General features: G+C 43.7%; 4 protein-coding genes across 9 annotated transcripts; 2 read left to right on the forward strand and 2 right to left on the reverse strand.

Moving 5' to 3' along the window:
- The first annotated feature begins 4487 nt into the window (after positions 1-4487).
- On the forward strand, positions 4488-76917 carry PLEKHH1 (pleckstrin homology, MyTH4 and FERM domain containing H1). Its single transcript, XM_084848450.1, has 30 exons — positions 4488-4797; positions 7288-7387; positions 13690-13858; positions 20934-20996; positions 25919-26062; positions 27021-27104; positions 31179-31260; positions 34632-35620; positions 37886-37964; positions 40348-40439; positions 41348-41498; positions 44705-44847; positions 46345-46455; positions 46830-46916; positions 48047-48208; positions 49094-49174; positions 51235-51414; positions 52693-52801; positions 57867-57979; positions 58377-58550; positions 60253-60350; positions 62133-62310; positions 63003-63158; positions 64454-64554; positions 65079-65220; positions 66848-66990; positions 67951-68080; positions 69207-69293; positions 70442-70588; positions 71700-76917. The coding sequence occupies exons 3-30, from the start codon at positions 13733-13735 to the stop codon at positions 71892-71894; spliced, it is 4347 nt and encodes a 1448-aa protein (XP_084704576.1). The 5' UTR covers positions 4488-4797; positions 7288-7387; positions 13690-13732; the 3' UTR covers positions 71895-76917.
- Positions 69217-85012, reverse strand: PIGH (phosphatidylinositol glycan anchor biosynthesis class H). 3 transcript variants are annotated; one of them, XM_084848471.1, is made up of 5 exons: positions 84819-85012; positions 81535-81744; positions 80725-80808; positions 78093-78204; positions 69217-69249 (listed from the first exon to the last, which is right to left on the reverse strand). In XM_084848471.1, exons 1-4 carry the CDS (start codon positions 84996-84998, stop codon positions 78124-78126), a joined length of 555 nt encoding a protein of 184 aa, XP_084704597.1. In that variant the 5' UTR covers positions 84999-85012; the 3' UTR covers positions 69217-69249; positions 78093-78123. The 3 variants fall into 3 exon arrangements, with proteins under 3 accessions (XP_084704597.1, XP_084704586.1, XP_084704607.1); XM_084848460.1 differs by lacking the exon at positions 69217-69249 and having other exon boundaries at positions 76224-78204; XM_084848481.1 differs by lacking the exon at positions 69217-69249 and having other exon boundaries at positions 76424-78204; positions 81535-81663.
- Positions 85013-87186: 2174 nt separating this feature from the next.
- On the forward strand, positions 87187-115908 carry ARG2 (arginase 2). Of its 2 annotated transcripts, XM_084848504.1 has the most exons (8): positions 89513-89790; positions 90414-90486; positions 101775-101952; positions 105393-105552; positions 111101-111195; positions 111345-111449; positions 111632-111768; positions 113116-115908. In XM_084848504.1, exons 1-8 carry the CDS (start codon positions 89671-89673, stop codon positions 113319-113321), a joined length of 1074 nt encoding a protein of 357 aa, XP_084704630.1. In that variant the 5' UTR covers positions 89513-89670; the 3' UTR covers positions 113322-115908. The 2 variants fall into 2 exon arrangements, with proteins under 2 accessions (XP_084704620.1, XP_084704630.1); XM_084848494.1 differs by lacking the exon at positions 90414-90486 and having other exon boundaries at positions 87187-89790.
- Positions 113578-126269, reverse strand: VTI1B (vesicle transport through interaction with t-SNAREs 1B). 3 transcript variants are annotated; one of them, XM_084848538.1, is made up of 6 exons: positions 126055-126269; positions 123157-123215; positions 121944-122135; positions 118665-118838; positions 116330-116391; positions 113578-113867 (listed from the first exon to the last, which is right to left on the reverse strand). In XM_084848538.1, exons 1-6 carry the CDS (start codon positions 126170-126172, stop codon positions 113777-113779), a joined length of 696 nt encoding a protein of 231 aa, XP_084704664.1. In that variant the 5' UTR covers positions 126173-126269; the 3' UTR covers positions 113578-113776. The 3 variants fall into 3 exon arrangements, with proteins under 3 accessions (XP_084704664.1, XP_084704653.1, XP_084704643.1); XM_084848527.1 differs by lacking the exon at positions 113578-113867 and adding an exon at positions 114577-114830; XM_084848517.1 differs by lacking the exon at positions 113578-113867 and having other exon boundaries at positions 116024-116391.
- Between the last annotated feature and the right edge of the window lie 17910 nt (positions 126270-144179).

The following is a 144179-nucleotide window of genomic DNA, read 5'->3' on the forward strand; positions in this document are numbered from 1 at the left end:
GAAATGACCCAGGTGATTGACACAATTGCTCCTGAGTGCTGCCTCCAGATAAGAGCTCTTGGCTTATAAAACCTGGCAGGGAGGGAACAGCCAGTTGGGTCAGGGAAGTGATAAATGCCTCCTTGTGAGAGGCAGTGGTCCCAGGCTACTTGAAGAGGCAGTGCTGAAACCACTCCTGAAGAAACCCTCCCCGGGCACAGAAAATCTTAATAATTTTAAACTGTTCCTTTCCTAGGCAAGGTCCTTGAGTGGGCAGTTATCAACCAGCTCCAGATGCTCTTGGATGAAACTGATGATCTAGATCCATTTCAGTCAGGATTCCGGCTGGGTTTTGACATGGAAACAGCCTTGGTGTATGATGTTGGGAAAGAGACAGGGGGAGTGTGACCTTGTTGATCATCCTTGATCTCTCCGTGGCTTTTGATACTATTGAACACGGTATCCATCTGGGACAATTGTCTGAGTTGGGAGTGGGAGATACTGCATTGCAGTGGTTTCACTCCTACTTGGTTCCAGAAGGGAGTTATTAATGTCAATTGTTCTATCATGTCCCGGTATCTTATTGTTACTGTTTTTAAAGCTGTTTTTAAGCTATTTTTAAATGCTGTATGTTAAGGATGTTTTAAATTATGTTTTTGTTTTTTAATTTTTGAGAACCATCCAGAGAGCTTTGGCTATTGGGCACTATAGAAATGAAATGGATGAATGCATGCTCAAGCTTACTTAATACAAAGTAGGATTTTTTTTTTACTCTTTAACCCCTCTATTTACAAATATACAGCCAGCCTATTGAAAGCAAGGAGACTCCTAAAAACAGGGAGCAGATCCCCAGAAAGCAACTTGATTCAAAACTCTCATCTCTTTCTCTTTCTGTCTCTCTCTTTGCACATCTCTCTAGCCCTGGTCACTTGTACAATAAAAGCATTCAATAAAAGTACTCAGACTCCGCTCCCAACCTCCAGAGGGTCACACAGAGAGCTCAGTTCAGGCATTCAGTGAACATGGGAAGGGGGAGAGTTGGAGTCTGCTGCAGCCATGCCCTTTCCATGTAGATTCCCTGAACATGCATATTGAATAAGTGAACAGGGCTTCTGTCTCTGTCAATTTAAACTGCAAAACTGCTTTTTGGAGTCTCTCTGACTCCTCCCCTCAGCAGGAGGGGTCAAGCTCCAATGGATATCTCTCCAAATATTTGGAGAGATTCCTAGCTATCAGGAGACCACCTCCTGTCATTTGAGCTCATTGATCAAACATAACCCAATTATCTTGTGCTAATAGCCAGCAATCAAACTAACAAAGAGATGGTCATCCAGCATCCATCACAATACTTTACTCTCTTGGTTCCAAAGCTAGGCATACATAGTAACACACATGAAGATACCATATTGCCAGCTGAACAAACAGAATATTTTGATGTCATTAACTGTTCTATGTAATATAAATGGACTGAATTGATGGATGGGTGGAAGTGCTGATGCCAGTTGTATTAGTTCAAGAGGTCAGTTCCTAGGCTGAATCTACACCCAGCAGTTATACTGTTATCATAACTATTGGTACACATGACACCAATGGGCACCAATAGTTATTAGGTATAACTACTATGTGTAGATTCAGCCATAAATATAGTATCTGAACAAGAAACCATATACTGCTCGCTGCCTATTTATTTATATATACATCTTTATCAGTGGTGCAAACTCTCAGGCCCCAGAGGCAAATCCGGCCCATCTGGGTCCTAGTTCGGCCTTCCAGTGTTCCCCAAAGGTCCATGCTCCCTTCCCCTGGACCCCAACCCCTTTGCCCTGAACAGCAATCGTTTAGTGGTTTCCCAGCTTTTGTGCAGTTTTTTTCCCCCATTCTAAAAGATTGATATCCCTCTCATAAGGCTTAGTTACTGGAGATAAGAGCTATAAGAGAAAACATGCTGGTATTTTTGGTATTTTGGTCCCACTCCATTTGCCTTTGCCCCATGAATGCTGCTCTTGATATTAGAGAGCATATTAGAAGACAGGTGCAACCCTTTGAGACAAATATTGGTCCTCTGGGAAGCAGATATGAACGAGTTTGCATTTCCACCCAACAGCCATTAGTCAGCCCCATTTTGGAATCTTTAGGACAATGTTCCTCAACCCAGTGTTCTCCAGATGTGTTGGACTTCAACTCCCAGAATTCACAGCCAGCATGGACAATGTTGTCTAGGAATTATGGGAGTTGCAGTCCAACACGTCTGGAGAACACCGGGTTGAGGAAGGCTGCTTTAGGAGATGGAAGAAAATTCTTGTAGTTCCTGTTGTCTGCTGAATCATGACAGGAAGGAGTGCCCTTATCTATCTTGCAACATATTGAATGACTTAACAAATGAAGGAAAAGGAAGACACCATATTTATATTTGAACCTACTGGAGAGTTATGTTCATGGGCTATGGTGGCTTAAAGTGGTGCCTCTATGTTTAACACACCTTGGAAATAGCAGATTTCAATGAATAGGATCAGAGGATTGCAGTCTTATAAGATATATGTGCGATCCTATTCAGGAAATCAGTTATTTCCAAGAAGATACATTTAGCACAAAACATATCATATGATTCAGGAAAATCGTATCTGTTTAATACTGTCTGACTCTGCGTGTTGAATGCTAGTATGAATCAGAGTACAACTGAAACAAGCACTTATTTTTGTATTTTCTCCTGTAGGGGGCAGTAGAACATAATATTTATATGTTCCATGTCTGCAATAATCAGTATTTAAACATCTGCCTTCTCTTCCCAAACTACTTCACAGTCCTGGAAGGAAATTCATTGCAAGAGGAAGGTAATATGCTGCATTTGGTTACTCTAAGACCTACCGCTTCAGATAAATACCCTCCAAATGCCTGTGCCCCTAAGGAAATACAGGGGAGCCACAGCTTTTAGTGCCTTTGTGACATCACGCTGTCAAAATACCAGTATACAGGAAGCTGCCTTATACCACGTCAGACCATTGGTCCATCTGGATCAGTACTGTCTCCACTGACTGATAGTGACTCCCCAGGATTTCAGGCAGGACACCTTTCCCAGCCCCACCTAGAGGGGCGAGGGATTCAATCTGAGACCTTTTGCATGGAAAGCCTGTGCTCTACCACTGAACCAGGGTCCCTTCCCCCATGCTATCCTCTTTTTACAGTTTAACTGTATTATCCCACCCCCACTGCACCCCACCCAAAACGGTGACAAGTATTCTGGTGCTGCTGAATCAAAAGGTTGCCTAGCATCAACAAGGCCTACATATACTCTGAAGCAGGAGTGGGCAGAAAGTAGGTGTGCAAATGCTTTGGACTTCAACTCCCAGCATTCCTGAACATTGGCCATGCTGGCAGGGGCTTCTGGGAGTTGAAGTTCAAAAATCTGAAGCTCTACCTTCTGTCCACCTCTGTGCTAAAGTGGCATCTACGAGAGTTCTCTGAGGTACACGTTGATAGGGGGAATAAAGCCAAGCTGTTAGTCTCCCCGCCCTGCCCCTCCACCACTACCCCCCCCCCCAAGCTTCCCAGTGTTCAGTGTTTTGGCTCTTTTGCAGCAGTTATGGAACTATGGACCACCACAGAATTAGAAATGAGTGCTAATAAATATGCTTTTAGTTGAGGGTGAACGAATCAAGGAATCAAAACATGTGATTGAGAGCTGTGGAGAGGAAATGAAGATTGCCATGCTTACCAGAACTGAGCTATAGCCTATCTGATAATGAATTATGCAGTGTAGCTGCCATCCCAAATATCTCCTATGTGGTCAAGATCCACTCTCCTCCTATATTATGTATAGATCATAATGGATCATGAAGACGCATGTGTACCTTTTTGCCAACAACATTGCATTAGGAAAGTGCATCATCCAGACTGCATTATAGGATTGAGTGTTGTTTGTAATCTACTTTCTGGGCTTTTTTCATGCAACACCTTGTTTCTTCTGACATATCAGAATCTATACCTTGCTACTTCATGATCCTGGAATCCAGCTGCTTTACAATCCTGGGTCAGGCCTTCCCTCACCCCATAACTTTGGCAATCTGGATCAAAATTAGGATGGTATGGGTTTGGGAGTGCAGTTATGCAGCTCAGCATTTAAGAAAACATTACAAATCCAATGTACAGAGAACAAGTAGCTGTATCCAATGTTAGTCCTACTTAGAGCAGACCCATGGAAACGAATGAGACTTTAGACTAACGTTAGATATAGCTCAGAAGATCTATGAAGATTTCTTCTGGGAACAGTTACTGACAAGGTTGAAATGGAAGGAAGTGTGTCAAAATGAGTGCTTGTGCTGATGCACCCTCAGTATATAAAGGCCACTTTCCACAAACTGATCACAGATAAATCCTGTGGGAAGTTAGTTTCACACTGCTTTCTTTTGGAGAGGAGACAGCCTCACATACCTACTATTAATATTAGCAGATAAAAGTTGACACCTAACGGGTTAAAAGTGTGGTGCCGATGATGTCAGTTCCTGTGCTTCCTTGGAGGGCTGGCTATGATATTTGAGACCGGCTCTCCCGCTTTAAGGAAAAGAGACACAGAGAAAGATAGAGATAGATAATGGGAAAGTGCGGAATGGGATTCAAGCAAAGCTCTCTCTGTGAGTGTCTTTTGTGGGTTTTTTCCCCAGGGCAGCCCTCTTTTGCTTCACAGACTGGAGGACAGTAGCAGGCGGATGGCAACGTTCCGTTACTGAGCACAATGTAACCTTGTTCTCAGCAAGAACAATACAAGGTCAGACTCAGAAAAAACGTCTGCACTCTTTGCTGCCTCAGCTGTCGCTGCTGAAGGTGAGATTGGGCTGGCGGTGGGTAGGTGGGTGCGCCTGCTTTCTCCTCCTCCTCCGCAGAACTAATCTAAGCAGAATGATTAAAGCAGTGGGCAGAAAGTGATGGTGCTTGCTGGTTGCTTGCTCTTTTCTACAGAAAATGATTGATATGACATGTATGTAGTGTGGACTATCGCAGCTGAAAGCTCTGTCTGTAATGTCGTAGGTTTTGATTTTTGTTGTTCAGTCGTTAAGTCGTGTCCGACTCTTCGTGACCCCATGGACCATAGCACGCCAGGCCTTCCTGTCCTCCGCTCTCTCCCGGAGTGTGCTCAAGTCCATATTCATTGCATCGGTGATGCTATCTAGCCATCTCCTCCTCTGCCATCCCCTTCTCCTTTTGCCTTCAATCTTTCCCAGCATCGGGGTCTTTTCCAGGGAGTTTTCTCTTCGCGTTAGGTGGCCAAAATATTTGAGCTTCAGCTTCACTATCTGTCCTTCCAACGAGCAGTCAGGGTTAAGTACCAGGAGGGAATCAGGTGAGGCACCAGTTCAGTGTCGTGTTTTATGGGCTACTAGTACTGCACACTTCTCTTATTGCTACAGATTATTGGCATGAACTGATGGTGGCCAATATAAAGGATGATCAGGGTAAGTAGCAGCAGCCTTAATCATTGCCATCTCTGGCAAACAGTTAATAGTTTGGGGTTGCAGTTCTAAACACACTGGCTAGAGAGATGTCCCATTGAACTCAGAGGGACTTACTTTTGAGTAAATGATTAGGATTGTGCTGTTAATCTGGTATAAGAAGGTGCGACAATAAATGAAATACAGTGAACTAGCTAAATAAATGAAAGCTTTCATCTATTACTTACCATAGGTGTTGCTGGTGGAAGGACGTAGTTTACAAGGTAAATATAGCTCTGTTATAGCTTTATCCACCAGATCAAGTAGTTAAAACAAAATTCCTTAAAGGTTATTTGTTTAAATTATGATAATTTCAACCCTGCCCTCACTAGATTATATGTTTGTGATGGTCTTTGTTTATGTATTCATTTATCATTTATCATTTCTTCCAAAGGTCTAGATGGCTTACAAAAATGATAAAATCAATATAAACATATACAATCAATTAAAACAAAGTAGAATAAAACATAAACTGCAATATTAAAACAGCACAAACTACAGTAAAAGCTGTACTATTCCCTAAAAGTAGGTTTCATGCTTTTCTCTAAAAACTAGAAAGGAAGTGCATTGATATTCACCTTCATTGAGAATTCATTCTACAACTTTGGGGCTACAACTAAAAAGGCTCTGCTCTTCCTCCACGATATGAATATCCAGGTAACTTTATAGATGGGACTTGGAGCAGGGCTCTTCTTATCAAACCCCTATTTTGCCTAGTTAGACACATTTGTATAATTGTTAAAGTGTCCTCAGATTGTTTTCCCCATAAAATCTATAGAGCAGTGTTGTTTTATCATATTCAGGGCATTGTCCATAGCAATTCCAGAGAGTGTATAGTAAGTACTGGATTAGCCAAGCCACTGGGGAGATGTGAAGCTGACAAGCCACATAGTTTCCAAGCACCCATTTAGCAGAACAGTCTTAACAGGAGGTTGAAAGTTATCCACTTGTGAATTTCCCATCTTCCCATACTTTCACAGCCACAAATATATAATGGTATTCGCATCAGAAGAACCTACACTACAATAAACAAGCAGCATGGTGGTGCCTTCTAGTAGTTGCACAGTTTGTAGCGTACAATGTGTTATTTAAAGCTTTGTTAGTAGTGAAATCCAATATAATAATGAAATGTCTGAAGTGGTAAATAGAGGGCTTCTTCAGTTAATATGAGAGGTCAGATTTATTTATATATTAACAACATTTTTATATTGCCCACTAATACATTCTGTTGGTGGTGTACAAAAATAAAAATGTCTGATTGTCACTGAATGCACAGGTGACAGGGAACAGTCTCCACTACTGCTCCCCAGTGCAAATACCCATATAAAACCAGGGCTGCAGTGTTTAGGTGATTAACTGATTAGATTAATCCAGCCTTGAAAATAATGTCCCCAAAGTTACTAGCCTGCAAAAAAAATTGCTAGTCTGCTGGGGGCTAGCAGAGGAGAGATGAAGAACTGGATTTCTAAGCTGGGGACAGAGGAGGGGGCTTCCCTCCTGTAGCAGCCTACTTGATTTATATGCTGTGTGCAGAGGAGGGACAGTGTACTCATCTCTCCCCCACCAGCCTGGTGAGTCACCTGCATGAAATTCCATGAACATGCCTGCCTATATGCAGTTCCTAGTTTCCTATAACTGCAACAACAAATGTTTTGATAAATGAACTGTATTTTTTAAAAGTCGTGTGGAATAATATGAACTCCATGTTACTTCCAGTTCCAGGATAAAAAGAAATAGTTCAGAATGAGCCCTTATGTACTACCATAATGTCCTATAACTTAAAACTGGCTCCTTAATTTCATTTTTTGCATTCCTCTTTGGACAGATAGATACATCCACAATGGATATCATAAGATCGCCTGCAAATGGCACAATACACCCACTAACTTAGAACTGCAAGGTGATTTCTTATTGCAAATTTGGAGGTAGGCTTTTGATTATGATGAATGTAATTTGTTCTGAATTCTTAACTGCTTTTTAAAATGAATAGATGCAAGAAATTGGCCAGATCTAATATTTTTCTAATCTTTAAAGTAATTCCTGTACAATTTTATCTCTTGCTGCAAGCAAGGACTCAGTTAGCTTTATGTGTCTTTCACTTCTAGCCTGTTCTCCCATGTGGGAAGAAAACACTCTCATAAATAACAGATCTGGCATTGCCCTCCTGCAATAGAGCACCATGCTCTCCTTGACAAAAGGGTTTGGCAGCTCATACCTGGGGGGCAGATCTTCAGCTTTTTGATGGAATGGAACTGTGCCACACAGGCTGTCCATTATTTATATTTATAGCAGAATCTTGCTATATTGCAGTAACAGGATCAATATGATTGCTATATTGTTATTGTGGTAACAAACTAGGCTGTGAGATGAGGCCTATTATTGTGTTTGCAAAGCCCTACCAGGTAATATACTGAAGTTGCAAGTATGTGAAATCTCAGGGGGGAAAGGTATTCCCATCAGAGCTCCAGGCTACCACACATGGGCTGGTCTCACAATTCTGACACATATACCGATGAAAAAAAGTTCTCTAATCCTGCAATTGAGATTGAAGAGGTATCTGATGAGAGTGACTTTCAATAGGATGTTGTGATTTTGGAGCACCCATGCAGCATATGGTACTGTGAATGTTGCTGGTGGTAGAACAAAGGATGGGCGGGTGGCGTTTTGCCCTAGCAATTATATCCCAATAGTCCAATGTCTAATTGGTGCTTAATTTCTGATAGCAAGCTAAATGCAGAAAATGTTGGTATATAATATGCAGTTGAAAGATGAGGCTTCAGGACTCTAGGATTTTTCTCTGACGTGAAAACCAAAACATAAGATGTATTCTAAACATGCTATACTTTTCTATGATGCTTAATGTAATGTATCAATGTATTGTATTGTATCAATGTATTGCTCATCTCTGCCTGACATTTTGAACCCTCTAGGACCCAAATTGGGCAAAAAGTGTAAAAAATATTATAGTCCCAAACTCTCATTTTTATTTACTATATTCATTATATTTCTTACCACCCAATAGCTGAAGGTCTCTGGGTGGCTCACAAAACTTAAAACCATAAAAATACAACAGTATAATAAAACATAATATAAAAACCTTTAAAAGCTTAAAACAGAATAAAATCAAACTAAAAATCAGAGTAAGAGTGGAATAGTGTAAAGATCTAAAAACAAGACATTTTTTAAAACTGAAGCAGAAAAGGCCTGGAAGAATAAAAAGATCTTCACCTGGCGCTAAAAAGACCATAACGTAAATGCTAGGTGAGCCCTTCTGGGGAGCAAATTCCACAGCTGGGATGCTACCACAGCTGTGGTGTCTTACCTCAACTGGGTACAGAATTCAATGTTAGGATTGTTCCTTTAAATGCGTCCTACAAAAAACTGCAGGAAATTTTGCAGAGCCATTTTAACCCAAGCTCTGGGTGTTATTGTTTACAAAAAAAATTGCAGAGATTATGTAGTCCCAGGGGCTTGCCACGAAACTCATTTTCTAAGCACTGTCTTCCACTTCACCTCTCGGCCTAAACTTTTGAGAAACAATCCTGAATGTGTGGACAGTTAAATTTTCATTATCAATGTTTGATGTGGGTGTTTCATTTTAATGGAAAGATGCTAGAGTGGCAGATCTGGATGCTGAAACCATTATTTTTAGACTACAGAGTATACATAGTGAACTGGCAAATTTCTTTGTCACTTAGCTTTGGCATGCAAGGTTTGACAAGTTGTTAGCACTGAGCAGCATATTGGAAATGCATCATCTAGCTAAGCTACAAAATAGGTAACCTTATGCTAAAGGCCAAGTTGCCCATAGGATGCTGTATACAGAGCCTGCAACTCAGTCCTAAGGCTCTCTTCACACCTGGCATTTATCCCACTACAAACCAGTCCTTTTGATTCCAGATCCTTTCCAGGATTTAGACTGGCCCTGTATACAGGCATCTCTCATAGCAAGTCCCTCCACTCAATACCTTTTCATGGCTGAGCAGAGCTGCACAGAACAATCAGAACAGAAGGGCGCTGCTGGCCCCATGCCCTCTCCCCTGATTATTGGTTTCTGTAACATGATTGATGGCTCTGCCCGTCCCTCCACTCCTCCACAGCAGGAGGGAAGTTGGAAGCAGTTCTAGTGATAGGGGCCTATGGGAGCTGGTCCCCTCCTTCCTCCTCCTTCCTCCGAGGGAGAGTCTTCTCGGTGGCTTACCCCAAGGTTGCTGGTGCTGCTAGTCCTTCTCTGCTAAATATGTCAGTGTGTGATGGAATTAAATGCAGCATATTGCTTGGACTACTGAGTTTGAAGGGTATACTGATTTCTAGGTTCCCAACTATAGAAGTAAGAAATCCACAAATGGACTTATATACAGTCAGTGCACCAAGCCATCCCTACCAGCCCCAACCCCAGCGACCGCTTCACGGGGGACTCCTTGTTCATTAGACCTGGCTTGCTTCCCCCCTGCCCCGCGCTGTTGTTGCTCTTCCCCCTTTTTCTGGCTTCCCAGCCACCCTGCAAATTGGGCTAGGAGAAGGGATAGTGGCTGGCTAGGTGGGACAAAGTATTCCAATGTATTCCAAGTCCAAGTATTCCATACTTCCATCGATCACGGGAAGTGTGGTCAGTGACCTGCCCCTACCCTCCCACCAATTTGTTGTCATGACAATGTTATTCAACACCCCCTAGCACATGCCCACACAAAGCGGGACAAAACGCTAAAGGGGAAATACACAGGGTGGGAATGGTGATTTCAGTCGCAAGCACAGAAAATGCTGGGTTTTCTCCGTTCTCAGATAACATGGGAAGAGGGAGGGGAAGTTGTGAGATAGCAGCAGTAGAGCAGCAGCGGCATTTAATGCTCCTGCGAAAACTAGTGATTAAAGATGAATGATTCTGCTAAAAAATGAAGGGAACCGTGGTATGTTCACTTGGAAATAAGTCCCATTGTGATCAGTGAGACTTCCTGGTACAAATATTCTTAAGATTGCAACCCTGGTGACTTATATGATAGGGGCTTCTATCTATTGAAATTTGTACAGAAGTATTTCCTCTCCCTTCAGACTAATTTCATATGGATGATTTGATGTGGTTTTCCCTCACAGTGGTTAAACGCTCTCCAGAAATCCAGAACAAATGCTTACTTAGTACATGGAGCAGCATGAAGCTATCGTGAAACAGCTACACCTAGTAGCAAAAGTGATCAGAAATGGGTCAATACGGAGCAGCAGAAAAATATGATGGTGATCTGCCCAAACATTTTAACTATATCCATATGTGAGCTTAGAATTCCAACAAAGCATTTTTCCACAGCTGGCTATACCATGTACTCAAGTGCAGCCTCTGTTTCCTCAATGTTTTAGCCAGTTTTCAGAGTTGCACGGACCAGCCCTCAAAGTCAGATTTCCAATTAAAATTTTAAACGTAATATTTGCTCATTTCCCACTGTACTTGCCATCATTTCTGCTAGTCCATTAATGGACTGTTTCAATTTTGTGCCCACTCCCTCAGGTTTTCAGCAACTCTCTACATTTCCATTCATTAAATTTGGGGACAAGTGAAAAGGGCTTCCAAGGATAATTAAAGTGGACAAAGGGCCTTAGCTAAATACATTTCAGATGGAGGTAATGAATCAAGGTCCTGCTGAGGCCTAATGAATTAGGCTTTAACTTTGGCCTCTCATTATCTGCTTCACTTGGATACTTCATAACCAAAGCTTTGCCATAGAAGGGCTTCTGTCATCCATGAGGACACTTGGTGCATTGGGTCTACTGCCCAATTCAATTATCTCATGGTTTTCTAATGAAGGGACACTTTGGCCATGTGCATTTTAAGTGTAAGCTAAGCAACAGGCCTGTTGTTCCTGCTTTCTTAGCAGAACCCACATACCAGGAGATTAAATCCACACTGACAGGCTGCTGGAAGAACCCTGCTGGGAAATATTAAAGTCAATGTAGCTTGGTGGTCTCAATAGCTAAACTGGGGAGAAAGAGACCATATGGAAAGCAGAGAAGCTCCGATGATCTTTAGGAGGTGATAAGAAGAGTTGGTTGGTTCTAACACTGCTCAGTCTGGGACAACTGTGAGTTTATAACATCTAAGGGCTTAGACTGTTTATTTTTGTCTAATCTAAGCAGATTTGATTAGAGCTCCCAGCCTGGCCGTCCTAGTTGTTAATATTTGTTTACCATTAGGACAGGACCAGAATCTTCTTTTCAGACTCTCTTAAACTTCATAATGTTTAAAATTACATGCAGAGGAAAAGTATTCTTTTAAGGTGGGATAGCACACAGACCGCAGCCAAGAAAGCCATGTTTTCAAAATCCACACAGTGAGAAGAATGAAGTATACATATGTTGTGTCTTTAATCAAATGATGCTGATTATGACAAAGTTCCATTCAGACTGAGCTGACAGTTTTTACCTCACACAAAGCCAGACACAGTAGGTGAGGTGCTCTCTCCTAACCCTCAAGGAGTGCAATGGTGGTAGAGAAGAAGAAGGAATGAAATGATGGCATGTCAACAGAGAATAGGTAAAGGGTAGGGGAGCAGGCACTTGGACTGGTGCAGGAAAACTCTATGAGATGTGAAAATTAGGACTGTGGATTAATTAAACAAATTTTAATCACCTTACTTTTAAAATTTAAATAAAATGCACAGTATCCAAGCCTTATACTAATGAAGTATATGATAACATTTAATTAATTTTTGAAAACTGTACTTCTTATCAATAGAAAGACCATTTTTTTCTTTTTCATTCCTTATTACAGAAAAACATCAGAATCAACAATAAACACATGCCCTTAATTTGCAGCTCTACTATTTAAACTTTGTTCCCATAAAGCTTGCAGGTCTCATAAAGACAGAAAAGTCTCTCTCGCTTTTGTCCCTCAAACTACTAGTGCTTGCCCCTGCCCATGCATAAACACACAAAGTACAGAAGGGTAAGGAAGGGAGGATGTGAAGCCAGAGACAGTTACTGCCCAGCAAACAGATTTTTGGCAGAGCTGAATTTGTGCCAGGGCTCAGCTCCAGACACTATTTTCTCTACCAGATTTCGATAACTGCCATATCCCAAAGTGCATTAGCATTATGTGGGACTCCCACTAGTACCTGCAAACTCTCTAGCATGATGTGCCCTGTGCATTTTTCTCCCTATGGAGTAACTTCAGCCAGTCTCTGTACATCAGCCTTCCACAACCTGGTGTCTTCCAGATGTGTTGGGCTACAACTCCCAGAATCCCCCAGCCAGCCATGCTGACTGAGGAATTCTGGGAATTGTAGCCCAACACATCTCTAGGGCACCAGGTTGGGAAAGGCTGCTCTAAAATTAGCGAGCATGTCATCCAGATAGCTTTGAGCACCAGAATAGCTTATTTCAGCCTTCCCTAACCTGGTGCTCTCCAGATGTGTTGAACTACAACTCTTATAATTCCCAGCAAGCATGGCCAACTGCTAGGTTCGGGAAGGCTGTCCTTTTTTGTAAACATGCTATAGGCCGTTTGTCTGTGTTCTTGAATAGTGTGTTGTTATTTTGGCAAGAAGGTAGACAAGAGCCTGGATGCCAACTACTGTTGGCACTGTGGCAACCAAAGCTGCTATATAGAATCAGATTGCCAGTCTTCTTTCAGACATAATATTTATAGTGCTGGAAACCATGTCACTCATTGGGAACATTAATACTATTTCACCATTGCTCTGTTTCATGCGAAACACCTTGTAGGAAATCAGCAGGGCTCTTCTTACTGTGTTTGTTTCTCCCAGATGGTAGCTGCTACTGGTTTATACCACACTTCTCAAGTCTTGCACTGGGAGGGTCGGTTCACACATGCAAGTATATAATTTGGTTTCTCTCAATTTGATTACTGTGCACTTGATGACTGGCAGATGAATCTGTGGATTGGTTCCACAGAAAAAGCATTGGTGGTGAGGTGTTACAGTCATCCAGTGATGATCATACATGTAAGAACTAGCTTTTGGTAAAATGTGTCCTTGATTCATGCCACAGAATATCATGTGAGAATATCCTGCTGTTTTATTGAGCAGGGGGTTGGACTCGATGGTCTTGTAGGGTCTTCCAACCCTATGAGTCTATGTCTATTTACTGTGAAGTAAATGAAATATTGGCAAACAGTTTTATGTTGAGAATGTTTGGCCCTGTGCAAGGAGGAAACTATAAAGATGACAAATGATATTTAAAACATTTTCATGTTATTTTCCTCTTTGTCTTACTCATTTAGGACACCTTGAAGAGGTCAGCTTGGGGTGAAGAAAGGGTTCAAAATGGCAGAGCTCACAGTCGAAAATGGTAGCAGCATGGACTGGCAGAAACGATGTCTTGCATTGGAGACACAGCTCTTCAAATTCCGCCTGCAAGCTAGTAAGATCCGGGAGCTTCTGGCTGAGAAGGTGAAGCAGAAGCTACATATTGTAGCGAGTCTTTGTTGCTTATTGTAAGTCATAGGATGAGATCAGCCAGCAAGGAAGATTGTGGTCCCCCAGTCATTTATGCTGAGGCCACAGGACACATATTTCAAAATCAATGCTTATAATGGATAATTAAATAGTTTCAACTTAAAATTGCTATGCTTCACTACAAGAAAGTCTAGGGAAACTATCGTATTTTATTTATCACTAGACTGATTTTTTTTTAAATCCACCTTACTCTCTGAGAAGAGACTGAAGAGGGTTAACAAAATATAAAGAACATTAAAGTAGAAATATACACTCAAATATATTAAAAGCAACTTCAGCAGAAAGCCACAACAACAAAAATTATCATAAAAACACACATAAGATTAATGATAAATGCTAGCTTTAACATGTTTTTGTTTAATGTTTCAGTTTGTGCAGCCTGAGGATGTGGACAGAATCCTTGGGGGGGGGGGGTGAGGTTGACATCCTGCATGTGTGAGCTTTGTCCTGAGACTTGACTGAGTGGACTTAAGAAAAGGTGTGATACCAAGGAGACAATTTTTATGTTATTTGCAAGCCACCTTGGTAGGATTTGTATCCTGAAAGGTGACATATAAATAATGGTATTAAATAAATACATTTTGGGACTGGATATAATAAGATGTGATGTACATGCAAAAGCTCAAATTCTGAATACTGTATCAGGTCCATGTTCTGCCTGAATAACATGCAGGACACCAAAAGCCTTCTATCTTAATCCTGAGACTTTGAATATCTTTAAATCAGCGGTGCTATATGTGTGTGTGTGTGTGTGTGTGTGTGTGTGTGTGTGTGATGGTGATAGAAGGAGGTTCAGTAAATCTTACAGATCCATCACTTGGTGTTGATAAATGCAATTAATTGTTGGCACATCAGCTTCTGAGAAGCTGTGCATTGCTAAGCTAAACAGACTTTAGTACCAGCTAAACAGACTCTCTGGAAAAACTCTCTGGAAAAGACCCTGATGCTGGAAAAGACTGAAGGCAAAAGGAGAAGGGGACGACAGAGGATGAGATGGCTAGATAGCATCACCGATGCAATGAATATGAACTTGAGCACACTCCGGGAGAGAGCGCAGGACAGGAAGGCCTGGCGTGCTATGGTCCATGGGGTCATGAAGAGTCGGACACGACTGAACGACTGAACAACAACAGACTTTAAAAGGTGTCCCCAACCAGTCGTGTCTGACTCTAGGGTGCGGTGCTCATCCCCGTTTCTAAGCCAAAGAGCCAGCGCTGTCCGAAGACCCTTCCGTGGTCATGTGGCTGGCATGACTGAACACCAAGGTGCACGGAACGCTGTTACCTTTCCCGCCGAGGCGGTACCTATTTATCTACTTGCAATTTCTTGCTTTCGAACTGCTAGGTTGGCAGGAGCTGGGACTGAAGACGGGAGCTCACTCCGTCACGTAGCACTCGGGTCTCGAACTGCTGTCCTGCCGACCTTCCGGTCTGCAGTTCAGCATCTTAACCACTAAGCCACCGTGGCCCCCATAAACAGACTTTAGTACCAGCTCAATCCATATCTTAAATATTTTGAAGGGAACTTGGATGGCTTTGAAATCATGATGCCATATTTGAAATCCAATGCCTAATTTCTCACCCTCTATGTGTGTCTGCTTATATAATCTCCAAACCCTATTTCTTTCCTTGGAAACCCTTGGTTTAAATCTTCACTTCATCAGTGCTTTTGAAAAGAATTCCATTGGAATGGTGACTAAACTATAAACTTGTCTGATCAGTCCCCACTCTACAGAGCACTTGACTCATTGGAGGCCCCTCTGAAAAGGGAAATGAAGACTCTGTGGAATTAGCCCAGTCCTGGTGTGGGTGTCAAACTACTGGCCCCTTTTTTGAGATTAGGGAGCAGCTTGGTTCAGTGGTCAGGTTACTCTGTAACTAGCTGAACAGCTTAGTGATGTGTTTTTCTCCTCAAAGGCCAAAGAGCAAGCAGGCTGTTTGCGACAAAAGCTTGTCAGAAGTGTGCGTGGAGGTGGAGCTGTTTCAAACTAATGGAATGATTGAAAGCATACTTTGGCTTAATGCTGAAAATATATTGATTTATTCATTTGTGATTGTAATTCAGTAAATTCAGTAATTCAGTAAATGTTGTTGTTGTTGTTGTTGTTAATAACAACAACAGAGACACATATGCTTAAATTCTTAAAACATGAGGTCCCAGAACTACAGGTCTACGGGCTGGTTCACACATGAAAATATTTTCTCAGGGCAGCTTACAATGTACAATGGATCATTTGATGACCGTAGTGTCTAGTGGTGACTTTCATGCATGAATGACCATGCCACAGGTAGAATGTACTGTACATATTATCTCATATCACTTCAGACATTATGCTTTCTTAAGGATCCTGTTCACACACACATTCAGCTTTGAGGCGTCATGTTTTCAGTAATGAAGTGATGAGAAATCAAGTGGCTGCATATGGGGGTATAAACTAACCCCAGGTCCTTAACACATTTATGAAGAGTGCTAGAATGCTCTCTTAATAATAATAATAAAAAACCCTCTGCACTGCATTCTGTTATGTCCCTTTTGAGATACCCAAGACAGGTGTAATGCTATTTTTAAAACAAGAATAAGTTCAAAGGTTTCTGGAAGCTTTTATGGAAATTAAAATGTGCTGGAGTTCAGAACTGTACGTGTTGCATGTCTTTGGTAACTAGCATTTACTTCTACTCTCCAGTTTTCTCAGAGTTACACACACCAAGGAAAAGAGGGATAATATTCTGTTGATGAGCGACATGGCAGACTGTTGCCATGGCAGCATGATGACCCTGTTACAAATGAGCTGTGGGGCCTCTCAGGAAAAAAAGAACTGGGGCAAAATGGGGCTGAATCTAATTAATTTAAAAGAGGAAGAAAAAAGAAAGTAAATACTTTGATTTTAACACAAATGCCTGACTGAGCTTAGAAGTGGATGTGTGTGTACGCAGGATTTCCTGTGCACCTTTTTCAGGAGCCCTTGGGAAGGACCTTCATACTGAATATTATTACATCTTCACACAGTAAATCTGGAAATGCATTCAAGAATCTCATGTCTTTGGTAGCTGGCATTTACTTACACAGTTTTGCACACAAGGGGAAAAAGCTGTAATATTCTGTTGATGAGTGATATGGCAAACAGTTCCCACGGCAGCATGATGACCCTGTTAGCCCTGTTAGTGGTGGGGCATGAATCTTTGGCCATCCTCTACACCTTTGAGACATTTGTTGGGTGGATAATAGGGCTTTAGTTCTCTGCAGTCTGTGGAGGGGGACGGTGTCGCAGGCTAATGATCAGAAACATAGGAACTGAAGTTTGAAAACTGCTTTGCAGCCAATTAGCTGTGCGGTTCAGTTTTCTCATCAGTAAAATGGCAAAACATGATACATGGAAAGAGCCCTTTGAATGCTCTGAATATTGTTAGTTCATTCCTAGGGAACTTAGAAGTATGCCTGAAACTAAAAAAACACCGTGAAATTACACTCTGGTCTGATGTAAAACAACAGAGCAGCTTTTTTTAACATTACCCAGCAAGACAATGAAGTGGGAAAAGGAAGAAGAATACTAGTTATTTTTAGACTGAGTCAGGCTAGATGGATTTTTATTAAAATAGCTGAAGGTTTGGCAGGTTGGCAAGAGATGCTATGAATTTTTTAATGAATGCAGATCGTGTGGATATTGATTCAGTTTGGAGGTAAGAAACATTCGACTGTTCTAAAGGTTCACATGTTTTCTAGAGAGCTCTCCCTCTAAAACACCAATCTGGTCCTGCTTGCATATGAGAGGCAGTGAAATATACCAATAAGTGGGGAAGTGTTTGAGAGATAGGTGGTACTGAGAAACTAAGCCATGATGGCTCTTACATGTTAGTATGCTTTGTCTAATGTGTTTACTTTAAAAGGCTGTTCATGGCAGCTAAGAACAAAACGACCCTGATGGTAAAGTGTGAGCTACTGACTCCTGGCATACTTAAGTTCATGACCTATGTGTCCTCTATTGTAACTGACTGAAAAAGGAATTGCCCTCATGTGGGTATGCAAAGAATGAGAATTCCAGATATACTCAGATTCCTACTTAAGTGCCAAGTCACCACCATGGTGAAGCCACCTGAAGGGTCATGAATTGGCCAGTCTAAAGCCCTGGTGGAAGATATCCTCCAAACATGAAACATTCTCGCCTACACATAGACCAGGGGAAGGCAACCCAAATTGGGTAGTAGGCCAGATGACTTCCCCCATCCAGTGCTCTGCGAATCAAATAATGTGTCAGGGGGCATAGCCACACCCTCTGACACGTTGTTTGGTCCCTGGTGGGTGCATCAGAAAGATAATCCTTTCAGTGCATCCACCAGGAACTGCCTTCGCTGCATGAGGGTTTTCTCCCATTGGCAAAGGCCTGTGCGCAGCAAAGCCACTTTCCCTGCTCCACACCATGTCCCATGTGGGAAAGGATGCAGTGCAGGCAAAGTTTTAGGTCCCTGGCAGGAATGTCAGGAGGATGGTCCTTCTGGCTTGTCCACCAGGGCAACCTTTGTGGGCTAAATGAGGCCCGCAGCCTGGAGGTTGACTTCCCCCGAGATACACCATTAAGACACCACCTCATGGTCTCTTCTTCTAGAGACCTCCACCTGTTTGTCCCTCAGAAGCAAGGCTTTTGTAATGCCTAATTGACCAGCCCAAACTCAGTCATGGGACCAGGAGTCTTAGAAAGACTCCTATTAACTCCAGGAGCACAGTTACTGAATCTTTTGTTTAACCCCAACCTGAGCATGCCCAAAGTTGTTTCCTTTGTGTTCCTATCATGCACTCTGTAACTTTTCTTGAGTCTAGCCTCTCGATGTGATCGCAGGACCTAAAGTACGCAGATCCTCTGTTGTGTAAACCTTTGATTCTCCCAGGATTTGCCTGGCACACTTCCCATTCCCTCTGATCTACTCCTAGCACTGTCCCTCTGGGCCCAAACCCACATTTCTAGGCCCAATGCTTTCCTCTTTGCTTGTGCTACCTTTCTGCCTTGTTTTGCCAGATAGAGCTTCATATCCTGTGAAGCACCCATTGCCACATTTAGGCAACTTACATTCCAGTGGTGCTGCTTAACTGGGAACTCGGCTACCTGCCTTTTTATGTGTGCAGCTGCATATTGGGGCTATGGACTTTTGTGTGTCAATCCCCTCAGAGATCCAGGGAGGCCCAGGACTCACAGTGGAAGTAAGCTGGTGGACTGTAATGAACTGTTGTCTTCACTGCCCTCCATTCTGAGTTCTTTATTTGCAGCCATCTTCACTGCCCTCCATTTTGAGTTCTTTATTTGCAGCCACATTCTGCACCATGTAGAACTCCGTGGTTGCTAAAAATGGCTTAAGATGCAATCCTATGCATGTTAGACAGAAAAAAAGGTCCTACAGCTCCCAGCATTCCCCAGCCAGCCATGCTTTCTAGGGAATGCTGGGAGTTGCAGGGCATTTTTTCAGTCTAAGCATGTATAGCGTTGCACCCCTAAAGGATTTTCTCTTCCCATATTTGCCTGCAGGGGAGACTCTTGTCCCCATTCCAACAGTGACAAAGGTATGATTGGCTGAGATGTGGGAAAGGGCCCTCTCTGTGGGTGTGCCTAGCTTATGGAACTTGCTACCTCAGGGGGCCTTTCTGGCCCCCTCTCTCCTACCCTTCCACTACCTAGTTAATATGTTTTTATTCCAGCAGGCAAAGTACAGCTTTGGTTCCTAATGATATTTCTGTAGGAAGGTCAGAGACAGAAAGAGTTCTGAAGTTATCTCAATGTGATCTCTAGTTTCTTCCCTGTTCCTGTGCCCTGATTTTCCTGGTGCTCCTGCAGCTCTCCAGGGAAAAGTGACAAGGAAGAACAATAATTGCGTGGGGTGGGGTTCATTCAAACTTGAGAGACACCGAAACCAAGTGAGGGCTGGACAACACTTATTAGAGAAAGTAGTGGAGAAAGCCAGAGTCTTTGGGGAATCAGCTTTTGAAAAGAAGTGCAGGGCAAACGTGGTAAAGTTACTTGCAAGGAGATCAGGCCTTTTTCACATAATGCTGGCTGATTTAGTGCCCACATATTGTAATGATAGTCTGTTCAGTCAAGATCAGCAAATTGAGGATCAAAGTAAAGCTTGGATATCAAATCTGAAAGGAAAGGGTAGCTTTCTAAACATCCCTTCATTTCCTCTGTCAGAATTAATTTTTAGTCAGTGCTACAGCGTGGTGTTACCACAGCATGGTGCTGAGTATCTCTGCCAGCCTGGAAAACTATAATTAAGGGTGGATGTCTGAAAAAATGGGGACATTCCCGTCAGGGCTGTTGAACCATAATTCAAGGACATGCTTTACAAAACTGAATGTGGACCATAAGAGTAGGAGGGCAATCACTGAAAAGCCTGAGTTGATCCCATGGGAGGTTGTAAACTGACCCCGAAAGTCCATAGAATTTAGCATGATATCATTCTTATGAAAGATGGCACAGAAATGTATCAGCATCATTGTTAACACTTTCCAAAAGACTTGGTAAGGATAAATAGCACTTTTTGAAACAGTTTCCAGACATTATTAGATTTATGGTTCCATCGTCTTGTTTAATTGTTTTAACTTCTATTGTAAGCCACCCAGAGAACTTGTGTTACTGGGCAGCATATACAAACTACAAATACAATTAATTAATTAAGAGGTCCTGCATATTATATTGTGTTATGGAATCTATCAGAAACCCATCAGATATATGCATATATTAGCTTGAATGCTAATGGTGAGATGGTGCTTGTAAGAGTGACAAGCAGCATGTTAGAAACAGGAGTACTGGAAGGTATCCTTTTCAACCATGTAATGAAATATGAAGTTCACTAATGAGAAATGATTGGTGAGGTTGCTCTTAAAGGCCTCTCATCCTGATTTGACCTGATCACATAACTCTAGCAATCCCAGAGACCATCATGATGAGAGTTGAGGTTGACTCTGAAGATATAAACTTTTTTCTAATTCTTGAACATTTTTCTCCCTTTCTTATTTTGCTTTGAAGATGCAAGAACTGGAGCAAAGAGTGATTGAGGCAGAACAGAGAGCCCAAAGTGCAGAGAAACAGGTAAGAACTTCTCTGATACCATCACTTTCATAACATTTGAAAACATTCACAGTTATACCGGCATCTCCAGAGGTCATGCTCTTGACATGTGTAATGTGACAAATGGTTTTTATCGGGGATTTTATGGGGGATTCTCTGATACTCAAAGGAAACAGACAATAGTTTTTAAGAGAGATGAGAGGCATTGCTTCTCATGGTGCAAGTCGCACAGGCAGCCTTCAAGGGGCACATTTGGCTCAGGCAGTGTGTGCTGCTCTGCCGTTTAGGGATTTTATTATATTTAGCGGTATATACATATAACAAACAAACAAATAAAATGCCTGAGTTTTAAAAAGTTTTAAAAGTTTTTTTTTTAAAGTGTACACACACTTATTTTTGCCCCATTTTTCTTCTGGGCAAATGATATTAAAAACCTGCAAAACCTATTTACCAAAGGTACACGTGCACTACAATGAACGGTGTTGTGGTCCTTCTAATCATGTTGTAAGTGTGCACCAGTTCTAGGCATGAGGGAACCTTCTTCTGGGGATGCATCTTGAAAGACTCCAACTATTGGGCTCCACTCCAGTTGTGTATGATAGGATTTAGTGTCTGGCTGTTCCTACCCTTTTTAGTTCCTCGGCAATTTGGGGATTCAAATAGAAGCTAGTTGAGTGACTGGGGATACTATTTTCCAACACACCTTTTCAAAGGGGGAAGGAAAAGAGTGAGTGGGCATAATATATCTCGAATTCAGCAAAGTGTCCCATGATATCCTGATGAGCAAACTAGCTCAAAGTGGGCTAGATGAAACAACTATCAGGTGGATCCACAGTTGGCCACAGAATCAGACTCAAAGAGTGCTTATCAATGATATCATCTCAAACTGGGGAGAGGTAACAAGCGGGGTACCGCAGGGCTCAGTCCTGGGCCCAGTGCTCTTCAACATTTTTATTAATGACTTGGAGGAGGAGGTGCAGGGAATGCTGATCATATTTGCAGATGACACAAAATTGGGCGGGATAGCTAATACTTTGGAAGATAGAAACAAAATTCAAAGTGATCTGGATAGACTGGAGTGCTGGGCAGAAAACAACAGAATTACATTTAACAGGGATAAATGCCAAGTTCTGCACCTAGGAAAAAGAAACCAAATGCACAGTTCTAAGACGGATGATTCTTGGCTCAATAATACTACAAGCGAGAAGGATCTTGAAATTGTTGTAGATCGCATGCTGAATATGAGCCAACAAGGTGATGTGACTGCAAAAAAGGCAAATGCTATTTTGGACTGCATTAATAGAAGTATAGCTTCCAAATCACATGAAGTACTAGTTCCCCTCTACTCAGCACTGGTTAGGCCTCATCTGGAGTACTGTGTCCAGTTCTGGGCACCGCACATTAAGAAGGATGCAGACAAACTGGAGAGGGTTCAGAGGAGGGCAACGAAGATGATCAGGGGACTGGAAACAAAGCCCTATGAAGAGAGACTGAAAGAACTGGGCATGTTTAATCTTGAGAAGAGAAGACTGAGGGGAGATATGATAGTGCTCTTCAAGTCCTTGAAAGGTTGTCACAGAGAGGAAGGCCAGGATCTCTTCTTGATCATCCCAGAGTGCAGAACATGGAATCATGGGCTCAAGTGACAGGAAGCCAGATTCCGGCTGAACATCAGGAAAAACTTCCTGACTGTTAGAGCAACACAACAATGGAACCAATTACCGAGGGAGGTGGTGGGCTCCCCCACACTGGAGGCATTCAAGACGAGGCTGGACAGCCATCTGTCAGGGATGCTTTGACTTGGATTCCTGCATTGAGCACAGGGTTGGACTCGATGGTCTTATAGGCCCCTTCCAACCCTACAATTCTATGAGTCTATGATTTTATGACTATAGCACAGGCTGAACAGCCTTGTCCTGGCCAAACCTGGAGGACTGAAACAAGCATAGAGCCTTAGAGGTTGCTGCTGCCCTGTTCCCAGTGGCACAACTCAGCTTGGTATCTAGGGAGAAAGCGATGAGTCTTTAGAAATGCTTTAATTAAATCTGACAGGTTTTGGAATGATTTAATATATAACATGGAGTTGTCACCGCACAAACAGTAAGCCATAGACATGGGAAATGAAAAGGCTACATGCTGAGTTTTACAGCTGCTGTTTTCTTTCACCACATGAGTTCAGAGTTTTGGATGGCTCATTCAATGTGCTCCCTACAGCTGTTATCCTCAAAAGGGAGACTACATGCTGATGATCCTTCCCCGCTCACTCAGAGCCTCCAGCGTAGAGTCACCACTCAAGCATCAGATGGGTGGGAGGGGCTCTTCCTTTAGTCTGTAATTATCCCGAGCTCTAATAAAAACACGTCCAGCTTGGCAGGCTAAGCTTTTTGGCTGGGATGCCAGGCGCTTGCCTTTCAGATTCAGTGCAGGGGAGAGGCTGTTTGCCTTTCTCTGTCTAATGCAGACAGACAGGAGGACAAAACACAGCTTTCTGCAATTTTGGGGTAAGGAATGTCCACTGGAGCATAACCAGCTCTCATACAGAAATTGGCATGTAGATGAAGAAATATCCCAGCATGGTATTGCCAACCTGGGGGCTTTGGGAAGGAAGCCAAAAGGCATTGGCCCTGGGGCCATCAGTCCTATTGAAGAGAAAAGTGGAATGATTGGCCTGACTGAGAAGGAACATTCACTTCCATGCACAGCCAACTGATTTATGACATCCCCATAAAGCTGGTGTCCAAAACACTGGAAGACTGGAACAGCCATACAGCTGTTGGGATGGAGAAAGGGAGGAGAAGGGTTGAGGCTGGGGTACAAGTGAAGATTCAGGCAACAAGGCTGGGAAAAACTATTACCTGAGACCTTGGAGAGCCATGGCCAGTTGAAGTGGACAGTACTGGGTTAGGGGGGCAAAGGTCTGACCCAGTATAAAGTGGCTTCACAGGATTATATGAGATCTTAAAACTAGGGTGGCTATCTCTACACACCAAGACATTAATGTGCAGTGGCTCAGGACTTTTTCCACATCACCATAATCTGTGTGTGTGTGTGTGTGTGTGTGTGTGAGAGAGAGAGAGAGAGAGAGACTATGATGATCCCCCAGCCCTTGGGTCTTCCAGTGTGCAGCAGAGGATTCTGATGAGGATGAGGAACAGGCTAATTCCTTGGGGACAGGACAGTCAGGGCCCTCTCAGCTGGAGGACACAGCCCTGCCATCATCCTCTCCCCAGAGAAAGAGTTACTGGCAGAACCGCCATTTCCCCAGCCTTGCAGAAGTCTCAGGCTGTGGAATCAGGTGAGGGCCCTTTAACAATCCAGTCAGCTCTTCCAGGTGGGGCAGTGCTGACCACATTACAGGTCTTGTCTACCTAGATAAGGCTTCAGTTAGCTTTAGCTCCCTGCTGAGACAATATTATCCTCTAGAAGGAGAGAGTTTCAGCCAGCAGGACCCACCTGGAACTATCCAGGGTCTTACTTTCTTCCTGCCTTGAACTTACTGCTGGCTTCCCGTGCAAGCTTCTAGGAACCCTGGAATGGGACAGTGTGCGTGCATGTGTGTGAAGAACAAAGTAAATATGAGAAACACATGACCACATTTCAGGTGTCTTGTGTGTGTGTTTTTTTTAAGGAAGTAGCAGGTGTAGGGGAGATGGACCACAGCATGCAGAAAGGGGACAAGGAAGCTGGAATGGTGTGGAGGAGAAGCTGCAGCTGGCATCCACCAGAAGTGTGTGTGTGTGTGTGTGTGTTCCAGTTTGTGGTGGTCTTCCAGTTTGTTCCAGTCTGTGGTGGTCTTCGGCCAGCATTTGGGCTCCAGCAGATGCCTGAGAAGTTTGATCCCTGATGGTGGACCTAGAAGGGGAGATCTCCATATTGTACCCTGTTGTACCCTGATAACCCCTCTCTGCAGAACTTTTGGAGCCAATGCATACCCAAAGCAGCCACCATGCAAAGGCTGGATTAAATAGTTCCTTCCGGCAACAGTCTCTACACTACAAAAGCAGATCAGGAGATCCCCCTCCCCGTGTATTGAAGGGATGAGAAATGTCTGATCACATTTCATATTTTGTGTTGTTTTTGTTTTTAAAAAAGCAGGCATGGGGTGGGGTGGGGGGCAGCGGCAGGGGAGATGAGGATATGGACCATGGTGCATAGGAAGGGATGTTTAACCCTTCCCCCCAGTTGTCAAAAATTGTCACCCCCAAAGCTCACTCCAAGAAGGAAGCTGGTGTCGCTATTCGTGGCAGTTTTCCTCCTGGAGCAAATATCAGCTGGTGGGGGGATTTTTGTCAGGACCATGGTGCAGGCACACCCCTTTCCCCTGTGCCGTTAAATGCATTCCACTCTCGCAGGTTTTACTAAAGGGAAGGAACCATAGCTTAGTGGTAGAGTGCACATTTTGCATGCAGGAGGTCCTGTTCAATTCCTGACAGTTAAAAGGACCAGGTAACAAGTGGTGAGGAAGAACACTGCCTGAAACCTTGGAGAGCAGCTGCCAGTCAAAGCAGACCTTTCTGGACTAGACGGACAAGTAGTTTAACCTGGCAAAAGGCAGCTTCCTATATGTACCTATAAGATACGTTTGATGCCTTCTTTCGTGTTGTCTTGCATGCTTGGGACAATCTCCTTGTCTGAAGATTCTAGACTTCCAAGCACCTCTTGTCTATATTTCCTGAAAATCATCTCTTCCTTGAGCCCTTTGAACCTTTAATGTGATATATTCCACCTGTGTCCCAAAGCTCTAGTTCATGGGACCATATAAAATGAAACATTCTACAGAATGTTTTAAGAAGAACCCCCTCCCCAACCCCTGCCGCCGGCCTGCCTGCCTGTGAATAAAGGCCCATCAGTAAATAAGTAGCTCATTCCATCAAGATCCAATGTGTTTCCTTCCCTTTCCCCACCCATTGTCATTACAATGAAAGTGTGAGGGGATCTTTCAGGTTGAAATCATGGAAGAGAAGTTGAAACTTGCCAACATGAAATCAAGCGACCCTAGTGAACACAAGAAATATGAGAAGCTGGTGAGCAACATGCAAGAAAAGGATGAACTGATCAAGAAACTGGAGACACAGCTGGAAAACCAGGTAAAAATACTGTTTGCTGAAATACTTATAGCATCTATGGACAGTAGATAAGGTATTGTCTGAGGCTATGGCTTATCTTCCTACTGTCTAGATACATTTAGGTCTGTTTCCCTTCTCAGGTCAATATGCACTTATTTAATGAATTATGTTTCTGTACCATCATTCAGCAGGGCTTCCAGGGCCATTTACCAGACAAGATAAAATACATAAATAACATGTAATATATAACAACATGTTAGAAGAAAAAAATACATGAAAATGCCTGGGAGACTAAATAAGTTTTTGCCTGGCATCAAAAGGATAATAGAGTTGGTGACGGGTGGGGCTCCCTGGGGATGGAATTCCACAAATGGGGTGCCTCCTTCCTTACCTTGGATGGAGAGAGCACCTGGTGGAGAGCCTCTGAAGATGACTTCTGTACACAGGCACATTCTTATGGGAGAGGTATTCCTTCAGGTATTACTGAGTTCCAGGCGGGCATAGTTACTGGGCCCAATCCTAGGGCCTTTCAGAGAAGCAAGAGGGCTTTTGATTCTGAGGATCCAAGGCTGCCCCAACCCGCCCCCAGAAAGCCCCATTATCAGGGCCTACCACCAGCAGAAACACCACCAGTGGATAGATTTATGTCAGCAGAGCTTCCCACTGGTGTATCAGGGCTGCCAGAGGAGGATTTGCGGCCCTGATTGAGGAGATGCACTTTTGCCCCATTCTAACCTCCTCCAACCAGCAGAACTTCAGGTTAGGATTGCCCTGTAAGTGTTAAAGGCCAGTAGTCTGCTTCTGGCCTGACGGGGGTGGATGCACAAAATCTTCAGAACATTCCTTACAGTTTTGCAATGATTGCTCAAAAAAGATATCTTATGCAAAGGCCCACGTCATACATCTGCAAATTATTGAAGCCAAATACACTCTGCTGCTATCCTATGACATGTGTCTGTTTTTTAAAAATTCTTCACAGAAACAACTGAGAGCAGAAGAAGCTAAAATTGTTCAAGAAAAAGCTGCCAGAATTAAGGACTGGGTGACAGCAAAACTAAGAGAGGTGATAGCCAGTTTGTTTCTTCTTTTCTGAGCCACATGGGTATGATCAGCAGATGATTTGATGGAGTTGTCGATCGAGGTGACTCATGTGAACAAAGAGGACTTCTTTATTGTGAATATTTCAGATTAAAATTATTGTTTATAGGACATGGTTCGCCATGTAGTGGTTGTATTTTGCTCACATCCCCTTTCTATAGATTTGCATGACTGCAGTGGCACAAAAGGTGTTTTGTACTGCCAATTCTACAAGGCATTCTGTGCCTGCCAGGTAGCCCTGTCCAAAGCAGCTTTCTTTTTTCTTAGGGATGTCAGAGAATTCCGCCACGGATCTCGGTGAGGCCGAATGCCAGTGCATTTGGCCCCCCAAAATCCGTGGCGGAATGAAGCCCCGCCCCCTCAACCCACGAAAGGCGTGCGATACGGAGCACTTACCTGCTGCCGTCCGTGCTGACTTGCGAATGGCGGCCACCCTGCTGCTGTCATTCACTTCTTCATCATAGCTGTGTAGGCTACGTAGGTATTTACGTAGCCTATCACGGCAAGCCCCCCCCCCCCCCCAAATACAGCGTACTCAAATGGCAGTGACTACGGTGGCCGCCATTTGCATTCCCTATTTTTAGCCGTTTTAGCCTACGTAAATATTTACGTAAGTTATTATGGTGGGGAAAAAAAGGAATGCAAATAGCGCCCACTACACTATTTGCGTTCCCCTTTTTTCCACCGTAATAGCCTACGTAAATATTTACGTAGGCTAAAACGACTAAAAATAGGGAATGCAAATGGTGGCTGCCATAGCCGCTGCCATTTGTGTACGCTGTTTTTTTTGTGGCTTGCCGTGATAGGCTACGTAAGTATTTACATAGCCTATCACGGCAGCTTTGGTGGACGCAAATGGCGGCTGCTACGGCAGCCGCCATTTGCGTCCGCAGCAGCCCGTCTGCGGCCAGAACTCCAGCTGCGAACAGCCCTGGCCGGCGGCTCTGCGGAGCTGCCGCGGAGCGGAGCCAGCCCAGGGAGGATTCCGGGGGGAGGGACAGAACACCTCCCCCCCCACCGCGATTCCAAGCTGCAAAAAGGAAGTGCATCCCTTTCGTACATCCCTATTTTTTCCATTATGTTACTATTAATAAAATATGTGCTCATGCTGGTGTATCCTTGCTAACTGGCTAACACAGGTCGCAGATCAGTTCAAATATTTTACCCTGTGTGGCTCTAAAATCATAAAGTTGCTTCAAGGAACACAAACATCAGACAAGTCAAATATTCAAACAGATATTTTATCACAGATTTATAAAACAAAATAACTTGCAACATATATTAAACAACAGTACAATTCCAGTTTCTTCGGTACCACTCCAAGAGGGTACACTGCACACAAACAAACAGGGTGATGTGTCTGCAATCCACCAGAGCAACAAAACAAGGGGAAAGCCCCCCACAAGATGTTTTAGGAGTTCTCAGTCCAATATAAGTCCTCTTCTCCCACAAAGATGCTGAAGAGAGATCCTCTTGATGATACTGCAGCTTGGGCCTGTAATCTGTAAAATTAGGGACAATTCTCAGTAAATAAATCCCAGGCCGCAGGCCTCCTCCTCTGTGTGGAGGTTCTCTTGCTGCTGGCTGGGCTGACTGAGGTATTTTGCCCCCCAGGTGATGACATTGAAGCAGCGTCAGCAGGGTTACACTGGCACCAGCTTACTCCCTTTCTAATGGGCTAAGCCTCCTACAGGATGCTGTGAAAGTACACTGAATTGGGCCTATCGTCACAGTCGGATGGATCCAGTAAACGCCTCCTATAGACAGAAGAGCTCCTTCCGTCTTTGGGAGGCTTTTGATCCAGTGGAGCCTGGCTGAACAGGTGCGAGGCAATCCTTGCCAATTCCCCCCTGCAGTCCTTCTATCCCCTGATAATATGTTCCAGAGGAGTGGGGGATCCTCTAGAAGAGTGGGGGAGGTGGTGCTCAGGGCCACAGTGGAAGGTGGGAATTGGCACCCCCCCCCCCCCACACACACACACTTTCTGCTAGTGGGAGCATTCTGAGCAGAACTCCACAGGGATGCTCACACTGGAGGAATAAAAACTCATTGTCTTTTTCTTCTTCCCTGCTTCCACTCTACCCCCTCTCTGTTTGTTAGAATTCACTCTAAAGACTCTGGGGACCACTATTGCACTGAAACTGGCACCAGCAGGCCTTCCAGTGGTGTAATGCTGATAGCTGCCACTGCTGCAACGATATATGCCAGGGGTCCCCAATGCAGTGCCTGTGAAACTCTCCACTCCCTGCTCCTTTCACAAATGTATTTTTAATTTTAAAAAACTTGAAAAGCATTAGTGCAGCGTGTTCTGTTTCCTATCTTCCACTGATCAGCTGTTAGGCAGGCAGGCAGGCAAACAGTTGCTTCCTGGCCCCACACAATTTTCTTCCATCTACACAGATCTTTCCCTCTTTGCGCACACTCTCTATCTCCCCCTCCCCCCACCCACAGCCTCTACCCTTGATATTTGTGTCCACCCAACCCCTTTCCTCTCCCTTCCCCATCCCTAGCCTTCTTCTTTCTCTCCTTTCCTAGCCCCTAGACTTGCTCTCCCACTCACCCCTTTATGTTGCTGTTTCTCTCCACTCCCAGCTCTAGCCTCACTATTTCTCTCCCCCACCTCCTTTGACTAGCCAGGCCCCACAGCAGCCATTATGTGTCTAGCCACATCCTGCATGGGAGCTATTTTGTGGTGGCAGGTTTTCAAATTCCCAAACGTGCCCATGGTTCCAAAAAGGTTGGGGACCCCTGACATATGTGATTGCACTGCAGCGTTGGAGAAGACACCACGTCCAGTGATATGTCCTCTTTTGCTGATTCTATGGGCTGTGGAATTGGTCCAATAATGCCTACAGCATATTCTATGAACTTATTTTGTGACTTAGTTAAATGAGTCCAGGGCCGTGTTTCCACGACAATGGAAGGAGAAGCTAATGGAGGGGTACTGGATTTTTTAAAAAGGAATTGGTGTTGCTGTGATTTGGTCCATGCAGGGCTCAACGAGGGAGTGCTCTGGACCAGTAAAAATTGCTTCACAGAACATACTTCCGGGTGGAGGTGGGGGTTGGAGTGAACGTCATCTGACTAGCAGGGGCTGCTCAACCAATAAGAGAGGCTTCCCCCCCACTTTCTCCTTTTCCCTGAAAGTCCAGATGCACCTGCATTTCAGGAGCAAGCCTCATTGAGCACAGTGGAAGTTACTTCTGAGTAGACACACATATACTTGTGCTGGGAAAGAGTGGGGGGGAACTTAAAGATGGAAACCAGCCCCCATTATAACCTGCAGGATCTCCATAACGAAGGGTCGAAGTAGTTTCTTCCTAAGGCAATAAACCAAACAAAGGAGAATCGGAGCCTCAAGATCGCACTTTATGTCACTTAGGGAATTGGGCTTTAAACTGTGCCATGTCAATTGAGGGGGATCTCTGTAAGTTCTGATGTGGGCATTCAGAGGGCAAGCCTCATTCAGCACAATGGGAGTTACTTCTGAGGAGACACTAGTTTGTGCAGGGACAGGAAACACACAGGAAATACTCCTTGACCGGGGTCACGGTGAAAGGCACACCCCTGGGCAGAGCTAGCATACCCGAGGTCAATGTGGGGGTTGGGGCACACAGCAACTATACTGGGGAGAACCTGATGTAAGGAAAAGAATCAGACTTTAAGCAGTCTCAGAAAATCCAGTTTTTTCTGCAATAAGCTCCAGGGTGGCTGCTGGATGGCCATGACATTACGTATCCCTAACGACCTCCACACACAGCCAGTTCAGAGTAAATCACTGGTGGAAACAGGCCCCAGGTTTATTGGTTTTTAAGCTGTTTTACAATTTCACTGCAGAGAAACAGGACAAAGACTATTCCTGGAAGCAGGTCTTTTAAAGAAAAAGGATTTAAATCCATCTTTTAATTTTCTTGAGGTTTTATTATTTATTTTTTATTTCATTTCATTTCTATACCGCCAGAGGCCTGGACAGGATTGTTTGTAAAGGAAAGATATTTGAAATTATTATTTTCAGCATTTTCTCCCATTTTTTTCACAGCTGGAGCTGGAAAACCATCACCTCAAGGGTTATAACCTGAGGCTGACAGAGCAGATCAAAGCCCTTCAAGAAACACTGCAGGGTAAATGTGTCTGTTTTTATTACCACCAAGGAAACTGGGAAAAAGAACAGGAGCCCTGATTTCACTGTAGTTTTGTGCAACGCTTTAGAACAATTTCTCTGTACAAGTTTCACTATAGCCATTTGTACTTTCCTTCTAGTGAACGGATGTAGAGTGAGATGATTGCAATATTTCCATTTCCCTCTTGTATGCATCTTTTTAATATACTTTCAGACAGGCTGTGTATAAGATCTCTGCTGGATCCATATAGGTTGGTCCTTTAGTTCAGCTGTAAAGGCCATGGTAGAAAACCCATTAAATTTACTGGGGTGATACTAAACTTTGGATGAAATGTGTTGTTTGTTTCCTAAGAGTGATGCATCCCCAAACCCATAAGCAGCACTATTGGACTGCACAGTTGGTCATTTTAGCAGAATGTATATAAAGCATGAGAGGATTTTCACACAACTGTTGTTCAGGGTGTTGCCACATGAATTTCAGCTTCGTGCTAGGTCCGTGCTAGCTGTACAGATGTCTGAAACTGCTGACTCCCTTCCTGACATGTTCTGATGCTTACTAGCAAAATTCATGTGGATTCTAGATTTCCAATAGACATTGCTTTGACACCAAGATGTAACAACTGTAAACATAAGAACTGGAAAATCTCACTGACCACTCAGCCCTTAAGTATGTAGGGTAGGGCCCTCCAGATGTTTTGGCCTATAGTCCCCATCAGCCAGCATAACCACTGGTGAGGGATGATGGGAATTGTAGGCCAAAACATCTGGGGGGCACAGGTTGCCCACCCCTGATGTAAGGGCACCTTCACACTTTATGTGGCTGACATGATTGCTGAGGATATACCACTGCATTGGTACTTGTTGCAGCTAACACACAAAGCGGAGGTGGGCAACTTTGGATGGCCCAGGGGCTAATTTCCAGCTCACAGACTCCCCTGGGGACTGCACCCCTGCTGCTGAACCATCCATAGTAGCAAAACCGCCACTGGTGTGCCATTGAAATTTGGTGGTAAATTGCTAGAGACGCAAATGGGCCACATTTAGCTTGAAAACTACCTAGTTTTGGCATTTTTGAGTCTCCACAGTGGTTTGCCACCAAATTTTGGAAGCAAACCTTTTTTTGCCACTGCACTGCCAAATTTCAGCAGTGTTGGGGGGCAACAGGGGTGGCAAGGGTTGCATTCAAGGCCATAGGGGGCTGTATCTGGCCCCTGGCTGCATGTTGCTGACCTCCACACAAAGTATGAGCAATGCGTTTCTGTTTTTTAAATGCCTGTAACACATATAATGGACCCAGCCGAGTCATACACTACATTTTCCAGGGGCCTCTTCATACAGCAGTATAGACTCCATTCATATTGTTGCATGGTGATGAGTCTTTGGTCTTGGTCTCATATGCATCCCTACCACATGCATGTAAGTAAGGAAAGTTTACTGGGGGGAAGCCTGTTTTGCATCTTTCGCTTTCACTCACCCTGTCTGTAGTTAAAGGTAGGGATGGAAGAACCAGCAACGTTCAAGCTTGCCTAAATTCTATGAAAATCACTTTGAAGCTTGTTTCAGCTGGCTCCTGTTTTCATTTTTTACTTTTTTCCCAGCTTGTTTGAACAGGAAAAGTGTGCTTTTTGAATTGGAAAAGTGTGCTTTTCAATTTGGAAACGTGTACATTTCTATGCATATTTTTCAAAGGTATGCATGTTCCCTCATTGACAAAGTGTGGAAATCCACTTTTAAAAAAAAGCACATTTCACCATGCACATAAAAAAATCACTATTTTTGAATGTGACTGCAAATTCAGGAATTTGCTATAATTTCTCGCTGATGCTCCACTTCGATGGTCAGGAAGGAATATTTCCCCTTTATCATACATGGAAAGGGTTAGTGTGTGCATACTGTCCACGAACTGGGAGTGGGGAAGTCTCCTGTTCAGATCTCACGCCAGTGATGAACTCATTAGGTGGTGTAAGGCAATCCAGTATTCTCTCAGCCACTGCTCCCAAAATATGGGGATGATAATACAGCATCCCTATACTGAAGGCCAGTAAGTGTTACTAAGATAACATAAATGAAACACTTTAAACAAGGAAAGGACTATATAAATATTAAGATGATGATAGTGAATATTTGATGCAAATATCATGGTCAGGAAGCCATGATGAGGCAGTTTTTGGTCCATGAATCATGGTACAGAGCAAGGAAGGATAGGAGCCAAAGGCAGAGACATCCAATTCTGCACAAAGAAATCCAGGCTTACTGACAACAGGTCACAAGTAGAATGTCCAAAACTAAGTTGACCCAGAGGGTTTGTATAAACGTCTCATGCAGTCAAATGGCTTGGCTGTGAGCCAGTCGGGGGTGAAACGTCTCTGAAGGAAGAGCTAAAGAATGGAATGATTATACCTGGGGTCTCCACCATGGTGCCCGTGGGTACCAATGTGCCTGTGGATACCTCTCTTGGCTCCCACCAGGCTCCCTGTCTCTCCTGATTTTTATTTCTCAACACTTTTTGATTAAAAAAAATTTCTTTAACTGGAAAGCTGGCGTGTGAAGTGCTTTCCTCCAGCACCATCTTTATTTGGGTCCAGTATGGTAGTTTTGGGTTCTGGAGCTCAGACCCCACTTCTGCCTTGTACTTAAGATTCTTAGGCAAGTTACTTTTTCTTTTAGTCTCACCAGTTTGCTTTCTGGAAAATGAGTGTTTTGTGACTAGCTCTCCTCATTCTGGTAGCTATTTTGTGAATGAGCAAGCCATTCACAATGACTTGACAGCCCAAATGACAGCCATTTTGTGAAAGTGGTGTTGGTACTCTCTGAACATTCCAAATGTGTCTACTGGCCCCAGAAGTTCGGGGACTGCTGGATTATACTATTTGCCAGCTGATCTTTACTGGCTGAATGGCTGAAGCCTCTGCCCCTGAATCCAAAGAGCCTGTGTCTGGGTCTTCACAGGCTGGCACCTGACCTCATAGAGTCTTTAGTGTGTATAGATATAGGGCTGTATCCAATGGTGGCATTGTGCTAGTGGAAAACAGTTCTGCTTGCACAAGAAGGGGCACCCAGTTTTTGCCGATGTTCCCCTAATCACTGCAGCCGCCAGCACCCCTAGAAAGTTGCTCCTGACGGTTGGGGGACCCTCCAGGACAATATGGGATATGGTGCAGAAGACTGCAGTAAATGTTGGCGGGGTGGGGAGGTATTGGCAAAAATTGGGTGCTCTGCCTGGCACAAGCAGAAGCACTTTCTGGTAGAGCAAAACCACCATTTGATGCAACCTGAGTGAAAAAGATTTGTAAAAATAAAAAAATAAAAAAATAAGACATGCCAAATTGCATCCAACTAAAAGCTCTGTCTACTTTTTATTCCCAATTTTAGATCTGATGACTGTCCCTCCTGAAGAATCTGTTTCCAGCTGTAACATCCAGCTGCTTAGGAACCCTTTGTCATGCCTCCTTGAGAATTCAGGACATCATTCCAGGCTTCTTGCTGTGGACATCAAACAGGCCTGTCAAGGTGTGTCTATGAAAGCCATTCCTTATATAGCAAGTGTGGTCTTTATGGATGATGCCTGTGTAGCAGATGAGGTTGACAAATCAGTGCCTTCTCAAAGCTCTCTGAAGCTTATCTCTGACTCCTCAAACTACAGTAACTCTTCAGTGAATGGCTTGGTCTCCACGGCACACCCCCAAATTTGCCCAACATTATCAAAACAACAAGCTGAGACTGTGAAATTTCATGGAGCTTTAGCTTTTCAGTCTCCTCTGGAGGAACTGCGGAGCTCCATCAGTGCCTCAGACAAGACAGTATCTGACCTGTACAAGCCATCAGATGAACCGAGTACTGAGTTCAGCACTCATAGGTTGAACTCCTCCTCCTCTGGGGAAATGAAAAATGCTTTTAATCATTCTATCCCAGCAGCAATTCCAGCCCTGAAGTTGCCAAAATCCATCACTTCAATGCCCTTCAATTTCTCAGGGAGGGAAGGTGGACTCGGTAACAGCATGACTCTCCCCAAAGTTCGGACTCCTAGCAATCCAAGGGACAGCATCCTGCTAGCCAAGAGGCATTATAGCCAACCACAGTCAGGAGCTGATTGCTTCCATCATGTGGTGAACATTGAGATCAGCACGTTTCAGCCTATACGAACTGCTGCTCACTGTCAGGGTCAGGTGGAGGAGACAGATATTGATGAAGAGGTAGCAGAGAAGATGGAGATGGAAGCCAGTCTTGTGGAAGAAGCAGGGAGGGAGGAGGAGACTCATCAGCACGCTTGTTCAAGGAAGGAGACGGAAACTTCTGAAGCTGGAGTAATGGACCCAGGAGGCAAACCACCCACACCTCCATTGCACAGATTTCCATCTTGGGTAAGATACTCCAGGTTCTATATATGTGGGGGCAACTGGAATTCACAGCAATTTTTTTTAAACCAACAACAAAGTTTTGCAACTTGAAAAGCCAAATCCACTGGTTTCACCATGACTGGAATCCGCTAAATATACAAATTGCACAAATGTGGTTTGACTATTTTAATCTAATGATTGGATGTTATGTATTAGGCACAAATTCTGTTTGCCATCAGCAGACATGAAAACAGTATTTTGAGACAATGTCAGCCTGGCTGGATTTGAGTCTCTGTTCAAATGGCAATAGTAGGGAGGAAGGCTGGGATTCATAAAATAATGGGGAAAGGGGGAATGGGGCAGGGAGTTGTGAAGAGTGGAAATGTTTTCATAGAATCATAGAATCATACAATAGTAGGGTTGGAAGGGGCCTACAAGGCCATCAAATCCAACCCCTTGCTCAATGCAGGAATCCAAGTCAGAGCATCCCTGACAGATGGCTATCCAGCCTCGTCTTGAACGCCTCCAGTATGGGAGAGCCCACCACCTCCCTAGGTAATTGGTTCCATTGTTGTGTTGCTCTAACAGTCAGGAAGTTTTTCCTGATGTTCATCTGGAATCTGGCTTCCTGTCACTTGAGCCCATTATTCCATGTCCTGCACTCTGGGATGATCGAGAAGAGATCCTGGCCTTCCTCTCTGTGACAACCTTTCAAGGACTTGAAGAGCACTATCATATCTCCCCTCAGTCTTCTCTTCTCAAGACTAAACATGCCCAGTTCTTTCAGTCTCTCTTCATAGGGCTTTGTTTCCAATCCCCTGATCATCTTTGTTGCCCTCCTCTGAACCCTCTCCAGTTTGTCTGCATCCTTCTTATTGTGCGGTGCCCAGAACTGGACACAGTACTCCAGATGAGGCCTAACCAGTGCTAAGTAGAGGGGAACTAGTACTTCCCGGGATTTAGAAGCTACGCTTCTATTAATGCATCCCAAAAGAGCATTTGCCTTTTTTGCAGCCTCATCACATTGTTGGCTCATATTCAGCTTGTGATCAACAACAATTCCAAGATCTTTCTCGCTTGTAGTGTTGTTGAGCCACGTATCCCCCATCTTGTAACTGTGCATTTGGTTTCTTTTTCTGAGGTGCAGAACTTGGCATTTATCTCTATTAAATGTCATTGTGTTGTTTTCTGCCCAGCGCTCCAGTCTATCCAGATCACTTTGAATTTTGTTTCTGTCTTCCAAAGTATTAGCTATCTCGCCCAATTTTGTGTCATCTGCAAATTTGATCAGCATTCCCTGCACCTCCTCCTCCAAGTCATTAATAAAAATGTTGAAGAGCACTGGGCCCAGGACTGAGCCCTGCGGTACCCCACTCGTTACCTCTCCCTAGTTTGAGAAGGTCCCATTGATAAGTTTGAGAAGGTCCCATTTGAGTCCGATTCTGTAGCCAATTTTTCATACCTTAACCACCAAAAGATCTTCCTAGGCCGCCTGTAATCTCAGAGATGCAGCAGATACTTATCTCTGCAGACATGAAGGCCAGAACCTTTTGGAGAACTGATGGATATAGTAGATAACATCTCACATTCCCATGCTTCATGGTCTAAAAATAAAGGCAAAGGCAAAATCTAAAGGCTAGTAATGTCGTTTATTAGGAATAGAGTCATATGTTCCCAGTTCTTGCCTCCATTCTTTTGAAAGAGAACAAGCTGTCCTTCACAGAGTACGTTCATAACAGCGATGCCTGCTTTTAGTTAGATTCATAGTTAGGTGAATGAAGGCTCTTCGAGCCTCATGAATTTCAAGAATTGCTTCAGGGGATACGTCAGAGGTTGGACCTACATGGTACATGACCATATTTTCAAACCATGGCCTCTGTTTCTCTGCTGCAAATAAGAACTAGAAAGATGCAGTTTACAGGGCAGAAGCAGCTGGTGGGAGGAGGTTGCTTAACTCTTCCTCCAGCTGACACTTTTCTCTTGCAACTCTTCCCCGCCCCCAAACATTTTCTCCTGCCAGGGTTCCCAGTGTATATTTCTACCATCTCCAGGAGGAATGTCTTTACAGGTAAAATGTGGGTAGAACTTAGTATCTTCCTTTCTATACACAAGACAGTTTTAAATTTTACGCCACTCAGGTTATCTGCTTGTAGCTCAGCTGTTGGTAGTTTTCAGGGTTAAGGTGACTAGCCCTGAAGAAGAAGCAAAGCCAGCCCAGGTTGCTTAAAGATAGCAGAAAATCATATTTTTAGTTTGCCTTTTTCCCTTCATCATTTTGCCTTGCTTTAGGAGAGTCGGATCTATGCGGTGGCCAAGTCTGGCATGAGGCTTTCAGAAGTGGCTCCTGAAAGTGACTGTTCCAGCTGGGGTAAGTGCTAGCCCAAATTGGCCCACAAATTCTATACATGATCAGATATCACTAATGTTAACTGGATATCACCAGTGGTATATTTTCAAACATTTGGTCATGTAAACACCCTATTGTTGGTAAACGTACTACTGCGCCCTTCCTCAACCTGGTGCCCTCCAGATGTGTTTGACTGCAACTCCCAGCATCCCTCAGCCAGCACCAGACTGGGGAAGGCTGCACTACTGACTGAATTTATTCCATATTTGGTGGTATATATTTGGTGATAAAGGAACTTTAGTCACAGAAACAAGGAAATACACCGAGTTTCATTGTTGAGTGCTCCGCTAGAGGGCAGCTGTATTAAAGGTGAGGTACTGTCTTTCCCCCAAAATTAGACTTTTAGAGGGAGATATGGGCTTTCCTTGGCTACTTGTGTATTCTGCAGAGGGTGTGGGAGGCACAAGGAAATCCCTTCCCTGCGATGAAAATGTGGGGGTTGCTTCTTCTGCAAAGTGAACAGCAGAGTAGAGAGGAGCTTCATCTTCCTCCAATAATCAGCCTGAGAAATATTTACCAATAGGTAAAGTACTGATAAGTGCAAGTAAAACCAGTGGAATACTGACAGTGGCCTCATTACCACAGAGGTAGTAAATCCATGTCTGAGGTATACCACTTCACACTGGAAGTGGGGATTCACAGTACTGAATATTCTTCAACACACGCCCCCAAAAACCTGCACATAGAAACTTAGTGTGTCAGAGATAAGGCTTGCTTAGAAATTTTCTCCCTGACATCTAGTTTTCTATGAGGATGGAATGTTTTTGTGTACAGGGGTGTATAGACATGTGGGGTGATGTGGTAGAGCTCAGACACGGATTTGTCACTTCATTGAGGCCAGTTTTACACTCTTACAGTGCAATCCTAAGTATGTTTACTCAGAAGTCCCTACTGCCTAGTGTATTTAGGACTGCACCCGTTAATCATTCTAAAATGGAATATTTGAGGAGGAGATGTTGTTGGACTCCAACTCCCATGAGCCCCAGCCAGCATGGCCAGTGGTCACAGGTGATGGGAGTTGTAGTCCAACAACATCAGGCTCCCCATCCCTTCAATAGATGTTTCTTAATTGGAATCCCCAGGGTAGTTCTCTGGCTCACAGCAGGGGCCAGTTAGCAAATGGGCCAACATCTACTGCAGGGATAGGCAGTGTGGTGCCAGTGGGTGCCAGTGTGCCCCCAGACACCTTTCTTGGTGCCCACCAAGTTGTCTTACCACTTAAACAAATAACAGTGTATTTTCTTACCAGCAGCTGGGATGGTTGTAAAATAGGTTTCTCTTGGTACTGAAAACTGTGGGGTCAGAGGAGTTGCTTAGTGTTTTGGAGCTCAGATCCCCCTCTGTCTTGTACTCAGTCTTTTTGGCAGGTTACTTTTCCTTTGTCACACTTCCCATAGCAGCCATTTTCTTTGGTGGTGCCCAGGAAAATTTCTCAAGTTGCCAAATGTGCCCACAGCCCCAAAAGGTTGCCTGCTCCTGATCTACTGCAATCAAAAAATTTAAAGTGAGTGAATTTTAGAAATCAGAAACTGTGTAAAATTAAGAGCTCTTACAATGTGAACATTGTTGCATATTTGGGACAGGTAGGGACTGCTAGCAGAATCCTGATCAGGCAGAGGAGGCGGGGTGGGGGGGTTTCTTTTTTCCCTCCCTTCCTCACAGTTTCCTCACCCAGCAGCTGAGAACAATGAGGTCCATGTCTCAGCGTCTGAATTCTCAGGAAGTGGGATAGCCTCCCCATAGTGTCTCCTTGGGTTGGCTTAGGGTTGCGAGCTGCACTTGCTACCCTTCAGCCAAAATATTCCCATCCATTGGTGCCCAGGGCTAGCATCCTTCCAAAGCCCTGTGTTCGTGGGGATATTTCTCTGTGGCATGTGATAAGTGTGCATGTACTACCCTCAACCCAGGTAGATTTATGGTGCTGCTGAAAGGGAGCGGAGGGACGGTTATTTTGACAGCCTGGTATTTGGGGGCCAAGATGGGTAGTCTCTACCAACACAGAGACTTTTCCTAGTCTGCCCTCTGTGTCTGCATGCTTCCTTTTGCCGTTACAAATAGATAATGTTAAGGCGTGTATTGTTGGGGTCCAAAGTGTCAAGAACTGTTTTTATCCTTTCTCATAGTCTTTCATCAGGGTGAAAAATAGGCTCCATCCAAACTTTTCTGAGAGCTGAGAGCTTCATGGTCATTTGTTGATCTTTGCCAAATTCTCTGTTGCCACATCAATGTTTTCCTTCCCCACAGTCACATCTAGCTACTTGCAAATGCAAATATAAAAATATGCTGCTTTTTAATTGGTGTTTCTTGTTTTTGCACTTTTTTTTAACATAAACAAAAATCTCAGCTTCAGATTCACAAAGTTGTTCACTCCCTGGGTCATTCACCTGCCACATTTACAGAAGTGTCACAGTGCCTGTCTACACCATGCTAAAAGGGGTAAGGAACTATTTCACTTTTCTTCCATCTGGAGAAAAATGGGGAGGGTGGGCAAGTCCATGAGAACAGATACAGAGTACACTACATTGGCATGAGGGCTCTAATGGCCTTGGAACTCTTAAGTTCTGACTGATGGCAAAGAACTAGAAACAAAAGGAATAGCATTTGTAACAGAGCTATAAAATATATTAATAAGAATAAGAAAAACAAACAAGCAAAAATATCAAATCAGATTGTGCTGTTGGAAGCAATCCTCGTTAGTTCACAGTGTGTGTGGGGGAACTTTAATGAAAAGTAACTTGCAGCATTCAAGCCAGTAAAAGAGTTCTTCATCGGGATGTTTAAATTCAGTAATTGTTGGCTGTTTATTATTTTTATATATATAAAAATAATATAAAACAGCCAACAATTACTGAATTTACAGTACAGTGTAATGTACAGTATAGTGTAATTTACAATTACACACACACGCTGTTTTGTTAACAGGACCTTTTAAAAGAGTTTTGTTTAAATTGCGAGACTCTTCTCCTCTCAAAATCTGTTAGCTGCTGGCTAAAATAAGAGAACAGGGTTTACTGAATTTTATCCTTTTTAACCATACCAGTGGAATTAGTCTGGAGTCTGGAGTTTGATTATCATGGACACTAGCCAAATGAGTGGTATGCCACAAAAAATAGTTCCACAGATTACATCTGTACAGTATCTGAAACAGAAGGAGAATTAGCTGAAAAGCCCTAGAAAATGGGATGAACAGTTATAGGAGCTTTCTTGTTTTGGTATAGGGGCAACGTACAGAGCCAGAATAATGTGACTGGTTTCTTGTGATTGTTCTTCATGAATTGTGGCATTTGCTTGAACTGAGATGCCAGTTTTTCCATTTATCTTGACTTTGGAGGCTTGTTTTCCAGAAAGCCACCCAAATCAGCAACGTTCCTTTCTTAGATGAGTCTTCAGGCTCTGATGATGACTGCAACTCCCATATTAGCTTCAGAACCTCCAATGCAGGATCTGAACCCAGAAGAACAAGCATACCAGGCAGTCCTCGTGCAGTAAAAAGAGGTAAGATGAGGGAAGTACAGTATTGTTTTATACACTGCTGTAAGAAGGTGTTTAAAAACATTTACATGATGGCGCAGTCCAAAAGTAATCTGGGAATTAAGCAGACTGAGGCCGAAGAAGCTGAGGTTGATCGGTTCTACGAAGACCTACAACACCTTCTAGAACTAACACCAAAAAAAATGTCCTTTTCATCATAGGGGATTGGGATGCTAAAGTAGGAATTCAAGAAATAACCGGGATAACAGGCAATCATGGCCTTGGTGTACAAAATGAAGCAGGACAAAGGCTAATAGAGTTCTGCCAAGAGAACACGCTGATCATAGCAAACACTCTTTTCCAACAGCACAAGAGACGACTGTACACATGGATATCACCAGATGGTCAATATCGAAATCAGATTGCTTATGTTGTTTGCAGCCAAAGATGGAGAAGCTCTATACAGTCAGTAAAAACAAGACCTGGAGCTGACTGTGGCTCAGATCATGAGCTGCTTCTCGCAAAATTTTGTCTTAAATTGAAGAACGTAGGGAAAACCACTAAACCATTCAGGTATGACCTCAATCATATCCCTTATGAATATACAGTGGAGGTGATGAATAGATTGAAGGGATTAGACCTGATAGACAGAGTACCTGAGGAACTATGGACGGAGGTCCGTAACATTGTTCAGGAGGCAGCAACTCAATCCATCCCCAAGAAAAAGAAATGCAAGAAAGCCAAGTGGCTGTCTGATGAGGCTTTCCAAGTAGCTGAGGAACGAAGGGAAGCGAAAAGCAAGGGAGAAAGGGGACGATATATCCAACTGAAAGCAGAGTTCCAGAGAATAGCAAGGAGAGACAAGAAGGCCTTCTTAAATGAACAATGCAAAGAAATCGAGGAAAACAACAGAATGGGAAAGACTAGAGATCTCTTCAAGAAAATCGGAGATCTCAAGGGAACGTTTTATGCAAAGACGGGCATGATAAAGGACAAAGAACGCAGGGACCTAACAGAAGCAGATGAGATTAAGAAGAGGAGGCAAGAATACACAGAAGAACTATACAGGAAAGATCTGAATGTCCCTGATAGCCATGATAGTGCGGCCACTGAACTTGAGCCGGACATCCTCGAGAGTGAAGTCAAGTGGGCCTTAGGAAGCATTACTAACAACAAAGCTAGCGGAGATGACAGTAATCCAGCTGAGCTATTTAAAATCCTAAAAGATGATGCTGTTAAAGTGCTGCACTCAATATGCCAACAAATGTGGAACACTCAACAGTGGCCACAAGACTGGAAAAGGTCAGTTTACATTCCAGTTCCAAAGAAGGGCAACGCCGAAGAGTGTTCAAACTACCATATAATTGTGCTCATTTCACATGCCAGCAAGGTGATTCTCAAAATCCTACAAGCTAGGCTTCAGCAGTATGTGAACCGAGAACTACTGGAAGTACAAGCTGGGTTTCGAAGAGGCAGAGGAACTAGAGATCAAATCACCAACATTTGCTGGATCATGGAGAAAGCAAGAGAATTCCAGAAAAACGTCTATTTCTGCTTCATTGACTACGCTAAAGCCTTTGATTGTGTGGATCACAACAAACTGTGGCAAATTCTTAAAGAGATGGGGGTACCAGACCACCTTACCTGTCTCCTGAGAAACCTGTATGAGGGCCAAGAAGCAACAGTAAGAACCAGATGGAACAACTGATTGGTTCAAAATTGGGAAAGGAGTACAACAAGGCTGCATATTGTCGCCCTGCTTATTTAACTTATATGCAGAGTACCTCATGAGAAACGCCAGGTTGGATGAATCACAGGTTGGAATTAAGATTGCCAGGAGAATTATCAATAACCTCAGATACGCAGACGATACCACCCTAATGGCAGAAAGCAAAGAGGATCTCAAGAGCCTCTTGTTGAAGGTGAAAGAGGAGAGTGCAAAAGCTGGTTTGAAACTCAACATTAAAAAAACGAAGATCATGGCATCTGGCCCCATCACTTCTTGGCGTATAGAAGAGGAAGAAATGGAAGCTGTGACAGATTTTATTTTCTTGGGCTCCAAGATCACCGCAGACGGTGACTGCAGCCATGAAATTAAAAGATGTTTGCTCGTTGGGAGGAAAGCTATGGCAAACCTAGACAGCATAGTAAGAAGCGGAGACATCACCTTGCCAACAAAGGTCCGTCTAATCAAAGCTATGGTTTTCCCAGTAGTAAGGTATGGCTGTGAGAGCTGGACTGTAAGGAAGGCTGAGCGCCGAAGAATGGATGCTTTCGAACTGTGGTGCTGGAGAAGACTCTTTCGAGTCCCCTGGACTGCAAGGAGGTCAAATCAGTCCATCCTAAAGGAAATCAACCCTGACTGCTCATTGGAAGGACAGATACTGAAGCTGAAGCTGAAATATTTTGGCCACCTAATGCGAAGAGAAAACTCCCTGGAAAAGACCCTGATGCTGGGAAAGATTGAAGGCAAAAGGAGAAGGGGATGGCAGAGGATGAGATGGCTAGATAGCATCACCAATGCAATGAATATGAACCTGAGCACACTCCGGGAGAGAGTGGAGGACAGGAAGGCCTGGCGTGCTATGGTCCATGGGGTCACGAAGAGTCGGACACGACTTAACGACTGAACAACAACAACGAACAGTGCTGGTATAATGAAGACCTCTAACAGCACAGTCCTAGGCACATCTGCTCAGAGGTAAATCTGAGTTCAATGGAACTTACTCCCAGGTAAGTGTTCTTAGGATTGCAGCCAAAGCTAAATTCCAGTCTAGGGATCATCTTTCATCTGGTGTAAATGATAACTATAAGCCAGCTTCTAATGCATGCTCATCAATTAATAACAACAACAACAAGTGAAAACTTGTATTCATGGAGATGGATGTATTTATATATTTAGTTTCGAGCTTTTAACCTGTGCTTCCAAACATAGCTTCCAAAGTGGCAGGGTCAACTTTGATAATCTGTAGCACAATGTTTCTTGGTATGAAGGCTTTTATTCAGCTAGGAATCATTAAGTGCTGACTTACCGAGTGAAACATTAAATAGTGAACCTGCATGTGTTCATCAGCCCTTAGGACTGCAGTCCTACACCCACTTAGCTGAGAGCAAGCCCCATTGAACTCAGTAGTGTTCAAGTAGACATGCACAGGATTGCACTGTACAAGGCTCGGTGTATGTATTACGGACTACAAAGAAAGATTATCGATTGTTCTTTGTATTTCCAGCAGGTGTCTCTATGTCTTCACTAAGTTCAGAGAGTGACTATGCCATTCCCCCTGATGCCTACTCCATGGATGAAGACTATTCAGAGCCAGAGCACAAATTGCAGCGGACATCATCCTATTCCACTGATGGTGGAGTTTGCAGTGTAAGTCATGCCTCTTCTTGCCCCAAAATCTCCACTTAGGGCTGGTTGTAAATATGAGCCACATGGGAAGAGATAAATGTCTACCCAGTGCCTGTCAGCAGCCAGCGACCTATACAAAGTGGAGTTCCTCATCTTGTCATTTTTCGTGATCTATTAAGGTATTTACTGAACAATCTTCAGGGCAAGAAGCCTCATTTATGGAGTTTTCTGAACTTGGAGGCTCTGTCTTGTCCTAAGCCCAGCTGGGCTCTTGCCGGCAGGTCGGGAGGAAGAGCGGGGGCATGTTTTGCCTCTTCATCCTCCAAAAAGGGAATTTTCTTAGATGGGCTTCAAAGCTCTTCTAACTTCCCCTCTTTGCTGGGGTTGTGGTTGGGGGCTAGAAGGGCTTAAGATCCCTCAGCTCCTCAGCCACTCCCCCCCTGCCCACCGTGCCACCCTCGATGCTCCCGTTTCCCCCACTCTACGGGGTTGGAGTTCCAACCTTGCAAAGGAAGCCACTGTGGAAACTTCCATGGTGACTAGCAGGAGCTAAGAGATGGGCTCCAACATTGAGGAAAAAAACCCTCTGAGGTCAGAGCTCTGGCTAAGACCACAGAGGGATTTTCCTAGACAAACCCTGTGGCCCTTGGGATGCTGCCTAGGGACTTGATAGGATTACTCTCCTATATCATCTCAGGTTGGGTGCAGGAAGGGAGGAGAAAGTGTGTTTGATTTGCCCAGCTGCAGAGCCATTATTACTCTTTATTTATGTATGTATTTCTTTAAAATTATACCCCGTTTTACCATTTAAAAATTTCTAGGCAGCTTACCCCATTTTTCGATATTGATTTTTTCTGTACAGAAACTGTATTTTTACCCCCTAAAAATACAAACCATAAAACAACAAGTGAAACAGCAGTTAAAGCAGAATAATAAATAAGGTCTCAAACTTTAGTAACATTTAGTCAATGTTACTAAACTTTAAAAGTCTGGGAAATAAAAAGGGTCTTATCCTGGTGCCTAAAACTCATCAGGCTGTATGTTAGGTGAGCAACTCTGGGGATAGCTTTCCAAAAGTCAGGGCATTTCCACAGAGAAACATACCCTAGTTGCCACCCATCTAATCTCTGGCAGTGGAAGCACCCAGAGAAGAACTTCTGATAATTAACTGAGAGGTACGTGGGAGCAATTTGTTCTTTAGATACCCTTAACGTATTCCTGCACATTTTGTCCTTTAGGCGCCTTCTTCCAATCAGTTTTGGAGGGAACTTCAGGATTTAAAGGAGGCATTATGCTCTAGTATAGGACTTTGAAAGCCAACTCACTGGTTGATTGTGGCTAAATATTTAGCTTTCTCTTCTGTTATCCCTTTTTACAAAAAGGAAGAGGACCATGGGATGAGGCAGCAGCCTTAGGTTTCAATGCTCAGCTGGGTGGTAGCCCTTGGTCTTGGTGCAATTCCTCCTCACTTACACCTTTTCATCACACAGGAAAATGTGCTTGTTTTCTCTCATCTAGGAACCACTGGAGAAATCTGGCTATTTGCTGAAAATGGGTAACCAGGTGAAGGCATGGAAGAGGCGATGGTTTGTTTTGAGAAATGGACAGCTCATGTATTATAAGTCCCCGGTGAGTTCCTAGTAAACATTTGTATTCCCAACTACCTTCATTCTTAAGCCATTTCTAATATTTTCTTTTTCATTTTCTATTGCAGTAATACTCCAGAATGAAAATATCCCCTCCAAAAAAGCTACTCTTCTACTAAAGTACCACCTACTAAAATTGGCCCTCACTAATTAAGTCTGATTGTTGATCAAATTAATGTATGTTTTCAGTCCCAATGTATTTATTAGTAAGTTTTTCATGTCATGTGCTTGCTGTGCTGTTAAAACAGCAACCCAACCATACATTTAGAAAGGGCTTTTCTCCCCTGGATGTTGTGTCCCATGTTCCGTTTGACCTTCTAATTGGTTTTATCTCTTGCATTGCCTTTCTCTCCCCAGAGTGATATTATATGCAAGCCCCAGGGGCAGGTTGAACTGAATTCTTCTTGTCAGATCATACGAGGTGAAGGATCTCAGACGTTCCAGGTGAGCATTGTTTCTTGACCTTTGCTTATTATTTTTGAACTCTAAAGTATGCAAATGGAGATTGACAGGAAGAGATTTTTTAAAACCGAGACAGCTTTCTCTGACATCATGATAGACCTGAATTGACTTTCTTGGACTTCATATGGTTTTGCCCTTCAGAAAAGATCAGGCAGATTAACTTCGTATGTAATTAGAAGATTTGAAACTTAATTCTGAATGTAAATTTAACTTTTAATGTTTGAAAAAGCTGTAAAATGTTTCACCTTTGATGCAGCCCACCTCTCTGAAATCTTCGAGTGTTTTTGCACTTAGTTCTGTACAAAAGAAAGAAATCTAATTTTTATATTTCTGCAGAAATGTAAAGATTACAGCATTTGTACTGTCCAAATTGATTAGATACCTGTTCACATCACACAACGTTTGGTAACTATCAGTCATACATAGCAAAGGTTAAAGCATAGGCAGGGAACCTGTGACATTCCAAATGTTGTTGGACTCCAACTCCCATTGCCCCCAGCTAGCATAGTGAATGGTTAGGGATGATGACCACCCCCTGGGTTAAAGCTTCTGCTTATGCCACCTTTTATTTCAGTCAAAATGCTATTGTTCAACATGTATAATATAAGCAGACTGCACATTTTCTGTGAAAAAGAATATTGAGGCTTTTCTGGTTAATCCAAAAACAAATGGTATTAGGAAGTGACCTAAATAGAATGGCCACACATTGTTTCCAACCTGGTTTTATATGTTTGAAAGGCATTAAATTCTGACCCCTGTATCGTAATAAACAATCCACTGGCAATTCATCATGTGATGCATCACCATTCCAATCTGTTGCTCACCAGTATCAATTGACTTTTTTTTTTATAAAGGAAGACATAGCCAAACCATTTCCTAGCATGTTGTATGTGTAGCTGACAAAGTGGATTAAAGGTCATCCTCTCTGTTACATTCTTAAAGCATGCTGGCTGAGGAATGCTGGAAGTTATATGTCTTTTTTCTGTCTAAAGGATTGTGCCTTAAGGGTTCTAGCAAATGTTTCCAGGAATTTAGGAGTTAATACATTTACTGCTTATAAAAAAATGTTAATGCCTTGCATTAGCAGCCTGTGACATTTCCTTCATCTTTAGCTCGTCACTGAAAAACGTACCTACTTCCTGACAGCTGACTCTCCTAATATCCTGGAAGAGTGGATTCGTGTCCTTCAAAACATCCTGAAGGTCCAGGTGACCAGTCCCACTGAAGTCTCTCTCAGGAGTGCCAAGCCCACTGTGAAAGGTTGGCTCACGAAGGTACTGCATAGCTGTACCTGATACAGCATGAGTTGTCCCTTAACAGCATGTTAAATAGGCTATGGGACAGCAGAGGTGGATTTTTTTTCAATACAATAAATAAAATACTTAAACCGAGTGCAAGGATATAATAATGATGGGCCTTTTAACAAACCCGTACAGTTTACTGTTGCAATAAATTACTTGTGATCATAACTGCTTGGTTAGGTTCACAAAAACCTTAGACTGGGATTCATGATCTTTTCTCTCAGGTTTAGGTTCTACAGTTGGGTTATCACTAAGCCAGTGTCTGGCCCATTTTGGAGGGGAGAATTCCTCCCTTCCAACAGCTACCATCTTCATTATTTTGCTGAGTATACTGAAGCAGCCTGAACCTAGCTCAAGCAAATAACAGGGTGAGGTCCTGGTGTCCACATGGACGAGGGCTACCCATGTAGGATTGGGAGCATTTTGACGTTCCCCTCCTTCCTATGTGATAGTTCGTTTACAAAAAGACAAAACCTTGGAGCAGCATTGCAGTAGAGCAATTTTATTTTTTAATTTAGACCCTGGTAGAGGTCTAGTTTAAATCTAGGTTTAGACTTATGGCCAAACACTGAGTTTGGCCATGAGTAGCAATATGGCCAAACTCAATGTTTGGCTCAATGGGGTCTCATACTAAGAAGGAATTTAAGTTAAAGAGTGTTTGTTTCATTGGGAACAGAGTACCTTTTATTTGTGCATCTTTAGTACTGTATTTTAAAACATAATAGTCCTAAGGAAGGATTTTGTCTGAGGAGGAGGAAAGATAACATATTATATATTTTTATATAACTTTGCGGAAGAATTAATGAATCCATGCAAATAAGCTGAGAGAATCTTTTCATTCTTACGCTTTTTCTGCAGGTGAAACACGGACACTCCAAGTTGGTTTGGTGTGCACTGCTTGGAAAAACATTTTACTATTATCGAAATCATGAAGACAAGGTATTTTTCTACGCTCTTGTATTCAGTATTTTTCTCATCTTCATATCAGCCCTGGCAAATTATCTTCTCACCCAATCTATTGCCTCTTCATTTTTATTACCATTTATTATTTATTTCTTCACACATGATACATTCACACTGTATTAAAGGTATTGCGAAAACGTGAAGGTACCAACGAGGTACCAATGTAAGCAGTCATAGGAATCTTTGGTTTCATAAAGGTATTTAGAGGTAGACCACACAATGGTGAAGGAGAGGACAGGGCTTTGGACTGTAAAATTCTTTGGGAGGCAAGACTGACAAATGCAAGATGACTTTATTATTTAAGCACAGATTTGTGGAATAGCCTTGATATAGATTCTGTATTGTAGAATAAGCTACATTTATGCTGTGTGACAGATTTGTCCTTGCCTAGGGATATTATGATATGAGATTTTTATTTAGCATGATTATAAATCAGCAGTAATATATCCCATGCCATATTCCAGGTACAAAATGTCACCTAGGAATTTGTAAGGTTACAATATCCCTGGTATTAACACACAGAGTTTTTAGAAATAGAGGACTCTGAGATTAGGCATATCTTTTCATCTTGTACTTCAAAATCTCAAGCAGTTTTTACATTTCATGATATAAGAGCATTGACGTAAGACCAGCTGTAAAGTGGTTGCAAGCAAAACACACTTTTAAACACTTTAAGTTCAGCGTTAGGATCACTGCGTTCATTTTCAAGATTTAAAGCATCTTACCCAATTACATTTTTGAGCTGGGAGCAAAATGGAGGAGAGGAGTCAATGTGGACCAGTGCCATTGTCCTTTTGAGGACAGATGTAGCATCCTGTGAGAACCAATGTTGGGTTCTGTGAGGACAGGTGGAATGTCCTGAAGTTCTTTTATTTTTTCTGTCATTTTTAAATGATTTCATTTGAATTACTGATGTATGTTTCCCGTACATTAAAATTTCTCTAAAAGTTATTAGTTTTTCTAAAGTTCTCAGCTATGTTTTTGGGAAGGAATATATTTATTTCAATAGTTGTCAGCTTTTCTGAGCCACATTTCTCTTCAAAACATGATTACATCTGCTTCTCTTTGCATGTTTGGTCTGCTTTTTACAATATTTCATGTCATTTGTGTCATAAGCTGAACATGAACAATTGTCCAGCAGTTATTCACCCTTTTCCCAACCTCTTTATCTGAAACACATTTTGTGTTTTCCTGAGTTTAGCTGGGAAAATATTCTACCTTGGTTTTCTCTTGTCAGCAAGCTTAGAGGCCAGTGAGAAGTTCAATCAAAAGTCACAGCATGTCAGCACAAATATTTCTGTTAGAATGCCTCTGTTAGAATCAAATTCATTCATTCTTCATACAGGAATATGTCAACATTTCATTGCTTCTTTATGAAAATCATAAGCTTACAAGAAAGATATACTTATGAGAAAAATGTGGAAGACCAAATAACTCTATTTTGGATGAATATTTGCACAGTAGCCTATTATGCAGGTTGGTGCAGGAATCTTGCAAGATGCAAAGACTTCTGGGCAAATACTTGTCACAATTATACAAGTGATGATCAACATTTTGGCAAGAGTGCGAGAAAAATCCAAAGGATAAAGTAGTACCACTATAGCGGATCACACTACAATACATATGCAATGGTTTAGGGTGGGTTTTGCCTGCAATCTAGTGAGGTTGGAGCAAGGAGCAATGTGGTCTTGGAGATGCAGCATAAGCTTAAGACTGTTTCTATTCCATAGCCAGACCAATTGGCCCTCCTGCTCTTCTTCTCTGGATATGCCAGTAAATCCTGCTGTGAGAGTAACATGTGGTGACACTTGTTCCATAGCTCACATACAAATTCACTAGGAATTGGTTATACTGGACTGAAGCTGGTAACCATTTGTCATAGATTCCAGCCATGAAGCCTATGCTAGTACCACTCATCACTTATATTGGATAGAATCAGTATACACCAACATTCTTGATATAATATGAATGCCTGGTAATAATACCATGCCTCTTTTTCTACTATGCCTGTTAACTTGTTCATTTTCTTTTCTCAGTGCCCCCTAGGCCATTTGCACTTGCGTGAATCAAAAGTGGAAGAAGTGGATCGCTCCTGTGATTCTGATGAGGATTATGAGGCTACTGGTGGGGGCTTCCTTTCTTCACATTGCACCCTGGTTCTTCACCCTCCGGAGCAGAGTCCTACCTACTTGCTCATTGGTACTAAACAGGAGAAGGTATTAAGGATGGACTGACTCGAAAGGAGCTTGGGGCACCAAATGCAGGGGGCTCTACATGTGGTAGCTAGCACAGAGAAGTGACTGGGTGTCAAACTAGACATTATGCTAACATAGTCGATGTTTTTCTTTATTTAATTACAGATGCCAATAGGAGCTTTTTTCCTCAGGCTAACTGCAGCACGGTGGGGGGATTTTCTTTGGGATTGTGGCTGGGGAGGGAAGGGTTAAATTTCCCCATGCACTGCTGTTCTGATAAAAATTGTTGGTGGGCACCTGTAATTAAATAAAGAAAAATGCTATCTATACATCTAGTATAACGTGTAGCTTGACCCTGAGCTTGTTGCTTGGTGGGCTTCCCTGTTTTGCTTCATCCGGCACTGCTCCCTATTTCCCCGTCCCAGTGACACATATTGCTGATATAAGAAATGAACTATACAAACCCCAAGTTCACAAGTGAAAGTCTGTTATCACAAACAGTTTTACAGATAAGGTGCGGAATGGCAGGTGTCTCCCTCCTGCTCTCCCCAGCTGTCTGCTCCTGCCGGCTGCTGCAGTTGCTGCCACCAACTATAGACTGGCCACTTTTCTGGCATGGGAGAAAAGGAGAATGGGGTTTGTTCTGTTTCTGCTGTCTATGTGCTGTGGCTATGAAGCATCAGCAGAAGAGGTGCACCAGACTCGTGGGCCTGATAGCATCCATGCATCGGCTGGGAGGGGTCACAGCTCAGTGGCGGAGCACCTGCTTTGCGTGCAGAAGCCGCTGCCATTCATTTTAGTCTATCAGTTTCTGTTGTTTAAAATCCGTCGTTTTAGATCTTTACACTGGTGCTGTTTTCTATTTGGGTTTTATAACATAGTTCTAAACTTTTAAAGTTTTATATTATGTTTTATCATGCTGTATTTGGGCGGCGCAGAAATGTAATAAGTAAATAAATAAAAGATGGCCCAATGGTCTGATTCTGTGTAAGACAGCTTTCTGTGTCCCTAATTATAATCTCCCTACAACTTTGAGGGAAGAAGTTCAGGCCACACACAACAAATAATGAACAAGTGCATCGTTATTATACAGAATACCGATTGTGTTGAAAGGCCCCTATGATTGTTCGAGGTTAAAAAAACAAATGACAGGAGCTACAAACAGTAGAAATTAGCTCTCTGTGTTTATCGGTGACGTCAGTTGAAATGTTACATCTGGATGCACACTTCATGTTTAATGTTCTGCAATTATTTAAGATTCCCAGCATCATTCAATCTTCTCTACCCTTTTATTTCAAGGATACGTGGTTGTACCACCTGACAGTGGCAGCAGGCAGCAGCAGCGCAAATGTAGGCACTGCCTGTGAGCAACTGATTGGGAAGCTACTGGATGCAGAAGGAGACCCAAGTAAGTAGAGAACAAAATGCTTTCCCTTAAGGGCAATGGTGGGCATCTTATTCATGGGTTTGAATCTAGCCAGATGTCCTCAGCATGCAAAGCAGTATACATCTGTAACGAAACAGAGACTGCCTTTGAGCCTGTAGGTATAAGAGCATTCTACCCAAGGATACAGATATCTCATTGAAGCCTGTGTTGGGATGATATGCTGGAAATAATTCAAGTAATAACCAGATTTCTAAGACTGCACAGCTGCTGTTATTTTCTTGACAGGACAACAAGGTCTTTGGGCAGGAGCAAGGATTTGACTGCTAAAAACTGGAAAAATCCAAAGTTACGATCAACTGATGATTGGTGCAGAAAAATCTGGCATGTGATGACTATATCAAAGTGATCAACCATCACAGTTGTACAGGCAGGACATCATGACACAATGTCCCAAATCCAAAGAAAGTTAGTCACTCTAAAGTCTCACTGCAAATTAATGGAATATAATTCATTCATTCATTCATTCATTCATTCATTTCATTTCTATACCACCCAATAGCCAAAGCTCTCTGGGAGGTTCACAAAAATTAAAACCAAAAAGCACACAGTAAAACAATATAAAATATAAAAGCATTAAAACCACAATATAAAAGCATTAAAACCACAATATAACCAGAATAAAACCTAGCAACAATGAAGAGATTTAAAATACAGATTTAAAACAGGAAAGCTAAAAGACTAGAAAACTAAAATGCTAAAATGCCTGGGAAAATAAAAAGCTCTTCACCTGGCGCTGGAAGGAATACAACGTAGATGCCAGGCCTCACTAGGGAGATCATTCCACAGCCAGGGTGCCACAGCAGAAAAGGCCCTCTTCCTAGTAGCAACCCGCCTCACCTCCTTTGGTAGGGGCTCATGGAGAAGGATGATCTTAAGGTCCGGGCAGGCACATATGGGAGGAGGCAATCCTTCAGATAACCTGGCCCCAAGCCGTTAAGGGCTTTGAATGTTAACACCAGCACTTTGAATCGGGCCCGGAAATGGACTGGCAGCCAGCGCAGCTGGAAAAGTACTGGTGTAATATGAGCTCGCAGGCCAGTCCCTGTTAACAATCTTGCTGCCCTGTTTTGGACTATCTCAAGTTTCTAGACCATTTTCAAAGGCAAGCCCACATATGATGCATTGCAGTAATCCAGACGAGAAATTATCAGAGCATGGATAACTGTAGCTAGGCTATGTCTGTCCAGATAAGGGCATAGTTGGTATACCAGCTTAAGCTGATAAAAGGTGCTCCATGCCACTGAGTTCACCTGTGCCTCAAGTGACAGTTCTGGGTCCAAGAGCACCCCCAAACTATGAACATGATCCCTTAGGGGGAGTGCAACCCCCTCCAGAACAGGTTGAATATCACCTATCCAGGCAGACGAACCACCCACTAACAGTATCTCCGTCTTGTCTGGACTGAGTTTCAGTTTATTGGCCCTCATCCAGTCCATTACCGTGCCCAGGCACTGATTCAGAACAGCCACTGCCTCACCTGGGTTTGATGAGAAAGAGAGGTAGAGCTGGGTGTCATCCGCATATTGATGGCACCTCAGCCCACACCTCCGAATAACCTCCCCCAGCAGTTTCATGTAGATGTTAAACAGCATGGGGGATAAAATAGAGCCCTGTGGAACCCCATGGCATAATTGCCATGGTGCAGAGCAATAATCCCCCAGCACCACCTTCTGGAATCGGCCATCCAAGTAGGAGCGGAACCACTGCAGTGCAGTGCCTCCAACTCCCAACCCAGACAAGCTATCCAGAAGGATACCATGGTCGATGGGATCGAAAGCCGCTGAGATGTCCAAGAGAATAAACAGAGTTGCACGCCACCCCCCCTCTCCCGGCAGAGGTTATCCCACAGGGAGACCAAGGCAATTTCCATTCCAAAACCAGGCCTGAAGCCCGATAGAAATGGATCTAGATAATCCGTTTCATTCAAGAGTGCCTGGAGCTGTCCTGCAACCACCCACTCAAGCAGCTTGCCCAGAAAGGGGATGTTGGCCACTGGCCTATAATTGTTAACGTCCTCCAGGTACAAGTTAGGCTTTTTCAAGAGTGGTCTGATTACTGCCTCTTTTAAAGAGGCCGGCACCACTCCTTCTCTCAAGGAGGAATTTACAACCTCCTGGACCCAGCTGGACATCCCCTCCTACTGGACCAGACAGTGCTCTGAATGCTTCTACCATTGGAACTGCATTAATCATGGTGTCCAATTCATGACAATTCTGAGCGACTTTATCTTCAAAGTGCCGTGCAAACTCGTCACAGTGTGCAACCGAGGGTTCCAAAGTCTCTCCCTGGCCCAGAATGTAACAGGCTGCGAACCACACAGAAAAGCTCCGCTGGATGACACTGAAAAGATACAATGATAGTGGAAAAGAACGGTCTCCTTGCCACCCTCACCACCACAGAGTAGGCTCAATAATGAGTTCTAACCTGTGTTCGGCATGAGTTTTCCTCCACCTGTGTTCTAGCTGTCTCCCCTCTTGCTTCATTGCCCTCAGCTCGAGTGTATACCAAGGAGCTGGCTGGGCGCTGCTCAGAGGGAGAGGGCGCTTGGGCACAATTGTGTCAACTGCCTGAGTCATCTCTACATTCCACAGAGAGACCTGGGCTTTGACAGGAGCACCAGCCACACCAGCAGGAAAATCCCCCAGAACCCTCTGGAATCCATCAGAATCCATTAGCCTCCAGGGATGGACCATTTTAATAGGTCTCCCACCCTTGCAGAGGGGAAAGGCTGCCAGCTGCCAAGAGTCTAAACCTCAGCAGGAAGTGATCTGACCATGACAAAGGGACAGATGTTAATTCCTCCACTTTCAGATCACCATCCTCCTGCCCAGTTGAGAAAACCAGATCAAGCATGTGTTCTTTTACATGTGTTGGGCCGATGACATGTTGGGACAGCCCCATGGTTGTCATGGTGGCTGTGAAATCCTGAGCCAACCCAGATACAGTGGCCTTGGCATGGAAGTTGAGATCCCCCAGGACCACCATCCTAGGGGTCCTCAACACCAAGTCCGAGACCACCTCTGTCAGTTCAGGCAGGGAGTCTGATGGGCAGTGGGGTAGGTGGTACACCAGCAGAATCCCTAATCTGTTCCGAGTACCCAACACAGGGTACAGACACTCAAGATCTGCACTCAAATGAGCAGAAAGCCTAGAGAGGGGGATCGAATTCCTACATGGTGGAATTTGTTGTTGTTGTTGTTCAGTCATTCAGTCGTGTCCGACTCTTCGTGACCCCATGGACCATAGCACGCCAGGCCTTCCTGTCCTGCGCTCTCTCCCGGAGTGTGCTCAAGTTCATATTCATTGCATCCGTGATGCTATCTAGCCATCTCATCCTCTGCTGTCCCCTTCTCCTTTTGCCTTCAGTCTTTCCCAGCATCAGGGTCTTTTCCAGAGAGTTTTCTCTTTGCATTAGGTGGCCAAAATATTTCATCTTCAGTATCTGTCCTTCCAATGAGCACTCAGGGTTGATTTCCTTTAGGATGGACTGCTTTGACCTCCTTGCAGTCTAGGGGACTCGAAAGAGTCTTCTCCAGCACCACAGTTCGAAAGCATCCATTCTTCGGCGCTCAGCCTTCCTTATAGTACAGCTCTCACAGCCATACCTTACTACTGGGAAAACCATAGCTTTTATTAGACGGACCTTTGTCGGCAAGGTGATGTCTCCGCTTCTTACTATGCTGTCTAGGTTTGCCATAGCTTTCCTCCCAAGGAGCAAGCGTCTTTTAATTTCATGGCTACAGTCACCGTCTGTGGTGATCTTGGAGCCCAAGAAAGTAAAATCTGTCACTGTTTCCATTTCTTCCCCTTCTATATGCCAGGAAGTGATGGGGCCAGATGCCATGATCTTAGTTTTTTGAATGTTGAGTTTCAAACCAGCTTTTGCACTCTCCTCTTTCACCCTCAACAAGAGGCTCTTGAGATCCTCTTCGCTTTCTGCCATTAGGGTGGTATCGTCTGCGTATCTGAGGTTGTTGATAATTCTCCCAGCAATCTTAATTCCGACCTCTGATTCATCCAACCCGGCATTTCTCATGATGTACTCTGCATATAAGTTAAATAAGCAGGGTGACGATATGCAGCCTTGTCGTACTCCTTTCCCAATTTTGAACCAATCGGTTGTTCCATGTCTGGTTCTTACTGTTGCTTCTTGACCCTCGTACAGGTTTCTCAGGAGACAGGTAAGGTGGTCTGGTACTCCCATCACTTTAAGAATTTGCCACAGTTTGTTGTGATCCACACAATCAAAGGCTTTAGCGTAGTCAATGAAGCAGAAATAGACGTTTTTCTGGAATTCTCTTGCTTTCTCCATGATGCAGCGAATGTTGGCGATTTGATCTCTAGTTCCTCTGCCTCTTCGAAACCCAGCTTGTACTTCCGGTACCATAATTATTGGTTAACCATAATATTATGGTGTTATAGTGCTATTACACTATAATACACTACTGCTAGTTTTTTTAATGTTGATAAAAACAAAGCATTGCTAAAATGGTTGTGGCCAGAAAGGCTTTGTTTTTATTAATTATTTAAAAATTAGCAGTAGCATATTATCGTGTAATAGCACTATGATACCATAATACATAGCATTATGGTGTTATAGCACTATGCCTGTCTTTCATTTAAAAAAATATATAGCCACAAAGGCATTTCATACTATTTAAAAAAAATTAACAGGATTATAAAATGGAACCTACTGCAAAAATAGCTAATTAATGTGTGCTGAGCCATCACAGATTTACCTGCCCGATACATCACTGCCCATGTCAAAACCTCGCTCTTTTTAAAAGACATGCCATTTTGCAACTGCATTCTGAAATGGGATAGTCCCAGGTGGGCTGTACCTTGTGCTTTTTCTAAATGAGCTGAGTGGCTCTAAGACCAAAGATGCTCGTGAGTTAGCGTGGTACTCTCAATATCTGATTCTTTGGCAAGAGTTTTAATGTTTCTTCGCAAGATTCTTTGTCTTGTGCAACATCTATCAAGGTTCCTGAGATTTTTCACAGATTTCTTCTGTCCACTCCTTCAGATTCTCCTTTGTGGAAACACCCTATGCTGTGTTACAGCAAGGATGGGCTGCAGACTTCCCTAACCACTCTGCCTTCAGAAGCACTACAGACAGAGGCCCTGAAACTCTTCAAGGTATTTAAAGAGACCATATGGCTGGTCCTCAGAATATCTATTCAAACATTTGGAAGGGGACCCATATCAAAGAAGGATCAAGGGGAGAGAAAAGAAGATACATTGACCCACTTCCCACACCATGGTGGCAAATTGTGGGCTATTTAAGTAACCCATGTTTTGCTGCCAAATGCCGCTGTGATGTGGAAACAGCCCCATTATTACCGCTGCATTCCTTTTGCCTGCTTTATAACCTAAGGTAGTATTATAAAAGAAATGATAAAAGAACCTTTTTTTCTCATGATGCTCAGTATAATAATTTCCTTCTTTTTCGGAGGTGAAAGGGAAAATTGAAAAGCATAATCACTCCTCTCTCCATTAACGTGCTTCTAATGTGTTCTCCATCTCCCCATTTCAGTCTTGCCAGCTGTTTATCAACGTCCCCGTGGAAGCGCCATCTATTGATTATCATGTGACACTAGCTCAGACGGCCCTACAGGTCTGCCTGACCCACAGTGAGCTACAGAATGAAATCTATTGTCAGTTAATTAAACAGACCAGCCGAGAGGCTCAGAATCACTCAGTCATCCAGGTGAATGTCCCTCTGCCTGTTCTGCCCTACAGTTCAAAGCACTGATTGTATGCTTAATTGCTGTCTTAGGGTGCAATCCTATGCATGACTGGCTGCGAAATGCTGGGAGTTGTAGGACTTCTTTCTGTCTAAACATGCATAGGATTGCATCCTTAGAGGATTTAATTGGGTGGTTCCAGACAAGGCTTTTATGTTGCCATTGCCCTGCCTCATTAATGGAATTTTATAGTGGGGTCCAGACGATGTCATTTTTTACTGATAACCCTCCTGTGCTTTTCCACTACTTTTGCCATATTTTTTTCTTACTGCAGCACATTTGTCAAGCAGAAAAAGACCGAATAGCTGCACAACGGCTTTTTTTTGGTAGGTGGCACTAGGAGCCCTCTGCCTGGAAACTCCTAATGACATATTAACTGAGAACTTCTTAATGTGGCACTAGAGATAAGTGCGATTATTTCCACAGAAACCTGTTTTCTGGTTTTTATGATGTGTGAGCATAAGTACTTTGATTCCCTACAGAAGGGTAACATGTGGACAACCCTCAAGAAATGATAAACAGAAAAAAAACGTGAATGATTGTAATGAAGGATGATATTGCAGACACAAACTGATAAGGTCAAGGCAGGGCATATTTATTCAGCTGTACTGGCTATAGAAGGGAAGCCTTAGCAATGTCACTCAGGTGTTTTATACTAAGGGCCAAACTTCACATTACACAGAGAATCTCCAGACGTTTTTTTAAAAGCATAAAAGCCATTATGGAAGGGAGACAATGGAGGCTGGTGGCTCCTATGTCAGTGGGGTGGTGAATCTGCTCTGGGTTTCAGTCAGAACTCTCAAGGAGCTACCCAAGGTGCTGAACCCATGGATTCACTGCCCCACTGACATAGGAGCCACCAGCCTTCACTGGAGGGAGACCCAAATTAGATCAGGGCAATGGAGCTATGGGAGGATGGTTAATCCCTCCCCCACACAGCACTGTTTCCTCAGTTGTAATGCCCCCGCCCACATTGCAAGCTGCTATTAGCCTTTCTGAGAATGAAGGACAGATGGTGGTCCTGAGTCAATTGCTGCTTTTAGTAGTACCTTTTCCCCAGTAGGGCTAATAGGAGTGTGTATGTGTGTGTGTGTGTGTGTGTGTATACGCGAGAGAGAGAGAGAGAGAGAGAGAGAGAGAGTGAGAGTTTGATTAGGAAAATGACATGGGGTGGAGAAAGGGTTAACTGCACTCCCCAGTACTGCTGCCCTGAACCAGTTTATCCACCCTGACCCTGCAGCTGATTTTAAACCTTATTTTTAAAACAAGAAATCAGGAAATCCAGTCACAGATTTAATGTATAGCTTGGGTCTTACACTGGCAGGAAAGTGATGAAATGTAGTCCTTACACAAAGTGTTGCTTCATGTGTTATGGGAGATTAAATACATTTTTAAAGATACAGGCACCCAGATGAGGAATCTCAGTCAGTCACAGTTCCTCTGCCCCTTGTGCAGGGGTGTGTGTGTGTGTCTTTTACACCAATGTACATGCTTTTCAATACATGTATTTGTCTCCCTTTCACATTATACTTGTAGCATTTGTGATGTGTGAATCAAACCTAATTGAGAATTGTGTATAGAATGTTTTTGTCTTAAGATTAAGTGGCAGTGAGAACTGAACAGAAGTGGCAGTTTTATTCACTGTAAAACTATTTTTCTTCACAGTGCTGGCAATTACTGGCTCTTTGTGCTCCTCTCTTCCTGCCTCAGCACCATTTCCTTTGGTACCTCAAGCATCACCTGCAGCAGCATGCGGACCCAAAGTGAATAGCTTGTCTCATTTTTCTCCTTGCTGGGTTATTTCTGAATCCTTTCAGCGTCAGCTGTATGGCTGTCTGGATTAAACAGAAGAGTCAATTTACAAATGGCCCATATTAAGACTTGCTTCACACAAAACAGCCACGATGCGGCAGCTGCTTAAAATGGTACTTGTGTGGGAAGTGCCCCACATGGCAAACTGCTTGCATACAGTGACTTAGTCTGTTAAAAATTGTTATTGCTAATAATATTTATTAAAATGTATATATTGCTCTTCATAAAAATATCCACAGTGGCATACAAAGATAAAATCTTTAAACTACATAAGACAAACGGAAACAAATAAAAATAATCTGTACAGAAAACTTTTAGAAAATGTTACAACATGATGCAAGCATGGGGCAGGAGGGCTTCATTTCGTGGCTCACAAATGTTATTATGACAGGCACCATCTACAAGATGGTTGTGACATTCACAACTGGAGATCAGGTACGTGGAAGTAGCTCTTTCAAATTGTACATGATATGCCACACTCATATGTCCATAACACATTATTCCTAAAAGGAAATTACTTGCATGACAAAATTTTGTAACGCATGAAAGCTGATCAGAGAGCTTTTCCTTGCCAAGGGTGTTGCTTTTCCCTGCTGCACACTGGCAAAGGCTGCCTCTCTCAGGGCTTAGCAGGGAAGAGCGCTCTCTTGTAAGAGCTTTTCCCTCTCAGGGAGAGGAGGCGGGGCCCGGAGAGGGAGCTGCTGAGTGATTCAGTCCTGCTTACTCATAAGTAGACATGCAGAGGCACTTGCCCTTACTTCTGAGTAGACATGCTGCTCATGCTAACCTCGGAATAGACCTGCAGAGGCTTGGAATTTGGGATGCTATTTGAAAGTCCTGCTTATTTATGAGTAGAAAGTGTTTCCCCACCCTGCTAGTGGCAGTGGAGAAACTACATGCCCCATTAGTACGGGTGGTGGTGCATGTACACACACATGTACTATGTACCCAGTAGATACTAGATGTGCCCCTCGGGGCTGGAAGAGTTGTGCACCCCTGCCATAAACTATCAAGCTCACAATGTAGGGGTGCTTATTGGTCCAGCCTTGTCATTAGAGGCTCATGACTGATGAGCATGACTGGCAGTTCAAAGCACCTTTTATCATATTATTAACTGGGAATGGGTTTTTTGACCATGTTACACCTGTGTTTTGTCAGCTGTACTGGCTCCCAGTCCATTTCTGGGCCCAGTTTAAAGTGCTGGTTTTAACCTTGAAAGCCCTAAACGTCGTAGGACCAGGTTACCTGAAAAGCCACCTTCTCCCATATATATCTAGCCAAACCTTAAGATCTACAGAATTCTCCTCTGTTCCCACCAGATGTGGGGAGGCAGGTGACCACTATGGAGAGGGCATTTTTGGTGTTGGCACCCCAATTATGGAACAGTCTTCCAACAGAGGCTCACTAGCATAGTCTTTACAGTTTTTTTGGCACCAGGTGAAGACCTTTTTATTCACTCAGGCCGCTTTGAGAGGGTTCTACCCTTGAAACTGACCAAAAAAACATTTAAAACAAATAAATTGTGTCTTTTAGTTTGGGCCTTTCGGTTTAAAATCTGTGTTTTAATTGTGTTTTGGCTTTTAATAGTTTTTATCATTGTATACTATAGTTTTATGTTGAATTTCTTTGTGAGCCACCCAAAGAACTTGTGTTATGGGGTAGCTATATAAATACAGTAAGTAATTAGGTAAATTAATGAATCAATCTACAAAATTCTCTGTCTCTGTGATTAGAAGTGAAATAGGCAAGTATGCCATCTACTGTCAGAGATCAATGGAGCACACTTTGAAAGCTGGAGAGCGAGAAGCCAGACCATCCCGAATGGAGGTAGTGTCCATTTTGCTGAGAAATCCCTACCACCACTCACTTCCCTTCAGTATTCCAGTACACTTCATGAATGGAACCTACCAGGTTAGTCATGAAGCTTGGGAACTGTATACTGGGAATCTTTCAAGGCTGGGTAAATGGCTTGATATATGCCCGTCAACCTCAGCAGGCATCTTTGTAGTGGGTTTTGCTTGCTGATGGGTCTTCTCTGCACAGGTAGAGTGTGAGGTTTGTACCCACCACAAGGCTTGTGGCTGCATCTCTTAGATAAGTGTAAATAAACCTTAACCCCAGGGCCAGCCCTACTATTAGAGAGAGTGAAGTAGCTACCTCAGGCAGCAGATTGTCATGAAAGGACGGCACTTTGTTAGTTATTTAATTTGTTGTTATTGTAGTCTTACTGTCAGGAATGGGGAGAGGTGCTTATGGGATTTTCTGCCTCATGTGCCAAAATAATTTGACTGCCTTTGGGAACTGTGCATCTTGACTTGGGTGGGGTGTCATTTGCTGCCCTGCCTTGGGTGGCAAAATACCTTTACCTAAGGTCACAGTGATGGGTAGGTGAGGTTCTTTAGTAATCCCGCACCCGTGTTAGCTGCCATCTTTTGAGCCAGGCAGCAATAGTTGTTGGGTGAGAGTGTGGGAAAGGCTCTGCACAAACCCTTATTTTACTTAAATCCATTACTAATGCATATTGTACAGCTCATCCATTGTAATGATGGAAAGAGAGATTTCACTTACCTCTCCTTCATAATAATATGTCTGTTCAATTTTAGGTGGTAGGCTTTGATGGTTCCTCAACTGTGGATGACTTCCTGCAGCGGCTGAACCAGGAGATGGGAATGAGGCAGTCATCCCTCTCTGGGTTTTACCTCTTTACAGATGATCCTTCTGGCAGGGATGTAGGCCACTGCCTACAAGGCCCTATGAAGGTGATTATGCTGGATTACTCATTCTCTACCTCTATACATGTAATCAGTGGAGGCTGGTGGCTCTGATGTTGGTGGATAGCTCCTTTAGAGTTCTGACTGGTTCCAACTGAAACGTGGAGCCAATTCACCGCCCCACTGACATCGGAGCCACCAGCCTCCACTGCATGTCATCCAGATCCTCCTTACAAATATGTATATGCTGTGTTTGCTGAGGAAGGCTAAATGTCTGACACATTTTAACTATATATAATATAATCATTTGTAAATATTTAATTTAAAATATGTTGATATTGGTTCTCCTCCTAATGATTAGTTTTGCATTCTTTTCCAAAGAAACAGTTAAAAGCATTATCTCTGTTGCAAAGTTTCTTGTAGCTATTTAGGGAAGAAATGCCTCTCAGATAGTAAATGGGCCAGTTAAAATTGTGTGGAAACCTGTCGAGTTTATTCACCATCTTAAGTTATACAAAAGTGTTCCAATAGATGGTCTGCCAGGGACCTTCTTACTGCTTGAGTATAATATTCCATAGCGAAATTGGAAAACAACACTAGCAACTTCATGTCAATTCCCAGTACCCTGCTTTGTTATCTCTATAGGCCTGGATATTAATATGTGGCATATTGGTAGTGACATATTAAGCACTGAAGTGTTAACATGTTTGATCCCAGGGCTGGATTTAGGTGTGAGAAGCACATTAGACAACCAAATCAGCCCATCAGCTACTAGGTCTGTGATAGCAACTGATCTCTGATTTTATTGATGATCAGGGCTAGAAAAATCTGAGGCTGCTTATCTGGGTTTGTAGAATATTGATACTTTCACCTAGGGATTTGATTTTTTTTCTAACCCAGGATGATTGGCTTGCTGATGGCTAAGATATGAAATTAGGACTGGATCTACATATGGGGCATATTTGAGGAGATTGGACCAGTTCTGCCTTTGAGACAGCATAGATTCAAAGTTGGAGGAAAGCAACTCCAGTAGTATAATGAGTTGGTGCTTAGGTTCAAATACCACCTTAGCCATGACGCTCACTGATCTTGGGCAAGTCTTTATCTGACCCACCTCACAAGGTTGTTATGCCACCCTGAGCAACTTGGAGAAAAGATGGGATACAAATATAGCAAAAATAATTGCTGTTTACTATTTAAGTGATAAGAATTCATGTCCAGTTTCACAGAAGTGAGTCCAAACTCATATTACCTGGCCTATGCCCTTTTTTATGCATGTCTTGAGCTTGACGTTTCTGTATCACTTCAACCTCTTTCCATCTCCTTGATTATTGTTTTTAAAGATCTGTGATGTCATTTCAAAGTGGGAGCAAGCTCTGAGAGAACTGAATCCTGGAAAATATGAAGGTGGCACAAGAACAGTGAAACTAACCTATAAAAACAGGTACTGTGTCCACTGTTGGCTGGGATTCTATCAGTCTGGTCATAAACTCATATGTTTTATATTGCTTAAGGTAATTCAGTGAATCCCAGTTTTATATTTTTAGTTCTTCTATGTAGCTGTAATGGAAACAGATTAGGGGAAATTCTCAAGAAAATTCTCCTACCTCAAATTTGCATGCACAAATTCAAATCTGTTGTCTCCTAATTTTAACTTTTCCAGCATGTCCCATTATGGATGCTGTTGGATATAGGGGCCGGGGGGAAAACAAGATGTGAAAGTGTCGTTACTCAGTTTATAGTGCTTAAGGCTCACACCAAGTGCCGAATAGAAATGAAGCAGACATGTCCCTGCCAAAACAATCTAAGGAAGGATTCAGCACAAGAGGCTAAAGGGGGAAAGGAACAGAAAGAATGGACGCTTGTCAGGAACGCAGTCTTCACATCAGAAGCACGCAGAATGCAAACCTGCACGAATCTGCAGGTTTAGATCTTGATTAAAAAAAAAAAACCTTTTCTCCAATTTAGATTGTATTTTCGAAGCCAAGCGAAAGGTGAGACAGACCGAGAGCGTTTGCTGCTGGCTTTCCAGATCAGTGTTGAAATAGCCGGTGGGAGATTCCCGGTCAGTAAGGAGCTTGCGATGGAAATGGCAGCTTTGATGGCTCAGGTAAGCGGTCAGACCCTTGTGCTTGCGGAATTAAGGCACACTGGGGTCATTAGCGGTTCCAAGGCAGTGAAATACCAGTGCCCTCCAGCTATAAGAGAAATGCTAAGCAGAGCTTGGATTCTTATTTCCATATGGCCACTACAGGGTGTTCTATCTCTGTAGGATTTGTCTTACCCAGCCAGGTGGCCCTAGGTGACAGAACGGAAGGGGAAACAATTTTTTTGTGAGTAGCAGATGGGAGGGATTTGCCCTCCTACAGCACCAATGTGTAATGAATACCATGAAGGACAAAAGTAGCTTGAGGCAAAGGAAACAAAGGGGCTGACTCTACAGGGAGGTGAGGAAGGACCAGCAAAGGTAAGATGTTGGTGGGTGAGTACCAGCTGTCCCTGGGATATTAGGATAATTGAGGGCCAAGCTAGATGTGGCAGGGCAGCTGTGTTTGTTTTGTCCTCGTGTCTGCCCTATTCCCATATGAAGTAGGTGTAAACAGTCTACACATATTAAAAAGAGCAAAGGGGAGGGAAGCTGAGCCCACCTTACACTTGGCTGCGCCAAGCGGTTTTCTCCTTGTCAGCTCACCTCCAGTACTGAAGGTGGACCAGGAGCAAACTGGGTAAATCCACAGAATGCAGAAAGGTAAGGCAAGGAAGAGGGGTGGTTTTTGTTCCCCTCCTCTATGTGGTCATCAGACAAAAAAGAAGTACATTGCTACTCCCCTCTTTATTCATGAAAGAGGGCAGGCACATACATAACTGTCCTGTCATGTTTAGTTTGGTCCTAAGAGGTTTTAGCAGAGGGAACAAGCTGAGGATCACTTGCAGGGTTATGGGAAAGTAGAGGAGACCTCAGGATCAAGCAGAAATGATACAGAGATCTTGTGTGCAGAATGAGGAAATAGCATATCTTTGCAAGGCCAGGTCTGGTTTTTCATGTCTGCAATAACAGGACTGGAAAGAAATATGTATTCCATAGGCTACAATTGCTCAGAAGTCACCTTATCACTTAATGCTTCAGAATTAAGGACCTCCTCAGGCCTTTTATCAGGTTGGCCAGGCTGCTTATCAGTGGTCTGATTGGCCATGATAAAAACAAATCCTTGCATGATTAGCTTTTTCCTACAGTCCAAATAATCACTCCCACTAATAGCAAGCTCAGTTGAAGAGTGCTGCCAGGATTATTATCATTCAAAAAGGGGCCAGTGAGAAACAACAGAGAGGTATCAGCATACTGGGAGGAGCCCCAAGATTTGCAGTAGTACAAAAGCTTCTTAAGGGAACCAACAGCCCAATGAGGGCTGTAGAATACTGAGTGTCTGTTGGTGGTGGTGGTGGGGGGACAGGGAAGAGGAAATGAAGTACTCTAGAAGAGGGCATGGTTAGCTGGAACCCCAAACAGGAGCACTCCACACTACAACATTTTGTTGCAAGTCTCACTTGTTAGCCTGAATTCTGGTATTCTGTTTAGACATCAATAAGGACTTCCCTGACTTCTTCTGTCCTCAATGGTTGCTTATGTTTCTTTGCATGTGCAAATACATGCTTGCGCACATACACAAACCCACACGTGCTTGTTACATTGTACTGTAATTCAGTTTTCCACACTCATCTTCAACCTTTTCTTTTAGGTGGAATATGGGGATTTGGATCGACCAGTGCCGTCAAGCCCTGGGGGGTCATCCCACTCCAAAATGCAGTATCTTCTCCAGCAGGTCCTGGACAAATTCTATCCCAAGTGCTACAAATGTAGTACTACTCCCGAGCAGCTACGGTAAGCATGAGCATGCCTGTCTGCATTCAGCTCTATGGCATTCTGTACCACAAATAAAATATCGTTATCGACCACTTCTAATCTACAAATTCTTGACAGAGCACTTTTTATGCTTTCTTCTCTAACTAGCTGCATAGATTTGGATAACAGAGGTTGACATTCCAATGAAATACAGATGCATTTTTTTCCTGACTATGATTTGGCTACATAATTTACACATCCAAATTCGCTCAATAGTTAATGAGTTTATTTTTAAGCTGTTCTACTCTAATTGTCTCACAAGTGTACGTAGGATATACGAAGAACTGTAATCAGTGATTTTCCTTTTCCCTTTAGTTAATGTTCTTGCTGTACTGTTATGTGATAGTGTTCTTTTTTGTTGCCTGTTATTTTTAACTTTATTTCAAAATAAGATTCTGTGTCAAAAAAAGATAGCTAAACTCAACTCTTAGTTTTGCTAATTGTCCTGATTACTGATTGTACAACTGGCCAAGACAAAAAGGAACACTCATATTCTATAAACTACAGTCTCAAATTTTCCCACCTCTGGTCTACTATAGATCCAAATTTATGTTCCTCCTTGTTAAGCCTCTTCTGAAACTTGACCCCTGTTCCTGGGGAAAAGCAGGCACTTTTAAATTTGCAAACTTCACATCCAAGCATAACGTGTGACCCATTTTTCAGACATGTAAATCAGAGACCAGCTTCTGAAATCTGGTAATGATTGAGACATAAACAAAGGTTGAATGGGTTTAAAAAATATTCTCATATTATACCACCAGTGGCTTGCATACAAATAGCTTATGTTCTGCACTATTTCATTTTAAAGGCTGCTGCACAGTAATAAATTCATTACCTATTATTTTGAAAGTGCTCTTTTTAGTCCTTTAGGATGGCAGATACTAAAAATGACTATATTAGTCTTCCATTAAAGACGATAAATTGGTATTATTCCTATAGGTGGCTGGCTGACCGATTAGCTGCAAAGTGGATGGTGCTGCAGGGATGTTCTATGCAAGAATGCATTCGGATCTATTTGACTGTGGCTCGGAAATGGCCCCTCTTTGGAGCCAAACTGTTTACTGCTAAGGTTGTTATCTGTGTTTGTTTACATGAATACTCTTTAACTGCTGTTGAACTATAATAACTGTAGTAAGAATATCACTTTGGGGGGAAATACTGGATTTTTTTCCCTTCTAGGAAAAATGACAGATTTAGTGGGGAAAAATAAGGATAGATAGAGGCAACACAGCTACCTTTGTTTTCTGTTTTCCAAGCTGTTAAGCATGTGATCTCCCTACCACTAGGGGTCACAGTATCTTCACAAATACCTTTGGAAGTTGTAATGAAACTAGTTTTAAGTGGGCAAATCTGTATTGGGGAAATGATCTCAGTCTGATTTTTCAGTTCTTCCTTTGGAAGATTTCACACTTACATAGTAAATCCAGTAAGAGGACTCTTGCATTATTAGTAATAATTAATCACTTTTAGTATGTAGACTGAGTTGCAGCACAATCCTATGCATGTTTACTCAGACGTCTTACTGTTTTCAAAGGGGCTTACTCCCCTTTGTGCAAGTGTGTTGTAGCCTCTATATAGTTTATCTTTACAATCTTGGAATCATTAATTTTCATGTCTTAAAAAGCAGAGAGACTGTGACTTGCCTAAGGCAAGTCTGTGAAAACTTGAGTGAGCTGAAATTGAATCTAAGAACCTTTCTGATCAAGAGAAGAAACTGATTTTTCCTTGTAGCAAAATGCTTGTAGTAGCTCCAGGTTATGCCAAAAGTGCTGTATTCTATCACCATTCAGGTGGGATTTATTTACAGGAGGATATTAAATAGGTGTGTGGTTAAGAGACTTCCAGTAAAACTATAAATAACCCAAATTAGGGCTGCAACATACAATCCATTTACTTTACATAGTCAAAGTCAGTGTAATTCCATTGAACTGGTGGATTGCACTAGTATCAAAATATTAGCTTACGCTAAGGACTAAATCTAGAATCTGTGTAGCTTGTCCTAAATTTTCTTCTATAATTAAAATGAGAAAGTATTTCCTTAGAAACAGAGTAATGCACACTATGATCCAAACTTCAGCAGGTATAATGATAAAGCAGATAATATGCACTTGTTACCCCAAGTATCTATGGTCATCACCTGACCATAATAACATGACATTATAATGGAATTACTGTGATATATCTTATTTCCCCAGCCTGTCCTACCTTCTCCTTTGGAAGACTCTCCACTGTGGATAGCTGTGAATGAAGATGGGATCAGTATACTGGAATATAATACTTTGGTATGGTGAAAAATACCAGCAGAGGAATTTAAGTTCTTTTCTCCAGGATCACATTTCAATAACTGTGCAGCATGGAAATAGGACATATCTTCTGTCCCTGATTCTGATGATAGAACAGAACTACTTAGTTTACTCAGTTTAAATCAGGTGTTCTTATTAAATCAGGAAAAATCAATTATTTCCTTAGGAAAGGTTACGAAGACCAAACCCACAGACAATAACAGAGAACGCTGTTTTAGAGTCATGGGTAACGTCAACTTCTAATTCATTTAAGCCAGTCTACTAACTGATCCAACATGTAGTCTTGGATTATATATGCATTTATGATTTAACTATCCACCTGGATTTTATTGCACTTTACGGTCGTCATAATCTCATTTGACAAATTCAGACTGACAGATTCAAAACTATTAATGAATGGGGACTGATTTCCATGTTTTATATTTTGTGCACCAAGGTTCATTCCCATTACAAATATGCACATATGATGATGAGAGCCGTACTGCTGCTGTATGCCAAACAAAGAAACTTTGTTTCTTTGGCATGGCCTGGTGATTGTTGGAGCACAATTGTTGGATATTAGGGTGTTGACATTGCTTTGGCATAAGCATGGCCTGTCTCTCTGCTTCTTTTTTGCATTCCCATAATGCCTGCTTAACCTGAACATTTTGTAAACAAACTGATTATTAGAGAGGGATAAGATTTTTCCTTCATAGGAAGTGTACCCTGTTAAGGCCACCTTGAACTTCACACTGCTTCTGCCAAGGAAAGCACAAAACAAAATGATAATATAAGTGGGGCTGTAGATGTGAGGACTGACCCATATTGTATGTCAAGAAACCAATGCAGATCCCATATTCCCAATACTTGCTTCAAAATGAAAATATATACTTAGAGTGATCCCTTCTATTCTTTGTGCACATGTGGACCGCTGGATACAAAAATATAATGTGAAAATCAGCCCTTGACATGGCTCACCTTGGGAAGATGTCAATGTTCTATACGTTAAAAGATTTTGACACTGTTCTTAACATGTCTGTACTTGCTGTTCAGGCAAGTACTAAAAACACATAGGAGAGGGGATGGAAGACCAGTCCTCTTCCATAGCAACTTTTTTCTCTAACTCTCTGACTTTTGCTTACATGCAGCACTTAAAACTGGCTTACTCATACTCTTCTGTACTGACTTTTGGTGGCTGTCATGATGACTTTATGGTTGTCGTCAGTCAAGTGAAGGACAGGTGTTCTGGTAAAGCCAGACCTGAAAAGCTACTTTTTGCAATGGCAACTGTAAAGGTGAGTATAAAGCAAGAAGTGCAGGGAGGTTTGTTTTACTAAGCAAAAATGAATATGAAATCCTGACAGACAGCTGATGTTTCCCTTTCTGGATATGATCAGCAGGGAATGACATATAATAGTGTACTTGGTGCACTAAATACAGAGTGACAGCTCTGAAGTGTCTTCTAGATATCTCCCAGAACTGATAAACTTCCCAAGGTGATGAGAGACTTTAATTTAGTGGCTGGTAGAGGAGTTTGCTTTAGTTGTATATTTATTAATATTATTATTTTATTCATAGTTTATAAATGCTGCTCACCCTGAGCCCTTGTGTATAGTTTTGCATCTAATTCAATTACTAATGCAGAATAAGAATGAAGTAGCTTTATTTTAAGCACTGGAAAAATCTTAAAAGTATGATCTAGGATTTGGCTACTCTGGGCATTAAGAGTAGCCAAATTTCCCTGCATTCCCTGTTGTAACCTAATTATTGCTCTCTTGTGTGTTTCTCCAACAGAAAGACATAGGTCACCACAACATACACCCTTGCTAACTGACCTACAATTATAGTAAAACCGTATTATGCAAACTCCTCTGTGGAACATAGAGGGCAGAATCCAACAGGATGCTTACGCCCCTGGCTATTCTCCTGCACCCCACAGATTCCCTTCCTCAAGCGGTGTCCACTGCTTATGCAAGGGAGATTTAGTGCTTCCAGGGGCAACATTCACTTCTGGAAGGAGGCAGGTCAGCAGAACTTCCTTATGTGAGGTCTGCCACATAACATTATTTTCCAAAAATGTTAAAAACACAGGTGGAACATAAATCATGCATGTGTGTGTCGAACAAAATGCATACTTGAATGCGTATTAAGTCTTCCCAGGTTCTCTCCATGGCATCTCTGGTTAAAGGCTCTTGGGTACCAGGGCTTGGAAACAATATTTACCTAAGACTGTGTATAAGAGCTGACAGTCAGGAGTGACATAACTGAGCTAGAGGGGCCCATTTGTCTGACTCAGTACAAGGTCATCTTGTGGCACACACTAATTCTACTGAAAAGTCAACTCAACAACAGGTCCAAGAAAATGCATTTTATTGGAATGCTCTTTCCCTTTCCTCCTCCCAACAGATTGTTGAGGTGACTCTCCTTATTGCCAGCTACATTAACTGCTGTTCATTGACACCACGCCTGCCTCCTGCACCACTGGCTCCAAGCATCAGTGCACCATGGAGTACATCGCCTTCTGTGAAGCTCATGGAACTTGAAAGCAGGTCTTTCTTTCCTTCCCTGCCCCGGACCACTAAGGCGCCTACTCTGCTGTAAGGACCGTTTCAAGTGCCTTTAGAAGTTGCCTTGCCATACTGTGAATTGAAGACTGCTGTGATTTCACTGATTATGTGCCCTGTTAATCAGGCAGACTCCGGGTCTACCTCCTTGGTGCAGCGCACCATTCCTAGAGGCTTCTTTAGAGCTAGACACCCTTTCTTCCTTAAGAACTAGAGCAGGGGTGGGGGTGTATATTGAACAAGTTAGGTAATTGTTTTCACAGTTTTTGTTACTGCTACTTTCTGCCTTAAGATCTGCATTATCTCCAACAACTTCCCAATCACACCTTAAATTCCACCTCTTCAAATAACTCCATTGCATTGCATTGAAGTTGCAGATTTCACAGCCTCTTTACATATTGGGGTTGCTGTCTTTAGCTTCTTGTCCTCTAGATACTGCATCATGCCTCAGACAACCCTCCCTACTACTAGAATTTTCATATTAATTTCTAAACTTGCTGTCATTAATACTAATTGTGTGTTTCTCAGCTATTGATTCATTTTTTCCTGAATATGTACTCATCTGCTTTTGACCTGTAAACCTCTCAGGAAACATGATTTGGGGTATTCATCTTTGGATTCCCCAACTTTACTCTCTGCCTTTCCCACACAACCCCTATGAAAACAGCACTCCTATTCAACTAAAATTCTAGTTTTCCCAAACATTTGGTTTCCCTATCTCATCCCCTGAAGTGAGTTGAGTAAATGAGTTTATACTGTATCCCTCTTAGCCTTACTTAAAATCCAATGCATGGCCATCTTGCAATCATACACTAATCACGAGGGATGCTGACAGTATTGTAAGTGTCGAACACTCTGAATCGGAGACTTCACACAATTTAGTGGGCGGTTACTAGAGTATATATTGCTTGTTTTTAGAAACAGCCTGGGGAGAGGAAATTGCTGGGTTATGGGTTTTCCCCAGCCTAATGGACTTTTGTACCTGATATATAATTTCATATAATACTTAGCACTCTGAGAAAGGGAGTGTGTGGCTGCCAGGAGAACTGTTGCTTTTAAAGAGAGTGCCTAGAAGAAGAAATAGCCAAGTTGAGGGTTTTCCCCCAGCACGTGTGATTTTTGTTCCTGTTTTTCACAAGCATACTATTTAGTACCTAAGGGTGGGGGAAACTGACTGGAAGGACCAGAGACAGATTAACATAGGAACATTCAGGCCCTCAAAGTAATTTTATCTGCCCTCTAATAGCCCTACCAAATTTTATTCAAAGTATAATAAACATTTTGCCCATAAATTCATTCATAAGGACAATTTCTCCCCATTGTTTGTGAGACACTGTGATGTTCTGTACTGTTAAAGTTTACAGCTCTCTCTTCCTTATGGGGTATAGTCACACCCCAGTCAAATCCCACTGCATATGCAATCAGATTTGTGAAGCCCTAGGTGGTGGTACCAGGTGGTGCTGACATTATCACTGAGCCCAAGTGCTTGTGAGGGGGCTGGGGGTGTGCTGCAAAATGCAACTCTGGCCCCTAGACCACAGTCTGAAGTGGCCTGAAGAATACAGGGAGGTTGGTCATCCCTGCTTTAATGGTTGAACCAAAACTTGAAAATGGTCTCAAACTGAAGCATTATGCTGAAAGCAGTAAAAAACATGTCAACAAGTGCCCATGTTATATGACGTGCATGTGTGTCCGTGTGTGTGTAGATGACAGAGTGTATTTAACTAGGCAGCTGGACAGTCAAGAGCTATAGTGGATACCAGTGTGAACGTGAGTCAACATTATGATATTGTTGTGTAAATGGCCAATGTCATTTTAAAGTGCTCACACTAGTGGCAGCCAATAATGTGTAGAGGTGAGGAAATGCACAATGTGGCAATGTCACATCATGGCCTGTTTCACACAATCACCACAGCTTAAACAAGCCATAGCTTGCTTAAGCCGTGGCGCCCAGGCTATGGTTGGGTTATTTGTTTAACCCTCCAACAAGCCACGCTGCCTGGGTTCAAATGACACAAGCTGTGCTTGGGCAATGATTATTCAAATCGTACATGGCACATGCCATGGCTTAAACAAGTCACTGTGGCCTAAGTCATGGTGATCATGAGAACCAGCTCCATGAGTCATGCTATATATGTTACAGGAGATAAACTGATAAGAGTATGCTGTTTACAGCTGCAGCTTCACGTTTCCTGTAATATAGAATTTCTTAATAAAAGCCTTGTGAAGTAGTAGTATCAATCGATTTGGCACTGGGAAGGCCTTTGGTGGAATGCTGTGTTCTTTTCTGTACATACAGAATGCAGATCATGTTGAGAAACTGGAAATGACAGTTATGGGGATGATCACAGTTCTAGAAGACTTCCTGTAAAGAGAGGCTGAAGGAACCAGATATGTTTAACCAAAAGAAAGGAAAGCTAAGACTGCAATCCAATGCGCTCTTACTTGGGAGTAAGTCCCATTAAATGGGTGGACGTACTTCCAAGTAAACTTGCCTAGGATCAGGTTGCATGAGGAATATGTTGATAATTTTACATTTATTTACAAGATGTCCAAAAGATGTGTGAAATCAATGATGCATTCCATGCACTAAGAACAGGAAATTGGGTCAGGGCTGTAGGAAGATGGACTCAGGTTAAATATTTGGATAAGGATGATAAGAGAACTCCTGATAAGAGTAACTCAGCAATAGAGCAAATTGCCTAAACAGTTACTGGACTGTCTTCAGGGAAAGCTGGATAGGTATATGAGGGAGATCCTTAAGGAATGGCTGACTTAGTCTTAGGGTGGGAGCTTGCTCTTGATGATCCAAAGGGGTTTCCTCCAACTGTAGTATTGTATGTTGCCTAGACTATAGACTAAGTATAGAGAAAAAAGAAATGGCTTTTGCTAAAACATTCTCAATCCATTGTGGAGCAGCTTTCATCCATGGTATAGCATAAGGATGGGAAAACTCAACATGTTAGTAAAACTTAGGTAGTCATGTGCTCTGGGGGGATTTGGTAAAGGCTTGAGTGACTGCAAGAGAATATCCCTAATGTCTTCTGCAGAACAGAGATCCTATACCATAGCATTACCTTCTGTACATAAAGGACAATCCCTGGGCTCTCGCTATAGAGGTGCATTTTATCATGCACAATCTCCGGTGCGTGCTTTGTAATGTTGTAACCACTGTATTGTATTTATTTCTGGATGTGCTCACTACTGGCATTGGGACTGGGATCACTTTGAAATGAAAGGTATATGATGTTTTGTTTTTCAGCTAGGGGGATGTTTTTACAAAATCCCTCCTTTTTAGCAATAGTTACTTTTTGAGCTCCTGCGTCCTTCAAAGAAGGGGGAGTGGCTAGCAAACAAATATATTTCTAAAAATGCTATCCTTCTTGCGTTCCTAACTAATGGAGTGTACTCATTCCAATGATCATTTGTGACAAAACCAATAGATGGAAGCTGTGACATCAGTTGTAATTATTACTGGGTTTTTTTCCTGTGACCCTTATACACCTACCTACCCAGATTTGTACTATGTTTTTGAATTGCTTTCCTATTACAAAGATAGAATTTTCAGACCATTCATGTTTAATTTGATTAGTATACCCATTATCCAGAATCCATGAGCAAGCTGTATGGTAACTAGCGTATGGAGTGAAAGGCCTTAGAAAGGAAACACTTCTCCCGCAAAAGAGCAAAGAGGAGCCTTATGCATTCTGTTCTCCTTGCTAGATTATCTGCACACACAGGCTGCATGCAGCTGTGCATCTGGATGTGCCTCCTCAGCAAGGTGGACATCCAGAAGCAAAGTAGCAGCCTAAAAGCAGACATCAGACCCTGGCATGCTGCTGACAGCATGGCGTGTTCATGTCCATCTTGCAATTCAGATGGATAAACACCTCCCTATCCACTCCTTTGGGCCTGTAGACATATGCAATACCTTTGTGTGTGTCTACCTCTTGACTGGGGCTTTTGTTTCAGCTTCAAATTAAGCATAAATTAATAATTACAAAGGACTCTGGTATCCTAAAAACAATATATATTGTGTGACCATATCTTTTTAAGGTCCTAACTTTTAAAAAGCAGGGGCTGATGAAATTGTGACAGGAAGCAGATAACCCCCTGATGCTTTCTTTGCACTCCATAATCTTTCTCATGTGGGTTAGGGCCATTTACCTACAGATTGTTTGAACAGCTATAGGCTGTCTGACCTCAACCACTGCTTTAGAAGTTATTTTTTTATATTTGCAGGAAAAACAGTGTGACAATCTGAGTTAGAGTTTGAATTTTTCTGACTGTAGCTGAAGCTCGCTGTGGGAGCCAAGTAATCTACTGTTCTTGGCACTGCTTACTCCCAAGCAATGCGGTTAAGACTGGAATGTATGTCCCATTTATTTCAACAGAAGTTACTTCCAAGTAATGTGTTTAGGGTTAGGAGATTGGAAATACTGTACAGATTCAAACTGTTCCTTTGATAGTACACAAACCTTCAGCTTGCTCCCATTGACAGTCAAATGTATGCGCTCCATTCTCTCATGTATGCTGAGCATACGGTTCCAAGAAGCACCTCGCACTAGTGAGTGCTAATTAATTTTTATATAGCAATTTGCAAATTAAAAGTACTGTACATTTTAATTGTTTGCCATCACAACTACATTATAAATTCAATATTCCCAATTTACAGATGGGGAACTGAGGCTGAAATATAGTAGCATACTAGTTGATCCCAGTGATATCGGAACCCAACTCTCTTTCCTCAGATTCACACAGGCTGTCATGCTACTACATATTTATTTATAGTTTATCTGAATTCCGAAAACTCTATAGATACCTTGATAGCTTTGTATGGTTCCACTGTAGCAAAGTTTATTCACTTTTATTTTGACCAGCTCCCTGGTCCTAACTGGATATTAGATGCAGCATGAGATATCTGTAGCATGAATAAAAGAATCCTTTGTTTTCACCACTACTGCCCTGTACATAAAAGGCTATGTGACATACTGTAATGAGAAGATGGTGATGCTAATAAATGTGACTACCAATAAAGCAAAAGATATTTCTTCTATTGTTATTTTTATCAGAGTTTGTTACTAGCTTGTTTCCTGGATGGTGTCAGCCAGGGGTGCTGAACCTCTTTGAGATGGAGGGCCAAATTCCATTTCTGAGAAGTTTGGGGGGGCCACATTCTGCTGATGGGCAGGGCTGAAAGCAAAAGAGGTGGGGCCACAGGCAAAAGGGATGGGACCAAAATGCCAAAGATACCAGCATAGTGTAGCTTAAAGCTCTTACTGCCAGAAACTAAGCTTTAGGAGAGGCATTTCAACCTTTTAGAAAAGGGGAAAAACAGCACAAACCTCAGAAACCACCAAACAATCAGTGGCTGGGGGAAAGGGTTCTCCAGCAGTTCTGGGGAACCTCAGAGGGCCGGATTTGGCTCCTGGGCCGAAGGTTCTCTACTGAACGAAGGTTCTCTCTGGTGTATGCAGCTTCACTTACAGTTGTCTGGGCAGTAGGGAAGACAGGGCTGCTGTTCAAGTATTTAAAACTCCACTGGGCCTTTGGAGTTAATGTGTGGTTCTCTAGATCGTAGCCAAATCTTCATGTGATCCAGAAAAAATCTATACTACTTGTGAACTAGACCAATGCAGATGATCTCATACAGACGTCACAATACTGGATACAGCCAACGATGTCTAAAACAAACTAGTGAAGGGCTTTATTTACAAGCATTTCCATAAAATAATACCAATGACATAATGCTAATGACCAACCTGAGCATGTAAGTAGGTATAACATATGGGCACAGGCAGGTCCCATAATACAAGTGATCAGCCCTTGAAAAACAAAATGTAATGGTACTGCCAGATTTCCTTCTTCCATGAACTTTTATAAAGAAAGAGGGTAGGTTCCCTGCTTGCATCCCATTTCTGCTGAACCTTCCTTGTAGATTTCCAGTCATTAAGTAGAGTTAATTTTTGACAGAAAATCAGATTATCATTGAGTTTCTTACATCATCATGTTGACAAAAGAAGATGTGGGGCCTGACTTAGTAATTCTTTCCCCCTGACATTTCTCCAAGGTTGCACGTTCAATCCTGGCCCAAGAAAGCACTAGCAATGTTCCCTGGGTCATTAGAATCCACTGCCATCTAGTTATCCACATGGCCAAGTTCATTAACATGCTTCTCTGTGAATGCCTTCTCAAATATTCCTAGGAAATCTTGGCATCGTATCAAATTTTCTACCTTGATAGAAGTTTCACATTAAAAGCTGGTGTCAAGTTTTCTTCCTCTGCTCCAGGATTTCTTGGCAGCTTTTATACACTTCTACAAGGCAGTCTAAACGTGGTTTGGAGCTCTATTAAAAAAAACGGAGATGAGAGATGCTCAGATGGCTGAAGAATTGTAATTCTGGTTGCGTGTGGCAGCTGAAAGAGTGGGAAACCTTCACACAAAGCAAGCATGGCTACCGGGGGAGTGCAAGAAAAGGCATCATCCCTCTCAAGGGGTGAGGATGGTTCCTCAGTCTGCACAGAAAGTGATGACTGTATGACCATCGTCAGTACTGTGCCTGCTCCATAACTATGAAGTTTCTGTCACCAGGGTCTCCTTCATGCATCTTTCACTGCTGCTACACTTGTGCCATTTTTAAAACTGTCAACAGGTTAAAGATACCCAAAGGAACAATTAACTGTCTTTTTTAAACACACTAATCACCTAATTCAAAATAGACAATATTTTGAGGAAATTTCTTGTAGATACCGTTTATCTTGCATAAGTAAGAAAGATACAGGGGCTGTTTGCACAACACGACAGCCTATTGTGGGTTATTTAATCCACAGTGAGGTGGCAGTATGCACGGGTGTGTACAGCCATCATTTTGAATATGTAACCCTTGCTTGGGGGTTGTCGTGTCGTGCAAACCTGGCGAGCGTGGATTATGCGATGGATAAACAACCCTCACAGAACCCATGGTCTGTTTTATGCAAGGATTATTTAACCTTTGCATAACCCACACTTGCCAGGTTTGCACAATACAAAGAACCCTCAAACCCCATGGGCGCTGCAGCTCATAACTGGTTAAATACCCATGATAAGCCACAAAATATTGTCCAAACCTGGTCATGGTGTTTATAGGAAATTTGTTTATTCACTGCCCAAATAATGTGTAATACTTAGATTCTTTACCAAGGACAGAACCAATTAGAAAACCACACTGCAACCTGTAATTTATGCATTAATCATTCAGACAATTATCTGAATAATGTATTTATACTAATCTTTAATATCTTTGACATTCTTATATGAGCAGATCTGTATTGGGCGAGGCACCTGTATAACTGTATTTCTAAATATCTGCAAGTACAGTCCTGACTGCATAATGACAGGCAATAAATACAGTCTGATAAAATCATATTCTATTTTACTGTGAATCACTGTTCAGTCTGTGCTGTGATCTTTCCCAACATAGTCCACATATTGCCCCAAAGGTATTTGTGTACAGTCTATGGGGCTTTTCTTAGGAATCCCAAGGGAGTAATTTAATTTAAAAGATGTCTATCATGACTTTTCAAGGATGGAGGGAGCAATTCTCTGGTCATTAGACACCAGAAACCGTGCTCCCCACCCCCTCCCCATCACAGCCAGCACGGTTCTCTCTGTGCCGGCTACGTCTCTGCACTTGGAAACACAGCATGGAGATGTGGAAAAGGGGGTGGTTCCGGGGCCAGGGAGGGGACAACAGACGCCACATTGCACAGCTTCCTATGCGCCATGCGGCCTCCCCCCCCCATCACTCTGAAGCTCTCCAGCTAGACAGCCAAAACCAGCCATCTAGCCAAAAACGCAGGGCGGCCAGAGCATGGAGGCAAGGATTGTCTCTGTGCTCCAGCTGCTCTGCACTGGATACTCGGCAGCCTCTGACTTCAGAGGCTACTGACTATCTCAACAGGATTGTGCTCTAAGGTTGCTATCAAAACACAAGTGAAATAAACATATAATTTCATAAATTTGAAATAATAACGGCAAAATGTGAATAATCACAGGGAAAAGTTTTAAAGGCCTGAATTTATTAGGTTCATCTGAAATTTACCTTTGCTGATGTAGTCAACCACAAAATAAATAGTTCTCTAGAACTCCATTCACACTAACACTGAAGAAGAGGCAGAAAATTATGATGTTCTACTACTACTGAGCTCAACCAAAATTTAAGGAACAAATGTTTCTGTATTTTTATTCCTAACCTCATTTTGCAGCCCATCCCCCATCCTTTGCTCTCTAATGACTTTTGAGCTCCTCTTAGAACATCTCTTAGAATAAAGTCCATTTGGAAACTTTCTTTGCGAAGGTTGCCACAGGGAGCCTCATAGAAAAACAGGTTAATTTAGTACGTGATTATAGAAGTGTTAATAGGCTCAGTGAGATGGTAAATTGTATTCTTTAGAGCTGACATAACTGAGAAAAACAAGGGCTTAAATGCACCAAAGGGTGACAAGGGTTACCGCCCCACCTACCTGTGCAAAATTAACTATCTAGAAAGTTCAGCAGTCAATCCATGCTCAGCTGAGCATGTCACTGCTATATCGAAGATGCAGTTACTGCAAGTCAGTAAATTTCAAACTAACACATACCCTGTGTTCCTGGACACCAGGTTGATAGCAAGATCACGTAAAAAACAGTGCTCTGTAGCTGTGCATAGTTCAGAAAATAAGAAGCTATAGTGAACTGTGCATGGCCTAGCAAGTATTCCCTGTCCTTTCTAACACTCATGTGCACTTCCCATTGAAGAAATAATGAAATCAAACAGATGGGCTCCGAGGACATGCAGGTAAGGGAAAACATAAAATGTAAGGCCCCCAGCAATACACTATGGACTCACCTGAAAGAGTGGTACTACCTCAGTAACAACATGAGGTTCCAGAGGGTCTTGGAGAAGGATGCACAGGTAATAGATAACCTTTTGCTACAAAAACAGATAACACACAAATAGAACAATGTGAAAGTTGGTGTTCTGCATTACCAATTATAAAAGTCTATTCTTTAAAATAAACACAACTCTAGCATAAGAGGTCATTATCTACGTTGTATCAGGGTGATCACTTCTTCATAATAGCATTGAAATGCAAGTGCAGAATTTTCCAACAAATTACACTGAAACATTATCTAATGGACAACTTCCAAGCCTCCTACAAACATCAGAAGAAAGCACAAGATCAGATGTTGCTTTTCTTAGCTGGTTGCTTTTAGGATTTGGCCTCCAGTACTAGAAAATGCAAGGCACTACAATCCTGAACACACATGAGCCTCCCTCATCCAATGGGTGTCCTTAATCTCAACAATGCCTGAAGAAAAAAAGCATACATCCAATCTACCATCATCACTTACTCATGAGCCCCTTCCCCTGCTCCACCATACTTCCTCCTCATTGTGTGTACTTCATCCTCCCTCCTCTTCTGCTAGCTGTAGAAATGTGTCCAAGATGGTACAGGTATACTATAATGATCAGTAAGGTGTCTTAGATTGCAGCCATCTTGGAGACTCTTTCTGGCCAGCAGAGGAAGAGGAACAAAGAGGTTTGCTGCCCTCACCTTCCATCTGCCAACTGAATCAGGAACTTAAGCACAAGCCCAAATCATATTTAATTAGTACTGTAGCCAAAACAAAACAAAAAGCAGCACGTAATGCTTACCATATAGATAGCTTCATTGATAACCATATCTTTTACTTGGTTCATCTCTATAAATGTTGTGCTCTCTTTGCCAGATGCATAGGATGAAGTCATCTGTATTCCAAGTGAGCCAACGATCAACAGAGACTCCTGATCAATTTTCACAAAGTGAAGGTACACAAGCAAGCCAATCAGTGTGATAAATATAGCAGCAGAGAGCACCACGCTGTTCTATAATGGAAAACAAGTCAAGAACATAAGACCAAATTCTGCAACTGACCAAACAGAAGCCATTTTTGTTTCTATCCAATTATCTAGTGAATTGAAATAATTATAAAACAACCTTCCAAAGGAAGGGTAGCCCATGTAAGTTACTTAACAATATGGAATGAAATCACACAAACATAGCAACTGTATAAATACACAGTTGTGCATGTTATCCTTGTGCTTAGAGGTGAAGAGGGGAAACCAAACCATATAACATGAAACCATTAACAGTTAAGAAGTACATTTAAAATCTATTCTTACAGCATAGGAACATGGACTATCGAACGATGTATAAATATATAAATACTGATAACTATAGGGAATGGCTTGGATCCAGGGTCTTCCTTCCACAGATAGAAGGGCTCCTTCTATGCGCAGACAGCTTCCAATCCAGCAGGGCATTTCTGCTGGGTGAACAGGGAAGGATCCAATCTTCGTTCTCTACTGCCTCTGAAAATCTGCTCCAGAGCATTGGGGAACCCTCCAGAACAGCGAGGGAGGAGGCACTGGGGATGGCAAAGATTGCCTTCCCCGCTTTCCACAGGTGGGAGCATTGTAAGCAAAGCTCTACTCGGGGAATGCTCCTGTTAGTGGAAGAGAAGTTAGATCCAACCCCATGCACATATTTTAGGGAATGTGCTGTTATAGGAGACCAGAATCCAAAGCCTTTGCAACATTTCAAATGCTGGACATACAGACAAACTTAACTTCCACTTGTTTATACTGTTTTAATTCACTCCTTTGTTGCTGGAGGGCTTCTTCCTTTGCACGGCAGTTTTTATAAACTACATCACAATCCTGGGCATGTTTACTTGCAAGTAAATTCTGCTGATTTCAATGGGACTTTCCCGAGAAATTGTACGTCAAAATGCAGTTCTAATTAGCAAATCTGAACTGGTAAATCAGGAAATGTGGTGGATAAACATGACCTCACACAGCAAACTTTGTTCTCCTTCCTCAACATGCAACCTGAAAAAATAGCTCTGTCTTAATACTTAATCACTCTAAGCATCAATGGGCAGTATCCAATACTGCTGCTGCACCTCTGCTAGTTCTGTTGCGCCTACAGGACCTACTGCCAGTGCAACATGAACTAGCACTTCCAAAAGCAACCCTAGAAACAAATGGAAATGTTGTTTCTGGCACAGCACAGGTCAGTGGAACTCCCTTCAATGAGCTCTGCTTACCCGTCCCATTCTGGAAATCAGCGTTTCTGCTCTTTCTGGTTACTTTACAAAGCTCTAGCTCCCCGTTGCACTAGTGGTAGGTCCCTCTAGCACACGGGTAGCACTGGACATTGTCCAATACCCTTCTATAAATAAATCCTTCTATAAAGCAGGAATAAGAATACTTCCTGTGCAGTGTCATCCTGTGATGAGGCTTAACAGGACTTATTCCTAAGTAAGCAAATACAGGATTGCAGTCTTGGTTATCATTTCTCTATTCAACAGGTATGTCGTAGCAAATTTATTCAGATTGCTACAATCAAGACAGTGCTGGTGGTGAGTTGTTGTTGTTTTAATGTGCTTTCTGTATTCAGGAATGTAGAAGGCAGGGCAAGACTGGAACCGCCAGACCCTACATACATACATTTTGCTTTGGCAACAAGACATGCTTTGGGGCCTTCTATTATTTTGGTTTGGTGCACATGTCTGATGAACTTCATCTATTTACATCGGATAATTTGGTGGAAAATGTTTAGGTGTCAAATATACTAACATTTTGAGGGGATAGACTAGATAGAACTTCAAGTAATCAAAATGCTTGTTGTTGTTTATTCAGTCAGTAGCTTCCGACTCTTCGTGACTTCATGGACCAGCCCACGCCAGAGCTTCCTGTCGGCCGTCGCCACCCCCAGCTCCCCCAAGGTCGAGTCCGTCACCTCCAGAATATCATCCATCCATCCACCTTGCCCTTGGTCGGCCCCTCTTCCTTTTGCCTTCCACTTTCCCTAGCATCAGCATCTTCTCCAGGGTATCCTGTCTGGCCTACACAAATCCACACAACAGGTTTTTGTTTAGATAAAGGGAGTTAGGGTGGGGATAGGGTGGCTGGAGAGTAGAAGGAATTGTTCCTAGAAGTTGAGAGATAGATGTGGAAAAGGGCCACACACCCTCCTCACTACTGAGAGCTCCCTAGATCAGCTTTCCCCAACCTAGTGCCCTCCACATGTATTGGATTACAACTTCCATGAGCACATGGCTGGGGATAACAGAAGTTGTGGTCCAACACATCTTATGATCCTCAACAATTCCAAGATCCTTCTTGCTTGTAGTGTTGTTGAGCCACATATCCCTCATCTTGTAACTGTGCATTTGGTTTCTGTTTCAGGTTGGGGAAGGCTGATATGCACAATGACTTGGGAGTCCCATTTAATTACACTTACCTGCGAGTACTTAAAAAAGGTAAAGGTAAAGGTGTCCCCAACCAGTCGTGTCTGACTCTAGGGTGCGGTGCTCATCCCTGTTTCTAAGCCGAAGAGCCAGCGCTGTCCGAAGACGCTTCCGTGGTCATGTGGCTGGCATGACTGAACACCGAGGTGCACGGAACGCTGTTACCTTTCCCGCCGAGGCGGTGCCTATTTATCTACTTGCAATTTCTTGCTTTCGAACTGCTAGGTTGGGAGAAGCTGGGACTGAAGACGGGAGCTCACTCCGTCACGCAGCACTCGGGTCTCGAACTGCTGACCGGCCGACTTTCCAGTCTGCAGTTCAGCGTCTTATCCACTAAGCCTCCCATTTAATTGGAACGTAGCCCCACTGAATTCAATGGAACTTACTGCTGAGTCGAATGCAGAGGAAACATGCACAGGGCCTGCCAGTTAATACGAAACCAGAGCGGGAAGGGATGTGGAAGCCGCCAAGAGGCTGGGGTGAAAAAGCGGCTGCTGAAATATTTGGGGCATCCCTCGAGATGGCAGGCCACTGGGCAGCCCCTTGCCCAGGCCTATAGGAGAGCCCGTTGGGGCTCTTTCGAGGGCACGAGTGGCGGGGCGGGCGAGGAAGGGAGAGGCCGGCCCCAGGGCCGCGCTCCAGTACCTGGCTGACGACGAAGAGCCCATAAGCCACCAGCCACACGGAGCACGTGACGGCGCTGAGCGAGCGCAGCTGCAGCCGCGGGCCGCGCACCTGGAACTCCCGACAGGAGGCGCTGTGGTGGCGGCGCTGCAACGAGATGCGCTCCCCGGACACGGCCAGGTACCCCTCTTCCTCCGCCATTTCCCAGCCAGCCCGGGAGCGACGAGAACGGGCGCCCCACGTGCGCAGAGCGGCTCCATCCGTCCTAACGTCCGCCTTCTACTCTAGCCTGCGACAGCTCGGTGGTAGCAAAGCTCCGCCCCGCCCCGCCGCCCTGCCAAGGAGCTGTCTCTCGTGCTGCAGAGGCGAGCGGCGCTGCCGGGGCCGCGAGGGCCGGCTCGGCGGCCGCAGCCCCCGCGCCGTCATGCGCCTGGGGCAGCTGCGTGGCGGATTCGAGCTTTGGCCCATCAACGTGCTCAGAGCATGGCTTGCTGGCTTCGTCTTTGTCAGACGCGGCTGCCACCTGGCAGGCAAGGTTATTCGGCTGGAAAGGCGTTTCTTCATTCAGCTCGCAAACCTCAGCGGGTCATTCGTCCGGTCCCGCAAACACAATAAAAGCAAGTTCGTGAAACGTATCCCCAGCCCTCGTCACAGAGGTGACCGGCCGAGCACGGATTTGAGAAGGGAAACGATTTATGTTTATTACTGGTATACAAAAGAACATAGGAAGAGCCGTGCTGGATCAGACCAAGGGTCCATCTAGTCCAACATTCTGTTCACACGGTGGCCAACCAGCTGTTGACTGGGAACCCACAAGCAGGACACGAGCGCAACAGCACCCTCCCGCCCATGTTCCCCAGCAACTGGTGTACATAGGCTCACTGCCTCTGGTACTGGAGGTAGCACATAACCATCAAGACTACTAGCCATTGATAGCCTGTTCCTCCAGGAATTTGTCCAACCCCCTTTGAAAGCTATCCAAATTGGTGGCCATCACCACATCCTGTGGTAGTGAATTCCATAGTTTAACTATGTGCTGTGTGAAGTACTTCCTTTCATCTGTCCTGGATCTCCCACCAATCTGCTTTATAAGGTGACCCCTGGTTCTAGTATTATGAGAAAGAAAATTTCTCCTTGTCCCCTTTCTTCACACCATGCATAATTTTGTACACCTCTATCATGTCTCCCCTCATTCACCTTGTTTCCAAGTTAAACGATCCCAGCTGTTGTAACCTGTCTTCATAGGGGAGATGCTCGAGCCCCTTGATCATGTTAGTTGCCCTTTTCTTCACTTTTTCCAACTCTACAATATCTTTTTTTTGGTATGGTGACCAGAACTGCACACAGTATTCTAAGTGTGGTTGCACCATAGATTTGTATAAGGGCAGTATGATCTCGGCAATTTTATTTTCAGTTCCTTTTCTGATTATACCTAACATAGAATTTGCCTTTTTCCACAGCAGCCACATGTTGGGCTGACATTTTCATATATAGAAAAAATGAGCAAATGTACATATCTCTGGTACACAAATATGAAGCATATCAGTTATGAATGTTATATAATCTTAAGAATACTACCGATGACATTATGTAATGTCTTTGTTTGGTTTAATAAAAATACTTTCTCCCATTCTTTTCCTTACTGGAAGTCAATTATTTTAGTTCAGGAGTGACTAACTTGTGGCACTCCAAATGTTGTTGGATTGCAACTCTCATCAGCCCTAGCCACCATAGCCAACAGTGAGGGATGATGGGAATTGCACTCCAACAACATCTGAAAGCAACAAGTTGTCCACTCTGTTTTAGTTGATTCTTGAGGGGTAACCATGGCAGATAGATTTGGGTGGATCCTAGGCTGGAAAACAAATTTCCTGGAGGAGTTCTTAGCCCCTATCTTGATTTAATCAGGGGCTCTTCAGAGACCAAAATAAATATTTTCCAAAAAGAAGGGTGCAGCCATCACTGGAAAGGTGGAGGTCTTGTGAGGCTATTTTATATATAAATGTTTGTGTTCTCCCATAGGTGAAAGAAACAGAAGGACAACGCTGGCTGTTCAGAGTAGATTCAGACTCCCAAAATAACTTACCTTGGAATCAAATTTTACTCCCATGACAGCTTTCTTGATAACTTCTTCACTTCTTTTTCATTCACATGCATATTTCCAGTACAACCAAGTACATTTATAAACCAATCCAATGCATGTCTATTCAGAAGTAAGCCTTATTGAGTTCAATGGGACTTACTCCCAGGTAAGTGTGTACAGGATTGTAATCTAAGTAGGTTAGGTTTATATACAGTTACCAGATTCATTATATTGCTCTGTTGTCTGAAGTTTTCTATTAATTTTACTTTTTAAATATTTATGATGGGCATTTAATGTATTAGTTTACTTCATATTTATTCTGCAATTTGTATCCTACCTATTTTTTTTAATTATCAGTGACATATTGTAACTCCCCCCAATAAAATCATAGCAAATCACAAATAATGCATTCACATTCTCTGAAATGTTCAAGAACAAAAACCAAAAATCTGAACAAACTACAATTTTTAAAATGATTTCTGATACTGTATCTTCCTGATCCAAGTAACAGTGCATTTCTATACATGTCTACTCAAAAGTAAGCCCGATTGACTTCTATCGCATTTACTCTCAGGTAAGTGGGTATAAGATTGGCACCCAAACAATAGATTTACTTGCATTGCTTGGAACTATCCACTAACAAGGAATGATAATTACAGGAGAGATCAGTGTTTTTCCATGACCTGAAGAGTAAGTTTCCATGAAGTGTGGAATATTGTACTGGGTCTGAGCTAGAAAGGACAATTATCTGGCTCAGTATAATGCAGTCACATATCATCTAACCTATCAGAATCTATAAAAAAGAAGTATGAAACTATCTTGGTTGGAACACTCTGTTTTATGAAACTGCAGCAGAATTCCCCAACCTGGTGCCCTCTAGATCGTTTTGACTTTAACTCCCATCAGCCCCAGCAAGTATGGCCAATGGTCAGGAATGCTGGAACTTGTGATCCAAAACTTCTGGAAGGCACCACATTGGGGAGGGCTGAACTACAGATTCACATGATTCTAAATATGTCTACTCAGTAGAACTCTTAAGAGTTCAGTGGGACTTCACACTCAGGAAAGTGTGTATAGGATTGCAGCCTTAATTTTCTGAAATCAACACCCAAATATCACCGATTGATTTCTTTGGCAATCACCCAGCATGAAATTTGTGGTTCATAATTGAGACCAGATTTTTCAAAGAAACTTTATTAAAAGTTCCTGTAGAAAAATAGGCGAATACGCAGGAAAGCCTCTTTTAAGGGAGGAAAACTGAGAGGGCTGATTCGCCACTAAAAACTGTGGCAGCAGAGAATTAAAGCTGCGATCCTATACACCCCGCGCCTGGAGATAAGATCAATTGAACTCGATGAGATTCACATCTGCGTAGATGTGTGCAGGGTTGCGCTATGCGTCCAGACAATGGCTCTTTAAGAAGAGGACAGTCGGAACACTGGAAGCTGGCAGTTCCAGGCTGTTTTATGTGACTTGTAGAATTTTCACGTGGGAGCCAGTAAGACGCAAGTTTCATTCCGGTTGCGCCCTTTTCAGCAGCACCGCCTTTCAAATGAACGAAGTCAGTCGGGCCCTTTCGTCGCTGCTTTCCCTAGCGGAACATCTGTGAGGAGGTTACTTTGTCCTTCTGGAAAGCGGGCGATGTATTTGGATTAGGAAGCGAAGTGTGAAAAGTGCGAGCAGAAGTAGACGGGAGGCCGCTGGCTCGAGGATATTCCCGGAGCTGGCAAGAGAGAGATGTCCGTGGGCCTTGGGAGGTGGCCGAGTTCGGTAACGGGAGAGCCGGCGGGGGAGGAGCGCGTGTGCCGCGATGTGGCGGCGGGCAGAGGCGGGAGCGCGCCTCAAGCGAGGGCGCGCACGGTGGGGATGATGCTTTCGGCACGTACGAAGGCTCGGATTCAGGCCCTCGGGTTCTCCTAGCATTGCTGGGAAGACCTCTAGACCCTGGGCAGCACGGGTGTCGCCCTCTATGAGGCGCATGGCTCCTGATAAACCGAAATAGGCCTTGTCCGTTCTATCGTTTCCGTACACCGGAATCCTACACGTCGTAGCTGGAAAAAATTCCCATCCACTTTTTAAACCGAGATCGGGAACCGATGCAATTCAGATTGCATCATTCATTCATTCATTCATTCGTGCGCGCGCGGGCGGGCGCGCACACACACACTTTCCTGAGCGGGCGACTCGGATATATTACTAAGTACAATAATTACGGCCAACCGAGCACTCTGCTGGACGGCGCTGGCTGGGAAGCGCTTGCTCGACCCTCCGCAGTGCGCCGCGCCGAGGTCGAGGGGCACTTCGCCCGTCCGCCCCCCGCGTGCGCAGACCGGCGGCCCACGTTTTGCAAAGCCGCCCAAAGTCCCCTTCCCCGCGGGGAGGGGAGCCTTGGAAAGGGCAAATCCAAGAGACCCGGGCGGGGCCCCGGAATGCGCGGGACGGGGACGCGGCGCCGGGGCGGGGCGGGGGGCACAATGCTGAAGCGGCGGCAGCTGGGCAGGAGCCCGCGGCGCCTGGCCACGGCCCGGCCCGGCCCGCGCTGCCCGCCCCCCGGGGGCTCGCGGGCACACCCCCGGGAGCCCCGCCGCCATTGGGCGGCGTGCGAGAAAGGAGCGGGCCGGCGGGGCGGGGCGGGGCGGGGCGGGGCGGCTGTGCTGCGGGCGCCGCGGGGCCGGCTGCTCATAAGCTGCGGCCGCCGCCTCGCGCTCGCTGCGGCCAGCGCAAAGCCCGCGAGCGACCCCGCCAGCGGCGCCCGCCTCGCCGCCCCCCCCGGGGATCGCCCTCACCGCCATGTCCCTCCGCAGCAGCTTCGCCCGGCTGCTGAGGCAGCAAGCGGGACCCCCGCTGCGGGCCCAGAAGAGACCGGCGCACTCGGTGGCCCTCATCGGAGCCCCGTTCTCCCGGGGGCAGGTGAGCGGGGGTGGCGTGGCGGGGGGGGACGCGCGGGGCTGCAGGCCTGGGCCTTCCCCTCCCCCCTGCACAGCCCTCCTGCGGCTGCGTGCGTGCGCGCGCGCGCGGGCGGACTGGGGGAGGCTGCCCCCCGGGGCGTAGAAGGGGGCAGGGGGCCCTGCGTCGCCCTTCCAAACGGAGATGCGCGGGGGGCCTGCGCGCACCCGGGCCCCAGCCTGCCTTCGGGCGAGAGATGCTTCGCCTTGCGGCTGTGGCGGCTCCGCAGCTCGTCGCCCTCCGCGGCCCGCATCTGCTGCTCTCTAGATGAGCCGGACGAGAAACCCCGCGTGCGCACAGGGGAGCCGTAGTCCGGCCCGCCCGAGGGGCACCAGGCCTTCGGCGGAGGGGAGGATTTCCGCGGCGCGGGGCGGCGGGCCGGCCGAGGCGCGAGAAGATGCGCGGAAGCAGCGGCCGGGCGGGGCCGGAGGCGACCTGGCCGGCGGGCAGCAGGCGACCGCGGCGGCCTCCCGCCGAGAGTGGAAATTTCCCGCGGCGGCCTCCGGCGATGTCAGCCCGCCCCGCGATGGGGCCCCGCCGCCGCCGCGCGAGTGGTCTCCCATCGCCGCTCCTCTTTTGTCTTCCAGAAGAAGAGAGGGGTGGACCATGGCCCTGCCGCCGTCCGGAACGCGGGGCTGGTGGGGAAGCTCTCCCGCATGGGTAAGCAAGCCCGGGCGGCCGCTTTCTGTCCTCCCGGGGTCGGTGTCGCTCCTCTCCGCGCCCTGCCCGCGTGTGACTCGTGCTGCGCGATAGGAGCCGGCTGTGGCGGGTGGGGCGGGGGCAGTTCTGGAAATCGGGCCTGGCTTCTGTCGGGAAGGGAGCCGGGCGGGCGGAGAACACCTGCTTTGGGAGCCTGCTGGGCCCGTGAAAGAGACAGGCTGTGCCCTCTTGGCGGCTGTCAGCACGGAGACAAAGGGGCCCCGGAGGCCCGCCTCTTCTTTTTTCTCCTCCGGAGTTTTCTTCTCTGGCTGTATAGCAGAGAATGAAGGACGCGCGTGGCCAGAGGCAAAGTCCTTCCCACTGACAGATCATTTCACTTCAAAGAAGAACTTAAAAAAAAAAATTTTCGAAAGCAGAAGCTGCAGTAAGGCAGGGTGGGTCCAAGACATTTTGCTGCTTAGAGAGAGCATCAAATACGGCCCCCTTTCTGCCTCCCCCTGACCAAGGCGCAGGGTTGCAGCAGGAAGAATAAGAGTGCAATCCTATGCAAGTTTAGACAGAAAAAAGTCCTAAACTCCCAGCATGCCCCAGCTGGTTGGGGCATGCTGGGAGCTGTAGGACTTTTTTCTGTCTAAACATACATAGGATTGCACCCTAAAGGGCCTTGTGACCACTTAAAGACTAACAAGAGTATCATGGTATAAGCATTCATGAACTACACTCCATTTCATCACATGCATAGTACACAAGGCTGGCCTATTTTGGGACCTGAGGCAGAAGATCCCACAAGCACTTCTCTCTGGGAGTAAAAATACAATATCATAACAACAAAACAATTTGCTGCTGTTTCTTGACACCCAGAATCAGCTATGTGAGGTGGCTGCCTCACTCTGCCTAATGGCGGGGCCGGCCCTGGGGTAGGGAATCAGGATTTAATCTTGCTTTCTATTGCAAAAGCATCAAGGAGTTGTTCCCCCATAATAACTTCAAAACTTGCTCAATAGAAAAAGATTCTAGCCCAACTTGACCAGATCTACTTTAAAGTGAAATCCTTCAAACTTCGCTAGGTGCTTTTTCAGTGCTTACTCTAATGCAGGAATGCAGTGGGAGCCGCATTCCAGTGGTGGGTGGGGCTGGGACTCAAAGGGATGGGATTAAAATATTAAAAGCACCATATATTCTATCTTAAAGCTCTTACTGCGAGTAACTATGCCCTAGGAGAAATATTTTAACCTTTTCGAATGGGGAAAAATGCAAAAGTTCGAAGATGATTGGCTACCAGGAGAAAGGGGTGTGGCAAGGAAAAGGCCGTGTGGCCATCTGGGGCCCTGAGGTTCCCCATCCCTGCTCTAATGTATTTGTTTATTTTGTATATAGGTTGAGGCCTATAACACAAAGTTTTCAGGGCAGCTCACTGAATAAAACAAATCAACAACAGTCAGTTAAATAATATAATAAAATGACGTGCCGCATTAAAATTAAACTCCCAAGTTAAGATTAAAAAAACAGGATAAAGAATGAAGAGTGGAAAATGTACAAAGATTTTAAAAGTGACAGCAAGATTTAGCAGGCTTGGGAAAATAAAAAGGTCTTAGCCTGGTGCTGGAAGAGCATTCAAGTGTGGGCCTCCCTGGAGAGGGTATTCCATTGCTAGGGTGCTACTACCTAAAAAAGCCATTTCAGTCATAGCCACCTGCTGCATTTTCCCTGGCAGGTGCACCCAGAGAAAGGCCTCGGACAATGATCGCAAGGTCCAGGGAGGTGCATGTGGTCCTTCAGGTACTGGGGTCCCAAGCCATAAAGGTCAAAATGAGTCCTTTGAATTGGGCTTACAAATGTGCTGGGAGCCAGAGGAAGATGACGCAGTCCAGGCAAAATACATTTGCATGTCTAGTGCCAGTTAGCAACCTCACGTCCATATTCTGGAGTAACTGTAGTTTCCAGACCATTCTCAAAGGCAGCCTCATATACAACACATCACAGAGATCAGAACAGGAGGTTACGGGGGCATGGATCACTGAGGCATGGCTACCTCTGTCCAGGTAGGGCCATGGCTGGTGGACCAGCCTAAGCTAGTAAAAGGTTCTTTAAAGGCCATGTGTCTCTAGTGACAGGGATGAATCAATACACCCCTCCCTCCAACTATGAACCTTCAGGGGGCCCTTTAGGGGGAGTGCGGCCCTCTCCAGAAGAGGTTGAAGACCACTCACTGGAGAGATGAATCTCCCACTAGTAGAACCTCCATCTTACCTGGATTATGTCTAGGTTTATAGGGCTGTTATCCAGTGCTTTACAGTGCCCAGGCACTGGTTCTGAACATCTACTGCTTCACCTCGATTGGATGAAAAGGAGAGGCAGAACTGGGTTTGCCAGCCTCCCCAACCCTGGTGCACGCCAGATGTGTTGGATTGCAACTACCACAATTGCCAGCCATCACGGCCACTGGAATTATGGGAGTTGCAGTCCAACACATCGGGGGGCGCTGGGCTGGGACATCTGGGGTGTGCATATTGGTAACATCTCGGTCCACTTCTCTGGATGACCACCCCCAGTGGTCTTGTGTTAAACAGCAGGGGGGGTGACCTAGAACACTGCAGGACCCCAAAGTATAAATGCCAGAGTCAAGCTGAAATCCTCCAGCACCACCTTCTGGAAATGGCCATCCAGGTACAACCAGAACCATTAAGGGACGGTGCTGCTAGTTGCCAACTTGGACAGCCTCTCCAGAAGGATACGATGGTTGATGGTATTGAAGGCACAACCTATGCAAGTTTAGGCAGAAAAATGTCCTACAACTTGCAGGATTCCCCAGCCAACCATGCTGGGAGTTAGAGGACTTCTTTCTGCATGGCTGGCTGGGGAATGCTGGAAGTTGTAAGGCTTTTTTCTGTCCAAACATGCATAGGATTGCACTCTGAGAAGTTCAGGAGAATCAAAAGGTCACACTCCCACCCCACCTCTATTTCTCCCATCAAAAGTCATCCCACAACACAACCAAGACAGTTTCTATCCCCAAACAAGGCCTAAAACTCTGTGCAGTAGCCTAGTCCCACGGTACTGAGTGGGTCTTACTTCCATGTAAGTGTGTACTTCACGAGGGCTTAAAGCACATGCACACCATGTCCCCAGGTGCACTGGCTCCACCCTCTCAGTTCAGACCTTGCTGTGTTGAATTGGCAAGGTCTGAAAGGGAGTTCTACTCTTGTTTGCTTGAATGCAAGTAGAATTCACTGCGCAATGTGTGGAGTGTGGTGGCGGGGCTTATGCTCTGGGAGATGTAGGGGGTGGGGTCAGCATGCAGGGCCCCATCCCTCTGCCCTCTTTAAGCCCTCACATTCAGATGAGTGCCCGAACATGGCTAGAGTATCTAGATGTTTGTTGACCTGTTCTGAATCTGAACAAGGAAGGTGACTTTAGTCTGCACTTTGAAGGCACTGTATCCATGCTCTACCCATATTTTTCAAATATTTCTACTTTCAAATTGAAAGAGACTGAATCTGTTGTGGGGGCCTGCCCTCTTGGTAGGAAGGAAGAAGTCTGACCTTAGTCATTTGGGATTTTTGATAAATGGGTGGAAGAGCATATGCTAATAGACCCATAAGAATGACAGCCTAGCATGCATTTTTATATGGTACGGTCATGACGGAAGCATCACATTTGATGTAAGCTGTGGATTTATTTTGATGACTTGGTAAGGTTATCACATGCTTAGATTTGTCTGTATAAGTATTTTTACTTGCTATTCAATGCTTCGTTGCTGAAGTCCCATTTATTTTAACAGAAGAATCAAGCATGTACCTGAGTCTCCTGCTGGTAGCGTCTGATTAGCACAAACTTGTGTAATTGGCAGCATAGTTGTCATTTTAGCTAAGCTCTCTTGAACTAGTCTAGTTCCTTGTCAATGACTCAACGTTTGACACTACCTTACAAATACTCTACTTGTGATTCATGTTAGCTTTGTCATACTATGTCTGGGATAAAGAAAGATGATTGAAAGATGATTGATCCCAGAGTTTCCTGAAAGCTTTGAGAAAAAAGCCCTACAGTTCCCAGCATTCCTCGGCTAGCCATGCTGGCTGGGGAATGCTGGTAGTTGTAGGATGTTTTTCTGTCTAAACATCCATAGGATTGCGCCCTAACGGTGAAGGGAGGTAGTCACTGATAAATGAAGTTCCCATATGATTTCTTGCTGAAGTATTTGGTTTTTGGTGATTAACCTTAAGCCTATTAGGCTGCAATTCTACAGACACTTACCTGGGAGTAAGTCCCACTGAACTCAGTGAGGCTTGCTTCTGAATAGGCATGCATAGTATTGAACTGAAAATTCCAATCTCTTAATGGCAGGACAGGTCCCGCCTCATAATACCACGCCGTGAATAGGTTGTTAACAAGTCTAAATCAAGGGCCTATTTAGTGGCTTTGGATCATGTGATGCTGCAGCATTACTAAAGCTAAGTGGGCATGGATCTGAATCAATAACCTGGATGGGGCACCATTGGAAACCCCATGTAAATAAATAAATGTAAGAGTATGATATAATCATAGTAAATCAATCAATTCAAAAAAATCAGGACAAGGTTTCAGCCATTGTATTAGTGTGCAAAATAAACCGGGGCAGAACATCCAGAGGTGACATGGAACACAGGTTTAACTTTTTGAGATTTTTAAAACACTGCTCTTTGTCATGTGTATTTTTCCACTCCTTTCGTGAGAGACAGACTGACCTGGTTTGCATGTGACACAACAATCCATGGGTAGTTGCTCACTTGCTCCCTCATGGTTCCAACAACTAACTGTGGGTTAAAATGCTGGGTTGTTTCTCCCTCAACAACCCAGAGTTCTGGATTTACATGTCACAGAGCACAACCTAGGAACCACCCAGGGTGGTTTACAAAAATGGGAAAGAAGCGGTGAACAGTCTGGAGGCAGTACTCTTGCTTGCTCCTGCGTGGTCCTGGCTACCCGTGGATTAAACATCCTATGGATTGTCATTATGTATGAACCAGGTCAGTATCGGTTCTCTGTCTCTCATGAACTGAAAACGAAAAAAGGAAAGATTACCTGTTTCTTTTGAAAGGAGTGGAAAAATACCTGTGATAAAGAGCAGTGGATCAAAATGTGTTTGGTAAAAAAGTTGTTTTAATTTTTTTTAATCCTCTGCACCTTTTGGATGTTTTGCCCTTTCTTTGGCTGTGGATTGGTGCCATTCTCTTCTTTCTGGTATATAAATATAGACTAGATTGAACAGCAACACCACGGACTGGACTCCTGAGTATCAACTGAAAACCCATACTCAGAAGTGGATTAGAGAAGTGCAACTTTAAAGGGAGTGTGTCAGTGACTATGAAGTGTAGCAAACACGACATCATCAAATGACGAAAGTACTCTCTGTTATAGCTTCGGGTGGTTTTCGCAACCCAGAAGAGGGCTTTAAAGCAAGGATTTCCTGTCGGCCTCTTACCAGGAAAAAGAGGATGATTCTGCCGCATGAGTCATAATCTTTTCGGATTAGTTAAATTGGTGCAAACACTATAGCTATAAGTTCCGAGGGACAGCCATGTTAGTCTGTTGCAGAAAACAGCAAAGAGGTCTGAAGGCATTTTAAAGATTAAGAGATCGTCTTGTGGGAAATTTTTCATGGGCCAGAGCTCACTTCATCAAACATATAAAGTGCTGAGCACAGTGAATAGAGGTAGGTGTGTGTGTGTAGACCAGCCTTCCCCGGTCTGGTGTGCCCTCAGTGATGTCCGAAACACCTGGAAGGCACCAGGATGGGGAAGGCTGATGCATACATAGAGAAGGGAGAGGCAATGTTAATACAAAGTTAGGCCCAAAGGCCAGACAAGAGATTGTTATGCAGATCACAAATGAAAATGGAGTCCTCAAAAGAGCAGAAGATCCAATCAGAATAGGTGTGACTCACTCCCAACATTTAATGAATGGGCAGGGCAAGGCAAGACAAGACGAACAGTGTACTGAAGCACCTGACAAAGGAACAATTATTTTCTGGAATGAGCTTGCCGCTCCCAGGTCCTACTGAGTACAAGTCTCATTGCGTCAAACTTGTGAATGAAAATTCAGCAGCTTCACTTTCAAGTCATACAGAATGTCTAGAGCAAGTGAAATGCTCCACCCTCCTTTCTCCGTGTCAACAATTTTAATGTATACTTTTTGGCATTTTTGCCTTTTCCTAGTTCTCAGATGACTTTACAACCTTGTTTACGTAGGTACAAAGGAGATACATTAGGGATGTCAGAGAATTCCGTGACGGATCTCGGTGAGGCCGAATGCCCCCTGAAATCCATCGTGGAACGGCCTGCCACCCCCACCCCCCGCGGATCCCCCCCCCGGGATGAGACTTACCTGGGGCGGATGTTTCGGATGGCAGCGGCTTTGGTGGCGGCTGGTCTTCCGACCGGCCGCCATTGCTGCCATTTGCAGTCTGTGTTTTTGTTTTGTTTCCCCCCCCCCCCCCGACGTGATAGGCTACGTAAAGACTTACGTAGCCTATCACGTCTGGGTTAAAAAAAAAGCGTACGCAAATGGCGGCGGCTACAGCCGCCATTTGTGTTCCTTATTTTTTGCCATCTTAGTCTACGTAAATATTTACGTAGACTAAGACAAAGACAAGAAAGGAGAACGCAAATAGCGCCCAGTACACTATTTGCATTCCCCTTTCTATTTGCGTTCCTCTTTCTTTCATTGTTCTTCTTTTCATATTTTCTTCTAAATATTTACGTAGACTAAGACGGCGAAAAATAAGGAACGCAAATGGCGGTGGCCATAGCCACTGCCATTTGCGTACGCTTTTTTTTTTTTACCCAGAGCCCTCCGCAGCCGGAAATCCGGCTGCGGACAGCCCTGGCCTGGGCCTGGCCGGCTGCTCCGCAGAGCCGCCGCAGAGCACAGCCGGCCGTCGAGGATTCTGGGGGGGAGAACCGGATCGCCTCCCCCCCGTCGAGGATTCTGGGGGGGAGGGACGTAACGCCTCCCCCCACCCATGAACAGAATCCGCGAAAAGTGACTTTCGTACACCCCTAGATACCATGCCCATTTTACTTTAACCACACTTACTGATTTAGAAGCACACCAAGTTACGAAATCAAATTGTTTCCATTGTGGCTTCCATCAACTTAAGATCACCACATGTTGTGTGGTACTGATTAAATCACAGAATTATGCAAATACCAGTTCTTCTCTTTTTGTGCAATTGGTCATTAACTCATCTGTATAAAGAATGAGGTGCTGGCTCATCCGTAGAGACCTCTGATTTCATATGGTAGTGACAGATAAAACGTCGTCAGTAGGAACACGGAGGAATTTTCCTGGCTTTCAGCTTAGTGGGTCTTGGAAAAATCTGTAAACAGGAAAGGGGAGACTTGCAAAGAGCCTGAAGTAAAGGGATAAAGAAAAAGGGGACATGGCTGGCTATAAATGGCTTTATATGCTGTCTACTTTTCCTGGCTTCTTGCCAGAAACTCCTATCCAGGCCAAGCCGTTAGAAGGGACAGCTCTGATGTCAGACAGTTCTCTGTTACAAGGCTGCACATGATGACAGAACAGGCTGCCATTGCATCAGGCTTGATGCAACAGTGCAGGTTAAAGGATTGCTGACTGACTGATTTTGGAGAGATACTCGTTTTAAATGACCTGCACTTTATCTGGATAATCCCTTTGAGGTTAGGAGAACAACATGGAACCAAAGATATATATTAGGTTTGCGGGGGAAAGCCATTACTTATTAAGTTTAATCTTTAACTATGTGTAGTGTCTCTATGTTGTTGCACTTGCATAAGAATTAAACTAGTTGTACAACTGACTATAATGTATTGATTGCCCCATCCCCTTAGGGGTGGGTGGAACAGTTAACTGAAATTGATTTTGGAGCTCATTGAGTAGTCCAAGAATATTGGATGCAGTAGCTGTACTGCAGATTAACAGGAGTGGATCTAGTCAGCTGGGACTAGTCAGCATGTAAGAACATGCACTACACAGTGGGTTGGATCCAATACTGTAATTCCATTGATGGAAGCAGTTCTGTCAGTGAAACAGGGATGGGGATGAGCCCTCCTCCCTCCTACATGCCCTCAAAATCAGCTCCAAAGGGCTAGGAAACCCACTGGAGTAGATTTTCAGGCTGAAGGAGGGAGAAAGTCCCATTGTGTTAGTGAAGTTCTGCTAGCACAACACTGGATCTAATTCAGTATAAAAAACCTTTAAAAATTGTTCCTGTTTTCTATTATCAAGAAATCAGCTATAATGGGTTATCTGGATTTATGTTAATTTAGGGTTCAATCTTATTGAGATAGATGTCAGCCTCTGAACTTGGAGGCTGACGCCTATCCAATGCAGAGTGGATGGAGCATGGAGGGAATCCTCCCCTCTGTGCTCAAGCTGCCCTGCGTTTGTGGCTAGAAGCATGTTCTCGCATGTCTAGCGATGGCTTTGGGAAGGAGGAGGGAAGGGGCCCAGAGACCTGATAGGAAGCTTTCTAAAGGGTCTTCCACCGTCTCCTCTTGGGACTGCCCCTTTTTGCCCTCTACGCACTCTGTTTATGAATACGGAAAGAACCGTGCCAGCTATGAGGTGAGGGGGCAGCGAGTGTGGTTTCTGGAAACCAAGGTTGGATGACCTTGGTTTCCAGAAACTGAAACATCCTATGGCCATCTAGATAGCGTCTAGTAACAATAGGACTGCTCTCCCCAAGGGAATTTTATGACTATAAATGATAACTTTAAGATGACTTTCCTTTGCTCCTTGATCATAGTGAAGTTTTCCTATGAATACGTTCCTATGAGATCAGGTCTTTTAAGTTGTGTGTGTGTGTGGTGGGGGGCAATCAAAGGAGATGTACTAGTGATATTCTTTTCTTGCTGGTTCTGGAAACAATTGCGTCTTAAAATGTGCAGGTACCCACCAAATGGCAGCAGTTTGTAAACAACTGTTCATGTCTTATTGATACTAGGTGTATAACTAGCAAAGGCGTATGGTCTGAGTTATGATGACTCTTAGGAAATTATGAAAGGGGGGAGTGGAATTGCAAGTTTCTGACTGCTGGGAGTCCAGCTACATTAACACAAGGCATGTGTTAATGTGAAGCAGCCATATGTGGGTAACATGAGCAGATGCAGGGAGGTTAAGAGGCTCATGTACCAACATTTCTAGATGGGGGGCAATTTCATAAAGTTTTTAAAATTAAGTACTACTCACTGCTGCTGCTTTCTTAAACCTTTTCCTTCATTAGTATGTACCACAAATTCTCCTCGGCTGCAGACTTATTATGCAACCTTAATAAATGATAATTTATTAAGGTCCCAGGGCATAGTCTGGAGGTACATGAGGCAGCCACCTTGCTGAAGCTAAGCAGGTTTGGGTCTGGGTCAGTGTTTCGAGGGGAGGCTACAAGGGAACCACATGTAGCCACCTTGAGTTCCATGATGGAAGAAAGGTGGGGTATAAATGTAATAAATAAATAGTAATAGAATTGAGGCCTAATACTAGGCTATTCAATTGCTCTGTTACCATTTTGCAAAGAAAATTTAAAGGGCCTGCTATTGAGCCCTCAATTTTTGCAAATCAAACAGAAATAAACTAACTGAAGCAAAAGTATTTCTTTTTGGTAGCACAAAAATATTTATGACTTGATTAAATCAACATTTAAAATGGCAACTTAAAGCCTAACTTTACTACTTATTCTGTATTTCAAAGAACAATTTAAATCTGTATCCCATGACTTAGTTACTTCCTCTTAGGGTTGCCAGGTGTCCTCTCTTACAGAGGATAGTTTCTCTGTTGAAAGGGCTGCCAGAGGCCCATCCTCTATTTGAAAGGCTGTCTTTCAATTCCAGTTTAAAGATTAAAAAGCTCAAGAACCGTTTCCCATCAACAGTTATCAACTGGACGGCAGACTGAACAGACAGGCACCCAGGTCACATGGTCTGCAGTCTTTTGCGCTATACTGAAATGTGCTGTAGTTCTATTAAAATTAAAATCATTATTTCTAAATTTGTAGCTATACATATAAGTGAGCATATGCACATTTTATGCAAATCTGCCTCCTCTTTTAGCCCCTCCCCCCCTTTTTGGTGATGTATTTCCTCTTTGGGGCCAATTTATAAGTGGCCACCCTATTCCACTCAGAAGATTGTGCTTCCAAGCAAAATACACCTTTGAGGTTGGCTAGGATTTCACAAGCCACCATGTTGTCACTCTAAAGAGAGCCTGTAACTGTGGTCTATTTGAGATTCTGACGTTTCTGTTGAAAATAGATTCTCTTCTTTGACAGTACACTCCTATACATGTTCCACCTACTTCTGAGTTCAAGGGGACCTACTATCACATAAGTGTTGGCAATAGTATTTTTAAATAAAGGAAAGTGCTGAGCAGAAACACCAATGAGGAAAAGTGACTGCTATTTATGTATTTATATCCTTTTTATCCTCCTTAAGCAACCCAAGGCAGCGTACATAATCCTCTCCATTTTATCCTCACAACAACCCTGTGAGGTAGGCTGGGCTGTGAGTCTGTGACTGGCCCAAATTCACCCAGTGAGCTTCCATGACCGAGTGGGGACTAGAACCCGGATCCCCCGACTCTCAGTCCAACACTCTTGCCCCTACACCACATTGGCTCTCTAGCCACTGTTGTAACTTCCTGAATGTTGTTCCCTTTTTAAAGTTTCAAAATATAGTGTTTCAAAATACACATGCATTCCACTCTCAAAATTTACAAGACTAAATTGTAGTTCATTTTAAGGGCAGAAAATACTTAGAATTCTTAAAATTTAACTATAGTCTTTAACATTTGAAATTTCAGGTGGCAGCAGTTATGACTGAGAGTACATTTCATGACTCCACTTGATGATGAGGCAACAGCCATTTCATTCAGACTTTATTCTGAGCTACCATCTAAATACTGTTCGCTGTCTGATCCTGTAGTTGCACAATAGAGCAATCAGTCTGCCAATGTTGGGTACCAGGAACACATTACATCAGCACTGTATGCTCTGCTCCTATTTTTTTTGTTTTTTTTGCAGAGTATGTGTTTGGTTAAAGTGAAAATCCAGAAATAAGCTAACAAGTTCATTTATCTTTTATAAATACGAAGGTGTGGTCCTGACGTAGGTCCTGTAGGATCCTTGCATAACCAGTGACATGGCTGTAAAACAGCTGCTTACACATCTACATTAACTGAATGAATACTATAACCACTAGTGTTACTTACAACCAAAGTGGGCTCGTGCAGTTATATATAACCCAACTTTCTTCTTCCATTTTGCTTGTCCCCAGGTTGCCAGGTGTATGATCTTGGAGATTTAAGTTTCACCCAAGTGCCCAATGATGAGCTTTACAACAACCTAGTCAAATACCCGCGCTCTGTAGGCTTAGCTAGCCAAGTTCTGGCTGACACCGTGAATGGAGCTGTTGCTGCTGGGCATAGCTGCATAACCATCGGAGGTGATCACAGGTAAGCTGGGAACCATCAGTGAGGAATGAAATAAGTTTTAAAATTGCTTTGCCTAAAGAGCAGTAAAGTGCATTCTTCCTTAACTGGACTCATTAGTCCCAATTTTTGTTGGCTGATTAAGTCATTAGCAAGCATGAATAAGTTTGCTATCATTGTCCCCTATATTAAACAGTGGTAAGTTTTGCCTGGTATGGAATAACAGCCAGTCAATAAATTTGCACAGTAAAAGCCTATTTAATTACGAATTGATAGAATTCCACAAGTGATGGAACTGGATACTTGTGAAAAACGTGTGGGAGACTAAATGCTGATCCATGCATTTAAAGTTGCATTGTAGACACATCCCTTGACTGTACCACTTCTGGCTACAGATGGGCTGGTATTTTTGAATGCTTCCCCATTGCAGTGTGCATGTAGGGTTATATATGTAGAAAAGTAGCACATCAGAGAGAGTCAGGCTAAAACCTTTTGTCCTGATGTGCTTATTCTCTACATACAAGGCGTTTATACGGAACAGTGTTAAAATGTGTCTCCTTCCACTTACAGTTTGATATGATACAGTGAAAGGAGAACTCTGATCTTGCTGTGCTTACAACTTAGTTTTTAAATAAAGGCTTATGCAGCGTCTGATGCTAATGCAGAATACAGTGCCTTCGCTCTTTTCCTGGCAAGGTGGTATTATGATGTTGCATGAGAAACAAGGCAGAACAGTGGCAACAAAGCATAATCCATACACGCCACTAAGAGCTGAGCCCAGGGTGTTCTAGGCTCTACAGACAACAAAGCAACCAAACAACTAACACTCTGATGCTTGAACATCAAAAGGGGGATTCTCCTTTCTTGGTTCAGTCACGTTCTGCGAATTGTTTTGTCAATAGGCAGTGTTTCTTTTTGGATATTCAGAAGCAGTGAACACACCAGTAGGTGAAGGAAAGAAATGTATTTAGCTAAACTAATAAAGCAAGAAATTACAAGGCAGGATCAATATGCGTATGCTCTTCCAGCTACTGGGAGTCCCTTCCAGCAGCGAGCATATGCCCAGAATCAGCCTGGCTTGTGCACAGCACTTTTGCGATTAGTCTGTGTTGAGACTCTTCCTCTCAAACCTCTGTACAGGATACACTTAGTGGGCTGTTTATTCTCCCCCCCGCCGCCTCCCAAACCTATCTCAAAGGGAAAATGGTCATTGATGGGACCTGGCTGCTGTCCCCCTGCCTTCCCCAAGTCTTCACGCTGGGAGAAAGAACCCACCTCAACCATTGGCAGGCAGCCCAGGCAGATGATGATAAACAATGACAGACCTTGGGTCTTCTTCGCTACAGATAAGCCCTAAGTCTTTCCCAGGCAAACATCTAAAGCTAGCAGCTGAGGGAATGCCTGCAATTGAGGCAGCATAATACAGAAGGCCTATTAGACCTGAAGAAATCCAGGCACAGACATAAGCTAGGTTTGAGGCATGGAAGAGAACGACTGTGATGTGCCACTAGCCCCTCAATATATAATAGTCTTCTGCATTTTCATTACAAGTTGCCAGTTTGTTAGTTGCTTGGTGATAGTTCTGTGATCTCGTCCCCTTTGCTATATCAGCTTCTAGCAACAAGTAACACAAAATGAAAAGGGCATGGGTGCAATCTTTGAACTACTGAGCACTGCAAGACAGCTGATAATGCTAAAATGATACTTTTGAAATAAAATAGGTCAAGTCCAAATAAGTGAAAAGACTCATAGGTTCAGTAGTGATAGATCCAAAGGTATCCCACTTCACACCTACAAAAGACAACCCCATGCCTGGATTTACTCTCTTTTGTATGCATGTGTGTGTTTCAAACTTACACTACTGGGCAGTGGCTTGAGCAGGTGGTACTGGCCTAACTCAAGCTATTTGGGGAGGATACCGATTGAAAAATCATTGGTTTGGGAAGTGAGACTGCCTTGGTTGCTGTGGTGGATGAACGACCTGGAGAAGAGGAATGTGTGTCTATTTATTCTCATGGACCTCTCAGTGGCTTTTGATACTAACCATAGTATCATTCTGGGCCACCTGGCAAGCCTGGGAGATGCTATTTTATAGTGGCTTCAGTTCTGCTTCAAGGGCAGATCTCAAGTGGCACTGGGGGACTAATGTTTGACCCCTTGGCTTACATGGGCAGCAGGGTTTCATCCCCCCATTCCTGCCAAATGTTTTAACATTTACGTGGAACTGCTAGAAGTAATCTAGGGGTTTGGGTTTCAGTGTTATCAATAGGCTGACGCCCTCCAACTCTCTCCTTTCCATTTGATTTTGTGGAGCCAGTCAAAGACCGTATTTGAGAGCAGTGATGGACAATATGTGGGGTAATAGAATAGCCTAGTAAGTAGCCCATCATCCACTCCCACATCAGCTGGTTATTTCAGCTGAGCTGACTCCTCGTTTTGGTCAACTCACCACAGGACTACTGAGAAACTATTTTGCCCTGAGTGGAGGGGACAGAATACATTGAAAAGTTGATTGAAAACAGCAGAACAGTTACACTCAAGACAGAGATGGAAACAGTAGTATAAATAAACTGAGGCAAAAATCTGACAAGAGAGAAGTGCTGTTGACCAGGGGAGCCAATCCAAGGGCTCTCCTGTTCTACACAAGGTTGTTCTGCCTTTGAAAGATCTAGTTTACAGCTTAGAAATGCTCCTGGATGTGCTCCTGGATAGTCAAGCGGAAGCTGTGCCATGGTTTTGACTTGTGCACCAGCTCTGTCCATTCCTGAAAAAGGCAGATACGGCTCGTTATGCACACCTTGATGAACTCCAGGGTAGTTTACTGCAGCACTCTAAGGGTCTACCTCTGAAACGTGTTTTAGACTTCAGCTGATGCAAAATGCTGCAGTGAGGGTTCATCCTTAAGAACATAAGGAGAGCCATGCTGGATCAGACCATGGGGTCATTTAGACTAGCATGCTGTTCAAATAGTGGGAATCACTACATCTCGTGGTAGCAAATTCCATAGTTTGCCTATGCGCTATGTGAAGTACTTCCTTTTATCTGTCTGGAATCTCCCACCGATCAGCTTCACTTGATGACCCCAGGTTGTAGTATTATGAGAGAGGGAGAAAAATGTCTCCCGATCCTCTTTCTCCGTAGACATCTGGTTGGCCACTGTGAGAAACAAGATACTGGACTAACTCAGAGGCCTATAAGGACCTTGCATTAATTTCTCCATAGTCCCTCAAAGCCGATAAAAAATCCCAGGCAGGATTGTACAAATACTACTTGTCTGTCCGTGTCTAGAGTGGTGATGGTTCCAGTATGCTATCAGGAACCAGATGAATACAGTTATCATACATGTGGACTCCAAGATAATAAGTGGCTATCTTCTTTGCGCAGTCACCTACATTTGCCAGATACCCTTATAATTACTTGTCCTAAGGTAAGATAAAAATTTGAAATCTGTTGTCTTTTTTCAGTTTAGCACTTGGTTCCATCAGCGGTCACACAAGGCAGTACCCACACCTATGTGTGATCTGGGTTGATGCTCATGCCGACATTAATACTCCACTCACAACCGAATCAGGAAATCTCCATGGACAGCCAGTCTCATTTCTTTTAAGAGAACTTCAAGATAAGGTAAGCAGGGATTGGGCTGTCCAGCTCTGAAGTACATTTCTAATTAAATCTGTCTGTTCTCTTCTGCTTGTTGCCTAATCTGATAAAGCACAGGTGATACCTATGAATAGCCTTCTCCCATATAATACTTAGACAGCCCTCTCTAGTGTTGACAAGGCTTGGCTCCCATGGCTTCCTGGAACCACAACAGGGCTTGTGAAATGCAATTTACACTCACGGGAGCAAAATTCAACACTCCTGTGCCAAAAACTAATACCAGAAGGAGATTTTACCATTGTTGCTTGAGGCAGGCATGAGGATGCTAGATCTTAAGTTACCCTGCAATCTTGAGAGCAATTAAAAAAAATTGAAACATCACAGCTTCCCCCAAAGGGGGCAAGTAGTTCCATTTATTATAGATGACTGAACAAAGAACATAACTGGGAGCACAAGATCCTGCCCTGCATGACATGGCTTTAACCTGAAATCTTAGATGAAAAGTGTGAATTACTTCCTTGCATGGCCCCGCACCTCTGGAATCAACTATGTCAGGGAGTTGTTAGGCCCCTTCTGTGCAGGTCTTCAGGAAAGTGCTGAAGACCCACCTGTTCTCACGGGCCTTCCCTTAAGTCTGGGCCATTGGTTTTTACTGGTAAGTTTTTTCCATTGATTTTAATTGGCAATCATTTTTTATGGATTTTGTTGAAACATTTAAAATTGATTTTTTAAGAAGTTTATTTACATTGCGTGGTTTTTATCTTGCACGCTGCCTTGAGAGGGTTCCACCCTTAAAGGCGGCTTAGAAATAATTTTAGATAAAGACATAGGTAGACATTCAACCTCCATTTACAAAATAGTTATCTTAGAGAGCTATCCTATAATCCCTGGGCAAGTATTTTTACCAGGCAAGTAGGTGTTTTCCAGAAGAGAGGTCTGAAGCACAGCCAAAACACAGGAGAGCAGTCATGTAGAAACACAATCCAAAGAAACACACAATCCAAAAAAGCAGAGTCAGGCAGGAGTTCAGTAGCACACAGGTTCAGACACATGGCAAGGTCAAAGAAAACAGGATACCAGAGACTAGGAGCTCAGGTAATACGTTGTTTCCAGCAGCTCTCAAGTTACAGCGGAGAGTGATCTATCTAGAGCTTTTAGAGCCCCAATCCAGGGCTTAGCTGCATCACATTAAGAGACTTGTGTCAGATGTGTTCCTCATGAGGAGAGGCATTCATGAGCCCTCCACAGTAAGTGAGCCCTCCTTTGCCTGGCCACTGTCCTATCATGAATCTTAAGATGCCGGTGCTCTCGGGGGTTTGGTGGTGGCCCAGCATCCCTCTCTTCCTCAGAAGCTGAAATTTCCACCCTTCGAGGGAGAAGATCGAAAGCCCTCTCTCCCGAGGGCCCAGGACCCTCCTGATCAGCCCCAGAATTCCCTGAAGTGACTGGCTCCCTGGGGACAGCTGACTCAGGAGGCTCCAGACCATCCTCTAAAGAGGATTCCTCCAAGGGGCGCATGACATTCAGCCCAGCTGAATATTGCTTTCTATATAACTAGTATATTTTTGGTCCTTTTGTTACAACTGAGACAGTTTTATCAGCCTTGGGGACTTGTCAGGAACAGGACCTTCAGAAATGTTTCTGACAAACTACTGCAGCTTTGCAAATTTTTGAGCAAATGTGATCCTGGCATAACCTACTGGGCAGTGTATTCTGGCTGAGGACATCTAATGATTTCAAGATGGAAGTTAAAACTAAACATTCCTCAAAAGCAAAGAATATAGCTGGTTGCTGCAGCTCCCAGCATTTTAAAATTTAGTTGATATGGAGGCTGGGTACCACATTAGATATATTGTGGCACCCAACCTCATTCAGGTAGACACGAGACAAAAATGGCAGAGAGAGAGAGAGTGTGTGTGTATGTATATATATATATATGAGAGAGAGAGAGAATACTGAATGCAGTCAAGTATGGTGTTCATTAGCCGCGGTGGCTTAGCGGTTAAGACGCTGAACTGCAGACCGGAAGGTCGGCAGGACAGCAGTTCGAGACCCGAGTGCTGCGTGACAGAGTGAGCCCCCGTCCTCAGTCCCAGCTTCTGCCAACCTAGCAGTTTGAAAGCAAGAAATTGCAAGTAGATAAATAGGTACCGCTTCAGCGGGAAAGGTAACAGCGTTCCGTGCACCTTGGTGTTCAGTCATGCCGGCCACATGACCACAGAGGCGTCTTCGGACAATGCTGGCTCTTCAGCTTAGAAATGGAGATGAGCACCACACCCTAGAGTCAAACATGACTGGTTGGGGACACCTTTACCTTTTTTTTTAATGGTGTTCATTATGCATAACTATTCAAGACCTGTAGATCATGTCAACAAGTCTGGGGTGCAAAAGACTATACTCAGTATAATTTATACACATATCATTTCTACTTGGGTTATCTTTAGAGCATGCTAACATCCTTGCAGACTGGGTGGCTTATGGTGTCACAAATCCTAATTTTATACTTGTGTTTTGTCCAACTATAATGTACCATCCTTCCAGAAAAGCATACCATGACCCGATTTGCACATAACAAGAGCCCATAGGCTGTTTAACCCATTGGTTTTTGGGGCTGTGTGGCAGCAAGCATGTTGCCGCTCACTGCTTCACATCTGGTTTAGCTTCTGGTTTGCATCTGGCAGTTTTCTGAGATGCCTGAACATGACACTCTGGGTTGTTGAGGGGGAAACAACCCAGAGTTTTAACCCATGATTTGTTGTTATATCTCTGGATTGTTTCTCCCTCAACATAAGAAGAGCCATGCTAGATCATACCAAGGGACCATCTAGTCCAGCATTCTCTTCATACAATGGCCAACCAGCTGTTGATGTCCACAAGCAAGACATGAGTGCCACAGCACCCTCCTGCCATGTTCCTCAGCAACTGATGTACATAGGCACACTGCCTCTGATACTGGAGGTAGCACATAGCCATCAGCACTGGTAGCCATTGATAGCCTTTTCCTCCAGGAATTTGTCTAATCCCTTTTAAAGCCATCCAGACTGGTGGCTATCACCATGAATTCCATAGTTTAAACTTGTGCTGAGTGAAGAAGTACTTCCTTTTATCTGTCCTGAATCTCCTACCCAATCAGCTTCATGCGATGACCCCAGGTTATAGAATTCTGAGGGTGAAGAATGTCTCCCTATCCATATTTGCCACACCATGCATAATTTTGTACATCTCTCTCATGTCTCCCCTCACTCACCCTTTTCCCCAAGCTAAACAATCCCAACTGTTTTAATCTTCCCTTATAGGGCAGATGCTTCAGCCCCTTGATCATTTTAGTTGCCCTTTTCTCCACTTTTTCCAGCTCTATAGTATCTTTTCAAGTACACTGACCAGAACTGTAAACAGCATTCTAAGTGTGGTCATACCATAGATTTGTATAAGGGCAGTATGATATTGGCAGTTTTATTCTAAATTTCTTTCCTAATTATGCCTAACATGGGGTTTGGCTGTTTTACAGCAGCCGCACACTGGGTTGGCATTTTCACTGAGCTGTGCACCACAACCCCAAGACCTCTTTCTTGGTCAGTCGCTGCTAGCTCAGATCCCATCAGGTTATACTTTAAGCTGGGATTTTTTTGCCAACTTCAACTACCCAGAGTGCCGTGTTTGGGCATCACAGCAAACAACCTAGGAATGGGTATTCCTGGGTTGTTTGCTAAACTGGGCGCAAAGCAGAAGTGGCAAGCTGGCAGGAGGCAGCCCCAGACAGCCTCAAACAACCATGGGTTAATTAACCAACCCATAGTTGGTTGTTATGTGTGAACTGGGTTACTATAAGATTGACACCTTTTCCATCTCTTAGCAAGTAGTCTATCAACTGTTAATCAGTAGCAGCTGGTAGCTGAAAGTTCACTGGCTTTACCTTACCTGTAGCTACCTTTGGTAGTTTTACTTACCAGAGAAAAGATTATGCATGAACATGTTTTCTGTTTAATAGACAAACCTAACTTCTGCCTGTCAAAGAACTTTAGGCAATATTTTTTATAACATTCATTTCATGACTCCCTCTTGATCGTGCCCATCTTAAAACAGTATTTACACATCTATTTGCATAACAAACGTAGACATTTTGAATGGCAGCTAACATTTTGGCATATGCTATTCAGTATGCAAAATAGTGGCTTAATGTGACCAGCCAAAAGGTGCAATCCTATGCGTGTTTGAACAAAAAAACCTCCTACAGCTCCCAGGATACCCCTGCCAGTCATCCTGATTGGGGCATGCTGGGAGTTGTAAGACCTTTTTCTGTCTAAACATGCATAGGATTGTGCCCTAAGTTGTGTTAACATATGCCAAATTATTTGGCAGATAGACGAGTAGCCAGTTAACAATAATACTGTGCTTAAACACTGCTATAATATCGAACCCTGTGAAAGCACAATACAATTAGCTGAACATTAACTAAGGTTAAGGGTTTACCATATAAACAAACAAGATGAATCTACTGAAGTGCACACACTCAGCAATGACTTCTTAACATGAATATGCATTGTAAGAGATCACCGTTAATACTCTTCATACACTTCTTTCAGTATAAAAGTATGTCTTGGAAAACACAGTGTGTGAAGGAGCCCCCAGACTAACATAAAGAGCTCCACTAATACTACTTCTGAGGCAGCGTAAATTACACATAATCTAGTTAATATCATCCAACAAGCTTGAACTGAATTCAGTTCCATGCCACAGAAAGTCATTAGTACACTTAGGGAGCAACCCTATGGCCTGTAGACAGCATCTGAACAACCATAGGATATTTCATATTCCCTGATGGTCCAAGGTCAGAGACAGCACTCTGACCTCAGAGGGGGGAATCAGAGCTCCAACCCCTCTCCGCCAGTGTGGATAGAACCACACCAGCTGCTCTCCAAGGTCATAAACTCAACCTCAAGAGAAGAGGGTGTTTCGGGCGGGGGAGACTGAAGAGGCCAAGATACAAGCTATCCTGAGGTCTCTCCAGCCTCCTTCCCTCCTCCTCCCAAGTGCCCCATCTAGACTGGCAAAGAAGCCCATTGAGTGAAAAATGTAGGGTGGGAGGATGAGGACGCGAAGATGGCATTCTGCATTGGATGATCATAAGCATCTGAGTTTGGGGGCTTACGATCATCAAGGGTGCAACGCATAGGACTCTGCCTTTAGTCAAGCTTCTTTGGCCAGAGATAATTATATTCTCTCCAACACTGATTTCCTTTAAGGGATATGTGTTAAGTGCTCAAGAAGTGGAGCCCACCCGAATCATCTGCCGTTACTGAGTTAAGTGACTTTCACTTTTGAGGCTTGTTTGGCCTAGACCTAGACAATTGAGAAGCCTGTCCTTGATTTGTGACTGAGCACTCACTTAGGGTGCAATCCTATACATATTTAGACAGAACTCCCCCCCCCCAAACTCCCAACATGAATAGAGACATGCACAGGATTGCATCTGTAATCTCCCTTTATTTATATTATATTAAGTGTAAAACTATAAAACATGTCTTCCAAACCAGTCCTTTCAGGACCATGTTCTTTTCTTCTTTTCTGGTAGGTGCCATTGCTTCCTGGATTTTCCTGGCTAAAACCCTGCCTGTCAAGATCAGATATTGTATATATTGGCTTGAGGGATGTTGATCCTGCTGAACAGTAAGTGCAAGATAGCTGGGTTGGGACAGCATTATTTTACAAGCACTTGGCTTGGGCTATTGCAGCATTCATAGGCTAATGGCAACAGCAAGAGTTATGCTGGTTTACAGCATATGATGATAGCTTTAAATTATTTTCTTTACAAACAGCTATATTTTGAAGAACTATGGCATCCAGTATTTTTCAATGAGGGATATTGATCGATTCGGAATCCAGAAAGTGATGGAAAAAACATTTGACCATCTTTTGGGCAGGTAAAACCACTTTGAAGATGGACGTTTTGGGGAAGATCTGTCAGGCAAAAAATACTTGGCCTACTCTCGTTAGCCAGTTATCTACTTTCACATCCTACTGATAGTCCTTTGTTCCTATTTAGTATATGGGATTTATTGCACATGGATTACAGCTGTATAATAAAGTGGTTCTCCTTCCACAGAGGTCAAAGACCAATCCATCTAAGCTTTGACATTGATGCCTTTGACCCAACACTGGCTCCGGCAACAGGGACTCCTGTCTTGGGCGGCTTAACATATCGTGAAGGCATGTACATTTCAGAGGAAATACACAACACAGGTAAGAACCAGCCAAGCATATTTTACTTTTAACTTAAGGTAACATAATACAAAAAAAATGTATATGCTTGCATGGTAGCTACATCACAAAAGTATTCAGAGATGGTTGAAATAAAGAAAAGTAGGAGTGTAGCTCAGACAAAAGTTCAGGTCGCTTTGTTTACTGTCCTCCCTTCCCAAAGGGAATTAATGAGAAATTAGTCTGGCCCGGACACTTGCAAGACTAGGAAAACAGTTCTCTTGAGCTTTTAGACAGAGTCCAAATCACACTTCCTACTAAGTAAAAAAAAAATCCACCCGAACAGACTTTACTCAAATGTTTCTAAAATAAATTCTTCCAACTAAAAGCTATGTCTAACAAACTTAAGCATAAACTATATGGAAATATAGCCCTATAGGAACTGTCATTCTAGTTCCTTTATGATCACATAGCTTTCAGTGCTATTCCCTTGCAGCCTTTTATTAGCTGTTATTCTGGTAGTTTCTATACGAAGAAAAAAAAATGGCTATTAGCCTGGTCTGCACATAACACTAACCCATTGTTGTTGAATTCTAGGTTGTCATGATGTATAAATATGGCCACACTAACAAACTATGGTTTGTTAACCACAAACAACCAGAAATATAACCTATGGTTTGTTGTTGGGTTTATGAACTCTGGGTTGTTTAAACCATGGGTTGTTTCACCAGGCTACAGAGGCAATAGGCAAAAAAAACAGCTGCTCTATATGCCAGTGCTACAATGGCATTTGGGATACAGGTGGGGAGCAGGCAAAGGAGGAGGGAAACAAATAATCCAGGGATTGAGAAAACCAACTACAGCTTGTCTGATTGTCTGGCAGACAAACCTTGGGTAGGGCAACAAACCCTGGGTTAAATAAAGCATGGGTTGGTGTTATGTGTGAATCAGGCCAATGTCTCTCACCTTTCTTATCTCCAACCTGTTCTCTTTATCAAGTTTAATTATAGCTGTAAGGGATTCATAAATGTTACTAGCATCTATGTTGCAGTATTACTTTAAACCTCCAACCAATAATCTGCACTGGTTTGATATGTGTTTTATGCCACTGGCAACAACATAACCTAAAAACTGGACGGAAAGGGTTAGTAATTGTTACTTTGGACAACTGTCTGAAAGGTAATACAAGATTATTCTGAACAGTGCAGAACATTTAAAACTGCAAGAGGTTCTTCCAGCCAATACATGTCTGGAAGCTTGAGGTTCACACAAGATCCATATGGCACTACAAGCAGTACAGACAATCTGTCCTTTGGCTGAGGTGGTGTTTTTTAAAAACATTAAGATCACCTGTTTTTTCCATATGATTTACTGTGTTTAATTTCTCAGGCCTGCTTTCAGCTGTGGACCTTGTAGAAGTAAATCCATTACTTGGAGCTTCACAGGAGGAAGTGAACGCGACAGCTAATCTTGCAGTAGATGTGATTGCCACATGTTTTGGGCAGACAAGAGAAGGAGCACACATTGTTTTTGATGATCTCCCAACACCCAGTTCACCAGATGAATCTGACAGTGAAGAGCAAGTACGGATGTAGGACCCCCCAGGTTTCAGCAGATGCTTCACAATGGGCATTATATACAGCTCTGCTGATCTACTCAAATGGACAGGCTAAAAAACTGACTACTATGAAGTGTTCAGTTTTGGAGAGACTAGTTACTTTTTTCCACTGTGTGACCAAACTGTTGCATTACAAGTTAAGACAACATGTCAGCTTAGACAAATGTTTATTACTTTACAAGTATACACTCTTACCATCACTTCACTGTTTTCTGGCCTTTTTTCCAGCCACATTTCCTCTCAGTAGCCTGGCACCATTCTCAGATAAACACACTGTTAAGACTAACACCACATCAGTAGTGTCTTTCAACTGCATTAAGTATAATCCACCCCTTTCAATCTATGCCAAAGAGCCATTGCTCAGCAGTGTCCATGCATAGTCTTTAAGGTGAATGGAAGACATGAAGGCAGAAGGCTGTGCATCTGGAAAGGTCAGCGGAAGAACTTGTAGTAGACAACACCTGCCAGGATGATTAGCTCCAGAATGATAATAACGGAGAGCAACAATTTGTTTGTCATAAGTCTAGAATGAGAAATGGAACATAAGCTTATTTGGGTTTTTAAGAAGTCTGACACTACTGCCCATCCAAGTAATTATCATTAAGATGAGATGGAAGCATCAAGTTTCATATTTAGAAAGTGCAAGTCCCACTACATTTAATGGGGCTTACTCCCAAATATGTGCACAGAAGCTCAATAGTTCCTAAGATTCTTTATAAAAAGTTACCTCCTAACAAGAGGAGAAATGTGTTAATAAGGGCTGACTTGGTATGGAAGCATTTGAGAATGTGTAAAATAAAATTTAAGGAGCAAGTTAACGTAACACCTTGAAAATCTGGTAGCCATCTGACTTGCAAATGATAATGTTTTAAAGATTTAAAAATAACACTCTGGATTTTTACAAAACAAAAACGCGACAAAGGAATATTTGTATCAACATACGTGCTCTATTCAGATATCATATCAAACTACAGATCATGGTAACTGAAGTTGAGAAGCCAAATCACAATTCGTATTCCAAACATACAGCCAAACGATGCTTTATACCATGTTTTTTCTTGCCCGTCTCCCTTGACTGCTACCCTGAACTGCTATGACTTGTCCTACTGCTGGCAAAGTGACACCACGATCTGTCTTGTTATTACTGGATGGCAATTCCAAGGAAGCAGTGCTGCTAAGGATGTGCCTGGCTCAGAAGCTTTCAGGTTGCTTCTGTGTTAATGGTGAAGCACATTCCTTTTCATCTTTCTTGCTACTTTCTCCCTCCCTGATTGCCCTGAAATATGCATAAAACATCCTTTGATTCCCAGCAATGTTTCCCCATCACCTTCCCATAAGGTTAAAGTAGCTATATGTAGTCAGCCAAATAATGGGGTTATTTGGCTCTGAATAACTTCTAAGAAAGCTAGTAGGCCACCAGGAAAGATACCTGAAGCATGTAGATTCCTCTATTGTGCATGCGTCACACCTAACTGTGGAGGTAGGGCTGTAAACATCAAACATGTTTAGAGGTTGGAAGATTGTGGCAAGAGAATGAAAACAACTGATAATCATTAAGTGCTAGAATATTGTCTTTGAATAGATTCCCCTTGTATGGTTAGTTGAATAAATGAAGAATGTAAACTGAATATGTGTTGGTACCCTTGCCTTTTTTTGCTTTGATACTATGAACTGACTTAGCAGCTGAGAGAGATACAGAAGCAAATGTTGGAGAAGGGTGGTGGGTAGGGAGAGCAAGGCTGTGGACAGACTAGAGCAGGGGTGGGCAACTTGTGGCCCTCTAGATGTTTTGGCCTACAACTCCCATCATCTCTCACCATTAATTATGCTGGCTAGGGCTGGTTGAAGTTGCAGGCCAAAAGTTGCCCACCCCTGGACTAGAGCCTGAAGAAGGACATGCTCAGAGAAGCACAGTTAGAGCCACTAGTGTTTTCATTCCAGAATGCTTAGTACTCTGCTTTCTAATAGCACAGCAGCCTTAGGAGTTGGAGCAATGGCCATAATCATGGTTTGTCAATTGGGATGCAATAGCAAATCAGTCTGTGGAAAATGATTTGAAAACCAGCTTCAAACCATTGTTAGTCACTTAGATGATGTCACAAAAAAAAACATAGTTAAATTTTGGAAGTGTAATGTCTGCATTTTGCTAATAAGTATAGTCTAACCGTGTTCACAAATTATGAATAAAATGTCAGTGTCAATTATCCACTTGCTGCATAGGCATATCCTTTAAAATGGCATTTCATAATAGGCTTTTTTCTGCATATACATTTGAACTAAAGGAAGTTTCCCAACAAGCTATCCATAAACATTACTAAAATAAGTTTGACTTTCTTCATTCATATAGTTCTTCCTTTAAGTCTTATATTCTCAATATCTTATATTCCTTTTTAAGCACGTGTTAGGAATATAACTAATGGCTTAGATCCAGAGTTCCTGTCAACATTGATGGGACACTCATGTTAGAAGGGGTGGTGATTTTCACCAATTCCCCCTTATCCCTGCATCCCCCTGAAAGTCTGCTCCAGAGGCTTGGATGAACCCTCTAAATCTCCACCCCTTCCTTCAGTTGGAAAAAATCTCCACCCCTTCCTTCATTAAGAGTCTCCACTGGATTGCAATCCATCCTCTTCGCTGAAGAGCAACTCAGGATACAACAATCACTTTGTTATATCTATATTCAAAATGGAAGCCATTCTACCAGATAATTGTCTTATTTACCTAGTAAGTGCTTTTGCTCCAAAGCACCATTTTTGGAAATGCTACTTATTCTACATAAAGCTTTTAGAAAATGGTACTTGATTCAATCTCAGGATCCATGCAAGGATGAGAAGGTAGTGTTGGGAGAAAGATTTGTTAGGCACTAGGAAATATTTTGGGACAAGCCAAGCCTGTACAGAAGGGGTGGGCTTAACCTGAACCACAGTAAAATCAGACTGCTGGTGCTTAATATCGAAAGGATTTTGATACAGGACTCTTACTAACCTCCTTGAGATGGAGCGCAATATTTTCCGGCTTTTGCTTAAGTTTTCACTTGTGTTTACTACCTAAAAAGAAAATTAAAAAACCCATTAATGTTAGCTTGCTTGTCAAAAACCTTTATTTTTAATATCTATATTGCTCCTGTGTTCACACAGACTAGTATGTTTCAAGTAAAGTCAGTAAAAGGATTAAAATTCTGTGCCCAGGCATTCAAATTATGTACCTGGAAAGCTCGAGTCTATGACCGGTAAGTAAGGCAGATTGGGCAAACTTGCATAATACCTTACTTTGCATAGTTTGTTCTATTGCTTCCTGTCCCAAGCAGGTGCAAAAAGCTATGCAGAGTCCCACCATCAACCACTGGAAAACTTACTCAGCAACCCATCTGGCTTCTGAGATTTCAGCAGGCATTGCACAAACACTTTCAAGCATGTATTCATTAGGGCTAAAAACTTGCTCTTAAAAAAAAAAAGTATAGATTTAAAGAAGCTGAATTCTGCCCCAAGTACCATATTCTGTGCTTTTGGGGGCAAAATTTCAGTATAGACATAGCCTTGTTCTTCTGCCAGCACAAGACCAAAACTGCATAGTCAGTGAGGTCTATTTTAGATATATTACGGTGACTGTAGCCATGAAATTAAAAGACACTTGCTCCTTGGGAGGAAAGCTATGGCAAACCTAGACAGCATAGTAAGAAGCAGAGACATCACCTTGCCGACAAAGGTTCGTATAATCAAAGCTATGGCTTTCCCAGTAGCAACGTATGGCTGTGAGAGCTGGACTATAAGGAAGGCTGAGCACCGAAGAATTGATGCTTTTGAACTGTGGTGCTGGAGAAGACTCTTACGAGTCCCCTGGACTGCAAGGAGGTCAAATCAGTCCATCCTAAAGGAAATCAATCCTGAGTGCTTGTTGGAAGGACAGATACTGAAGCTGAAATATTTTGGCCACCTAATGCGAAGAGAAGTCACTGGAAAAGACCCTGATGCTGGGAAAGATTGAAGGCAAAAGGAGAAGGGGATGGCAGAGGATGAGATGGCTAGATAGCATCACCGATGCAATGAATATGAACATGAGCACACTCTGGGAGAGAGCGGAGGACAGGAAGGCCTGGCATGCTATGGTCCATGGGGTCACGAAGAGTCAGACACGACCTAATGACTGAACAAATCCAATGGTTGTGCAAGCTGAAGCCTGTTCACTCCACTAATTTCCCCCTACTTCCTCTGCATCCTCCTGCATACACCTTCAAGCCTCTTGAGAGGGTCAGGGGTCCTTCTGAACAGCATGGGCTGCATCATAGCAGTTTGCTGGGGCAGGGGGGAATCACAAAAATAGGCTTTGAACCTTGTGTGAGTGGAGCGCAGATGGGAGGAGGGGAGAAAAAACAGTTGCATGAACAGCCTTCTGCTCATGCAACCACTGGATACAACCTAATCCATCAGAATGGACATGATCATTCAGGGAATGCAAATAAATATCTAACTGTAATGTGTGAGGAAAGATTTGCAATTAATTTCTAGACCACTAAAACTACCAAGGGTTGTACAATAATCTTTAAGCAAGTCCTGAATCAGAACTGCATGCCAGCATGATAACACAGTCTTAAAGACAGACAAAAATGAACATATTTATCATTTGTCAATGAAGTAATGCAGAACAGTTTTAAGAAAATGGGGGCTCATATCACTAGATAAGTCTGGGGTCCCTTAAACATGGAAGCTCTTGGACTAGATTTTTATAAAGAATAAACGCTAAAGCTATGGGACAATACACAGTATTGACTGTGCTTCCTATTTTCTCTTTCTTTCATTGTAGGGGTTTTTGGAATGAAAACACTCCACAAGATTCATTATCGTCATATATCCCAAGGTGCCAGAGAATGGGGAGGGGCCATTGCTCAGTGATAAAGCACATGCATTGCATTCAGAAGTTCTTATGTTTAATCTTGAATCTCCAGTTCAAAGAGTTCTTAACAGCTAAGAGCTGACTGTGTAGATCAATGGTCTGACCCATACTTAACCTGGTAATCTGCAGAGTTATCTTAACAGCAAATTAGCACACTGAAAAAAGTAAGTAATGTTTTACTTTGGCTCCTATATCCTGAAAAGGTATAGATCTGAAAAGGAAATCCGAAGGTAAATGTTTCAAGTCTACCCTACTTTGGGGTGGGGGTAAAGTTATGTGCTCATGTTTGTTTTTTTCAAGGATGCTTTTTGAATGTTCTCTAGCTCTACTTCTCAAAGTGGCATGTGTTTATATGAACATGTGCAAGAGACCCAGTATTTCCAACACAGTAATGGAACTGCTGCGTTAGAGCAGCATTCTTTGCACTCACTCTGCCTTTGGTGCGTTCCAGCTGCTCCCGCTGTTCTCCAAGTTCTTCAATTATATCTGTACCAATTTGATCTGTCTCTGCAGCAATCTGGTGTGAACGCTCTATGCTTTGACTGGCTCGGTTCAAGCTCTCTGTTCCTTGAAGCAGTAACACCCTCTGAGACTGTATCTGAGTCTAAGAGAGACAATTAAGACCTATTTAAAAAGGCAGAAAAAATGTTTTACCTTCCAGTATGTTCTCTCTGAGATAACAGATGCAGATTAACTGCTCAAACTGGTGACAATCATAGGAATGTTTTACATTGTACAGAATACAAATAAAATGTCTAGATTTTGCACTTGCGTAAGCTTTTATTACAATCCAAAGACCTCTGCATACCATGCCTGAGGGAAAATGTCACAATGTTTGCACCAGGTAAGCTTATAAACTGCTAAAAAAAAGCCAAGAAAGAAATGGACAAAGGAGCAGATATACATTCTCCAGATGAAAAAAAAAAACCCTGAATGAATCAAGCCAGTCAATGGTTCATACAGAAAGAGGAATTTCTTGGCATCATCCCCTCACAAAACATTTTGCTATGATAAAAATGCAGATAGCTCACTAACAAGGAACTACCATTCATTGCTATAGACGCTGCTCTACAATTATGCCAACCAGCAAAATCCTCCTATCCCAGTAGTAGGGCAGTTTGAGGAAATAATATATAATGAAGCAACATGCATGCCTTCAATCCCATGAACATCTCCTCCTTCCCATCACCAAAACAGAATCAGCTTTCAGACACTACCACTAGGTTGCTAACCAAGAGCAACTCTGCAGGAAGTAACTCAGATGGGCTAGAGTCCCACAGGGCAACGGACAATCTACTCATACTGACAGTGAAAAGCAAAGATGCTAGTCTGTAGAAATCCTGTAACATCAGTTCAAAGAGATCACACACTACAACTGTCGATCCCTGGATTATTTGATCAGAATTTTTAGAAATGTCCTAAAAATTTAGGATCATCTGGGATGCTGCAAAAACATAGGAAAATCCAAATAATTAAAACTGCGTTCCAAATATTGTGAAGGAATGTCTGATAACCAGAAACTTACAGTCAAAGCTTCCAAATCAAATTGTTCTTGTCTCCTCAGCTGGCATAGTTTCTAGGAAAGAGCCAAGACAGCTTCCACATACTACTGTCAATATGATTCTCAATACCAGTTGTTCGAGAACATGAGTGAAAGGGTGCTATTGTGCTCATGTCCTGTTTGTGAGCTTCTCATATGCACCTAGTTAGCCACTGTGGGAACAGACTACTGGACTAGATAATTCAGCACAACTCTTATGTTGTCATGTACTGTTCGAGTTTTGCCGCAGCTCCAACTCCAAAGGGAAGACCCAATATAATCTTTCCTGTTAGGGGCTGGCCCACCAGTGGAAGAGGATGGGATTGGTACACGCACATGCCCTGCTGAGGACTACTGCTGTTGGACTCACACCAGGTGCCAGGGGTTACAGAGAACAGGCCTTCCTCCCATCAGGCCCTGGATGTCTCATCAGAGGCCTCTTGCTGAGCTGTGTGGCTTACCATGCTAAATTTAGCAGAAGGAGGAAGACTGCTACAAGATAGAATACAGAACATGGAAGTTGGAGGAAAAAGCTACACCTCCTTCTCCTTCCTTCAGCCCACTTTCTCTGACCCTAAGGAACATTTACATGAAAAGCAAGGTCTGTGCTCATATATTCTTCCTAAATTCTATCTACCCTTCCTGCTTGTAATCATACCTGAATGACTATGGAAACCTATTTACATAATAGTAGAGACCCAGACTGCAGACTGGGTCTCCCCTCAACAGTGGGGGTGAAGATGGAGCTTGAAGTCTTTATTAGTGAATAGGAGTTGGGAATTGTGTGTGGGAGGGGGCAAAGTTCCCTGCCCTCTGCCCACTGATTGATTCTTTGGAAGGAAGGGGAAGAAGGAGAGCAAAGGATTTTTAAAAAGCCCCCTCCTTTGCCCTTGAACCTTCCAACCATGCCCTCCACAATGGTACACACATAACATTATACAACTATGGGACTATGTAAGCATCATCCTTTCACAATAACCTAGTCCTAACCAGTAAGAGATGTACCATGACCTTAAGAGGGAAGGAGAACTCTGAGTTGTTTCTATGGCAAGCTTTGAGAACTCCTCATTGTCAGTGTTCTCTCTTGCATGTCCAGAGATGTGCCAAATGAAGCATCTCCATTTCCTGACACAGATTAAAGAAAGAAGACCAATCCTTCTTTAGCTTTAAATGCTAAATCTGGCCTCAGCATCTCAGAAGTCTAAAATAATATATGGCAAAACTCCAATGAGGGCACAATCACAGTCCTCCTACATATGCAAGGATACATAAACTCAAAGAGTGCATAGGAAATGTTAGCCCTCATGATGCAGTTATATGACTTTTGTATATATGGCTAAGTTGATATACAATATACTAAAAATAAGAATTTGATCAGTTTACCCCATATTTGATTTAACTAGCTTTAACATCTGTGAACATTTCATTATGCATACCAAAGATGAATGCACTCCATTCAGTTGGAACAATGAACTACAATACAAATTGTATGTTCAGCTATGCCAAAGGAGCATACAATAGGGCAACTTTTATACCTTTGTTAAAAATGGAAATTAAAATGGCTTGCTGGATCAGGATCCATGAGCATAAATATCCATTTAGATGCCCAACAGAAGAGTATCTGGATGATGACTATCAATACTACATTGGTTTCAACACTTGAGTGTTTCAATGTGCATTCAAATGTGCATTTCATTTATGTTCTGACACATTTTTATGTTCAACTAGAACTGAATAAGCGCACAAAATCTTAACCCTATTGAATCAGTGGGGATGACAACAATCACTGTCACTGAGGACTCTTTATGCAAGATCCTTTCCTTCTAACAAGTAATGGCTTTTCTCCCATTTACAAAAATTTGTGCCTTCCTTTCAGGCCTCTTAAAAAAACAAACACTTTCACTAAGATCTGAGAATATTTAAATCAAAAGATTAAAATAAATTGTTGGACCTACTTAATTTGCAGCCCTATAGTATTGACATTATAAGCTTTTTGGAGAGCTTATGTAATTTTCCATATACTCGCAAGGTTGCCATTAATACAATCCCAATATTTACATAAAATTTAGTATCCTTATTTAAAGGGCTAAACTAGTAAGAACTTGAAGAGGTTTGCCACCAATAATCTAAAATAACTTTGTATACATTTAATGTATATCTAGTACTCACACTCTGCTCATTTTCTGTGGAAAACATGCCAAATTTTGAATCTCCACGTCCACCTGGGACCACTCCCAAATCTGTACTTTTCATTTTCCTCTGGAATGTGGCAAGATCTCTTCTGTAAGCCCGAATTTTGATCATCATTTGATTGTGGAAGGACATTGGAGCATATTTCAGTTCTTCTTCCATTTCCCGTAACTTCAGTAAATTAAAAAAATAAACACACATCAGAATTCTTGTTACATGTGTGTCTGAATTATGTCAGTCAAGTTTGAGGATGATCAGTTTGCTAGTAGTCTAAGCGATATACCATGCCTGTAAAAATATTATCCCCACCCAGACTTCTTATGGAGATGTATCATCTGACCACTCCCTATGATTAAGACATGATCTTCTCTGTTGCTGTTCCACTAGCAGAAGCACAGTTTGATATAACTCTATAATTTCTTCGCTCTCCTTTTTCTCTCCCCATTACTCTGTCTTGAGGCTCTCCAGACTTTAAACCCTCTACCCAAATTCACAGTTAATTTCGGCCTAGGTCTCAGCAAGATAACAAACCAGTATCTGAAGCGTATCACTTCAGACTGCAAAAAGGGGCTTGACTGAACACAAAATTAATACATTCTTGTATGTAGAAAACTAGCATGTCAGGGGAAAGCTAGGCTAGAATCTTCTCCCCGATATCTAGTTTTCTATGTGGATGGAACATTTATATGGAAGAACATTCAAATCATATGAGTACCGACACTTAAGTAGTACACCTCAAACACCTCAGTGACAACTAAACATTCAAGGATCAAAACTTCGATGATTCTAAGGGGCTTTAGCTATTTTCTTGAATAGCGTCTCATCCCGCTGCATGGCAATCTTCCATTTCAAGCCAAGAGGAGCTTCAAAAGCACTTTGTGATATAGTCTGGAAGCCAGCTATTTAAAGATAAAATCTCATAAATTCTATTGGGCCAGCACAAGTATGTGGTGTGAACCTTAAGTAGGTCTTCAGTTATATGCAGGGGAGAGTAGCAGCCATTACAAATGACTATTCCAAGCACTTGTTAAATTCAGCAGAGGGGAAAGCAGAGAAAAAAATGTTTTTATAATGGGTTTTCCAGTCAACTCTCAGCAATGGACTAAGGCCCTGAGTATTAGGTTAGAATAGAGGTCTTAGTCCATTGCTTAGCACTGATAGATAACCCTCTAGTTATCATCTATATCTTTACCGTTTCATTTGCTTCTTTTTGTTTTTCATCAAACTCTCGTATCAACTTCTTCTTCTCCTCTGGAAGACATAACCAAGAACATATAAAAGGCAAATTTTCATCAAAGGGTAAAATAACCCAACCATCAGCAGTGTCAAAAGGAATTCTCAGGGTGAATTCACAAGGTAAGTGTATACATTTTTCTGTGATAGCTGTAGGTTATCATATTGTTTCTTTGGAAATTGTTTTCATAATCAGACCATATTAACTGATCATGTGAAATGACCCTCTGACACTACTTCAGAAGGGACTGAATAAAGAGACATTAACCTAGATGTCAACATAAGAAATCCTAATTCACAAACTCAGGCAGGGATCCTATCAGTCTGGTGGATTAGTGAATCTCACCCATGCAAACAAGGTAATATGCAACATGGGTGGTGTGTACATACAGCTGTACAGATGCAGATCTGGTCTGCACAACTCCACCACCTTTTTTTTTTTAAGGGAAAGGATCAAACATACAGATGGACAAGCAACACAAACATGGTGCCTCATATACACAGTAGTGGAACATTAGTGTGTCTGCTTCTTCACCTCAGATCTCTGGCTTGGGTAGTGTAAAAACTGCCCTCTCAGAACAGGCCGAACCCCAAGGTCCACCAATGGGAGCAAGGTGCAAGATAGGGGTGGACCCAAATGCAATAAGTTGGATCAGGGAACAAAGCCAATCACCTACTACATCTCAAGAACCATACCCTGGGATGGCCTCTACATACAAGTACAAATCTACATCTGAGTTACTACTAAGCCAATTTAGAAAGGGGAATACTGCTTTGTAATTGCTAAGAAACCCTGCAAATCATCCTGAGATCTACCCACAGATCCTAATCTATTATGCACTCATCCATATCCTAGAAGATCAAAGTATTTTTAAACATTTAGGGGTTTTTTTAATGTCCAATACCTTTTGGCAAAATTTCTGAATATTTCCAGAACCTTTCTCATACTTACTATTTTGGATTTCACAAGTAGTTAAGAAATTCATATAGCTAGGCACTTTGAAACCCCTCTACAGAGTTGCTGTCTAACCTCAGGTAACTGGGTTAGAGCAAAATGTAGACAGCTCACAAATGTCCAGATCAAATGAACTCAACTGATACAGTAATACAGTCATAAAGATTTCTATCCATCAAGCTCTTAGATCCAAACCCAAACATTTCTATACATAATAGGGGGGGGGGGGAGAGAATAAGAAGTCAAATGGGATACTGCTGAATCATAATGCTGCAATTGTTTTATCTTAGCAACTTTAAGTGGGAATACAAACGTGTGGGTACAAGTGGGAATACAACAGACATGCAATACAATCAGATAAGCTAGAGAGCTCTTCAGATAAACCAATATTCACATCTGAAACTAAATGTACTATTTCTCTCACGTCCTGTGTGAGTCAAGCGCACAGTGAGCATAATATGTTTCTGACAGTCCAACAGTTCATGAGCTTGTTTCCCTACAGTGGATGAAAGGATACCAAACATGAGAATTCAGCTGGGTCAAAGATGCAGCAGGATAATGTATTTCCAGGTAGTATTTTATTTTGGTATACCTTAGTAATGCAGTGAAATTGCACTAGACAAGAGTAGTACACTATCACAGTAATACAGAATATGCAGACTCGCAAGCAGTATCAAAATACATTTAGGGCGCAATCCTATGGCTGCTACTCAGCAGCTAGACGGACATAGGATATGTTGGTTTCTGGGAAATGACCTCGGAGCCTGAAATCAGCTGTCTAGCTGCAGATGCAAGGTGGCTGAAGCACGGAGGGGGCGATCCTCTTCGCATTTCTCCTACCCTGCATTGGATAGGCGATCACCTCTGAGTTCGGAGGTGGCTGCCTATCCCGGTAGGATTGCTCCCTTAACAAACTTATTCAAAAGTTTTGTAAAGGGCTAACCTGAGTAAAGTAAGCAACCAAAGGAAGAAGGCTCAAGTTTTTTGATGATAACTTTTGATGATGTCGGTTGGCTATGCCAGTCTGAAATGAACATTCTGCTTTCTGAATTCTGTTAATGTTAATTTTAGTACAAACTCATCATTTGAAAATTATATCAAAACGATACTAGCCCTGGACCCCTTTTTAAAATGCCAACTTAGCCTTAAGCCATGAAAGAGAGCACTTCAGAGTATCTACAGATTGCCTGGGATTACATTGGGATCATGAACATTATCCATGACCATGTTTCTCCCACGAGTTGAAGGCTGTAATCCAATACCCACTGACAAAGGACCAAGTCTCAAAGAACTGAACTCAGCGGCACTTGTTTCTAAATCAACATGCTTAGGATCGGACCGTAAGAGGCAACCTTTTGGGGTTAGAAATCACGATTTCCGGGTAGGCCTGAGCACCAACAGGGTTAAACTCTGTCATGAAAGTTTAGCCATTCCTCCACCCCGCTTTCGAACCTCTTTTAGAATCACTTGGGGGTTTTGGCGTTGCCACTTCTTTTTTGTTATTGCCCCTACGCCTGGGCCTTCAACAGCAGCCGGAGCCGCAGGGATCTGCAAGTAAGCTTTCCCCATGACTGTAACTCCTGCCTGGAAGAGCGGTCGAATGCGCGCGGCCTAGCCGGGCTGCTCTTGAAGGCCAAGACAAAGGAAAAAGGAAGGGAAGACGACGGGCACGCCGCTGGAGCTACGTCCCACAGGATGGCGGCGCTACAGGATCAGCGCTGTCGCGGTGGGGTCGAAAGCTGAAGGTTTATTTCCGCCGCAACCGCTGGGCGGGAGGACTGCAGGGGGGGCCGGGCGGGGGCCCTCCCCCGGGGACAGCAGCTGCAGCGCCTGATTAATCCGTCCCTCGCGCGGTCAGCTGCGCTCCCCGCTCAACGGCTCGGCCCAGGCCCCCTCACGTACCAACGGCCGAGCTCCCGCGCAGGCGCTCCGGGGCGCCGCGTAGCTCCCCATGCAGGCCGCGGAAGATTTCGTGCAGTCGCTCCAAGTGCTCCGACGAGCCGCTGCCACGATCCACCATGACGCCGAGGGGCGGGAGAAGGCGACGGGCCTCCCGAGCCGGTTAGCGTCGGATAGTCCGGGAGCCACCGCAATCTCCTCACAGGCACTTCCGGGATGAAGAGCGGGTGAGGGTGGCCGCCTGCCTGCCCGAAGCGAGTCCTGCTCCGCTCTCAGGGCCTCGGAAGAAAGTATCGGTTACACAGCGCCGCGTCGGTTCTGGCGGGGAAATAATTTCCACAAAGATAGGAAAAGACCTTTTAAGGCGCAATCCTATGCAGGTTTAGACAGAAACACGCCTACAACACCCAGCATGCCCCAGCCAGTTGTAGGGGTTTTTTTTCTGTCTAAACACGTAGGATTCTGCCTTTAAAAACTATAAATATATGCGGTGATTTCTTTATGGGCAAGGCATTTCTTCCTCATAACGAAAGGGAAGAGAGCGGGAACTGAGGCAGCAACCCATCCTCTGCACACCTGTTTGGAAGTAACCTCCATTGAACATGTTACGGATTATATCTGAGTAAACATGCTTATGATCGTTCTGAAAATTTATTTTTTGAGAACTAGTGGGGAGATAGGAGTCGAGTGCTAATTTGGGATGCATAAAAGAGGTCATGATCTGGGATAATTTAATTAATTTTTTTTAAAAAAAACAAAATAGAATCCTAGAACTTCGAAGCTGGTGAATAGGTAGTGGTTTGTAAATGCATTCACACTTGGAAGATCAAACATTTCCTTTACCTCAAGCCTTTGTGCTGTGGAAGATGCTCTTATACCATAACTTCTGTGAGACTGCTGTGTTCATATGACTCCTAAGAGAATCTTCCCCCACAAAACTCTACTTTCCAAACCTAAGCGTCTTTTCTCTCCCACCACCGTGTTGGAAAAACCTAGCACAAACTGAACATCTAGCCACATTTTTCTGAGCGGCAAAGCTAATCCATCACAGGTCTTTTCATCACTGATGTGAACCCCACACACACACACGCACGCACACACGCACGCACACACACACAAACAACCAAATGGCCGCAATAGAAACAGATGAGCTGCAGTAGTCACGTGTTTGATTTCATGAGAGAGAATTGAGAGGCAAGGATTGTGGTGTTGAAAGAATGGGCAAAGGGAAAAGATGCTTTGGGTGATAAATGCTTCGAGAAAGGAGCAAACGGGGAGGTTTGCCATCAATGTGGAAAGAACTGGTGGGCACAACCTCTGTATGCTCACCACATACTCAGTTATCTGAGGGCTCTGAATTATTTCCCTTGATGTTTGAATATTCAAGTTTGGAATACGCATATTAGGAGGATACTCCTGGGTTGCTTCCAACTGAGGACTTACTGTGGAATTGCCATGGCTCATTCATTCACATTTTGTGGGATCCATACAATCTATTTATTCATTTGTAATCCTGTGGTTTTCCAGTGCTGCCTCCTTTGTTCTTTCTGGAGAAAGTCCTGACTTTTTATAGAAGGACACAAGAGTAACACAATCTCCACAGGTGTAGATGCCCTTAGCATTACTCTTCTGTCCTTTTAAAGAGGTGTGATTTTGATATGGGCAGTGTCATAAAAATGATGGGGGGGGGGACCCTTTCCAGTCACCACTATTTTAGCTAGGTGATTAATGATGGTGACAAGAACATCATTTTTCATATTTTTTAACATTAGCATTATTGGGTAAAGTGCTATAATACTTCCATTTAAATGGTATTTTGCAATTATTTTAATATTTTAAATGATAGAAAAGTGTTGAATGCTACTTAAAATATATATTTTTAAAATGTGTATTAAAATGGTGCTTACTGCAAAGGGTATAGTGAATTTATGCTGTGCTAGGTTCAGCTGCCTGATAAGTCACTACTCATTTCAAAATTAAACCCCTTTTAAACAGATGGAAGAGTAACTCTAAGGGCTCTGGTGTGGATGGAACCTAATGGGATGTACACACAGAAAATGCACAATATTCTCTGATGGTGTGGAAAGTCAATTGCAATTCTGCTTGTAGCTTACAGCAGAAGAGCAATGATATTTATTAGCACTTGGAGCTGTCTGGAAGCACCTCTGGAGCAATAATGTTCACTACCTGCTCTGTGATATGTTTTAATATCCATAGGAAATTATCTTAAACCAGGTCAAACTATCAGGGCTTCCAGGCAAGGATTTTATTGTGCAATTTCTCTGTCTTATTCATCAAATTTTATCACGGGGCGGTGGGAGGTGTCCGGACAACATTGTCTTCCATTTGTAACCCTCCTGTGTTTTCCTACTGCTTCCATCTTTTTTCTTTCCACAGAAAATCCTTTAAGGAAGAAAAGATGGAATAGCTACACAATGTATTTTGATAGGTAGTGCTAGGAGCTGTCCTTTTGAAAGCACCCTATATGTCCATCTAGCCCAGCATTGTTTGCCCTGACTTGCAGCAGTTCTCCAGGGTCTCAGGCAGAGGTTTTTCACAGCACCTGCTACCTGACCCTTTTAACCAGAGATGCCAAAGATTGAACCTTGGACCTTTTGCATGCAAAAAATGAGCTCTACCACTGAGTGACAGTCGCTTCACTATGGTTCCTCTCCCACAAACAACATCCATAGTTATAGTCATTTTATCTGTATTCCACTTTTCCATATATATTATGCTCGTGGTTCCTAACAAAGCATTAAAAGCACACACATTCCTATCCATATAGGAGACAATTCAAAACAATTTCATAATAAATACATAAACAAATGGCATTTATTCATTATTTTTAGGCTGTCTTTAAGGGTAAGAAAACAGAAGGAGGTGAGCATCCAAAGTAAATCACAAGGAAGAGAAACAGGTTCTCAGGATACGTTTCGGCTGTTTTCTTATTTTTAGGCCTTTGGTAAAGGCCTAAAATGGTAAATTTTTATTACCATTAATGTTACAGACCCCTGAAGAAGGCCTAAAAATAAAAAGGCCGAAACGCGTTGGGCTTTCTACAATACATTTTTTTTTGCATTAAGGTGGAACCCTTAAATATAAGAACATAATTCATTACCAAATATAAAAATAAAAATTCCATTACCAAAAAGAACATAGGGAAACACTCTCTGGCTTAGGTAGGAACAGTAACACTAAAATGAGCACTTTTAAAAGGAGGGCAGGACCAGTCCCAGGGGTTAGGAAGAGCAAACATGCTCTGACCTTGATGGTGAGCAGCAGGTAGCAGAGTTCTCTCCTCTGGTTATGGAGGAGAAAACAGCAGCAGAAGTGAGCCTGAATGAATTTACATAACTTCCCTGCATATCTAATTAATAAGCCAATAAAAATAAATAACTGCTGCTTAAGGGGGGTTGAGGGGGGCTAAGGTGGGATGGACCAGCTGCTCTACCGGCAGAGAGTAGCTCTGTTAGTGGGGCAGCCCATCCACCCTGGAGGCCCCCGATATGTTCTTGGAAAGTTCTGCAGGCATTGGATTTCCACCGGCAGTAGGTGCTGAAATGGGACATTCTGGTGGCAGGGTGGAACAGCCCCAAAGCCCCCTTGCTCCACCAACAGGCTCATGGATCAGGCCCATTATCTACACCAGCCCTGAAGCTGGTGTACGTATCTTCTATCCCACTGAAATCCATGGCAGTGGCCTCTCCTCCTCCTCTACCATTGTCTGGGTCAGAGCAAGAGGCATGTGAGTAAGTAGGTTGCAAGGGTGATTATGATGAAGAACTCCAAGAGGCTCTTGTCTGTGGGCCCCTGCTGAGGTGTGGGTGCTCAGCAGGTGCCCAACCATGCCTACTTTTGACACCAGCCCTGTTGGTGGTACATTGGCCATTCTCTAGTCTTCTGATACAAAATCTGATCTTAGGGTCATATTATATATTTTTCTTAGAAGGTCAGCAATTTCATATTTGAGTTCTTTACGAACTCTAGGATGGATAGCATCTTGGCCTGGCAATTTGTTAGCTTTTAATTTCTCAGTAAGGTCGAGAACTTCATCTTTTGTCACCACTATTTGCGTCAGTTCCACAGACTGCCTTCCTGAAAACATCAGTTCAGGCACAGGTATCTGCCCTACGTTTTCTGCAGAAGACAGAAGAATTCATCCAGCTTCTCCGCACTCTCCTTATCCTCCCTTAGTTCTCCTTTAATGCTGTTGTCATCCAGCGGTCCAACTGCCTCCCTACCTGGTTTCCTGCTTCTGATATATTTAAAGAATTCTTTAGTGTTGGCCTTGATGTTATTAGTGATGTGCTCCTCAAAATGCTTTTTTGTATCTCTTATTGTCTGTGTGCATTGTCTTTGTGCAAGTTTGTTTTCCTTTTTGTTCTCATTGGGCAAGACTTGCATTTTCTGAAGGAAGCCTTGTTTTCTCTAATAGCTTCCTTGGCACTGCTCGTTAACCATGCCGGTGGCTTGGAACTACCTTTCTTAACCTGTGGTATACATTTTAGCCGAGCTTCTATTATCGTGGTTTTGAGTAACCACCAAACATTTTGAAGGGATTTAACTCTCTTGACTCCCCATTTCAAGTTCCTTTTTACCAGTCCCCTCAAAAACAATTAGGTTGGCAATAAAACCAGGAATGCCATCACATAAGGTAACAGGAGGGAGCTTCTCAAATTATAAATACAAATGATGTGTTTTGAGAACACATACAAGACAGGATGGAATCAGAGAAATATTTTTATGTCATGTGCACACCTGCAACATGCCATGGGATTCTGGAATGTTTTTATATGTATATTGTTATTAACATCTATCTTGATAAGAGTTTTAAATTTCAGTGATATTGTTTAGACATAAACAATTTAAAAACAGAAATGTATTCTTAGGAATGTAGGTGAATGGGACATAAGTAATTGAAGTAAAAACAATCTAAACATTTTTCAGAGTCTCCAAAGAGGACTCTGAACACATTGCATTGGGAGTTCTCTTAGAGAAAATGTTCCCAATTTTTAATTGCCTCCGAAACAACTCATACATTATGAGTACGATTAGTGCTATAAGAATGTTAGCAATGCCAAATTTAAATTATTTTTTCTGAACGCTTCCCATTATAATTGGCTTGAAAGATCTGGCACATTGACAACAAATATTTGTAAATTTTATTCATCAAAGGAAAAGACGAAATGTTATGAAGCAAATCAGTTAAGAACAGCAGTATCATACTTAGAGGGAGCACCAAAGAAGTTGTGAGTAGGTATGGTAGCCATGGGAAAAGATTCACTATTAACAGAACACATTTTATTTGGAGGGAAAATATAAAAGATTTGAATGGGTAGATTTGTATGCTATTTTTTTTTAAATTGAAACATTGAAAAATAAATCCTGGAAATATCCCTATTGCTTCCATTTTTGTTGTATCCAAATTTTGCTTACATAGACAAACGAGCAATATGCAAAGTGGAAACAAAGGTGTTTTACAGAATGAGAGATTTCTATGAAAACAAAACCCTCTCACTGTAGCAAAATTAAAAGAAAAACTTCAAGAATGCAAATGAATGGAGGGAGCAATCCTATCTGGGTCAATGGTCACCTCCGAGCCTGGGGGCGACCACCTATCCAGTGCAGGGCGGGAGGAGTGGTGAGGAGCGGATCTCCTCACATCCCCTGCCCGGCTTTCGTGGCTAGACAGCAGATTTTGGCTGTGTAGCTGTGGGACCTTGGATCGTGGGAAGCGGCAGCCGGACGACATGTAGGCTGTGTCATACCAGCATTTCTGCCCCAGCCCGCCTCCAGGAAAGCTCTGCTTTTGCCGCTCCATGCTCCTCTTCCGAGCGTGGGGCCATTCCGCGCTACCTATGATGCAGTGCGGGAGGGGGTGGAGGTCGGTTCCCAGAAACTGACCTATCCTTTGGCTGTCTAGCCACTGACTAGAGGCCATAGGATTGCACCCTAAATGTTTCTTCATCAAATACGTTGTTGTTGTTGTTCAGTCGTTAAGTCGTGTCCAACTCTTCGTGACCCCATGGACCATAGCATGCCAGGCCTTCCTATTCTCCGCTCTCTCCCGGAGTGTGCTCAAGTTCATATTCATGGCATCGGTGATGCTGTCTAGCCATCTCATCCTCTGCCGTCCCCTTCTCCTTTTGCCTTCAATCTTTCCCAGCATCAGGGTCTTTTCCAGTGACTTTTCTCTTTGCATTTGGTGGCCAAAATATTTGAGCTTCAGCTTCAGTATCTGTCCTTCCAATGAGCAGTCAGGGTTGATTTCCTTTAGGATTGACTGCTTTGACCTCTTTGCAATCCAGGGGACTTGTAAGAGTCTTCTCCAGCACCACAGTTCGAAAGCATCCATTCTTCGGCGCTCAGCCTTCCTTATAGTCCAGCTCTCATAGCCATACGTTGCTACTGGGAAAACCATAGCTTTGATTATACGAACCTTTGTCGGCAAGGTGATGTCTCTGCTTCTTACTATGCTGTCTAGGTGTGCCATAGCCTTCCTCCCAAGGAGCAAGCGTCTTTTAATTTCATGGCTACAGTCACCGTCTGCGGTGATCTTGGAGCTCAAAAAAATAAAATCTGTCACTGCTTCCACTTCTTCCCCTTCTATATGCCAGGAAGTGATGGGGCCAGATGCCATGATCTTAGTTTTTTGAATGTTGAGTTTCAAACCAGCTTTTGCACTCTCCACCTGCACCCTCAACAAGAGGCTCTTGAGATCCTCTTCGCTTTCTGCCATTAGGGTGGTATCGTCTGCATATCTGAGGTTGTTGATAATTCTCCCGGCAATCTTAATTCCGACCTGTGATTCTTACTGTTGCTTCTTGACCCTCATACAGGTTTCTCAGGAGACAGGTAAGGTGGTCTGGTACTCCCATCTCTTTCAGAATTTGCCACAGTTTGTTGTGATCCACACAATCAAAGGCCTTAGCGTAGTCAATGAAGCAGAAATAGATGTTTTTCTGGAATTCTCTTGCTTTCTCCATGATCCAGCGAATGTTGGCGATTTGATCTCTAGTTCCTCTGCCTCTTCGAAACCCAGCTTGTACTTCCGGTAGTTGTCGGTTCACATACTGCTGTAGCCTAGCTTGTAGGATTTTGAGCATTGCCCTTCTTTGGAATTGGAATGTAAACTGACCTTTTCCAGTCTTGTGGCCACTGTTGAGTGTTCCAAATTTGTTGGCAAATTGAGTGCAGCACTTTAACAGCATCACCTTTTAGGATTTTAAATAGCTCAGCTGGAATACTGTCTTCTCCGCTAGCTTTGTTGTTAGTAGTGCTTCCTAAGGCCCACTTGACTTCACTCTCGAGGATGTCCGGCTCAAGTTCAGTGACCACACTATCATGGTTATCAGGGACATTCAGATCTTTCCTGTATAGTTCTTCTTTCTACCTCTTCTTAATCTTCTGTTAGGTCCCTGCCTTCTTTGTCTTTTATCATGGCCGTCTTTGCACAAAATGTTTCCTTGATATCTCCGATTTTCTTGAAATGATCTCTAGTCTTTCCCATTCCATTGTTTTCCTTGATTTCTTTGCATTGTTCATTTAAGAAGGCCCTCTTGTCTCTCCTTGCTATTCTCTGGAACTCTCAGTTCAGTTGGGTATATCTTCCTCGCTTCCCTTCTTTCCTCAGCTACTTGGAAAGCTTCATCAGACAGCCACTTTGCTTTCTTGCATTTCTTTTTCTTTGGGATGGATTTCGTTGCTGCCTCCTGAACAGTGTTACGGACCTCTGTCCATAGTTCCTCAGGCACTCTGTCTATCAGGTCTAATCCCTTAAATCTATTCCTCACCTCCACTGTATATTCATCAGGGATATGATTTAGGTCATACCTGAATGGTTTAGTGGTTTTCCCTACGTTCTTCAATTTAAGTCGAAATTTTGCAAGAAGCAGCTCATGATCTGAGCCACAGTCAGCTCCAGGTCTTGTTTTTAGTGACTGTATAGAGCTTCTCCATCTTTCTTTGGCTGCAAAGTTCATAATCTCTCTGATTTCTATATTGACCATCTGGTGATGTCCATTTGTAGAGTCGCCTCTTGTGCTGTTGGAAAAGAGTGTTTGCTATGATCAGCGTGTTCTCTTGGCAAAACTCTATGAGCTTTTGTCCTGCTTCATTTTGTACACCAAGGCCATGCTTGCCTGTTATCCCGGTGATTTCTTGACTTCCTACTTTAGCATTCCAATCCCCTATGATGAAGAGGACATCTTTTTTTGGTGTTAGTTCTAGAAGGTGTTATAGGTCTTCATATAACCGATCAACCTCAGCTTCTTTGGCCTCAGTGGTCGGGGCATAGACTTGAATTACTGTGATGTTGAATGGTTTGCCTTGGATTCGTACTGAGATCATTCTGTCGTTTTTGAGATTGTACCCCAGTACTGCTTTTGCCACCCTTTTGTTGACTATGAGTGCTACTCCATTTCTTCTAAGGGATTCTTGCCCACAGTAGTAGATATGATGGTCACCTGAATTAAATTCTCCCATACTTGTCCATTTTAATTTGCTGATTCCCAAGATGTCAATGTTCAATCTTGCCATCTCATGTTTGACCACCTCCAGCTTACCTTGATTCATTGATCTGACATTCCAGGTTCCTAAACAATATTGTTCTTTACAGCATCAGACTTTCTTTTCACCACCAGACACATCCACAGCTGAGTGTCCTTTCGGCTTTGGCCCAGCCACTTCACTCTTTCTGGCACTACTTGGAAATACCCTCTGCTCTTCTTCAGTAGTATATTGGACACCTTCCGACCTGAGGGGCTCATCTTCTGGCATCATCTCTTTTGGCCTTGTGATATGTTCCATGGGGTTTTCTTGGCAAGAATACTGGAGTGGGTTGTCATTTCCTTCTCCAGTGGACCACATTTTGTCAGAACTCTCCGCCATGACCTGTCCGTCTTGGGTGGCCCTGCACGGCATAGCTTATGGCTTCACTGATTTACGCAAGCCCCTTCGCCACAACAAGGCAATGATCCATGAAGGGGATCAAATACATTATTGACCATATGTTCAATGATACACCTTCAAATTTTGCCATATTTCTAGTCACACTTTGTTTCACTAAAGGATTTGTAATCAAATACATTATGTTATTACAAATCCTTTAGTAAAACAAAGCGTGACTAGAAATATGGCAAAATCCGAAGGTATATCATTGAACTTATGGTCAATACAAACGGATTAGTTTCTAAAATTTATTCACATTTTATCGAAATAAATATGAATATGTCAGATGGACTAAAAATAATATTGGAAGTTGATATTTGGATAACAATCAAGCATATGGTATGGGATAAAGTATGGATGATACAAAGAAAATTATATCAACAATTATCAGGGAGAATGTGTTGAAATTGTTACACCGATGGTATATGACACCAGTACGGCTGGCAAGAATAGCCAACACAAACAATACAAAATGTTGGAGAAGCTGTAATCAGCAAGGTTTAAATATCCATATGTGATGGATATGCCCTCTTGTGTCACAGCTTTGGAACATCGTATTCTCAGAAATGGCAAATATCACACATCAAATTGTACATGTTACAGCAACATTGGCCCTATTAATAATATAGGATGAATAAAATGCAAAAGTGACATCTAAGGACTTAATTGCGTTCATGCTGATGGCAGCCCAAAGAGTTATAGCTAAAATACTTATGGAAAACTGCAGAACTTCTAATATTGAAATCTTGATATATGGAACTGTGGCAAATAGCCATGGCCGATAAATTGATGTGCCAACTGAAACTAGCCAAAGGCAAAGTCAAAACATTTGTTTATAAGGCAAATAGGAAAATATACGTATATGTTAATTGTTCAGAGGCGGTCACCTATCCTATCAAGATCGACGGTCGCCTCCAATCCCAGGGGTGACCACCTATCCAGTGCAGGGTAGAAGGAGTGATGAGGAGCGGATCCCCTCCTTGCTCCCCCAGCCCTGCTTTCGTGGCTAGACAGCTGATTTCGGCTATCTAGCTGTGGGACCTCGGAGTGTGGGAAGTAGTGGCTGGACAAAACATAGGATGTGTTGTATTTTCTGACTACCCCACCCCTGGGAATGCCCTGTTTTCACTGCTCTGTGCTGCTCTTACGAGCGCGGAGCCGCTCCGTGCTGCTCTTACGAGCGTGGAGCCACTCCGTGCTGTTCTTATGAACACAGAGCTGCTCCGTGCTGCCTACGAGGTGGCACGGGAGGGGGTGGGGGTGGGGGTCGGTTCTCTGGGAACAGACATCAGAGCATGGGCTTCGAGGTCAGTTCTCGGGAACCAACCTATCCTATGGCCGTCTAGCTGCTGACTAGCGGCCTTAGATTGCGCCCTTAAACTCTGTTTTTTAAAAAACTAAATTAAAATCTGAACTCTTAACTTGGGATGAGATCTATACGTGAACGACTGCTTTGCCCAGTGCTGCCCAAGTCCCCGGCTTCATGCGGTACATGTCATCAACAAGAGGGCGATGCTTGGTGTACAACCAGACTCAGATGAATTGTTGGGTGGAGTTTCTCTCTGAGCAAGTCAAAGGATCTTGGCCGGTGCAGGAAGGAGCAGCAAGTCCCTGGCTTTGTGTGGCACATATCCCCATGAGGGCATTGCACCACATACAGATGGACTTGGCCTGTAGTATTCTTTTAATTGAGTTTTAATATAAAACAAAAACAAAACAGGTACAGATTATTAGGTATCAGTGTTACACTGTATCACTCCAGGATTTGAACTGTGCAGATGGAGGAGCAAGGGTGGCCAAAATTTCATATGAATGTGCAACAAATGGATACCACACTTCTATGAATAAGTCTCAGTTTCCCATTCCTTTTATAAGTCTCAGTGTATGGCTCAGCTTTTCAAAAAGAGGCATTTTCCATATTCTATTCATCTGTTTTTGTATTGATATTCCAGTGGATGTTTACCAATTTAATGTAAACTCAAGTTGGGCAGCTACAAGCCATCAAGTGTTTATGTAAAAGGTGTTCATTCTCATCTTTGAACACTGAAAGTAGGAGTAAAGATCCACAATTTTAATTTGCTGTTCAATTATTTCACCTAATGTAGAAAGAACTTGGTTCCAAAAGTCTACAGCTATTGGACATCATTGCCACATGTCTATAAATGAACCAATGTGACCATATCCTCCCCAACACAATGGTGAAAGAGATTTGTTAAAACTATGTATTTTAGTCAGGGTGAAGTGCCACTGGTAGATTACCTTCATCGTACCTTCATTCAGCACCTTTTTTGTGCTGAAATTGTGTGACGGGGGAGGGGATAGACCAGAATTGGGACCAGTGGTGGTCCATTATGCTTGTGTTTAGGTCTGTTTCTCATGCCAATTTTAGCCCCAATGTCAGGGCCCAGCTTCAGCACTGCAGTGGGCCTTGTAGGTTACAGCCAGGATTTGATTGGAAGTAGCCTGGAAGGGCTTGAGCCTATTGATTTTTTGGAATGTCAGAGTTTGTGTGAGCTAATCTCTGTCAGTGTTCTCAGAGCAGAGCCAGGGGGAGTCATGCAACTCCCTGTCCACCTGTTAGTCTGGCCTTGGCAGGCAGGGAGGCTGGAAACTGTCCATGAGAACCTGGAAGAGGTGGCGTGGGGTTTGCAGAAGGGTTGCCCAGGTTGAAGCATCACTGCTGGAGGGCTGAGCAGTGATGCCCTGTTTAGACAGGGGCCTTGCTGAAAGGATAAAGGCCTGTGTCTGCCAAGGGATCTGGAGGGGGTGTCCTACAGTCACGCCTTCCCTTTTAAGCTGATTCACAGGCAAAGAGCCTTAGCTAGGAACATCTTGTCTTCATTGCCCGAAGCCTTCTGTGTTTGGATCCATCATTGTCTGGGCTTTGGGAGGTACTCTGCACATGGACTGGAACTTTGGATTGTTAAGGACTTGCCATGAAAAGTACTGTGAAGCTTTTCATAGACTTGAACTCTCATTGCTGTGGATTGTGTGTCTGTGTTTGTAGTCAGCTCAGTGTATGGCAGTATGGTAAAAGTCCAAATTGGACTTGGAGGTCCGTGCCCAGCTGCCCTCCAATTAAGCTCTGGACATGCGGGTAAGATTCAACTCAAGTTTATTCGTGTACAAAGAAAGGCAGCTCTGTCAACCCAGAGGCAGCCCAGATCAACACTCACCAGTTACATTTATAATCATAATGTGGCTAAATAAGTGACATCAGCCAAACCTAGTGCACATGTCTGGTCATTATCAACTGAGCTCTTACTGAACCACCACCTCCGGCTTCTTCTCAGAGCCCTGCAACTTTTGCAAGGACGATGATTCTTAAGTCTGGGGTGAGTTGCTGCGGAGACGAGATAACTTATCTCTACTGTCCTAACAGTTTTTTCTTCTGTACGAAAGAAACAAAGACAACAGTTATAGGCTTTTGAGGAATCTACTACATTGGCACAAAAAAAAGCTGAGAGAACATGGCCTTGCCTTAGTTATTTTCCACATTCCCTCATTTGATCCAATAGGAGCTGAATTTTTCATATTGGATCACCTAGAGAGTGCTGTCAGCCCACTGCTTCAGCAGTTCTTTCCAATTTTCTACCTTTTCTTGTGGCAAGCCTTGATTCATAGCAAGAAATTGCTGGCTAATCTGTCTTTTTATACAAGACGTAAAGCATGCAAAGATACAGGGTAAGAACAATACCACAAATAGAATACCCAGCACAACGAGAAAGCCTTGCCTCAACCAGGCAAGGTTTGGGAGCTGTCCAGTTAGCCAGTCTATAGGATTCCATCCTTTCCGGGCTTGTACAGGTACATGCGTTACTTCTCTAATGTCTGCTGCCAATTGTTTTACAATTTTCCCATTGACATCAATCTTTAGACAACAGTCAGACCAATTAAATTTTCCACACAGGCTGCCTTCAGCTGCCAGCAGATAGTCTAAACCCATTCTGTTCTGGATGATGGCTTCCTGCATTTGAGTCAACTGAGTAGCAACCAGGCTTAAGGCACTTGCAGTATGATTGGCAAATACTTCAACTACTGCATGTAGCCTGATAAGTCTATTATTATTATTATTATTATTAAATTTATTAATCGCCCATCTGGCTGGTCACCCAGCCACTCTAGGCGATGTACAACATACAATAAAACAGTTTAAAACAATAAAATTCTACAATAAAAACATTTTCTAAAATACCCTAACCCACCCCAAATGCCTGCCTGAACAACCACGTTTTTAATGCACGGCGGAAGCTCATTAAAGAGGGGGCATGACGGAGCTCCCTAGGGAGGGAGTTCCACAGAGTGGGGGCCACCACAGAAAAGGCCCTCTCCCTCATCCCCACCAGTCCAGCTGTCCTGGCTGATGGGACAGAGAGAAGGCCATCCGAGGTGGATCTTGTTACGCGGCCTGTCTGGTGCTGCTGGAGGCGCTCCTTAAGATAGGCTGGGCCGGAACCATATAGGGTTTTAAAGGTCAAAACCAACACCTTGAATTTGGCCCGGAAAACAACTGTTAACCAGTGCAACTCCTTCAGCACTGGAGTGATGTGATCTCGCCGGCGGCTGCCTTTAATCAGGCGAGCCGCCACGTTCTGTACCAGCTGCAGCTTCCGAAACATCTTCAAGGGTAACCCCACGTAGAGCGCATTACAGTAGTCTAAATGAGAGGAGACCAGGGCATGTACTACTGATGGGAGCAGATGGTTGGGAAGGAAGGGGCGCAGCCGCCGTATCAGATGGAGTTGATACAGCACTGTCCGGCTCACAGCTGACACCTGAGCCTCCATGGACAGCTGGGAGTCCAAAATGACCCCCAGGCTGCAGACCTGGTCTTTCAAGGGTAGCCGTACCCCATTCAATACCAGGTCAACATCCCCCAACCTCCTCTTGTCTCCCACCAAAAGTACCTCGGTCTTGTCAGGGTTCCGCTTCAGCTTATTCCTCCCCATCCAGCCACTCACTGTCTCCAGACATTTGGACAGGGATTCTACAGCCAACCTTGGTGAAGATTTGAATGAGAGCTGTGTGTCATCCGCATATTGATGACACTGCACCCCAAACCTCCTGATGATAGCCCCCAGCGGCTTCACATAGATGTTAAATAGCATCTGGGAGAGGATGGAACCCTGTGGCACCCCACAAGTAAGTGGCCACGGGTCCGAAACCTCCTCTCCCAGAGCTACCCTCTGGTACCTGCCAGAGAGGAAGGACCGGAACCACCGCAATACGGTGTCTCCAATGCCCAACCCCTCCAGGCAGTCCAGGAGGATACCATGGTCAACGGTATCAAAAGCCGCTGAGAGGTCGAGAACAAGGAAGGAGCATTCACCCCTATCCAGAGCCCTCCTCATATCATCTACCAAGGCGACCAAGGCCGTTTCTGTCCCATGCCCAAGCCTGAAGCCTGACTAAAATGGGTCTAGATAATCAGTTTCTTCCAAGTGTGCCTTCAACTGCACCGCCACCACCCGCTCAATCACCTTGCCCAAAAATGGCAGATTTGAGACTGGGCGAAAGTTGATCAAAACTTGAGGATCCAAGGAGGGCTTCTTTAAGAGCGGTCTTATCACTGCCTCCTTGAGGGCTGATGGCATCACTCCCTCCTCAAGGGAGGCATTCACCACTGCCCTGATCCCCTCACCCAGTCTCTTTCTGCAGCCCATAATGAGCCAAGATGGGCAAGGATTAAGTAAGCAGGTGGTCGGCCTTACAGATGAAAGCACCTTGTCCACTTCATCAGGAGGAAGAAGCTGGAACCAATCCCACAAAACCAGTTTGCCACAGGCCGCCTCTTGCTCACTAACTGTATCCACAGTGTGCAGAGTAACACACCTAATCTGATCAATTTTATCTGCAAAGTGCCTTGCCAAGGCCTCACAGGAGGCCTTAGAATGCTCCAGTGGTTCCAGAGCCACAGGACTGACCAGGCTCCGGACCACTTGGAACAGCCTCCTGGGACAGCACTCTGCAGATGCGATAGAGGCAGCATAATATTCCTTTTTTGCTGCCTTCACTGCCATGTGATAGGCTGAAGATACAGCTCTAGCCCGTGTCTGATCGTCTATGGAGCGAGACTTCCACCACCAGCGCTCTAGCCATCTCACCTCCTGTTTCAGAGCTCGTAACCGCGGATTGAACCATGGTGCAGTCCGAGCCCTGTTCAGGGGGAGAGGGCGTTTCGGAGCCACCCGATCTAATGCCCCAGTGATTGCAGCATTCCAGCCCACCCACCAGGGTCTCGACCGAGTGGCCGTTGGCATGCCCCAGAGAATCCCCAAGCGCATTCAGGAATCCATTTGGATCCATAAGACGCCTGGGGCGGACCATTTTAATGGGTCCTCCACCCCTGCGGAGGGGTTGTGGAACCGAGAAGTCCAACGTCACCAGATAGTTATCTGACCATGACAAGGGGGTGGTGGATATACCCCCGACTTCCAGATCACTCCCCACTTCTCCAGAAACAAACACAAGGTCTAGTGCATGACCGGCTACATGGGTGGGCCCAGTTAGAATATGGTGCAGCTCCCAGGAGGCCATGGTCTCCATGAAGTCCCGAGGTGCTCCTGTGAGGATGGCCTCCGAATGTACATTGAAGTCCCCCAACACCAATAAGTTAGGGGACTGTACACGCACATCAGAGACCACCTCAAGCACCTCGGCCAGGGAGTCAGTCATGCAGCAGGGTGGACAGTACACGTGCAGAATCCCCAGACTGCCCTTTGGGCCCAACCTCCAGTACATGCACTCAGCAACCTTGGTCTCCCGGAGAGGGGGTCTGGTGAAGACCAAGGCCTCTCGGTAGATAAATCCAGCTGGACACATGGCTGCAAGGGTTGGAGCAGCAACCTCGGCCAGCCAGGTCTCCATAATACATGCCAGGTCTGCACCCTCATCCAGGATCATGTCATGGATGAGGGATGTTTTCTGGGTAACAGACCTGGCATTGCAGAGCAGCAAATGAAGGCCAGAAGATGGGGTCACGCCTCCCCCAACCATCATTTGGCTCTGGACAGGCCTGGAGCAGAGGACAGATATTACACATTTCTCCCTTGTTCCCCTTACCTGGCATGGCCTAACCCTAGTGCTCCGCCAGCGCCTGCGGCCCAGCCTCGGTATGTTCTGGCCCCCAACACTCCCCCCACTGCCTCCATCAGGTGGACACATGCCCCCTCGCTCCCGCCTATCAGGCAGGCTACCCACCCCTAAAAACACAACAAAATCCCCCAGAAAAACAAAACAACAACAAAAAGCAATTAAAAATCCCCTTAAAAATAATGCCAGGCAGGAATCCACAGGGAAGGCCTGGTGGTGGTGGTGGTGGCAGCAGGCCCACCAGCAGCAGGCACGCCTCTTCCCCAGTGGTGGTGGTAGCTTCTCCTGCAGGTCCTGGCAATCCCAGGCCACCTTAGCCAGCCAGCTTATGTAGCCCCTCCAGGGAGGAGCAGGTGGAACAGCACAGCTGGCTCGGTACCTGGGGGCCTGGTCCTGCAGGGACTGGCGGTCTGCCAGGCAGAAGTCTACAGGGAAGGCCTGGTAGTAGTGGCGGCGGCGGCGGCAGCAGCAGGCACGCCTCTTCCCTGGTGGTGGTGGTAGCTTCTCCTGCAGGCCCTGGCTCTCCCAGGCCACCTCAGCCAGCCAGCTTATGTAGCCCCTCCAGGGAGGAGCAGGTGGAACAGCACAGCTGGCTCGGTACCTGGGGGCTCGGTACCTGGGGGCCTGGTCCTGCAGGGACTGGCGGTCTGCCAGGCAGAAGTCTACAGGGAAGGCCTGGTGGTAGTGGCGGTGGCGGCAGCAGCAGCAGCAGGCACGCCTCTTCCCTGGTGGTGGTGGTGGTAGCTTCTCCTGCAGGCCCTGGCTCTCCCAGGCCACCTCAGCCAGCCAGCTTATGTAGCCCCTCCAGGGAGGGGCAGGTGGAGCAGCACAGCTGGCTCGGTACCTGGGGGCCAGGTCCTGCAGGGACTGGCGGTCTGCCAGGCAGAAGTCTACAGGGAAGGCCTGGTGGTAGTGGCGGCGGCGGCAGCAGCAGCAGCAGGCCCAGCAGCAGCAGGCATGCCTCTTCCCCGGTGGTGATGGTAGCTCTGGTGAGATATGTCAAATCTCGTGCTACTATATTGGGTTCAAAGACAGCTGGACTTACCCCCAAATGGTCCATCTTTATAGGTGCTTTTAAAACAGAATGTTCTCAATGTAGGAATGAGAGACCACCATGTGTGAGCATTTGGATACCACAAATCCTTTCAAGTGCTGTTATCTGACTTTAAAGGAACCAGGGGGCTTGCCAAGTTAGCTGCACTTAAAGGTTTGGTCTCCCAGGGCATTGGAGCCGAGGTAGCCTTAGAGACCGCTAAACAGATCCAACAGTTTGAAAGTGCAAAGGTTTGTTGGATGCTCTGAATTATACTGAGAACACTACTTGGGGAAGGATCAGTCTGTAATACTGGCTCACGAGGACTACCTATACAAGAAGATAGAAGGTAGATTAAAACAACACATCCAAACATTCTGCCAATACAAGCTCTTCTCCAACATGCACGCTATAACACTTAACCTTGCTAGCAACCCAAATTCAACTATTACTTAGTATCACCACATAGGATCAATTTTTATTACTTTCTTTTGTTCTGAAATGTTAAAGGTTGATCCTGCTGGTTATAATGTTCAATCACCCACTGAGGTTGTGGGTGGACCCTCAGATAGTCTGGCAGAGCTGACCAAGCTCCGTCAGATGATGGGGCATGTGCAGCCTCCCAATGGTTCACTGCATGTGTGAGTTGTGAAAAGTCAGACAGGTCAGTACTTGCATGATGAGCCTGTTCCTCCTCTGCTTCTACTTCTGGCCTTGCTTTGTCCACAGGGTCCAGAGAAAGGCTAGCGGTGCTGTTCCCCTGCTGCACGTGGTCCTCACCTCCGCTCCCTCCTGCAAGTGCAGGATCAGAAGAGCCTTTTGATGGACTCTTTGAGCAACGGGTGTAGTGGATCCAAGCGGACTTTCCTTTCACCTTTACTGCTGTGTGAGTGATCAGCAACACAAGATGGGGACTGGTCTAACATTCTTGGAGGCCTTCGGCTGTCCATGCGTAAATGTAGACCTCGTCTCCAGGTAAGAATGGATGAGCTGGCACATCAAAGGGCAATAGTTGCACGTTGCCCACGTGCCTGTGGATACGCTGGAACTG

The sequence above is a fragment of the Heloderma suspectum genome, chromosome 1 (assembly GCF_057233095.1).
Source record: "Heloderma suspectum isolate Gila_16-S chromosome 1, 16-S_ref, whole genome shotgun sequence".
In the NCBI taxonomy this organism is placed as follows: Eukaryota; Metazoa; Chordata; class Lepidosauria; order Squamata; family Helodermatidae; genus Heloderma; species Heloderma suspectum.

Excerpts from the sequence above, each read along its gene's own strand:
- PLEKHH1 (XM_084848450.1), top strand. The coding sequence starts at position 13,733 with ATGGCAGAGCTCACAGTCGAAAATGGTAGCAGCATGGACTGGCAGAAA. Across the intron at positions 35,621-37,885 it reads TGCACAGATTTCCATCTTGG|GAGAGTCGGATCTATGCGGT; the intron begins GTAAGATACTCC and ends GCCTTGCTTTAG. Across the intron at positions 63,159-64,453 it reads GCCTACAAGGCCCTATGAAG|ATCTGTGATGTCATTTCAAA; the intron begins GTGATTATGCTG and ends TTGTTTTTAAAG.
- PIGH (XM_084848471.1), bottom strand. The coding sequence starts at position 84,998 with ATGGCGGAGGAAGAGGGGTACCTGGCCGTGTCCGGGGAGCGCATCTCG. Across the intron at positions 81,745-84,818 it reads GGCTCTTCGTCGTCAGCCAG|AACAGCGTGGTGCTCTCTGC; the intron begins GTACTGGAGCGC and ends TTTCCATTATAG. Across the intron at positions 80,809-81,534 it reads TCAATGAAGCTATCTATATG|CAAAAGGTTATCTATTACCT; the intron begins GTAAGCATTACG and ends CTGTTTTTGTAG.
- ARG2 (XM_084848494.1), top strand. The coding sequence starts at position 88,977 with ATGCAATTCAGATTGCATCATTCATTCATTCATTCATTCGTGCGCGCG. Across the intron at positions 89,791-101,774 it reads CCCCGTTCTCCCGGGGGCAG|GTTGCCAGGTGTATGATCTT; the intron begins GTGAGCGGGGGT and ends GCTTGTCCCCAG. Across the intron at positions 111,196-111,344 it reads GATGTTGATCCTGCTGAACA|CTATATTTTGAAGAACTATG; the intron begins GTAAGTGCAAGA and ends CTTTACAAACAG.
- VTI1B (XM_084848517.1), bottom strand. The coding sequence starts at position 126,172 with ATGGTGGATCGTGGCAGCGGCTCGTCGGAGCACTTGGAGCGACTGCAC. Across the intron at positions 122,136-123,156 it reads AAAAAGAAGCAAATGAAACG|TTACGGGAAATGGAAGAAGA; the intron begins GTAAAGATATAG and ends AATTTACTGAAG. Across the intron at positions 116,392-118,664 it reads TGGAACGCACCAAAGGCAGA|GTAGTAAACACAAGTGAAAA; the intron begins GTGAGTGCAAAG and ends TTTTCTTTTTAG.